The following is a 144,179-nucleotide window of genomic DNA, read 5'->3' on the forward strand; positions in this document are numbered from 1 at the left end:
CCACCCCATTTCTAATATAATTACCTTTAAATCAAAATAACTAAGCATTCATCTTCCTCCAGTCATAATCAATATTATGAAAGCATCAACCAGTATGATATATCGCTTTTCTTTACTGCCTGTATCCCATTTATTTCTCCTGAAATTAAATTGTAATTGCATTGGTGTGGTTTAGATCTCAACATCAAATCCAACCTTCTTTGCCCCACCCTTAACCCCCCCACTAAATTTATTCAGTATCCTTCCCCTCTGTGCTATATTTGAGATATGGACAGCAATGTGTGTTATTTCTTAATTAAAGAAAGAAATGGGACTAAGTTTATGGGCTAGAAGGTAGAGTCACCCCCCTCCCCCCAATCTGGCATTCTCATTGTGGGAGTTCAGGCTCTTTTGCAGGGTGATGATAAGCTGAATTTCCGTGTTTGCTGCATAATTAATCCATCTTTACCTCTCTTCACGCCAGCTCTGTCGTTATCGCCCACACATACCTGAATGGCTAAAGAATCTTCTCCTCAGTTGCAGCTCATTGAAATTATATATACACAAAAGAAATAATTAAATTTAAGTCACTGATTGTTAAATGGTTTCATTTGGTAGATATCAATGAATCTAACGCAGGAAGGGAGACTAAGCAAAAACTGCAAAAATGTCTCAGTTTAAGGCCCAAATTATGTATATGCATCTATACTTTTTGTCCTGATTTCTGCCGCTGAAAATTCTCTGGTATTTTAGTCAAAGCTTTCATTACTTGCATGATAATAACTCCAAATTTCTGTATCAGGACACCTTTAATATTGGGTCAAATTAATTCTACATCCATCATTTTTTCCAATGTAGAGTATATTCTCCACTTAAGATAAATTCTGCCAACTGAATCTAATATAACATATTTAAATGTATTGTTTTGCCTATACTGCTTAAAGGTGATGCTATTTTTGGTTCTGAAAGAGAAACATGAGAAACTAATACTATCTTGAAAGTTTATTTCTGCACATATACATCATTATCAATCATTATTTTGACTGATATGAAAGGAATCCCATTAACATTATGTTGGCAATACAGCTATAGAATGTTCAGTTAGTTTAAAGTTACTTTGTGATGTGTGCTTATCCATGCTTCTCTCATTTCTAATTTTCAGAGACAAACCTCTTTTTGCCAGTTTTTCTATCACAAAGGCAGTCGACAAGGCTGGTAAAATTATACAGCAGTGATTTTGTTACCTCATTTGTATGAGATCTTTTTACTGTTCAGACAAAGTGTTTGTTTCTATGTAACAGTAAAAAGTAAACACTGTTGTTGACACTATTTGAAATCTCCTGTGATACCATCAAAATCCCAAAGGCAGTACTGGGAGTAGGGCATCTTCAGCTATTTATGATGGCAGGTTTTGGAAGTGGAATACGAGCTCCCTCTATAACAGCTGGGTGCTTTATGTAGTTCCGTTGAGAACATCTGTGTCAAAAATGCTTCAGGAAAAAAATGTTTCATCCCTCTATTATGTTATTATTACACTGCTGTTAGTGGGAAATCAAGCACCAAGGAACATACTACACACAGTAAGTGTACACAATTCTAATCCTTCTCTGTGCTTAATTAACTCCCAAACGCAGGTGCTCAAGTTCCCCCACCCAAATATTTGACATTTCCTGATGCAAGTAATATCTTAAGTGTAATGAAATTCAATACGGCAAAAATGGTTTGAAAGTTGTCAGGCATAGTTAAAAGTCAGAGGGGACTTGAAAATGAATGTTTGTTTCCACCAAAACCAAGCCATCCACTCCACCCTGAGGCAGAAAGACAGGTGTTATTGGCCTTAAACTGGTTTCCCTGTCTTTCCCTGGCCTCTGTCTCCTGTGTTGCCTGACCACATGCACCCCACTCCCCCCTGGACCCATGCCAACCCTGCTGAGAGCACCCCTGCTCCCACTGCTGTGCATCTTTCCTTGTGAAAGCTGCCACAGCATGGCTAATGATGCACTATGACTGGAGCTATGGACTAGCTTACCCCAGGGTAGAACAAAACAGTTTTAGAGTGTTCTCCAGTTCTCCAGCAACCTCAACCAATTACGACTGGGGACTGTGTGAAACAGTATTCTTCATCTGAGAACTATTGTACAATGCATTTTAATTTTATTATCACGAATCTAAAACATTCAGGTGTAAAAATGAACCAGACAATTATAGGAAGCATGTAATACAAAGTAAAATGTTAAATATACTCTTACAGAGTAAATGGTCCCAATTGTACTCATATGCACACTCTTGAATTATCACTGGCCATGTTTTATGTGTAGATCAAAGTCAAAGGTACAAACTGCAGATACCTATAGCTGAACCACATATTGACATGTTTATTCACGGTCATAGTTATTCTCCTAAAGTTTCTCCTCTTATTTGTTTACCGTATCCTTACTCATTTTAAGCTTAAATTACTTGCTGTGGAATGCAATCGGATGTACACGGCTATTGATGACGCTTCTTACAAGATATCCACGACAAAGGGAATTGTCAGATGTGACTTGGTGAAGATTCTCTTGATCACTGGGCCAGAGTTGATGTGTACAAGGAGAGATCAAAAGACATCATAATAGCACAGATACAGATGCACTCTGAGAAAAAAAGCTATTATACAGATAGCCATATGACAGATGATACGTCAAAGAAGGGGTGAATAAATCAGCATTATGTTATTTTTTAATTTAGCCAACTGCCGCACAGAGTCGTTGCAATGATCAACACCATTATGATAAATTAGACACACCATTGATTTTGATAGGCAGAATGCGATTGCTTGTAAGCGCTGGCAGTAACGAGCGTACACAAAAGACCCTTGTAGCAGCAGAAATGTGTATAAGACAATTCCACAATTAGAAGATTAGTCTGTAATCACATCTGTTTCTAACACTGGGGACATTACGCATTAGCATGCGCAGTTATCAAGCATCAGTGCGATTTGATTAATTGTATTTGCCAAGGTCTTGTATTTTCAACTGCAGCTTTTTTCATGTTTCTTTTCCTGTAAAATTTCTGTAAAAGTCCCATCGGAAAAGCAGCTCTTTAAAAAAAAATACATTTTCATTGTCCGTCACGCATGGCAAATATAAGCAGAGACAAATTACGCTGTTCGATAAAACTGCATTGCTGTATAATAAGTGACCTGAAAATAACGTCTTTTGAGCCCTTGCTGTAAGTAATTTTATTGAGGCTGTTTAATGAATGATATCTCCCTTTCTGGTGGCACGCATGAACAAGCAGTCTAAAGTACAAAACAAATGGCCACACTAAAAGTAGCACATAATACAAACACTAATATATACACTCAGGGATCACTATATTACGTATACCGATACTCCAGTTTGTTAATGCAAATATTTAATCAGCCAATCATGTGGCAGCAACTAAATAGATAAAAGCATGCAGACTTGGTCAAGAGGTTCAGCTGATTTTCAGACCAAATGTCTGGAGAAGAAATGCGATCAAAGTGACTTTGACTGTGGAATGATCGGAGGTGCCAAGGTAGTTTGAGTATCTCAGAAACTGCTGATCTCCTGGGATTTCCACGCACAACAGTATCCAGAGTTTGCAAAGAATGGTGCGAAAAACAAAAAACATTCAGTGAACAGCAGTTCTGCGGGCAGAGGAGAAGGGCTAGACTGGTCTTAGCTGACAGGAAGGTAACAGTAACGCAAATAACCACGCATTACAACAGTGGTATGCCAAAGAGCATCTCTGAACACACAACGCGTCAAACCTCTAAGTAGATAGGCTACAGCAGCAGAAGAATGAATAAGTCAAAACAGAAAGTCTAATACATACCTAATAAAGTGCTCCGTTGAGTGTATAGGGTATACCTCAGTGCCACCAGCAAAGCAACCTATAACCTTCCTCCACAGTTTTGTTAGTAGTTTATCGATACATTTATTTGGGAAGCAGTTTGAAACAATGTGCATTTCGTGTATTTGTAACCCAGGTCTGTGTTCTGGATAACTTTATTGGGAAACATGCAATTTAAATATTGCCATAATTCGTATTTGTAGTTATCTTTCTATTGGAACAGTTCAGTTGTTTACTAAACAAAATTTAAGACTTATGGCCATGAGGAAGGCGCAGTTAAACTGACGACATGAGTAGACACAGCTTGATACAATCGTAACAAAAACAAGAACCACATGTAGCTATATCGAATCGAACATACCCGAAGCCAGCACAGAACGAGTACACACCGTTGACAGTGAACATCCGAATCCTTTGAATCTACCTCAGATAATTCTGAAAAGTTGTTTTGAAGGCAAGAATGTGTATTTTACATATAATTGTGCAGTGGCAAAGATCCACTCTTTGCCATTTCACTATTTAATGGAACATAAACAATTCAATATCTTGCACCGTAAGAAATCTTTGTCATGGTCGTTCAAGTTTTGCGGCTATGGCTACGGCACCCGGGGAGGCACAACCCTTATCTTCAAACAAAAGCGCGAAACGCTTTCACCTCTCCAGTCAATCTGCGCGGATCGCTACTCGGTGCAGCCTCATCTGGGAGAACACCGGAGATACAACAGTGCATTAGAGAAGAGACGGTGAAACAAAATAGACGGAGCGAAAGGCGAAGACGAGTGACAATAATTTATTTTTAATTCGAAACCCAAATGCATCACACGGCGCTTGGATGAACCGACACCTCTCTATTAACAAGTGTAGCACCTGGATCCACTGACCAGCTCGGAGCAGGCATGTCCCGCAGGAAACAGAGTAACCCAAGGCAAATAAAACGTAAGTTTTACAGTTGTGCCTAGTTAATTTATTGAAGGTGCTGAGAAGAAATCACACTGTATGCTACATTGTACTAAAACTAGATAGTACCACCAAGATAGTTCAGACTTTACAGAACATTTGTTTGCGGTGTCTGCGCTGATATTCAGATTCCGCGGAAGTACTGCTATTACCTTCTTGTTATATTTAAGCTTGGACATGCATGTTTCCTGGTGCGTGGGGGTGACATACATAGAGCGATACCTGGTTCGATTTAACGCTCAACTCTGAATTTCTGGGAAACGAACACTGGACCATATCTACAGACAAAGGAATAATAAAAAAAAAAACTTATTTCTTTTAAAGAATAAAAGAAAACACTAACATGGTAATCTTCTAGAACTACTATTGATACTATACGCTTTTCTTAATAATACAAAAAAAACGACTCCGATGACTGCTGCTATTATTATTATTATTATTATTATTATTATTATTATTATTATTATTATTATTATTATTAATAATAATAATAATAATAATACGAATAAGAATAATAATTCCTGACATTATTAATTTTGGTCAAAACCCCAATCATTCTGAAACAAAAGCAAAGTTTCAAAATTCAGCTGAATTCTTTACACAATTTCTCAATTGGTCAACTTCGAAAGCATTGATAGGTATATGAGATTAATTATTTGAAGTTCCATCTAATCTATCTAATTTCTTCAGGAAACATGTGTATATGATGCAGTACAGCATCTTGATCAGACATGCATTGCACCCTAATGTCTTTACTGGGCAATAGTTCGATGAGGTATTGTTTGCTTGTCTAAACTTGAACAGTTCCACTTATTTTCAGCTTTACTCACTTGGTCTTGCACAAGCTTGTATTGATTTAATGGATACTGGGCTTTGTTTCTAAAATCAAACGGTGTAAAAGTCCCTGGGGCTCTGTGTGTGTTCTATATGTGTGTCTTTTTAATAGATTTTTTAGTTGCTAGTGTAGACGGGAAACGATTAATTAATTGTTTAACCATCAATTTTCTTTTCATTTTAGGGTTTCTTTTACAATATAACAGTTGAACTGCAGAACAATGTCCATTGTACAGTTTGTGAGCAGAACAGTAGCAATATATATGGTATAAGTATAGTTCAAACAACTGTATAGTTACTATATACTTAATAATTATTGCTTTATTCTCAGAGGATACCTGTTATTTTTGTTAAAAAAAATATTTAGGTGTTGTGAAAGGTGAAATATACTACCAAAAAATGAATGCACTTCCCCCAATTCAAGCTATATGGAATGAAACTGATTTTGGAATCATACGAAGAAGATGTTGATATAGCCATGGTGTTTGTTTTCTTTAACTGAGTTTCTTTAAATGAAAGGCTGTGGAACACAAGGACAGAGTCATTGCAATTAATGTAGAATTAAATAATTAAATGATCTTACAGTGTGTGAAAACATAGTACGGTACAGTAAATACACAGTAATTGTTTCTATATACAGGCTGTCTTTAGTCTTAGTGTCTGTGCACTACATATCTTGAAATCTCAGATGTAAGGCAGTATCATTTCCTGAAACATTTGAAAGAATAAATAATGCACATTTACAATGCTGGGGCACGGCTATCAGAAGAGTGGGGCGTGAATATAATGAATATTTGTTATTTTATAATATTGCAGTGTCTCTGATTGTAGCCTTGGAAAAAAACCCATGTAATAATGTAGAAATTATGTTCCTAACATATGGCACGTTATAATCATATTTGGAGCTTGTGGATTCAGTGCTTGTCTAGTGTCAAGTCAAAATAATTTTTGTTTGGTTTTTAAGAAAGTCCACTGGGCCTGGCTGCCTCACAGCACAGTGAAAGAAAGTGTGCTAAGACAGGGCACAGGAAGTCAGTGCAGAAAGGAAAAGTGAGTCTGAGAGGACAAACGGGTCACCAGATGCGGTCTTTCCCTAGCGCACATCGTCTGGCTATCTGAAATAGCGTTTTGTGCCATATTTTCATATTTTGCGTACTCTTTCCCCCTCCGGGCTCCCTCTGTGTGGGAATGCAAAGGCAGGGCTGAAAGAACGCCATTAATTTGCTCTGATGACTGAGGAGATAAGGACAGATAAAGGGAACGATAAGCAGAGAAGATATACTGTCAAAAACCAGATTATTGCCATTAAATTCTCAGCCCAGCAGTCTGCAGTAGCCAGATAATTCCCCTTCTTTTTCCATCACTTTGGATGATAAGGCAAAAAATAGTCACTCTGTGCCCCTTGATTAGTCTGCCTGGATACCCTGATAATGCAGTCATATATTATGTGTTTTGCACCTGGTATTTTCTCTCTCTCCCTCTCTCTCTCCCTCTCTATCTCTCTCTCTTTCTCAGTTTCTCTCTGTCCCTCTCTCTCTCTCAATCTCAGTCTGAGAATATTTACAGTTCTCTCTTTGTAAATAACCCCCCCTCCAATTTTTTTATTTTATTTTAAAAATTAAATTAAATCAAAACCCAGATGCACTTCTATTGTAAGTGTTTGATGTCTAAATATAGATGTTTTGTATGGGTGTACATATCAATGCTATCGGCCAATCTCTTGGAGATTTGTTGCTGTTGTTCTTGGCCTTATCACCTTCTACCAATATGCCAATAAATTTCCCAGACCGTTAGCCGTATCGCGTCAGGAGTCACAACAGGAATTATTGGAAATGCCAGAAGCTCTCCGCATTGGGATTAGCGAGTGTGCACCCCCCCCCCCCCCCCCCCCCCATATTTCCTGTTGGTGTTGCCCATGATTTTCACCCAGCATTTTGTGCTGTTTAACTGGTCATGAAGTCATAACATTTATTTCATGATATATTTTTGGATGGGCACCTGTTATTCAAGGGTCAGAATTTAGCACAAAGACACATTTTCTAATACGCCTTTAGCCTATTTGTCAATTTTAAGTCAAAAACCTTGTCTTGGGCTTTCAGTTGTTCATTACATTTTTTAAATCAGCATGATATCAATATAGACAGTGGGCTCACAGATATTTTTTGGGGGTATGGCTGACTTTAATTGTACGAATGTTTCATTTGAAAGTTTCTTGAATTCTATGTTTTCATATGAATAATTTTTCAGAGAGAAGACATTTTAATTATGAATACCTTTCATATGCTCTGTGTATTGGAGATTGATCTTTTCCCTGCCTCCAGACATTTTTACTGTAGAGTCTTACTGTAGATTTATAACCTGCCTCAAAATATACCCTTTCATACACATGGATACATTATTTAAAACTTTTGTTGTGAATGCAGAAAGTCATGCCCCTCTCTTCAAGATGTCTTCTGGTTGGAGGAAAGTCTGGTTCAGCCAGCTAATTGGGAATGTTCTAGCTACAAAATCTCATGTAAAGTCGTAAATTAGTGTTTGGGCTTTTATTATTTCTAATAAAAGAGATGACTAAAGGAAGATAGTTTTGTTAGGGCCTGCTTGTTGTACCTGAATACAATGAAATACTTTAGTTTTCTGTTTTGGCTGCTGCTGAAATGGGTAGTATCTTGGTTTTCTCAGGAAAATGCACATTCTTAATGAGGCTAGAGTTCATAAAGAAGGTGTCCTGGGCTACAGCAGCATAATGGCCTGTAATGTGCAGGCAGACAGCTCTTAGTGAGAGGCAGACAGCTCATAATATTTCTCTCCAGAACAGGGACATACACTTGTCCTTAAACTGTACTTGATTTATGACTATGTCTGAGTGGTGCAATGACAGGGGAAGGAGATGGCTACTTACATAAGTAAAAAAGAAGAAGTTAAAAATAGTAAATTCCTCATGTTATTAAATCTGAAATTGTATCATTCAGTGAAACTCCCAAAACTGTCTAAGTCAGACAGCAGCTCATCAGAAGCCTAATGTCAAACGTATATTTAAAGAAGTCGTTGAAGGCACAAACATGTACGAGGCACTGATACGCTTCCTTCTTCACAAACCGTGTTTAAAAGGCAGTGATTAATGTATTATTACTGATCAAGAGGGCTGCTCGAGAAGGCCTCCGTCGATCTGATAGCGTTTAGGCCAGACTCTCAGCAGGGATTATTTGCGGATGTAAGGAGCGGAGCAAAGCCGCACTTTTGATTTCTTCTGGATTTGTACAAAAGACGGCAGACGCTGTAGTCGTGGGATCGGTGGTAAAAGGCAACACGGAGGATTAAAGAGCAGGCCTTTCAGTTTAATTTGTACATCGGCAGTTCCATGGCCAAATAGCATGACAGTGGAAAATTACTGATGACAGAACTCCAGAATTGAACTAAAGTCATAATTTGGGTCCGTTTAGAAATGCAATACAGATATGAAATATGTACCTACAAATAAGTACTTTAAAAAGAGCACGTTTTGAGTTTGCAACAAGTTTTGAGTTCATGAAAGTTGATAATACTGACAAGTGAAACATTTTGCATTATTATTTCATAACAGTTAAGCAGTTTTAGATGGAAAAAATAGCTGTACTGTATACTGAAGCACATCCTGACCATTGGAGTGCTCAATTCTAGCCCAATCTCACTACTTTAGCACTCTGTACATTCAAGGAGTGCACACTAGCATGCACGTGCCCCAAAATGTATGTGGCCAGCTTGGTTCAGAAGGGAGTTTATGCTGTGTATGTGATTGCCTTTATGTATATGTCTGTGGACAACTGTAAATTGTGGGATTGGGGAATGGGATCTGAATGATCCATGGAAAAATTTAACTGATGTGATGACACATCAGGTTAATGCACTTTAGTGCCACTGCCTATATACAATGTTCTATGTATTTTAATTGCTGCTTATTCAATGTGTCCTATTGTTGGTGCTCTTAAGTCCTCTTGTGTTAAAAAAACTGAAATGAGTATAATGGTTGCATATTGGTCAGTGTAGACATTAACTGTAGTAATAATATGCAGTATGTATGTCTGTTAGTGTCTCTCCAAATCAGGAGTTTCCAATCACCAATCTCAGAAAATTCCCACCCTTCTATCCCTGTATTGTCTGTGCTTAGTGTCCGTCGACTCGACACACATGACCATCGTCAAGTTTCTTTAGCATGTGAACCCAGGATAACAACTGGGTCAGTTGATAAGGGAAGAAGATATCAGCTGATTGATTGATGCCTGGCTTTGCCTCCATCACAAACAGCTGACAGATGGCCAGCAGGGATCACATGACTCCACTCCTCAGACTGAGGAGTGATGGTATGCAAATCTGAAGGACAAAAGGTCATTGCCTTCTCTCTCTCTCTCTCTCCCTATGTCTTTGGCACATACCAGAGCTTGGACACAACTTATAAAATAGTCTTAATTTTCTCATTGAGCAAAACCAACCAGGGCTTTGTTAGCAAAATAAATTTCAAAAATAAAATCTGCCTAAATTACATATATCATGGTGTGTGAATTTGCCTGCTTCGCCATGCCTTAATTGTCTCCTTCCCCAAGCTTTCTGTGATACAGTGCGATGCAAAGTCTCTTGGCCCATTGCTCAAATCTGGAAACTCTTGCTTCCCAGCTGGGTTCTGATCCAAACCCTCCCAGCGGGGGGCTGGGATGCGACCCAGTTCCCTACGGATGGCACGAATGCCTGGGCTCATGGATGCCCTGTGTTTGGTGTGTGTGTGTAGGAGTCCTGCTGGCTCTCAGCAGGGGAATTTGTTGGAGGTCTTTGGACTGAGAGACCTGCAGGCCCTGCCCTCAGCTCCAAGCCCTCCCCCTGCTTGGCTGTGAGGAACAGGCCTGGCTGGCTCTGCTAAGCTTCTGTTCCTACTTCTACAGATAAGACATCAATACATGTCCAGATTCATTCTAACCCGAGGACACGTTTTGCTCAGCTTTGAGAAAATGATACGTTTTCAGTCATTACCTCTTCATTTTCCCCAAATTTCATGAACTTAAGAATCTATAATACAAAGGATAGTAAATAAAATCCGTATTCAGAAACTTGTCGGAATAGGCTAGTATTAGATGCCATATACGTATGCATTAGACCATACGCAAGTGCAAGGCACAAAAGAGGATTCCGGAATTCAATAGCATTTTGAGTATATGATCATTTTGGTGGTTGTTAACATGCAATATAAAGGGGATATCCAATTCCAGCATGGTTTCTACAAAGAGGATATTCATGGAAGACTACACAGCTCAGTGAAATGAATCATGATATTTCATGAGCTCATTACATTATCAGATTCCTGCCCTCATTCTGTAATACAAACGATTGTTTCGCTGCCTCAGCATGACAATCTACCAGCAAAGGGGTGCTGAGATTCTAATTCTTCATCCCATGCTGATCTCATGAAATATTCTTTTACATAAGGATGCCGTGAACGTCATCCATAATGGATGCAGAGTGCTCTCTTTGAACATTCATTGGGTCAATTGTGAGGTTGGCATTTTATGACTTCAAGTCACATGGATTCTTGGTTCTGCTTTGAAAATCAGAGTCATCTGAATTGTGGGGTGTTGCCGTTTTGCACATTGACATTTGTGTTACCAACAATGTCCTCACACCCTGCCATCATATGGTCCTAATTTATGACCTGAACTGTTTTTTGATGTTAAAACCTGTTGGTCACACTTATACTGTAAATGAATTGGCTTTACTAACTAATGTAGTAATTATTTAGTTAATCATTGACAAATACATTAACTGTGTATTTCATTCCAATATGAATTAACTAATGTAGGTGTTAACATGTATTGTTGTTAACAAGAACAAAGCCGTACAGATTAACCTGTCAGTAGTTAGTTAGTTAAATGCTACATTAGTTAATGCCAGTTCATGTAACCTCATTGTAAAGTGTTACCAATCTGTTCATACCATGCACTGTGGCTGTTGTGCGGTGAAGTCATTGGAGGTGAACCACCGGGCCTGTTTTTGGGTACACTACACAAACTGCTGCACTTCTGCTGTTTGTTTGTGTTTGTGTCCATGTCTCTGGTGACCATTGGGGATAGAGGCTTGTGATAGCTCTCCAGTGTGGGTTCGGTCCTGCACATGTTAACAGTTTAAGTGCAAGCTGTGTGTGCCCACTGCGCATACCTCCAGCTCAGCAGTTAAGTATGTGTCTCCTAAACTACCTCTGAGTCTGACTGAAATTCTGACTGTGCCCTAACTTTACATTACATTATCTTGTTATGACAAGTAGGATTCAGTAGCCACCAATCGCATTCCAAAGAATACACCACCATAATAGCAATCATAACACATTTTGTTCAAATTATAGTGGTAATCACTGATAGATATATCATATTATTAGACTGTTCCTCATCTGCAACTTCTCTGTCAGGCTCATATCAAAACCTGATATTCTACAGATGTTCTTTTTCACTTTATAGCATTGAAGGGTATTCATTCTGTCTTGAGATACTGTATTTATCAAAAATGTACCAGGCATGGGCCATAATCCTCTTTAGAGTCTTACAGTCCCTGTCAAATTCAGAAACTGTGATCAGAGTTCTAACAGCAAGTCTCAACAGCACAACAGGTTCTGACAGTTTCACAGATCTGTTTTAACAGGGGACAATGCTGTAACAGTGTTAGACATCCAACTCATCCGCTACAACTGAAGCAGAGAAATCCTTCTGTGACAGATAATCCACACAATTCATGATTATGTTTGCTGTAGGTCCTCCTTTTATTGGTAAGAGAAGATACAGAAAGATGAGTAAAACAAACTATAAAATCTCACTATTCTCTAGTGTAACAAAATTTATTTCCCTTTATTTAACTAGGTAGGCCAACTGAGAACACTAAAGGGATAGATGTAATTTAGGGCACAAACACAAGCAAAAAACTTGGCTCAACATTGAGGATGTTTTCTACTGGCCCAGTTGTGATAGTAGGCTAGTGTTCTGCTTGCCCCAAGTTCATTTCTACTGACCCTGCTTCCAAAATAAATATAACAAGGAGATTATATTTATTTAAGGAGATTATGCAGACTATTTGGATTAAAAAGTGTCCTTCATTGAATATGAAAATATGCCAATCGCTGCTGCCAAATTATGGACAAGCTTAATCTTTCTGAGCGGCTTCGACTAATTGCAGATGCGAAATGTTGGAAATTGTGGTTGACTTCTTTGCCTGGGGGTTTTGAATTTCAAGGCGAGATGCTTGGGGTTTAACTGAGGACAATTATAACACTAATAATATAGTCAGCTAATATATTACGAGTTTGTTCTTTTAATCACATAACTTGCTAGCAATAAATAAAGGTAGATGAGTTGGCTTGATAGCAACCATTATCATGTGTACATATCATGAACAAATATGTAAAAACCATTTCTTAATTATTTCAGTACATAAATTATCAACGTGCAGCGTAGTTTTCAGGATGGTAAAAACATCTCTTGGCGAGGAAAGACTTACTCGCCCAACTGGGAAAGTAACAGATCTAGCAACTGGCCTGAGACAATCTCATATTGGCCCCAGTTTATTGCAGAATCATGTATTCTTGATTTACAAAAATTAGTGATTAGTACAATCACGTATTAATCTTTGGAAAGTTGGTTTACTACTGCAGTTACACACCTTGTTTGTACCAGCAGTAACCCAATTCAAGGTTCACACTGGTCAAAATCTAGGTGTTAAATGTAGTAGTATTCAGAGGTGACAAGTGTGAAGTAATTGCTAAAGTGTGAAGGTGAGAAGGGCCTTTCTATAAGTTTCATACCTTTTGTGTTCCACTTATCTTTAGTTTTATTCTCATTTTCAATGTACCAGTCAATTCCTCTGCCTCAGTTTCTTTTTTCTTTTTGATAACGATTTACATTTGATCTCCATTAACCCCTTAAGTATCGCAACTTTTCTTGACACAAGCTTAAAAATGACATACCCAGAATAAAATGGTTACTATTCTTGAACCCTTTTGACTGCATGAATAATCCTGGTCTCTTCTGAAATGTAAGCTTTTACTTTCTGAGAGTTACTCCAAATATTACTTTAAGAAAGGTACATAAGCTCAAACACAGTGAAAGTAGAAGCTGTTTTCTCACTGAAAACATGTTTTTGACTGGATACAGATTATTGTAGCTGTGGCTGGTGCGCTTAGAAACACAATGGAGTCAAGTCACAACACTGAACAATACACTGAATAATAGTAAAATATTTTGAGAATGTATTTAGATGCTCACCAATATAAAATGGAAATGCCCTCTATTGTGGTATCAATGGTGTTTTCACTGTCTTCCTCAGAAATATTCACTCAGATGAGAGATTCTTTGGAACTCCCCCAAAAGAAGTTCTCTATTTAGATGTAGGCATTGCAAAATCTATTTTTTTTGTTTGGAAAAAACTTTTTTGGCATAAAAACTGTTTTTGCCTAAGTGCAACAGATTTTGCATGCATATCGAAAATGCTACATTTCTGTTACACAGGTGAAGAAAATGCTGTGCGGTTATATGTAAGCCTAAGAAATTATGGAAATGTAATGTCATTAGTTAAAATGCTTTTTAGTCATCATTTCAATAACATGCCCGTAGTCGGTTCTTTGATGAGCTGAAGTTATACTGAATTTTCTTGGGGCTAACAAATACTAGTCAGAGAGGGTTGTACCTGTGCTCATTGTGTTCAAGTGAGCCGATAGAAAACATAGATTATATAATTTCTATGTACAAGTACTTTTGTAGAAGTATACAATAATAGTATACAAGACAACAATAATAATTCCTCCAGAGAAATTCTAAGTCAACAATGGACAACAACATTTCACAGAGTTAGCACAATTTTAGAATGAGAAACTATTATGCATTTGGTCCACTGGACACTTGTTGTGAAAAGGATACTGACATTACCGTATTTCTTGTTATATGGAGATTTCCAAAATGCAGAGAAGGTGAGGTCCCCTCACGCTTGTTTAACCACCCACATTTCAAAATAAGGAACTGTTGTTGCTAAAGCAATGGCATCTTAAAATAGGTCATACAGACAGAACCATGCCTTTTAATGCTTTCAAACAGTATATCCTGTTACCATAGTGATTGAAAATTGCACCCTGAGAAAAAAAACCTGCAAGGGGTTAAAGCCCACAGACAAAGGTATGCTTTCATAATTAATGGAAGCCACATCATGGCCCCCACCTCCCTGTTCTGTCATTTTCGCAGGGGGAGAACGTATCAGTATCTTAATTTATGGAGGAAAAAAGGCTGTTTGTGGGTTTTTATTCTAGAGTGTTAAACATGGGAGTGAATGTGAATGAAGTACTCCAGTAGCCATAGAAATTAACTCAAGAGCTGATAAAAAAAAAGCTCCACATGCCCTTGCAGGGTAGGGAGGAAGTGTGCCGTCATTATTGTTCAGACAATGAGCAAACGATCTTGGAGGAAATCAAGTTGCCAGAATGTTTCCATTTGCATGTATTAGCCATTAGCGTAACGAGGAGAAGTGACATTGGGCCCGGAACCCGCGTGCCTGCTTGGATTGATAACTGTGCCCCATCTGCGAACGGCCTCGGCGGAAAAATTACGTTAGGCGTTGGTGCGTCCCTTTTGGGATCGTAGCCTCGGACAAACCCGCAGTTTGAGCCGAAGCCCCGCTATCACTTTGTGACGGATACAGGAAAAGCCCTGGGAGTCATTGTCTTCAAGCTGTCCCGGAAAGGCAGAGAGGATATGAGGGATATATCGTACGGCTGGAGCTGGACCTAGAGTTGACTCCACAGACAAAAAAAGCTGACAAATCTGTCTCTCTCTATTGACCTTCTGCACACATTCAGGATAGCATACGCTCATATCTCCGCTCTCCAGAATATTCTACAGTCCCACGTGGGCATGCCGAGCCAAACTCCAGAGCAGTCCGATGATTTCCGATGTGGTAGTTTATTGCTCTCTTACACTGGATTATTCAGTCAATTGTCATTATCAATACCAAGCCTTGTTGGTCATTGCATACCATCACTTTTGCAGATGAGCATTCTCAAGCTTGTTTATCCGTAATTAAAACGATGCAGAGACAAATTTGAGCTGTGTGGTCAGGAAGTGAGGGGGAGCTGGGCCAACATGAATGCATTGTTAATGTATTTTTCAAGGAAAAAGTGTCCTGTCTCGAAAGTATAGTCCAGATACACCCACTTCAGGCTGCTTCTGGAAGCAGCAGTGTATGGGATTAAGGTACATCTCTAAGGAGATTCTATAGCAGTGGTCTCCAACCCTGGTCCTGGAGAGGTACAGGGTCTGCTGGTTTTCGTTGTTACTCTGCACTTAATTAATCAATCAGAGCAGTTGATTACACAGTTAACTCACCTAACTCACTCTCAACAATGTGCTGATTCTAAGGTAAAAAAGCCAGTAGACCCAGTACCTCTCCAGGACCAGGGTTGGAGACCACTGTCTATGGTGTTTATAGTGGGTTTCATTAACGCATATTCTTCCACATACTCTGCCAAACTGAAAACAGCAGGTACTGAGCAGAAAGCAGCACGTACTGAAGGTGATATGTGTGTATATGAGGCGAAGTGGCCTGAATTAGTCTAGGATGACATCACTTAGCAGTGCAGATGCTCCTATCCATGCACCCAGGTGTGTCGGTGTTGACTGAGACTGACTGGCACGGGGTCACGGGACCTTCTGTCTCCTGGCAACCGCACTAATTGAACAGCATTCCGAAACTAATCAAAAGCACACCACTAAAAATACAGCCTTCCTCAAGATCGATATTTCTATCATGGACGAATACAGTCTATGCATGTATTTATTTTTGGTAAATATACTGTATCTAAACTGTGGGCTGTGTGAAGGCTCACTCAGTCGGGCGGGTCTTGCTTTCCTCCGGAGACAGGCTGGCGCTGAGGCACATGCGTGTGCCATAAAGCATGTGAATATTAAATGGGCTCTCGTGCAAATGTGATTTGTGCATATCGTCCTCCTGCAGTCAAGCTTCTGAGCCAAAGAAAAGAGCGGGAGGGAGAGAGAAGAGGGGCGCATATGGGGTGATGGTGATGTATTCCGTCTCTGACCCAGTTTAAATCCACTGCAAACACCCTGGCGCAGGCTGCCGTCTGTGGCAGGCAGGTGTGAACGCCGCTACTGTCACAACGCAGAAAGATTAAACATAACGATCATGGCACTCAGTAATGATGTGTTATTAAATATACTAATCACAGCATTCGGTAATGATGTGTCATTAAATATACTAATCATGGCATTCTGTAAGGGAGCACTAAATAATTTGGGCAAGGCTTCCATGCTGGGGTCCCTCACAGGAATTCCGTCTGGAACAAAGATTCCCATCACAGGGGACACAAGCCAAGATATAATTATGCCTGCCCAGCCTTTGTTGGCAGTTGTTTCCATAAAACTGGGGACGAATGGATTCCTTGCAATGTGCATAACGTGGAAAAGTTGTATCATTTTTGTCCATATGTTCTCTGTGGATTTAGACTGAGCATACTTGTTTGTGTGATTCTCTGTCTCTTAAGAAATACATATTTTGGAAGTCAGAAAGTAAAGTAAAAACTTTGTATAATTTGTATCATTTTGCAAAGTATGACACAAAGCACATTGTTGGGCCTGTGTTTTTGCTTATTTTCATACCTTGTCTTTCATTTTCCTCACCTTAGTAAAAAGGTAAAACAGAAAGGCCCAATGTTACCATTCGGGGAGATCAGGGTCCGTTTTTGTCTTTTAACCGATTGCTAAGAGACCGCTTCCATAACAGTGACAATATTTTGTACGGAATATCTTCTACTGTCTATCAACTATTAATGATGTTTATTAAACTCGATCAGAAATGTGAAAGGAACAGTTTGACTTCAAACAATGGCCCCCGTATCACAACAGACCTTGATCTTCCCTACATAATATGCACATCACTCATTTTGGATACAAGTTCACTATTCAAATAGTCATGATCCTCACTGCTTCTCCTGGTTTTGTCTGCGGAATTGCCACTGGCAGAATTCTAATCTTTGAGCAATACCCTACACACAGCCAGGTCAAGAGTACAAAAAAGGAAAAGTAGCAGTCTCCATCTAAAGGACAGCACTTTGAATGTCATTTGACAATTTTCTTTTAATTAGAACTCATTTGCAGAAAGATGCCCACCAGCTAATCTATACAAGATAATGAGCCTCTATTTTCTTTACTTTTAATTAAAAAGCAGAAAAGATTGAGCTGATCCATAAAGAAACTAAAAAAAAATGCCCATCAGACGTCACACCGCATTATGGCAATTGTAATATTTAGATGTTACAGTTCAAAGTCCTCTGTACCCTTAGTGTAATGACACAGATTAGTTTGTATCTGATTTTAGGAGGGTATTATTATGGTTCTATCCAGAGAAATAATATCAAACCGGGTTTGCTTTTAACATTTCTTGTTGAAGACAATGTATCTATTTAATAGACTTTTACTAAGTTTTTATCTCTGCTATAAGACCATGTTAAAACTAGCACAAGAAACCATAATTCCAGCAGGATACTCGTTGTCCCTCCTCAAGGGGTCATTACTGCAGTTTCCAAAGTAAAAGTTTATTTAAACTGTATTAAAACCGTGAGATATAGGCCTTGATTCAGAAAAAATCAGTCCTTTGAGAAAACCTTTTGGTTGGCACCGACTGCCAAGGAAGTGAAAGAAATTAAATTGCAATAAGATAAAGAAATACTTGCATTTATTTGTGAGTCAAAGTTAAGGATGAATATTTATTGAATCCACACCATAAAACTATAAGAAGTAAGCATGTTAGTCTGCACAGTGACTCTCAGAAATCTGAGATGCAGGCATCATACGAAGGAGTCACCTCATTGGCTTAAATTATCGTTCGAGGTATTTGAGACCTGCAGCACAGCCAGTCTCCTTCATCAGTTGGCGGCCATGTTGTCTTCAGGAGTGATGGCAGCTTTCCTAAGAGGAGGATTGAATCCATCAGTGTCAGATTAACTGTCCTCTTTTGAATTAAATGTAAAGCCTATTTTGTATTTTCCAAACATTTTAAACACTTTGTGTTTTATTTATCTTAAGTGCCATTTCTAATCACTGGAAATACATTGCCATGCAACAGGAAATGGTGTAGTCAGCTAAACAATGTGCATCTGCTTATTTTCTGTTAGTTAGCTACTCTAAGGATCACATCAGTCTACCATAAAATTCCCTCTCTTGCTTCCTCTATTTCCAGATATAATATATCGCATGTCAAATGGCTAAAGTCTACAAATGAGACATTCCTTTAACAGCCGATATTCACCAGCATCAGATTAAGCTTGGTAACTATAAAAAAGAACTTTCGAATGTCTTCAATGCAGAGTGTATTCAGGAATTAAGCATTCCAAATAGAGTAGCTGTGCTCGCCGAGTGCCCTTGTAATACAATAAGCCATGAGAAGATCAGAAATGATAGACATGTTGTCGTGGTGATCATGGTTTATATTATGGGCTGGCTCGCTTATGACAGGACAATCAGTGGAATCCTTGGCTCCCTCAAAAAGCTTTGTGTGTGAGTGAGGTGGTGTGGGGGGGGGCTGTGTGTGTGTGTGTGTGTGTGAGAGAATATACTGTCAAAAACTATGAACTGAGTGATGTCTGCAGTGGTGGGAAACAAAGGCCTTCCTCTTGCCAAGAGTATGATGGGTTAAATTGAATCTCTTTCAGCTGAATCCCTCTTCAGAATGGTTGCAGACTGGTCTGCAGCTGGTCTGTGTCATCAGAGAAGTCCACACTAGTGACATTTTCCATTTTAATTCAACTTCTACAGATAGGGTATCACAGCACATATAATGCACTCTATCAGAGTATATTTAATGCCTTGCCGTGCACAAGCTTTAAAGGCAGCCTCATGCGAGGTGACTTTATAGTCACTTGAAAAAAGCAATTAGTGATCTGAAATCTGGGTGAAAATAAGGACAATTGTTATAAAAATATCTTGTAAAAAGCAATAATTATTTAAAGCCTGTTCGGGGGAAAGCCTCCTGAAATTGAGGAGCCTTGCACTACAGGTTACAGGCGACACTGCGTTGGCGCTTAGTCGCAGGTGCTGCATTTTGTTGCCTCATCCCTCAGGCCAGTGTGGCCGTGTGTGCAACCAACAAGCAGATTAAAATATGACATATAGGTGGGAGCAGAATAATTTCCATGCTCGTGGAGATTTGCCGCTTTGTTCGGTCAGATTCAATTACCTTACCTCTAATTAGGAAGCATAAAGCAGGCCCAGTTTGTGATCCGGGCGTCACACTCTGCAGCCGGCTGATAATGCCTGGTGTCCCTATCGGAGCCCAACCAAAGCCTCCCTGTGTTGCACAGAGGGGAAGAGCGAGCCATGAAATTAAATGTCGCTCAAGTCAGGCTCTTATGTGTTTTGTAGTTTACTCATTTAAAAAAAAAAAAAATTATTTGAAAGTGCATTTTTTTAGAAGGGAGGTGGTCATTAGGTATGGCTCATAAGTCCAGGCAGTCAGGAGCAGGATCACGCCTAGTGCAGTAGTTCCGAATGTCTCAAATGGCTGTGCCCACAAATATGATGGATGGGTTTAGAAGTAAAAGTTAAAAGGTGTTTTACTGAGGCCCTTGAAGGAGGATTCTCTCTGAGAAATCCTCCAAACCGGTTTTTTTTGACTGAACTGTTTTTCATTTATAAAGCTCTGCTTCTCAGGTTTCCAAAGAAGGCACATTCTGAATCAGCCAATCCCAATGTCTCAATACAAGCTATTGGCCCATTCCAAAATTTGATATATTCAGTTTCAAACTTATGTTTCATACATCTCATGCCATTCTGTAATGTTATAGACAGTAAGCATGAGATAAGAGTTGCCATAGTCCTCGCCTTGTTCAACTGTGGATGTATGTTTTAATAGCAAATGTCTGTGCACCCATGGCAGCAGGTTGGTCTTAAAGTGATGTGTCATGCTAATTGTTGGTGTATTGCTATTTTGATGCAGCTGAAAGCATTTTCGTTATGACCAACAAAAACCCGGTTTTAAAGTGGCAATATGTAAGATTCAAATGTTTGGTTGTTTTAGTGACATCTGGGTTTGTAGGTGGTAATAACACAAAAAAACAATGAGACCAAAGCCTTCCATATAAGGAAAAGCCCAATTTATAATAACATGATTGGTAGGTAGAGAATGGTGTTTAGGTTTTGACTTGCTCGCGGGTATAGACGGGGCTGCCAGCTTTTGACTGCTGGAAAGCGTGATATTCCGACACTGCAAGACAAATGAGTCAGAAACAAGCCCAAAACATTCAAGAGCAGTTCACTTTGGGTTTGGACAATAATCCCAAGTGGTTAATTTCAATTAGCCCATTGCTCTCATTCCAATTACAGTTTTCAGGAAATTAAGATGATAGATAATGTTCAACGTGACCTGTAAGTGTTTCTATTACAAATGTGCTGGCTCTGCTATGCTTGAATCCTCTATGTGTTATCTGTTGCACTGTATATTCACACTGTACTGTATACAGTTTACAGTAAAGCAATAACGGCAGAATCCATATGCAATGATATAATATTGTACTGTGTATATCGTGTCTAGTTTCACATGCTCATGTAGAGCTGCACAGATGCCCATACTCATCAAGTGCCCAGCTTCAGCTGTTTCTCCTTCACCTATTCCAGCACTGTGCCTGAGCCCTGCTACTAGCCGTACGTTTCACGAGCCCAGCGTCCGTCGACAGTAGCCGCGTACCAAGGAGTCACTTCAGGTTCTGTGCTGCTCTCCTCTCCTGAAAAGCAGCGACGAGGCATCAGATAAACCCAAATTACGCTGTGTCCTGATTTAAAGCTTCCGTCTCACTTCAGAGGATCCATCAAAGATGGGCATTCAAATCCCCCTTTCAGGCGCACGGGTCGGGCAGACACAGAGGGCTGATTCATAAGGCTAATGAAAAGAGCGCGGCACTCGTGCAGCTGGAGAGCCTTTTATAAGCATCCCTGCGCTTGAATAAAGGAAAATGAGAGAAGACACTCAGGACAGAGTCTATGAACCAAAGAATTTAGTTTTAAAGGGGGAAGGAGAGCTTGTCAGAGGGACAATGGGTGATACACCTCAGTAGACGTTGGGAGAACACCGTTGTCTGTGCCCAGACGCACTGTATTTAGGCTGCAATGACACATATACACTCAGTGACCACTTTATTAGATATTTAACTGACGTTTTTTAGACTTATTGGTCTTGCTGCTGTAGCCTATCCACTTCAAGGTTTGATGTGCTGTGTGTTCAGAGATGCTGTTCTCCATGCCACTGTTTTAACACATGACGTAACATTATTTGAGCTACCAGCAGCTTCTGAGATACTCAATCCACCCTGTCTGGCCCCGACAATCTAATCTGACACTGTCAAAGTCATTTCGATGTCATTACTTTTACATTCTGATGTTTGATCTGAACAACAACTGAACCTCTTGACCAAGACCAAGCATGTTCTTTTGCATTTAGTTGCTGCCACATTATTGGCTGATTAGATATTTGCATTAACGAGCTGGTGTACTGGCCCACCTAATGGAAGAGCTCACTGAGTTTATGTTCACAGGAAGTAATTCCCATGAAGGGACGCGCTGAGGCAGACACACTTTAAAATGTTTATTTATTTCCTGGCTGGGAAAAATAGGCCTCTTGAAAATAGGTGCTCTGCAAAAGGTCAATATTGTAGAGGAACTAGAGATAGGTTTATGACTTTTAATGTCATTTTTAAATTGCCGCCTGACTGCTAATGTTCACACTTTCATTTTACACTGCAAATTCCAAGATGTCTATGATTGTTGCTTCTTTCTTTCAATAAGCATATGAAAATTATGAACTTTACCATCCCTATTTTTTTATCAGTGCTCATTGCTACAACCTTAGAATAAGAAAGGATGAAGTGAAAATAAGCATTTTCTTCTTTAATCTGAGACTGCAATTGTCTTATAGCTTTGTAAATACCATTGAGACTGAAATACTTTGCTTATTCCAGCACATTTTGACTAAATCAAGCAGCCTGAATAATATCCAGCCTGATTACCTGAACCAGGAGTTCAATGTTCTACACACCACACCACATTCCTATGGTTGGAATTTCTATATCTTTCTATATCTATAAAAAACCCACAAATGATGGTAAAAATGTGTGTTTTACACAGAATATATGAGTGTTTATAAGCTTAAATCTATTTCAAAGTTCAAAATCTATTCCTAAATAAATGTAAGCTTATTTTCATAGCTTTCATGTAAATGCACTGCTGTATTTCAGTGTGTACTGAGCTGTGTGAAGTGTCCCTGTAACAAAAGGTGCTGTAGTCATGAATCAATTCAGTGAAGTAGTATAATCAAAGAAACATTGTGCTAAAGGATGCTTTTGACAGGAATTGTGTGACCTTTTAGCTGGTAGCACAACCTTCAACGGAAATGTCTCGTAAAAACCCTGTCACGGAATGACATTTTACACATACATATTAACAGGGCTCAAATTGGCCACCAGATGTGAAGCAACAGCCAATCAGAAAGTAGAGCTCATCATAAACTGTAGCAATATTTTCAGTAATCTTGGGTATGCAAATAAATCACAGTTCTTAGGTAAATACCCTGATATACACAGTGATAGAATGAGTGCTTGAATCACTTCCATAGCACATATGGGACAAGAGGGGTGAGGCATACAGTACACAGATGGAAGAGAAGTTTGTTTTGCACAGACAGTGAGGCGTGCTATACACAGAGAGGAAGAGGAGTGCGTCACACACACAAACACACACACATACACACATACTGCAGAGAGAGAGAGAGAGGGAGAGAGACAGACGGAGAAGAGTATGTTGCACACAGACAGGGAGAGTATTACAAATGGATTTTCACTGAAGTCTGTTTAAAATTAATTGTTCAAAAAATCATATACAGAGAGCCAGAAGCATTATTTTAAATTCTGTGTTAGTTTGAGTCCAAGTGATATTTGACTGACATAATGTAGGTCACCCATTCTAGATTTCATACTGAAACTGACTCTGGCCCATAGTGTACACTGGTGGGTATTTGAACCAGTGTACACCATGGGCCGTTGTCTGTACGCAGACACACTGTATTTAGGCTGCAATGACATATACACTCAGTGAGCACTTTATTAGGTATTTAACTGACGTATTGTTTTGCACATTTTGGTCCGACGTATCGTCCCAGGGCTGCTGGAGAATGGACAGGAGGAGGAGAATGAGGAGTGTGTCTCGGAGGAGAACGACCTCACCGCCAACAAGGGCTTTACCGTGGAGGAGAACTGCTCTACTGACTATGAGCCTGAAAATAGCAAAGACTTAGAGTCCTCCTGCCACAAAGGTGAGTCTTTGTGATGCTCCCAGTCCTCTGTCACTGTGGATTAGAGTAACTGCATTTGCCACATCAGAATTCTGCAGTGCACCCATTTTAGGGCGGGTCTGTGGGGTGGTATGCAAAGCCGCTGAATGCATTCCTGCAGCACACGTGTTTGACTGAAATCTCATAATGCCAAGGCAGCGGTGTGACTGGAGTGGAGATGGCCAAGGGGCAGGTCAGGCACCGAGTTCACAGGCACTCTGGAAGACAATATTGACTTTGATTTTTTTTTTTTAAGCCTGTGAAAATTGCTCACTGGCGTGTAAGGCATCGAATAATTTTGAATCCTTCGAGGATCACTTTGGTTCTGCTCTGGAATAAGGCATTTCACTTAGATTGTTTCAGTAAATATTGAGTTGTAGGCCTACGTATCCTAAACTGTACGTCTTGAAAGCTACTAGGATACAGCCGTACTTTTAGCTAATAAATGATGATGATGATGATGATGCTGATGATGATGAAACAACCACTGTATGGCACGCAGTGTACAGCATGAAATAAGATCTCAGTATTCCAGTACCTTGGGCAAATGGGGCCAGAGTGACCTGATGTCCGTGACTCCTGGATATTGCTTTGATGTTTGGGTTGCTTCAAACTTCACATAAGATTCACACTTCAGATGAAGAGAGACCAAGCCCTCCAACCAGCGTTGTGCTCCGGTAGCCTTTGCAGTGCTCTTTGGGCGAGTTATGCTTAGCTTTGAGAAAGAAACTCTTTCTAAATTTGGTGTCAGGTTGAAATTAATCTATCTGGCTCACAGCTGCTAAATTTATCTAGCTTTGAAACACATTGAGCACAGCGTGTATATTTATCTTAAAAAAAGTTTCTGATGAAATTAATTCAAGAGTTTGGTGCTTTGGAAGACAACCACATCTACAGTACTACTCTTTTTCAGTGTTTTTTCCTTTGTCCTCTTTCTCTCCCTCTATCTCTCTCTCTCTATATATATATTTACCTATCTATACAGTACATCTCGACAATACGATGTACCTTTTCGCGATAGCAATACCTCCGCATTAGCAATAAGGTCATGGCTAGCGGCGCGGCTGGCTAACCGCTGGGAAGGCTTGTGCCGAGCCGCTAACTGCCATCAAACGGCAGTCTCTTTGAACTCAGATTCAATTACACTTTATTTGTGGCGGTCACACGCCGACATCACAGGGAGCGGGCGCGGGGGCCTGCTCCAGGTTACGGTGTGCAGGGGACAGAGCCGCGTGGCCCCCTGTGCACCCGGACGCTTTGATTTCACCCCTCTCCCCCGGGTGTTCTCAAATTCCACAGCCATCTAACGGGGGCACATTTTCCTCATAAATGGAGAATTTACTCTTTGAATATCTCCTCCTTTTTTTTCCCTCTTTCTTCTTATTTTCACACTTTGAACCTGTAAACTATAAGCTGTCAGGAGAGCCCCACAGGGGAGAAATATTTAATAGAAAAAAAACTGAATCTTTTCATGTCTCGGTTTGGATGCAAAAAAAAATGGTCTATTGTGTTTTACCTTGTTAAAGGCATTCATCTACTGTACAATATATATGAATGCTAATTTTGGCAGCAGTTCAGTTTTTTTTTACACATCCATTTTAACTATATTGCTTTGCTTGTTAAATGCTATTTTCAAACATGTCCACAGGTTTAGTATTTATCAATATATGTGCCATCCATTATATTTAGTTTATTCCTTTTCTCATTCAAAAAACACTAAATTAGATATTAATTGAAAAAAAAAGTTAGATAGAGTAAATTATGTCAATCCTGCCTTACAGATGTGCATGGACGCAGAAGGAATTGTGTATGATTTCCTGCTCTCGATTACATCAAGGTAATTAAGTTCAAAAATGGAGTGGCTAAAGATAATGCGCTGAAATTGATGAACGTTCTACAAATACACAGTCAAGTGTCAAAAAATATTGGCTCTTCTGTAATCCTGTAATCTTACCCATGTCTTACCCAAACAAGTTTCAGCATACCAGGCTGATTTCTGACTTCCAGCGCTATCTTTGCTACAGTGTAAGCCTCTAAATCTCCCATCGCAGTTCAAAAGCTATGGACTGTGAAAGGTTGGATCTGACTCCCGTTTATAAGAAGGCATCAGGTGTAGTCATTTGTGGCCGTGCTCCGTTACTCAAGTGCTCAAGCGTGGATCTTTTTTTAAAAACTCATTTAGCTGCATGTCTGGGTGGCTTAGCCTTCCTCCACTTACAGTACGCCAAAGTGGTAGTGGCATCGGAACACAATCCTGATCTGGAAAAGGGCAGATAGCAAGGGTCTTGATGAAAGAACTCCTCCAAGTTTTGATGGCTCTGTGTAATGAATTCAGTCTCAGGTTGAGTGTGGGTTTTTTTTTTTTTTTTAAACACACCTGCTCATCACTCATGCTTTATCTTTCCTTCCTTCAACCTGGAACATGGTCTTGGGTGTAACTTTCCTCTGTCTAGCCCTTTTCGTAGCTCCTGAGTCCCGGCTTAATGCCATATCTGTATAGTCGCTCTCTGGAATGGGCTTGGCAGTGCTAAAAGCTCCATTTAAAGTCACAGCCTATCGCGGGTATTAAAACGCTGTAGAGCCACAAAGGAAGGCCGCTCGTTTTCATTAGCATACAAAGCCCTCGTTAACTTTGATCGGAGCGCTGCAAAGCAGTGGAGGAGTTTAAAGACACTGAGGTCGAGAGGTCGAGCGCCGAAATGTGTCGCTGGGTTTCCTGACTTTGACTCGAGCTTTAAGAGGAGGAGAGAGTGCCACCAGTCACTGGTGGGATTGCCTTGAAGACTTGGCATGGGCTGCTTGGTTGGCCTTTGGCAGCTAGCTCTTTGTCTTTGTTCTGTTCAGGATTGTATCATGCTTACTATAGCCCCTTTCTCTCTCTCTCTCTCTCTCTCTCTCTATATATATATATATATATATATATATATATGACTGGTTTTATCTTAGCAAGTTTTTATATCATTACAATCAGAGTCCTGGGATCTAGAGCTTTGCAGAAGGAATTCTTTCACTCCTTGGAAAAAAAGTGGAGTGATTATTTCAAGAGTGAGGTTATTTTTGCATGTATTCATACTCATAATGATCATGACTCCAATGGTCATACTTTTGAATCATTTTAGCCTGAAACAAACAGACAAACAGTTTCTGTCACTCTGTTGACATATAATTACTCCAGAAAGCAGCACCATTTTTCAGATAAGCCAGAAAAATTTACTTTGCTTTTGCTGCAACAGAAAGCTAATATCATTGACCAAGAATAGTGTTTTATACTGACATTTATACTCTTATAAAAGTTTTGACAACTGTGCAAAGCATTCAGACAGCTCTGTGTAAAAACTAACAAAGAATAAAAACTCATAACATTTTCTAGCTTCCCCAATATCGAAAAAGGCCATAAAATTCACTGTCTGTGCCATCAGATTCACATGTGAATAAATTATTGGAATTGTATTAGACATTTACCGTTAAGAAGTAAACAGGAAGTGGGCAAATTAATTGTGAAAGTGTCTGCATGTTAGAGAAGAAGCAGGACGGCCGGTCTCAGCGTTTCAGATGAATAGAATGGAATTCTAATTCAAAGTTGACCCAGAGAAGATGGAAAATGCTAATTTGCGAAGCGATAAGGCAAATTGAGACGTCCCTTTAGCGCCATTTGACTCTGTGGGGGAAATGAATCATTCATGTTTGTTAAGTATGGCAATCTCGACTGGGCCAGATCTACATGCTCCGAGCTCCAATCTGACTGCGATAAGGGCTCCTCGGACCGCTCCCTCCTGCTTTTGAGAAAGGCCACAAACACGGGCACAGTCTGGTCTTTTGGATCAGAGGTCCATCGGTTACGGAGGTTCAGATGTTACAGCTCTACGGACACACACGTTTCATGCCTCCTGATATTCCAACAAACAACATTGGAAAAAGTACTGCAAGCGTGTGCATTCAGAATGATGTAGCAATAAAAACATCAATGAAGAGATGAGTAATGGGTGTTCTATTTCTTATGGTATGGATGCAGAAGGAAATGGCCGTTAAAGGCAAGAGAATATAAAATATTTGACAGGATGCCCGTGTCCCTTTTTTGTCTACCCTTCTTCTTAATTTAGCTGTAGAACTAAGGTCTACACTTTTATTCAGTAGATTCTTGAATTGTAACATTTTCATCACTGTCTTAACAAGAAAGGCCACTCCGGATGAGAGCATTTGCTAAATGCCGGCAACGTCATGTATGAAATCAGTTACAGGGACCATTTAGGTTTGTGTTGCAATGCAAGAAGAATGTCTCAAGGGTGTAGTGCGATGATAGAGAAGAGAATGTAAGAGTTAGGTGAGTCACATGTAAGGACATTATGCTGAAAAGATGTTGTGTACAGCACATTCGGCTGCATCACTTGTATGAAATGTGCTCTATAAATAAAGTTTCTTGTTGTTGTGGTGGATAAAACTCTGAATTGCTGCACATAATTACCACTTTTTTTTTCATGCTCAGTTCCTTAAGTTTTACACACATGCCACAGGGTGTATCTTTTTACTTTTAATATTATTTACCCAAACATGTTTTCTGAAGCACACCTAATATAAGAAAAAACTGGTGCACTATTGTTGTACCAGCATTTTCAAAGCCCAGTTTATTTAAAACTGGAAAATGTTCATTGATATTGTAAACTTGTAAGTAATTTATTGTATCTTACATACATTTGCCTGGAAGTCTATTTTTAATGCTTTACAAACTGTGGCAAATAGAAGGAAAAATCCCTAATCTCAGTTTAATTTCAAAATCATTGTGTTTCATTTTTGCTGCTGTAATTAAACATTTCCAATGCATGAAACAACACATTTTATTGCTAAGTTGCCTGATTGTCTGCGTGTCTGACCTCAAGCAGACATGCATCTCTCTCTCTCCCTCTGTCATTCTCTCTCTCTGTCACTCTCTCTCCCTCTCTCCTTCTCTCCCTCTGTCATTCTCTCTCCCTCTGTCACTCTCTCTTCCTCTCTCTCTCTCGCTCTCTCTTATTGATTGGATGCAATGATGTAAGGACCATTTTCCACACTTGCACAGTCCTGATATGACTGTAGTGGCAGTCTGTAGCCTAGTGGTTAAGGTACATGACTGGGACCCAGAAGGTTGGTGGTTCAAGCTTCCTCTTGAGCAAGGGCCTTAACCCCACATTGTCCCCTGCTTTGTCTAATCAGTCATTCTGTGACTGTAGAGTGTATAAAGCTTATTAAACATGAATATGGGTTTTTATACTCTGTGTTTTTTCTGCAGGTGAAGATGTTGCCTCTCATGTGGGGGATGGGACTGGTGTTGGACAGAAATACAGACGACCTCCAATCGACCCCGAGGCCTGGGATGGACCAAGTAAGCTAATGACGTTCTGATTAAGAATTCTGCAGGCTAAATGTGTATGTGTGTGTGTGTGTGTGTGTGTGTGTGTGTATGTGGTTGTATATGTGTGTGGTCGTGGTTTGATTCTGAAATTTGATTATAATTTGGTGCTGCTTTTTCTCTGTACTGTGATATCAGGCAATTTTCTTTTTTTTATTCTTCTTGCAATCTGTGAAAGCACTGGAGGAAAATGTATCTTTCAGTTGCTTAACAGCATAAAGACAAAATCTTACAAAACTACATTCTAATAGACCACAGGATACTGAACAGACATATGCAGTTGTCTGGATTGAATCATTTGTCCAACTTTACAATAGATGCAAGTAAGACTTTTATCATAATACACAGCAACGTATCTAGTGTTATATCAACTCTTAACAATGTGTAGTCCAATAAGGACATTATGCACTCTATTATACATACTCTATCCTATCAGTTAATTGCACTTTGTTCTGTGTGGAGATATAGTCATTTCAAATGTCCTGTCACAGGAGACCCGTGACTAAAAATGAACAAAATATTATTCAATCTAAATTTCATAAGCTACTGTAGATTTATGCTCAGATTCATCCCATTCACTACGACCCCTTGTCCTTTACTTTCACTTTTGCACAGATGTCATTTCAACGGTACACATCGTAAAATATTGGCCCACAAAAATGAACCAAAATACTGTGTGAGAAGAGGAATACAACTTGCGCTGAAATGTGTTTCTAAACTAAAGGAGAAAGTGGCACCGCAGTTAGATGGAATGGCCTCAGGAGGCAGTCCTGCTAGGGGGCCCCCTCTGGGCGTATTTACCCTGACAGGGAATCAGTGTTATCTGCCCTATCGGACAATGCATTTATCATTAAATTTCACATTTGCATGGAAGTCTTAGGAAGGAAATGAGAATTGCAGGGTGAAGATAAGAGCTCTCAGATGTCTGTAACAGACAGAGTCTGCGATTGGTGCGCAGACAGGGGGCCAGAGGGGTCAGCGGTGAACTGCGGGGTGGGTATCACATTTAGAGGGGCCTTTTTTTGAGGCGGGGAGGGGAGTGCAGGACTTAAAAGAGGGAGCGTGGGCTATGTGACAGGCTAATTATGCTCCCTCGTTCTCATTACCATGGGAACAAAAGACCGGTAAACAAAGAAAGTAGAATCACTTGTTTCTTAATTTTGAGTGCGTGGCACGAGCCGTGAAATTGGAGCAATGAATCATGACTTGGGATGAGCTCTTGCGGTCCGCCTTCCTGCCAGGAAAAGATTCAGGTGTTCCCTGTTACCCTACATCCCCCTAACCCTTCCTAACGCTCCCCCTAGGACTCCCCTCACCCCCCCAGGGTGTTACTGAAATGGATGATCCCCTGTACCCCGAGTGATATCACTTGTATCCTATATGTTTGGACCTGCAAATATAATTTCTCAGCTAGAACTCATGGTATTTCTGAATGGGCAGTTGTTTGTTGAGCAGGCCATTGATGATTACAGACTCTAGTGCAGCAATGCCATGAGAAACACTGGCTGTTTTAAGCTGTCCTCCACCAGGATCATTTTGGGAAATGGGCCAAAATTATTCGTGTTCTTTTTTGTCCCGTCAATTTCATTGAAAAAATATAACTTTTTTTTAAATCTAAATGTGATTCTTGCGGTACTACATTTCAGCATTTAAAAGAATTGCCATAAAGTGACCATGACTATCAGGGACAGTGACACCGCTGCATGGGTCAGTCATTGTGTAAAAACTCTACTTTGTTCATCAGTCAAACAGCAGCTGCACTTTCCCCAGCAGCTCTCCTCATAAAGGACCTTAGATGATCCGTCTCGTATGATCTACCTGGCTATTCATGTTCCGCATGACATCAGCCTTGCTGTAAGCGATCAGCCCTTTCTTACTGCAGTATATCATGGCACGTGTGTTCGTTACTCACTGCCTAATGTGACGGCAGATTGATCTTTCCTAATTATTATAGCGATGATCACATCTGAAAATCTGTCCTCCAGCAGAATATGAGCCGGGGCTCTACAAGACTGCATACGTCTCGCTAATGAGACGTTCACTTTGTTTTATCTGATGTAAAATTAAAGAGCATATTTTCCCATCACAGACAGCAGAAGTTCTCTTTGAAGACTCTTGACTTTTCTTGTGCTGGGGTAGATGTAGGCAGATGTGGAGTGCCTTAGCAGGGCTGGCCACGCTGCTGGGAGTGAAAGAGCTATCTCCAGCGATTCGCGTCATTAGCATTCATTAATCTATATGGTCTTTTCATTCATTTTGATCCCCTGCCATTAGCATTTTCCATGCAGAAAAGAAAAATGAACACAGTGAATGTTAATTACGATAATTAACTTGATTTAAGATGAATCACTGCCTGCAATCTAATAGCCAACCAAAAAGCTACTAAAGAAAACAGAATATTTTAAATATTAGAATATTAAACAGAACTTTTTTACATTCCAAAATGGAGGGTGATTGTTTGCCTAGGTACCTACTCAGCAGTAGCATTAATAGGCAATATATACACTTTTATTTGAAGTGGTCTCACTGTGATGTAACCGTTCGCAGAAAATGCTAGAAATGCAACGGAGAGTGGAGAATCTACAGTCACTCTCATTTCCTTCTTTTCCAAACTCTCTGCTAAGCCTCTGCACTCTGCTGGGTGTACAGTAGTTCACTGCCGTGGCACTGTGAGAGAGATAGCTCTCGGACAGAGCCCATCCCTGCTCTCCGTGCCAACTAGGCAGGGGTCAGGCCCTTGTTGATGGTGGACATTGCTGTCTTAAAGGAATGGAATCCGTTTCAATCTTTCCTTAACATATCAAATATGATATTTTATTGCACGGTTACCCCCACATACCTACTCCTCTCTTTAGAATGCAGTCTGCCTTTGAGGTTTTCATCGCCCCCATGCATGTGAAAGGACAAACCAGCCTCTTATGGCTGTTCCTTATGTTACATAAATGTGCACGTTTTTCAGATGTCCGTGGTGTTTCTGTAGGTGGTTCAACAGATGGTGTCTCTTGTTTCATCACTACCAATGTCACATGATGTACAAATGCAGTAGTTCAAATCCAAAGACCCAGTATTACAAATGCTGCCAGTCCATTTGTTGTGAATGAGTCGGATCAAAGCATTTTCCATGTTCAATAAAACTATGCAACAATTTTCCTGTTAAAAGTATTAACAGTATACAGTACTGTGCAAAGGTTTTAGGCAGGTGTGAAAAAATGCTGTAAAGTTAGAATGCTTTCAAAAATAAAAATGTTAACATAAAATGTTAATGTATGGCGCCCCCACAGAGCCCTGATCTCAACATCATCGAGTCTGTGGGATTACATGAAGACAGAAGCATTTGAGGCTGCCTAAATCCACTGTGGCTAGTTCTCCAACATGTTTGGAAGAACCTCCCTACCGAGTTCCTTCAAAAACTGTGTGCAAGTATACTTAGAAGAATTGATGCTGTTTTGAAGGCAAAGGGTGGCCACAACAAATATTGATTTGATTTAGATTTTTCTTCTGTTCATTCACTTCGTCTTCTTCATGCATTTTGTTAATTGATAAAAATATACTATTAACATTTCTATTTTTGAAAGCATTCTTATTTTACACAGTAAACACAGTACTGTATGTCTGTTTGACATGATCTGTTGCATTTGAAGTTTAAATACGCGTTGTACTGTTTTTGGAAAAACAAAGGCAACAAGAAGTCCTGGAATAGCATCATAGTTAAAGATTAAAACACATCCCTTTATGTCTGAGCTGTAATGACCTGTGGTAACCCTGGTTCTTAACCAAGCAGTAGCCGACTACCTAGGAATCATCAGTAATATGGAGAGAAAAAGTGTTTGGGGATGAAAATCCTTTTCCTGCAAAGACTAAATGAGACACTTTGACAACTGCCAAGTTCGGAATTGCAACAGGGAATTTTAATTTGATCCTGAAGTCCATTAAGTCGGGGTGTCGTAGGAAAGGAGGGAACAGCCAGAATGAGGTAGAGACAAGTGGAGCGCACAGATACAGATTAGGCCTCGGAAGATGAGAGTGTAAAAGGGATTTAATGGTCACATGGATTAGAGAAATCCTTGTAACAATGTTAAATAATTACAGCTCCAGCCGAGATCAAAGCACCATTGATTGAACCCCTCAAGCCTTTAGCACCATCGTCTTGGAAAGCAAGGCTTGTAAACTTGCACTGAGACTGTACTGATGGCACAAGTCAAATTGGATTGGAAGTAGTAAGAATGTGCGATGAGCTCTTCGTTTTTGCTTTTTCCAGGCTTTTGTTGCTGGAAATGTAGTGTGAGATGCGTCTGAAAGGTTTGATAACCCTGTCTTGACATAATCATGAGATGGGCATGTCTGAGGCACTGCTGATAACTAAGCATTTTAAGAAGACGTGCATGTGTTTGACATTTATTTATGCAAAGCGCAAACTCTTGACGAGACCTCTCTGAAAGTTGTTTATTTTATCAAGGCACAAACACTTGCATTTTTTCCAGTAAAGTTCATGGTAATACTTTTTGGAGGGTTAACATACTATCAAAGGCACTTGCGGTATTAAAAGCATATTACTGCCTAATTACAGTCAGACTGGAAGGGGTGTTAAAACATGCTTAATTTGTGCCACTTTGGTTAGATTATTCTCACAATTATTTTCATTGATATTCACGTTTGTAATTACTGGTAAAAATTTGTTATGAACATAAGGGCAATACAGTGTTCAGCCATTGGCTGTTTATCATCATATTGCAATGATTTCAACATGCACTTAGATGCAAGCGTCAAAAAGAGTTTTTACTGATCAATTAATACCAAGTAAAATATAATAAGGCACACTGAGGATCATTAACTATTTTATTTCATTTTCATCTTCCGCAATTTAAAGTGTATTTTAATTCAGTACCACGAGTAGGAAGTCATTAGTGTTTAGTGACATTATACTCTCTGCCAGGTGCCAGTAGACATAGTTATAAACATTCATGAATCAGTTATATTCTTTTAAGAAACAAAGACATTGTTGTGCTTGGGCTAAGAAAAGTGAGTTCTCATCCGGACTTTGTATCTTGTACGGTGCAGATAAGCCTTATAGAGTGGCTCAAACTCTGCAGCCTGTGTAAGAACGGCACCCTTCACAGGTGGTGTCTCTCTCCCACCATGTTTGTTTTACGATGAGAGAGAGGGATCACGGGGGTGCGATTTGAACTTAACATGACACCAACCCCCCCTCATCCTCCTCCTCAATCCTCCACTCTCTGAGAAATAAGAGAGGAGAACATGCAAGATGCTGGACTGTGAATACTATTGGGATCAGAGAGCATTCAGGCCCTCTAATCGTGGAGTTTATCCAGTCGTACGCAGCTGTGGGGCACGAGCCCCCACATTCATTATGTCTGTATTCTTTTGGTTGTCAATGTGAATATGAGGAACGGACGTGAAACTAGCCTCCTTATTTACTCTGAGACTGACCAACAAGTTGAGTGACTGAGCTACTCGCCTCAAAGCGGGGCCAATAACCATTTTACCGCTAGATGGTGAAAATTCTGCCACAAAAGGAGGAGTGCCTGTTTGGGCTCTTGTTTTACTTACCAGCGGGGGGAGGAATAGAGGGAGGGAGGGAGGGAGGGAGAGGGAGACTTGCTGTCAGCTGAATTAAAATACCAAATAATAACAATGATCATGATAAAAGGCTAATCTGGAGAGAAAAAACTTGCGGCGTGTTCCTCCCTGATTGTGTGAGTGTTGCGGTATTCAATTATACTGTTTTCATTGGCATATTAATCATCTTTTGAACAAACAAGCTGCCGTTAATTAAAGCAGTGTGTGGATAAAGACGTGTCGCCGGATCATCACTCTGTTTATCGCCACGCACAGCCCCTCAGTTCACTAAATTCTCAGCTGTGAGATGAATTTCAATGTTCTTGTTCATTTTTTTTCCCATTTCCTTTTTGTTATTTATGTTTGTGTACGCGTGGGTGGGGGGCTGTTGGAGTGAGGAAGAATGTGGGCAGTGTTTTTATCTTAGTGTTTGAATACAACTTTTTATAATGTCTTTTAAACTTCACCAATGTTCCTTTATGTTTTAACAAAAGTACTGAAATTCAATGTTAAGCCTTTGTTGCAACATTAGGTTCTCATTTAATGTTTTTTTTGTTAGCAGATTTTTAAACCAAATTAGTATTTTATTACTCTTACTTTTTGTTAATATGCTTATTTCTATTTTTCATACTTTCTTAAAGAATGTAACATACTACCGCTGAATCTTGCTGTAATGTAGCTCACTGCTTTCTCTGCTAGTCATCAAGACAAAAAGCCGAATGAAGCCTATTATTAAGAACAGTAAGAAAGACATTGGATATGGATATAGATATCTCAATCTGCAAGCGTAGGAAGCTGTATACGTTTGTAGATGTGGGGCTTGTCTTTGTTCTTTTTGTGGAATACGGTGGCAGCTACTCACACATTGTATAGACTGGAGGGGCCCCTCCTGTCTTAACTCAAATACAGGATCTTTGTGGTCCAGAGCACTTGGCTGCACTGTAACCAATGAGTATCCTCAACTCCACCGCTGAGGCGTTCACTTGAATGTAAATTCACTCAAACAGACTGCCGCACCGCAAGGAGATTCGCTCTTGAGGAAGAGAGTAAGAGAATGTCAAAAAACCCTGCGCGTGACCGTGCCAGGGAGGAATCAGAACATTTTTTTTTTTCTAGTGCAGAGATGGGCCCGTTTCCAAACCCTAGTGCCCTATCAGACAATTTAAAGTAAATCAAGCATGAAATGGAGCAGAGGAGCCCGGAGATAAGGCCCCTTTAAGTCGTTTACAGATTAGGGCTGAGGGCGAGGTGCATCTGGTCACTTGCAGTGAAGGAGCCTGGCTGTCTCGTTTCACAATAGTCGCATGTGTGTACGGGACTGCTTTCCTCTGTCACCTGGAAAAGCTGAGGGGAACGGGTGGGGGGGGTGGAGGTTGGGGCAGCAGATGCCAATGAGTCACCAAAGCTGAAGACACACATACACATCTCCACACACACACACACACACACACACACACACACACACACACATGGCAGGCAGATACACACATTTAGAGCTGAAATGGTCAACCCTTTCGTCCCTGATGGTCACACAGTGCCAAACTCAAATGATCACACAAATCACACAACAGAATGTGACTTCATGGCTCAAATGACCTAAAAAGAAAATGTAATGTTGATGGAATGTTGTTTCACATTTATGGTATTTAATATTTCATTGTACATAGTTAGGGCCACCAGTTCATCGCTCCTAGTTTACATTTTGTTGAAATGTTGTACAGGGGCATGATAGGTCTTGTTAGAAGCAGTGGGAAATGTCCACATTATAGTGGAAGTATAGTCAGTAGTATAGTCCACAACTATAGCGGTTATATCACATTTAACTTGCACAAAAAAATTATAATGACCTTAAGTAGAATTATGACCTTAAGTAGAATCAAGTGTCATATTGCTGGGCTAAAATAATATCACAAAAAACTATGTTTTTTAATGTTTGCAATTGCACTTTTCTGAAGCATGCTTTATTATGCTGTATGAAGTTAGTATGATGTAGTTAGCACAAGTCAATAGCACTAACATATACAATGTGCTTTTTAGTGGCACTTGGTCAGTCGAAAAATATAAATGAAAGCATTTGATTATGGTCAACAGCATTAATGAAAAAGTTAGGTCATTTTGATTTAAAACTTGGATTTATGAATTGTTACCAATTTCTCTTGCCCAGTGTCTGTGGGTCTGTGTGATCTGAATATACACTCACCGAGCACCTTATTAGGAACACTATATGAACACTGGGTAGGGTTTCCCTTTGCTGTCAAAACAGCAGAACCGGTCACTGGGAAGGCCACTGAAGAACATTGAACTCATTGTCATGTTTATGAAACCAGTTTGAGACAATGTTTGCTTTGTGACATGGTGCATTATCATGCTGGAAGTAGCCATGAGAAGATTGGTACATTGTGGCCATGAAGGGATGCACATGGTCAGCAACAATACTCAAATAGGCTGTGGCATTCAAGCAATGATAGATTGGTAGTAACGGGCCCAAAGTGTTCCAAGAAAACATTGCCCATACCATTACACCACCGCCACCAGCCTGGACTGTTGACAGTTTGGGTCCATGGATCCATGTTGAGATTCACCAGACTAGGCTAAGTTCTGGGCTGACAGAAGTGGACCCCGACGTGTTCTTCTGCTGTTGTAGCCCACCCGCCTCAATTTTCGATGTGTTGTACATTCTGAGATACTTCTCTGCTCACCACTATTGTACAGAGTGGTTATCTGAGTTACTGTAGGCTTTCTCTCTGCTTGAACCAATCTGGCCATTCTCCATTGACTTCTCTTATCAACGAGGCATTTCCTTCCGCAGAACTGCCGCTCACTTGATGTTTTTTGTTTTGTGCACCATGTGAGTAAACTGTAGAGGCTGTTGTGCCCGAATATCCCAGGAGAACAGCAGTTACAGAAATACTCAAACCAGCTCGTTTGGCACAAACAATCATGTCACCGTCAAAATCACTGAGGTCACATTTCTTCCCCATTCTGATGGTTGATGTGAACATTAACTGAAGCTTCTGCATGATCTTATGCCATTGCAGTGCTGCCACACAATTGGCTGGTAAGATAATTGTATGATTAAGTAGGTGTACCTAATAAAGTGCTCAGTGAGTGTACATTTGCTATGTAAATTAGCACTGACAGCAGTCAGCAGGATTCAGCTATTTGCTACCTAAACTTTGCAGCACGCTTAACCATTAACATTGGAATGTTCATTGAAATCAGTTTTTCGGTGCCGTAGGGGTCCTATGCTAATCATTGAAGGAATGTTGGTAGAATGAGCATTTAAAAGCCACAAAAACAGTCAGTTTATGGCAATAGAATTCCACATAGGGACAATGATTTTCCGGATTTTCAGTTGCCCTTCCAACTGTAGGTTAACTGGTTAACTAGCTGGCATTAACACTGTCACTGCAATTTTTCTGTCTAACTAGAGCTAGTGAACTCACTTTGTTGGTGTTTATGACTAGTGTCGCCCCATGTTAAAATCTATGGACAATTCATCATCAAAATGTAAAAGTCTAATTTAAATTTGATCAAATGTACAGTCAAGAAAAAGTCTTGTGTCGGGATTCGTTGGATTTAAATTTTGTTATTTCTGCGCAAAATAAGCATTAATTTTGCCGCAATTTTTTTGGAAAAAACTAAAACATTTTTCACAGAAATGGTTCAATGTAGCTATACCAAAATCAGGAGTAGGTGACCTGCAAAATAGCATTGAGATTTGTTTTAAAACATTATTGAGGTTCAAATTTTGTCATTTTCAATGGAAGATCCAAAGAACCGCACTCACTATAATAAGTGCAGCAGAAGGATTCATACAGTACTGTAAATGCTCACTATGGGCCTAAGGAGTGTGCCCAGCCTGGGGGCAGGACTGCAGAGGACTGTGTGCCCGGAATGAGTGGAGGCTGGTGGCTTGACCAAACCTTGACCTCCCCAGTGGAGTTTATATACAGGGTCACTATATCTTCAGGCATTTCAAAAATATCAAAAAATATTCTGCAGACAGCATGTGGCCCAGTTCAGTATTTCTATCAAGAAAGAAAAAAACTTCATCTATTATATCTGGTAACTGTCAAACTGCTTTGGCTAAGACTAACTCTTAAAACCTCAGTCGCCCAGAAAATCTCCATTAGTGATTCAGTCCCATGATGCACTGTAAGAACTATAAAAGAGGCCTGTGCTATTGTAGCCACGTCTACTGAGCTTCACAATAAAGCAATCAAAAATGGCAAGCAGCCATACCACTTGGTAGCGATCTATAATTGCTGTTAGACTATAATAGTTGGACTCAGCTTGATTAGTACTTGGATGGAGAGAATGGGGGAACCTGCTTCAGCTGGAGGTGGTGTTGGCGTACTAGTTGTGGCCAGTTTTCCCTCTTGATTAAGACAAAAACAGTGCACTCACAGACTCACAGACTCACAGACCCAGTTCTTTAGGCGAGTATGGCTGATGATGATGATGATGAATACATATCAGAAAGTCTATATCCAAAAAGAACCTCAGCAAATACAGTACTTCAGTGTATGTGCCTGAACCTAGATGTTTGAGGAGATATAATATTGGCGCTAAAATTTCCATACTGCGGTGTTATTGTTGATGGTGATGATGATGATGGCGATTATTATTCTCTGCATTATTTCTCCTGAATGTGGCCAGTGAAAAGAAGGCATTAGACCACACTTACTGCCTGGAAACCTTTCTCTGCAAATCTCTTCTCACTAAGAAGCTTTGAGTGTGGTGGAGGCCTTTCATCTGTGTTTTAACTGTAGTTCCCAGCGAGAGATAACGCTATGAGTCTGGGTTATAAATGATGCTTTCTGTTCTCTCAGCATGATAACAGCAGTTTGAGGAGGAGGGGAAAAGTTCATCTCTGTCTTATCAAAGCATAGTGACGTTTCAACCTAAGCTTTTAAAGCTGAAGAACCATAGTTGAGCATTGCAATACAGAGTTTTGATGTATAATTTTATCACTCGACTTTAATTTAGATATTATTCGGCAAGTAACCTGCTTTGTCAATTACAGAGATATTTATAGAACTGGGTGATATGTGGGTTATTTTAAATATGTTGCAGTATTTATAGACCTTTGATAAGGGCCTTCAAATATGGATGACAATGGTACACATAACAATATTTGTATTTAATATCTCTTAATTGTGCTTGCAGCCATGATGATAAGTGAGGTGATTCAGGTGTCAGACATTTTAAATAATTATTTGTGTGTTCACAGTAATATGTTAAAGAATGGCAGAACAAAGTAAAGAAGTTAGATGCACAATCGCCATTCAGTGTGTGCTTGAGATGTTTGATGTAAACATATCACAGGAGGAGGATCTTATTGTGTGTACATTTAAACTGCTATATTTAATGCATGCAATGTACAGCCCAGCCCTAATCTCAAACTTACATTTCTCACACGCCCAAGAAGCCGATTATACTCTACTTATTTACGTTGGTTTCCTGCTCAGAGCAAATAAATTCTCCCATGATGACAGCTTCTACTGTATGTCCAGTACTTAGTTAACCACACATCTAAAACATACATTCTATTAACATTAACATTGATATGGATATGGATGAAAGACACTGAAATCTGGTTTATATGGCAGTGGACTCCCTCACTACATCTTAATTGGTTGCTTTATAGAGTCTTTGGAGTTGTTGCTTATCAGGTGTCTGTGTATTAAGATGGCTAAAGCTGAATGATGGCTATTTGGACATATAGAGAAAATGGGAGGTATACTTAGGAGTTAGGTCTGGTGTGATGGCTCAGGAAAGCATGTTTCAAGTCAGCAATGTGTCATGTTTCTGACAATGTGGGCAAGATGTGATTTTTTGGGTTCTATCGCAAGAACCAGTTGGTAAGCGCCACTGCAGCCCCATTTTTACAAAGTTTTCTTTAAAATCGTCTCAGACACAGAGCGGTCCTGTTAAATGCAAACGCCACCCTCCAGTGAATTTGTGATGGCAGGGGTAAATTTATGAAAGGCTTTTGTTAGTTCAGCTTGAGGTCAGACTTGTTTTTGCTGGGACCCTATGATAGAGAATAATTTCGCTCAGTCTTTTCCCCCGAGGCTATTTGCAAGGAGTCCTGGTGGGAAATAGTTGGGAAATGAAGAACGGCAAGTCATGCGGTCATGTGGAATGTTATTCGATAAGCCTCCTAAGAAAACACATGCGTGGCTTTCTCCCTCCACTGCAGAATCTGCATATCTGCACTGCAGAGGCAGGGGTAAGCTTGGCTGCTACATTGGCATGCGTTCTGTTTCGGTGGCCGGTAGCTGAGGCTGTGCTTGGCTGCAGCACCAGGTGCTAGAGCACAGAGCTTAAGCAATTAAAGGAAGAGGGAAAACGGCTCAACATCAGTAAGAGCCGACAGCTGTCACAAAAAAAGCCAGCGTTTTTTTTTTTTTGCCATTTTGCCTTTCCCAAGGGTCCTTAAAAACAGGCAATGTCAGCGGACAGCTAAATCCTCATGTGAAAACCATGACATTAAGCCGCTTCTCGAGTCCCTGCGTGAGATCTCCGAAATGATCAGTCAAGAAACTGTTAATGATTGAAAAAAATGGGAAATTTCACCAAAGCGAGTGTAGGAGGGAGAGCAGCTGCAGGTTTTGGGTCAGTGGCTGATGAGAAGCAGGTCGGATGGGTTTCAAACACAGGTCCTTTTGAGGCGGACTGCCACGGATATGTCCCCTGACCGGGGCTTTGAAAGACAGTGGGAATGAAAGTGGGAGAGGGAGAGGCAGAGCTTACCCAGGCTGCTGTCAGAGGCTGGGAGAGGCGCCACCAGCTTTAGTCAACGGAGCAGGAAGTGTGAAGCAGCCAAGAAGTGAGGAAGCCTGCAGGAATAATCCATTTCTAAATTGCAATTGTTGCAAAGTGGGCCAGAGGAAATAACCAATCTTGTGCGTTTAAAAATATGTGGCTATTTTATTAGGTTGTTTCTCAATGCCAAGTTCATTTTTTTATGTTTTGCTTGATCAGATGTTTTATTTTATTGTGATTGCTGTGATGTATCTGTAGTGATGTTATTTATCACAGATGCACACACACTCATGCATACATACGCAAACATACCGTATGTGCTCACAGACACACACACACACACACAAACACACACATACTGTACATGCACACACATGGACATGTGCACACACAAACACACACACACACACACTCTCAAACACTTATGGTTATTTCCTGGGTCCTTTGGTTTAGCATTTCCTTCCTGTCTCCCAAGGTTCATCATCTGCAGATTAGTCTGTGAGATTCTCCATTCGTCCCGTCTCCAATCCTATTTGCTGGCTTAAGCAGCAGCTATGAAAGAGAGCAGTCAGCTGGGATGCATGGGCCTATGGGAGGATGTTTGAGAGGACACAAAAGAACGTGAGGTCACCACACACCTCGCCCCTCACCCCTCTTCCCTCACCCATTTCTCTCAAAACTTCCTCACCAAAGAAGTTGTCCCAAAGTGTCGGGCAGAGCGACACAGAAACTTAAGTTCCAATTGGTTCCGGACGAGTAGCCTTATCAGAGGAGAAACAGAATGCATCTGGCTGTGTCTGCGCTCTGAGTGATTTGTCTCTGATGCTTACATACCAGCTGTGGTTGAACGCTTAATTACTTGGTTTTAATGAGCTTATCCACCTTCCTGCCACGGCACACCAAGGACCCCGACGCACTTCAGAGGCCGAGAGGCAGCCATGTTCAGAGCCCGACACATCCCTGATGCGCAGAGAGACGGGCGGCGGCTCATCCCGGCCTGCTGGCGAAAAATACAATCTGCATGTTTATGTTTGCCCCGAACCGTAGAGCTGTTTTCAGGAAAACAAAGGAGATGGCTGCCAGTCGGTAAATCCGTCAGGATTGTAAATGATCAAAAAATTCAGAAATAAAGTGTTTACCAACAGCAGCTCTTTCTGATTCCAGAAAACACATGGCACAATGCTTAGGTTATGATCAGCCATATGATGTTTGATTACAGGGATCAGTGTTAGTACCGTTTGATTAGTATTTTGTGATGTGGATTATGCTCTGTGGAGAGTCAGGAAACAATAGTAAGCCACAAGGGTAGGTTTATCACAGGCTACATTTGTGGCCACTAATGGCAGAGGATTAGCCCGGGCATATTGTGACTGCCATATTTAGTAATGATATTTGTACAAACATCCACAAACAACCTTTAAATGAATATAAATATTCCTAATTTGCAATGCTGATAAAACCATAGCTCTAAATGTGTCATTTCCAGCAGAAAGAAAATGCCCACTCTCTTGCAGTCTATTTCATAATGTGATGTAAAAATGAAATATGAAATAATGCAGAGAACTAAAGCTGGGTGTTTTTGTCTCCTGATTTACGCATATCAGAAAACACTTGAAAAACTAGAAAAGGAACAATAACCTTTACATTACATTGCATTGCATTAGATTCATTTAGCTGATGTTGAGTATGAGAGAACCTAAGTGCAGTCAACAGATTCATATGAGTAATGGTGCCTAATCAGGCTAACAACATTCCCACATCAGAATATAAGTACATAAGGCAGCCTGTAGCGTAGTGGTTAAGGTACAAGCCAAATTACATGTAATGTAATGTACATATGTTACATCGCTAATGTACTAATGAAAATGAACCAAGCAAAAATACACATTTACAGATTACAGCCATGACATAATAATAATAATTTGTTTTTTAGCTTTATCCAAATGGTAAGGGCTTTGGTCAAGGGCCCCAACAGCTACGCGCATCTTATCGTGGCTACACCAGGGCTTGAACCACTGCCCTTCTGAGTCCCAGTCATACACCTTAGCCACTAGGCTACAGGCTGCCTGAAAGTTCTAAGAACAAAAACCTAAAGCATAAAAAATACCATACTTTTAACTGGTACACTAGGTATGGGTGTTCTAGGGTTTTATAGGGAGATGCAGTCTGCAGAGGTGGGTCTTTAGCGTACTGGTTTAGCGTAAGGTTCATGACTGGGACCCGCAAGGTCGGTGGTTCGATCTCCGGTGTAGCCACAATAAGATCCGTACAGCCGTCGGGCCCTTGAGCAAGGCCCTTAACCCTGCATTGCTCCAGGGGAGGATTGTCTCTTGTTTAGTCTAATCAACTGTATGTCGCTCTGGATAAGAGCGTCTGCCAAATGCTATTAATGTAATGTAATGTAGTGTAGTGTCTTTAGTCTGAGTTTGAAGATGAAACGATTCTGCTGTCCCAACCACCATGGAAAGCTTGTACTGGGAGAAGCACAACAGAGGGAGGGGATTGCCCATTGCTTTAAGATTGCTTACAGAGCTCTCACTGGGGTGTAGGGATTGAAGTCTAATTGGATGTAAGGTGGAGCTGTTCTGTAGCCAGTGCCAGGGTTATAAACTTGACAGCAGTAACAGCCAACCAATGAGGTGAGAGGAGGAGGGGTGTGATAGGGGCATATTCCTTCACCACTCCAAATATGGAAAAATCAGGAGCGTAGCTGATTAGTTGCAGGGCTGTATGAGAGTGCATTGTCTGGGAGTGGTTAGGCATGAGGTCAGGTGATTTCTAGCCCTGATGTAATACTTTCGTACAAAATAGGTTTGAGGATTTTTTGGGGGTTTTACATTAGTAAAATGAACATAATAAACATTGTTAACAAAAACAAAAATAAACATTCTCAAGAACCTCTTGCCAGGCCATCCTTGTAAATTTGTTCTTAAACGACCTGCTTGGTTAAATAATAATAATAATAATAATAATAATAATAATAATAATAATGTGGCACATTAAAATCCCTTTAGCTAAGCTAATGCTAAATGTCATTGAAATTAGCATCATCATTGTACCTGTTTCACTTAAACACTGAATTGGATTAAAAATATGCATACAATATCCTCATTAATTAATAGAAATAAATTGTAACAATGGAATAGGAGTGTGTTTTGTAATGATACCGTGGGATCTTGAACGGAACTCATTCTCTTCCTAAATAAGCATGGACTATAGCCTAAAATATGTCTGCTGCAGAATTTGGCCAGGCTACTGTACCTCTAAAGGAGAGGTACACAGCATCAAAGAGTCTGATTCACATTGCTTTCACATTACCCAATCTTCATATTCGGAGCACTAACAGGATGGCAGTCGAACGCAGAGACTGGTCCCCTTGGTTTTCAAACACTGATGAAGTCCAATTCCTAAAAAAATGCAGATAATTTAATTAAGCCTTTTCTCCATATTTTCATCCATTTTGCATTTGCGACTCCTTTTGCAGCCAGTGCTCTTGTTCGTAGCTTGCCAGGCCTTTCAAACAATTGCCAGAAAACTGTTAGTCCTAAGAAGAAAATGCAGCACCAACTCAGTGGTTGTAGAAAATAATAGCTTACACAAAAACATGTACCGGTCTGAAACACTCATTAAAATTTAGAATTTCTGTAGTTTGAATTTAGAAAATACTTGCAGTGGGTTAAAGTTGCAGTTGAGAAAAAGAATAACTCCCAAAATATGTCATTCGGCACATGGAGCTACAGAGGAGTTATTTCAGAAATGAAGGCACATTTTATACTTTAAAACCGAGAACACTGACTCTTCAACAGTCTATATCAGTGCTAATTAACATGATTTGGTCACAATCCAACTTACTCTAAATAATCAATCAAATCAAAATTATGTCGTGGTGAATGTTGTTCTCAACAATTTTAGCAGGGTGTCAAGGTGTCCTTCTTTAACAACACAAAGGCCTTGTCTTTCTTTTCAAATTGCACCGCTTGATTTTCTTCATCTTCAATGTAATTATTCTGGACAACATTGTTTTCTGTTCCCATTGTACTCAAGGACAATATTAGTGATTTCTATTTCCAAATGCATTAATTTGTAGAGTAACACAGTTGTATGTACATATCAGGTTAATGATGCTGTCTAGGGTGCAAGTGATTTATCGACTCTCCCCTTGGTCCTATACAATCAAACTCAAGCTGGAGCCTATCTCTTAAATACATTTTGGGTCCCAGAAAATTAACCTTAGTCTAATGTCAAGTGCTTTTTTCTGCACCCAACTGGTGAGAATTGAACTAAAGAAACACCTACCGTGATTTTGAAGAGCCATACAAAATACACCTTCACACCCAAAATGCAAGATTGCAAAACACTCCAAACACTGCAGAACACATTTATCATTGTCCAAAAAAAGTATATTTTATATTTATTTTTCCATGTGTTGCTGCCTTTCCCTGGTACCAGTATGACCATTTTAATTGCTCATTTATTCGTTTACAAAAGAGATATGTGTTGCATATGAATATTCATCACCCTCCTTCCACAACTAAAATAAATACGAATTAAAAAGTTTTATGGAAACATGGAATGATATGAAATTAAGCTTTTTTATATGGTTTTTTTTTTGGGCCATGTTACACTAAACAGACTGAAAAAACAGAACTGCTAGTCTTTATCCAAATAATCCTGGGTCTACACTTTACACAGAAATGATGCATGTGTGTTCAGTTATCCTTAAGCTCATTTGCTGGAATATTTCTCTATCAACATTTTTGCATAGTTTGTGGGAAAATAGGCCCTATTATTAAGTATGAAAGTGCTAATAAATAATATTTTCTGAATATGTATTATACACGGTTAGTGTCCATTTGACACAGAATTGTCCAAAATAATTTGCCTGTCATATCCGCCTATTAAAACTGTATTCTGTATTTGCATGAGTTAATCTGCATGGTTTCAAGGTTCACACATTAATCCAGCAGTTAAGTTAACACTGCACTGTGTAGTAAATGTTATTATTTTTATTATTATTTAAAAAACAGGACAGGATGGACAGTTTGTGACATATTTTTGATCTGTGTGATATATGTATTAGCCATAGCCTATATATTTCTGAGCATCTCTGCTTAACATTTTTTACTATTCAATAGCCATTGATGTATTTTTAATTTTGAATGCATTTTCTTTTTCATTATATAAAACAGTTATAAATGCTTTATTAAGAAGTGATAGCGATAACACATATTAAATTGTCAAAGTCAATATGGCAAGACACAAATAATTTTTTAGAGAACAATTGTTGATGCTATTCACTGTGTTTTAGGGGAGCTAGAGGTGATCCAGAGAGACAGGGAGCGGCGGATTCACAGTCGACAGCAGCTGTCAGTGGGCATGACATGGGGGCCCTTTGAGGGGAAGATCGCCGTGAACAGAGGCGAAAGTGTTGGCCTGGTAGGTCACAACATGTTCCTAATAAATGTATTCATTTAGAAATAAGTGTAATGTTATTCACAGTTTTGACTGCAAACAGGTATGATTTTATGTTGTGTTCTGCCTGAAACAAGGTCAAATGTGACATTTTGAAAGTAGCATTACCAATGGTTACAGGGACGCCAGAAAGAGAAAGCCTGTTTGAGTTATAACAAATAGAGATAGAGACAGATAACGGGTGTGTGTATGTGTGTCTGTGTGTGTGTGTGTGTGTGTGTGAGACAGAGACAGAGAGAGAGAGAGAGAGAGAGAGAGAGAGAGAGAGAGAGATGTGCTTCCTGATGCATGCCAGGCCAATCTATATCTCTCCACAGGGTCAGTGAGTGTAGTAAAGCATTTGAAGAAGATTTAAACCTTTAATGCTTCATGGGCCTGCACTTTTCCCAAGAGGGAATACAGTCGTTATGAATTATGACCTCCGTAAGCTATTCAATCAAGATATTATGCTTTCCTTTGCCTTTAAATTCTGTAAAAACATTCAACTGACTGAATTGCACATACCGTACTGGCATAATATGGATGTGAGCCCTTAAGCATTCAAAATTATGGATGTGAAAAGGAATTTGTTATTTTGTCCTGATATATCATAAGTCACTTATTTTCAATGCTTTCATAAAGGTTTTATTAATATTATTTTGGCAAGTTATTTAATAAATCCAAAAAAATATCATAGGGACTAAGACAGGTGACTAAGTAATTATTCCAAATGATTAAGGACACATACTTTAAAGACCCAATACCAGAAATCTTAGAATCCCTGTAAATATATGATCTACACAGTACACTAACTGAGACAAAAAAAGATTTTAGTCAGTGCTGTGGTTTGTATTGCTTGGTGACATACTGTAATTCCAAGCACTGCACACTCTAAGATTGTCCCATAGGTTGGGTGGAAATTTCTGCTGTTGCTTCTGCAGAATGAGCGACTTTTCCCCCGATTGATAATAAAGCAAGACATTCACTGGCTTGTCAGCAAGCCATCTTTCAGCAGTTTTGCCTTTGAGTGATGGGCCTGCCACAGTACTGACAACCCCAACGGGCCAGCCGGGCCATTAGAATCCTATTACACAGAGTCCATTCCGTGAGAGAGACCCTGCTCATTCGCAGGTTTATATCCAAATGAATGTGAATTTATGTTGACACCTTGACATGCAAGGCAAGACTAAATTTGCACTCTGGCTTGATGAAATTCAATAGCAGGTACCTTGAAAATAGTTTGTTTCCAAAGCATAGCTGCGCCTCATGGATGGCAATAGCTCATTTAATACTTTTTACAGTTTAACCAGCCATTAGTATGCTTCCATGGTTATATCTGCATAAGTGGGAAAGAACTAAAGTCATTTTGGTTTTAGAAGAACAGTGTTGTTTCATCTACCATGGACAGTATGCTTTTACACTGGAAGTCCTGTGAAAATACAATCGGTATTTATCCCCAGTTAAATTATTTTAAAACGGATTGGTCAGCATTCATCATTTCTGCCATACAGTACACAATGGACGTACGTTTACAGCACAGAGTGGTGTGCCTGTCTGTGCTGCCTGTGCTGTCTGTGCCTGTCTGTGCTGTCTGCTCCTGTCTGTGTTGTCTGTGCTGTCTGTGCTGTCTGCTCCTGTCTGTTCCTGTCTGTGCTGTCTGGTTTCAGGAAGTCCCTACAGAGGGGCTGGTGCCACGCCATCCCTCCATAGCTTTCTTTGTTTGCATTTCAATTCCATTTCCTTCCATTTCCATATTTTTTCACAATATGAGGAGATTATTCAACCACCGATGCCTAAGTGGCCATCAACACTCATTTAATGTTAACAGCTTTGTCCTTTCACACAATATGAATAGCGTGTTTAAAAATTCATAGGCAACTGTTTGAGCTTTGATTGGATGTATTACCTTTTCTACATTTTCTAAAATCAATTTCTGGGACTATATCACATTCTCTTTTTATACACCTTGCAAGACATGCACACCTTGTATGCATCAAAAGCTAATTTATAGTGAAATGTAATTTATTTAATTGTAGAAAGACAGACCGTATGTTAAATTATTTAAGCAGAAGGCAAATATATATTTGTATTTTAAAAGGTATATTTGGTAAATAAACTGCCCTAAAATAAATGAATGGAAAATGTTGAATTGTGAGCCATATCACTTTAGCTCTCATCCGCAGCACAGTAATTGTCCTCATACCAAATATTCATCTCTCTCTCTCTCTCTCTCTCACTCACACAAACACACACACAGACAAACACACATGCACACACACACACATATATGGACACAGATGACCATGCATGTGCATTCACGTACACACAGATAAACCCACTCACACACGTACATGTACTATCCTGTCAGCATATTTAGTAATGACTCCCTCAACTCAAATAAGTTGTGGCAGGAACTATATACCTTTTTGTGGTCACTGCATTAAAGCTGCAGTGTTGATAGTTATTTTCAAAAGATATTGGAGAGCAGTAGCAAGAGCTGCTGAGAGAGAAATCCAGCGCTGCACACTTTATACCCCCAATTTCTGCATCCTAAAGCCAGGGATTTGGCCTGAATTTTTGTTTACAAAGCAAAGTGGTTTACAATGTGAACCCACTGAAGAGAGGCCAGTTATCGCCGTGAACCAATCAACAATGAGATTGCACATTCACATAACAGTAAACATATTAGATTAATTGAGAAATAAATAAAATTTCTTCAATGGTGGACAACTACTGCCTATGGCACTATGTAATGCCAAAAAGAGGAAAGTAAAATTGGGCGGTGATGGGCGCTGTGCCTCTTTCACTGTGGGCAGGGCCAATGGGTGTTTTTTTTGTTTGTTTTCATTTTTTTCTGATTTCCCCCCGAATTTTGGTGGCCAACCCTGTTTATGTCAATCATGCATGTATATTGAAGCAAGACTGTTACAACCCCCCCCCCAGTGACCATAAAGAGATCAACACGCCTTCTTCAAGCTGCATCGTCTCAGGGCCTGCTTGTATGCAGCGATCCTTCCCGCCAAGGCCCTACCCCCACCTCCGGAGTGGCGGCCCAATTATGCCGCTCCCTCATGCTCCGGCTATTCTCGGATCTGGCAGGACCAGGACACGAACCCTGGTCCTCGGTGTGCAACTGCATCGAACGAAAGTCCGATGCCATAGCCGTGCGCCACCACGATGCTACCCCATTGGGTGTTTAAAAATTTTCTAAATGTTTTCACAACATTGTGGCCATTGACAAAGTTGCCTACTGCAGCTTTAATTGAGAGGGAGCTATCTTGATTCTCTAATTTTGTTTACTGTAAGTATTTATGCCTGTTTTCTGTGTGTATGTTTGCCTGCCATATTTGTGTGTGTATATACTGTGTGTGTGTGTATGTGCATGTTGCTGTTGTATATGCCTGTGTCTTGATGTGCTTGTATACACATGTGCACGTAATATATGTGTTTGGTCCATGTTTGCGTCGGACTGCGTATGTTTGCGCTGGTGTGTGTGTGTGTTTGTGTGTGTGTTGCAGTTAATCTGTGCCTGTGGCAGGTTTCCCCTCTGAAACGCAGCTGTGAGCAGTGGTATCGCGGCTCTATTGTTGTAGCTCCTGTCAGAGTAGGGAGAGCCTGACGCAGGCCTGCGCCGGCCTGATAAGGCAAAGAGGATTCAACATGGCTGAGGAGAATCAGTGGGACTTGAGAGTGGAGTACAGATGAGTCTTGCGCATGTGCATACAGTACACACATATATATATTCACATTATATATATCTATATCTGTGTGTACCTTCGTGATATCTATTGCAGGCAGACAACCAATGTGAATCTGCTTTAGACCCAATGCTCAAAAAGCAGAATACATGCAACTTCAGTTGTCCAAATTCCTTAAATCTATTTGCTAAAACTGAACAAGAGACAACACATGGTACATTGTATATTGTTGGGGACTGTATTCATACTAATTGTGTATTTTCTTCATTACAGCCAATGTTTAGGCAGTAGAGAGTAGAGAGTAGACAGATTGACGTGAAATTTTGAACTTTTGTTTGCACTTAGCATTGGTCTTCATGGAGTCAATATTATTTATAATATACGATCTACTCTTCCTTAGATTTCTTGGGCACAATACATCACAATGGAATAAATGTCATACCAACAGAAAGAATGAAGTCTCAGTCACATCTTCATATCTCAATTCAGTAGAGAGTCATAGACCGTTAAGTAGAAGGTGTGCACTTTCTCTATCAGTGAGTTGTCAGACAATATGAGGTAAGTTGTCACATTGAATTTTTAAACATCATTAAACAATCATGTCATTTAAAATTCAAAGCCAAATATAACCAAAGGAGGAACTTTGCCCTCCAAGCTCAATTGCTGGTACCCCTGTCAGCGTTGAACCTCTGCAGCCTTCAACAATTCCCGTGACAAACAACTGCAGAACACCCCCTTTACATTTTCACTGGAAGGAAATCAGTCAGAATAGTTAAAATAGGGGAAATTTCAGTGAATTGAACGTATCATAGCTGACAAATAGGGCCCTATTTTTCGTCCGGAGTCTGGCGTGTTACGAGCTGGTATGCTGTCGATTTCACATTTTGCGGACGATCCAGATGACTCTGGTAATTTCAGTGTGTGAGCAGCTCATTGCCAGCTTATTGCAATTTTCCTGTCAGACAGGTCCGCATTTCACCCTTTCACCACCTGCCTGCTCAACCCAGGTCTAAGCCGCGAGTCACAGGCCAGTCTATGGCATATTTCTAATGTCTGGGCACATACATCTTTCACATGCAATGTGCACATGATCAGCCTACTCAAAATCCAATTAACAGTTTTAGTTATTTAGTTTTGTTACCTTTTAAAAAGATGATTACTAAGGCCCAAAACCAGATGATTTAATTGTTAGGGCTTCAATGAGTCAGGTGAGTATTATTCCAGGGCTGAACTTTTTATTCTGAAGTCCATGCCTTCTAAGTTATCCAACTGCAGTGTTAACAACCAAGTCTGGTGTTAACAACCATGGGATCCTCTACACAGTTGTCCAAGGATATCAGAATGGAGATGGTTCATTCCCACCAATAAGGAGAAGGTTACAAAAAGTCTCTCAATGTTTCAAACTACATATTATTGTCAGAAGCATTATTAGAAAATGGAAGATAAATGGAACAGTTGAAGTCAAGGCAAGGTCCAGAAGACCAAGAAAGATTTCAGATAGAATGGGCCGAGACCTGGTGAGAAATGCTCAGAAGAACACATCACTGCAAAAGAGCTGCAATAAAGAGTGGCAGAAAATACTTTAAACAACAAAGACCTACATGGCAAAGTTGCCAGAACAAACAACCTCAACACAAAATTAAGTGTCTGAAGTATGCAAAAGAAAACATTGAGAAGTTTTGGAACAATGTGCTTTGGACTGAGGAAACCGAAATTTAACTTTCTGGCCACCACCATAGAAGGTATGTTCAGAGAAAAAAGTGTGAAGCCTTTGTGGAGAAGAACACCTTGCAAACTGTGAAGCATGGAGGTGGCTCCATTATGCTTTGGGGTTGTGTGGCAGCTGGGAGCACAGGAAATATTGTGCGAGTGGAAGGAAGAATGGATTCCACCAAATATCAAGAAATTCTAGAAGTCAGTCAAGACATTGAAGCTGAAGAGAGGTTGGGTATTCCAGCATGATGATGATTCAAAGCATACCTCAAAATCAACCATGAAGTACCTTCAGGAAAGACATACAGTATGAAGGTTTTGGAATGGCCACCACAGCCCCCAGACTTGAATACTGTTCTGTGGAGAAAATCTGTGGAGAGGTCTAAAATATGTTGTACATGCAAGGAGGCTGAAGAATATTTCTGAGCTAGAGATGTTCTGCCAGGAAGAATGGGGAAAAATTACAAAAGCGAGAATTGAAACACTGGAAGTGTTTACAAGCTGTTATAGCTGCAAGAGGAGGTGTTACAAAGTACTAACTGACAGAGTTTTACACAGAGTTTTGGTTTTTCCCTATGAGATGTGTCCCCGTTGAGACCCCACCCCCTCTCCTGGCCCATACTCAGCCTGCCCTGGCCTACCGTGGCTACAATGAACCATCCATAGTCTTACAATATCCCACAAGAAGATCATTTTTCCATTCGCCAGGAAAGTGTGCACTATTCCCCTATGGTGGTCCTAGGCATCAAGTTGTGTGTACAATTCTGTCAAACAAGAACACTGTGTTCCAGGGTCACTGGAGAGCTAATTGGGTAACAAAGACCATTCCCAGCACAGGGAGTTTGTCTTTTAGCTGCCACTATGCATTAGACACCGATAAGAAATTTCACATCTAATGCTCAGAGCGGCGCAAGTTCAACATTGATATGATACATCTCAGTGCAAATATTATCTATCTTAATGTAGGTTTATAAAAGGCACATTTGTCTCAAATACACACTAGCACAGGACTCTTTGATACTGAACAACATTCAAATTTGTATACTTGTGTTCTAGATTTGCTTAGGTTCTGTGCAAATGGAGTTGGTGTTATTCTGTACTAACATTCTTTACATAATACATGAAAGTATTTTAATGACATTTCATTAAATTATTTACTTTTGCTTTACAAAATGCATTCCTTTAGGTTCGCCAGAAGTTACAGAGTTTTACCATGCCAAAGGGGAAGCAATGACTGCCAGTAATTAGTCATTTTCTGTGCCTTTATGGATAAAGTATCTTTGTTTGACAGGACTCTAAATGCTTTTTTCATCAGTCTGCACTGGTGCAGATAAGTCCAAAACTAACGAAACACCACAGCTATTTAATTTGCACCACAAGTGTTGCTGTTGGAAAGTCTTATGTTGTTATATTTACAAAGTCAGAAATTATTCAGATTCAGAATCATGTGCTTCACAGTGTGTAATTGGTAACTTTATACGGACAGAGTGGCATAGCGAGACAGTTGTCCCTATACTTCCTTAGAAACAATCTCTTGCATTCTTTTCCCTTGCAGTCTCCTTCTTTCACCATGAAAATGTAATGTACTGTCTGAAACCGTGGTGGCCAACAAGGGCAGCAGACTCCCTACCATTGCAATCCTGCTGTTGTTTGTTTTTATAATGTGATTTTTGTTTCACAACCATTCAAATTAAAATTGAAATGCAGAGGTGTTATTTTATTTACTGTATTCCAAAATGTATTGCGTTAATATACAACTGGATAAATTAAGACTACCAATTATATATATATTAGACAATAATTTTTCTTATATTTCAATAAATGTAGGAAACTCCCCTTCTTGTGGGATCTGGCAGATTTCCCTTGTCATTTTAAAGCCCAAAGTTCTAATACTGTTCTGTAAATGCTGTGTATTTTGTATTTTGATAACTCTTATATAAACATACTACATAAACATCACATAAGCATACATAATGGATTCATAGTGCTTGACAATACTTGCCAATTGGACACATTTGTCTTTCAGTGTCCTTTGAGATGCAAAACAATAGATGAATAGCATTAACCACTTAAGTATTGCCCATTTTCTTGGCACAAGCTTAAAAATGACATACCCAAAATAAAATGGTTACTGTCGTTTTGACTACTGACATAATCCTGGTCTCTTCTGAAAGGGAACCCTTTGGGGTTTATTTTTCCAAGAGTCAGAATTACTCCAAATATTACTAAAACAAAGTTACAGAAGCTCAAACACAGTGAAAGTGGAAGCTTTCCTTCTCACTGAAAAGATTTTTTGTTTTTGACTGGATATAGATTATTATAGCTTGAGGACAATACGTCCAAAAATGAGTATTCTGCATTGTCTTTTCTAATCTATGTCTAGGCAGTTTTCAAAAAAGGACACATGGAAACTAAATGATATTATGGGTCTTATGAGTTGTAAATGACTGCATTTTGCTTACTGAACTATAAAGCACCTTTTATCCAGAAAAAAGTGTTTGCACTTCCCCCCTGTCTGCCACCCTTCTCTACCTCTCAGCAACAGGTCGAGAAGATCATAAAAAATAAGTACAATAATCACAATAATACCATCTTGTATACTGATATATTTATTGAGATCCAATGATTTGAGTTTTTGTCAAATACCCAACCCCCATCAACAAGTCAAACTAATAATTTTGCATGCTATTTATTATTCAAAAGCAGGCTGGCTCCTTATTTCTAAGCATACTGAATAATAATAAAATATTGTAAGAATGTATTTCGATGGTCACCGATATAAAATGGGGTCACGTCACTGAAAATGCCCTCTATTGTGTTGTCAACGGTGTTTCCACTGTCCTCTTCAGAGATATTCAGACTAGAGATTCCTTGGAACTCCTCCAAAGGAACTCCTCTATTTAGTTTTGTTGTAAAACCTTTTTTGGCATAAAATCTCAAGAACTTTTTTTGCTAGCTGAAGTTATAATGAATTTTCTTACACACGGGTGGGGGTAATGCTTCTTATCTGCAACAATGTTACAAATACTCATGAGAGACATTGTACTTGGGCTGATCGTGTGCAAGAGAGCCTATACAAAACGTAGATAATAGCATTTCTATGTACAAGTACTTTTGTAGGAGTATGCAACGGTGAAACAGACAACAATGATAATTGCTCCTGAGAAATTCTAAGTAAACAATGTACATTCTATCAACGTTGCTCTGAGTAGAAACTGTTATGCATTTGGTCCACTGGATACTAGAAAAGGACACTGACATTACCTTATTTCTTGTCATATGTGGATGTGAAATGCAGAGATGGTGAGGTCCCCCCACACTTGTTTACCACCCACATGTTACAAAATAAGGAGCTGTTGTCGCTAAAGCAGTGGCATCTTAAAATAGGTTATACAGATGTTTCAAATGGTATATCCTGTTTCCATAGTGATTGAAAATGGCACTCTGAAAACAATGAATGAATCCAAAAAAAGCCCTGGGCCTGTGAGACTTAAGGGGTTAAATTAATATCAAATGTTAACAGCGGCTTTGTACCATTGTGAAAAAGAGAATGAAAGCATGCTGAAACTTTAACTTTCACAATTCTCTTAACCTATTCAATCACACAAAATAAAACAAGTCAGTGTAGTGTCAGTTTCTCTCATCTCAAAGCAAGCAACTGCAAAACTAATATAAAAAGGAAGCATAGTCACTATGGCTTCAATTACACTTTCAGACATACATTCTATAAGGCACAATTATGTACAAACAATCACATGTATTTCTGTGCTGTATGAGCCCTAATTTCGGCAGTAACTGAAGTAAAATGTAAGAAGTGTTAGCCTTTAACGGGTGTTGGCTTGCAGATTAATGGCACACTCCGTGACAGTGAGGGAATTCACAATTTGATCGATTCAAAGGGAAAGCAAATTTGACATAGCTGAAAAAAGAGAGATGGGGACAGGGAGAGAAGCATTCTGTTGCAGTGAAGCAGTAAACTAGCTGTGGCACCGCACAAGGAAGAGAATTTCTTTCCTGAATTATCTCCCACCTCACATTTGCTCTTAGGCAAGCAGTTTAAAAGCCAAGCCATTGAGCCAGTGATCCCATTTGAAATGCAGAAATGATTAGAGAAGCTTGCCTCATTTCATATCGCAGCTCTCTGATTTATGACAGAGCAGCAGCCAAGATCTATCTCTGAAGGGAATTAGGGTGCCGTTTTTGCATATTTCAGTTATTTAGCTTCCCAACAGCAGATGCTGGCTTGAAAGAAATGGCTTTATGGAGGTGTTTTTTTCCATTTGCGCAGGAGAAACAAATGGTGTTCTAAAAAATAAAATGAAATGAGAAAATGTATGAAAATATGAGCTTGTATTTTTAAATATACAAAGCTCACCCATTGTCGTGTAAAATCAATGAACCAAAATGATCTGCATGCTGTTGGTGTGATGTGTAAAATGCTCAGAAAAATTCTGTGTAAATTGATCATTGGTATGGCCCATAGTGTTTCATAATCAACGCCAGGTCATAGTCTCATTTTGACACTGAACATTGAACCAGTGGCACTCCCATGTTGGAGCTCATGGATCCTTTTTAAGCTCTGTTAAAAAAGGGTTTAGTCAGAATCGAGCCCATGTCCTTTCATGTCATCCATCCATCCTTGCTGATTGGACCAAAACTCTGATATCACAGATGTTTGACAGTTGAGCCCCCCCACCCCCCCACTTATCAGGGGAGGGCTTTGCCCAAGGGTAGTGTGCCATTCTTTGAAGTACTGTTGTTGCCCTTGCATTGTTAGGCTGAGCTGTACATGAAAATAGCTTATCCCAAGAGAGGAGACATGAGACGATGGAGTGGATACTGACTGGTTTCCGCATCAACCCATCAAAATATGATAATTGTGTCTTATTTAATTATAACAATGATACTTCATAGTCTTCCACGTTTAAAAATGCAACATTCTCACAAGGGTAAAGCAGCTGGGCTTTGCTAAAGCAAGCAATCATTAATTTATGGGAAAAAGCTAGAAGATAAATAGTTTTTTACTCTTTCCAGATTAAAAGGCTTGTCCAGGGATAGGCAAAGAACAGAAAATTGAGCAGAGAGGATAGAGCGCCAGAGATAAAATGGAAGAAATATTCCCCCGTATCTAAACAGCTTTGCAGTTCACCCACGTTGACCGATAAGGGTTAAGAGTAGCCAGCGGTCCTAAAACGGCCTGTTATTAGGCTGCTAGTTATCTGGAATCCATAGGATAGGTATGTAGCAAGTGTAGCAAGTGTCACAAGCTACTTTCTTCTCTACCTCCTTCAGCCAATCAGAGGATCATGGTATCAAGGAAGGATTAGCGAGGACTCTGGGATTTGTGTGATTGGTTAATTTATCAGTGGGATAGCAGGGTCTTTCATCTATGCCCGAGTTTAATCACTCTGGCCACAGAGGCTATTACAGGTTTGCTCCTTTCTTGAGTTAGTCTGGCTGTGCCCTCAGCTGCGTATTATCTGGAACAAGCTTTAGCATTAGCTTCTCGCTAATAATAAAAAATGGAGGCTTTCGGTCACATGGGGCCTTCGATAAATGGTGCAGTCATGCCAACGATAGCTGAGCAAAAAAAATGTAATGTCCATAGAAATCATCCCCATGCTGGCTCTGCGCGGATCTAAATACTGCATGAACATTTATATAAGATTTAATCACCGAGGTCTGAGTCCCCCCCAAAAAATAGTCGATGAGGGTTATCTTCTTTTTTGTTGCAGCAACTTGTGGGATTATTGATTTTCATTTTACAGCGAATTTGGAACATTGGTTTTTAATGGCTTCCTGCTGACTTGAACCATATCTCTTACATGGTAAATGGTAGTGATGCCCAGAGCAGTGTCCAGAAACAGTCTACCTTTATGTGAATCATTTCATTTGGGAGATGTGGAGGGAGAAATAACCCACACATCAAACTTCCTGAAAAAAGAGCAAGTATCAGTCAAGTCCTGACACCACCAGGAACCAGAAACAGGGAAACAGACATGCAGCCAGATTTCCAGATTGGATTTTGCTCTTGTGTAAATTTGGATGATGAAATTGTTGAGGTCATGGTAAGGGCTCAGTAGTTGGAACTGTGGTACTCTTCACTTTAATGGCATCTGTGGTATTTGTTATTCATCTTTGAAGATTTTATCCAGTGGGAAATGGAGTCAAATTGTGGTCGTGTAGAAATGCTAATGTTTTGTGTGATCATAATGTGTTACTCTAACTTCTAGAAAGTTCTTACACTAAGATTCAGCAAAGAAAGATTTCAGATTTTCATTACCAATTTAACAAGACATTTCAAAATTCAAAGAGATTCTGAAATATTCTGAAAATTGTAGGGTGCCACCAAACCTTCTGTGGACTCTGTCAGGGTGTGAGCTGTGGTGTATTAGAGAATAAAGAGAATAACTGTCACAGCTGTAAAGAAAAACGTCATGTAGCATTCAGAATAATTTGCGACTGTATGATAAAATGCAACCTGTGTATCCCTCGGAAATGGATACTGACCCTTCACATTCTTTCCTGTCAGTTTCAGGAAACAGCCGAGATCCTGTCGATACCAGTGCACAATGCACCTAAAGTTCAGACTAAACCTCGCCCAGCCTCCAGCCCCCAAACTCTGTTTCTCCATTCCTAAAGTCATCTGTGTCCTCCTTCCCGTTCTCATCCCACAGTAAGGCAAGTCCAGTCTGATCCAGTATCATCCGGAATATCCACAATAATAACTCTACTGTTCGGACTGCAGGCAAACTTGTGGCAACTTCAGTATGCTGCCAGACCCATTCACCCTCATCCCCCGCAGTACTGTCATCATGAGACAATTGAAGCCCTCTCAGCGAATTCATGCGACTCAGGCCTTGGTGTGTAAAATCTAAAATGTCCTGTTTGGGTCTCTGGATACAGAGGAACGGAGCGCTTGCCTTTGATGGTGTGAATAAAGCAGGTGATTAGTGTTTATCTCTCCCCTTGCAGCGGACCCAGCGCGAGGTGCCACTGGCTCTGACGGAGGGCTCCAGGTGGCTGCTGGACCTGACTTGGCTTGGAGCGGAGGACAACAAAAACAACTGCGTGGTGTACAGCAAAGGTAAGCGCCTGCGTTTGCCAGCGATTCGGGAGCCACAGCCGCTGAAATGAAGCCTGTCGCACTGCCAAGGCCTCTTTCACCAGAACAACAGGGAGATGCATCCAAGCTGGTGTGAGCACTGGGAGCTGCCCTAGTGTATGTCATCACCAAGGCCTGGTGCTAATATCACCATGCCCTATACATGGTTTTCTCCCTGATATAACCCTTTCAATTACTCTAGAGTTTCCTTCAAGTCTGTTGCTGTTCTTGGTGAAAATGTGTATGTGCAAGCTGAAATACACATAGATTAACACCTTACATGGTGTAGTGTCGAATAGTGATTTATCATATCTCTTGCAATTGTCCTCGGAGCTGCATAATGGGTTGTTTTGAAGTGTTCTGTTAGGTCTCAGGTGAGGAAGTATATCAACAGCCAATTAAATTAATAATATCACCAACATTGTAGAGTGACAGACCTTTGGAGTTGCACAAGCTGGTAGTGTGACATGGCCTTTAACCATAAGTGCTGAAGTTCAGTGGGGTGCAGCTTTGTTCAGACTTATGATGGGAGAGATCAGGTTACCTGTGGAAGGTTGTGCTGGTGATCCTGTATGGGGCACTTTATGGGGTTTGGCAGTTATGGAGCCAAGGGACAGGGATGAGGGAAAACAAATTCTAATACTTTTGCAAGATATTTGAGAGTAATATTGATATTACTCTCGAAAACTTTGCAGGATGTCGAAAAACGATTGCAGGATTTCATAAAAACTTTGCAGGATCTTGCAAAATCTTTGCACGATTTAGCGAAAACTTTGCAGGATCTCACAAAACTACAAGCACATATGTACTACTGGGTCATTGTCACAGCACTGATGGTTAAAGTGAAAGATGCTAGCTAGCTGACATTATTTCTATCTCTTTACACCTGTGTTAAGCCTATAACTAGCAAAAGATGATAGCTAACGGCAGATAGCTAATGTTAGCTCTATTGTCCTGTATGGCTAGCTAGATAGATTTCAAGCTGTACACAGTGTGTGGCATTCGTCCTAGCAGGAGTAACTAGCACATTACATTATCATTAGCGGCGGCTGGCTAGTAGTCAGCTATTTGCCACAGCTTGTTATTATTTAATGTGTGTTGATGCATGCACTTCCGTATTTACGTACAGCTAGTTAATTGGAGTATATCACGCAGGATTAATATGCAGTCTGTAAGATTGTCAAACGATTAGTTCAGACTCATTCAATAGGGGCTTAAGGAACTGGGTGCCCATAAAAGACAACCACCATGTATAAAATACAACATTTTATTCCACAAGAATCCATAAAAGGGGGTTAGAGAGGGCAGCTGGTTGGGTCCCATTAAACAGCAATTTAATGAAAAACATTGCACTCATTAATGCTCACTCCACTCGCAGGAATCACTTGAGCTGAACTGATGCAAAAACAAACTCAGTTCAACTTATGATAAAAATGCATTGGCCAATTAATTCACAGAAATTATGTATGGCCCTGTCTCCTCTTACCACAATCGTAGAAATATGCTTCATCAATTTATTTGCAATGGCAGCTGTGCCCATACGTGACCGCCCAGTATAGGCAGTGCTGCACATAGAAACAGCCACTGCATGCTACTCCTCTACGTACAACACACATATTCCCCTTTTCATTCATCAGTTCAACATATGTTTCTCCTTTTGCCAGCTAGCTAGCATTGTTCGCTAGCAAATACAATAGCTAATACTTATTATGTGTTCATTTAGTCCATTAGTTCATTAGTGTGTCACAGGAATGTGTGTAGAGAGTACAGCCCATGTATTCACAATAGTCGAGCTAACATCTTTATATTTAAAGCAAAATTCAAATTAAACACGAGTATCTGCTCCATGTTTACCCAGGAAATGGCACATGACAATCACCCGTAAGTACATATTTGACTATATTTATAGATGTTATTTTCTCAGGATCTCTGCAAAAGTTTTGCGAGATCTCACATAAGTATTTACATTCTTTTTCTCACTCATGTCCCTTTAGGTAACACCACTGCCTTAACCCCATCTACTCTGTCCCTTGTGGTTGAGTCATCGATGTCACAAATTATTATTGCGTTCATATTAATATCATACAATAATAGCATTATAAAACCACAAAACAACGATGCCAGATTGTTAAAATAAAAACTATCCGCTAGTAAGAATGGCAGTTTTAATTGAAAAATAAGCTTTTCTGATCAATCATGTGTCTGGACAAAAATATGTTTTACAGATGTTTTTTATTTGGAGAGATTTGGGGACACTTGAGGACACCTGTGAGCAGTTTTGGGTAAACTCATGTGGAATTTGAAGGCCTATGGATATCTTTACCATATTATGTACACAAGTTGACAGGTTTATGCACAAATATTAAGTAGTTTGGGTTGGTCCTTGACTTAGAAATTGAGATAGTCAGTGCTAAACTATAAAAACATAAAGTATTTTGTAATTGTTTTGTATTTTAGCGTAACTTCTGTGTACACAATATGTACATGCTCTGGCATAAATTTGTTCTGTCTCTAATTTCTGAATGAGAGGTTAAAATTAAATTCAAGAACTGACTCTGTGAACATCTGGCCTCATCCAATCACCTACATTCCTGGCCCACTTTGGCTATCCAGGTCATTTCTGCATTACTACTGAGAATAACTTCTCAGCTGATGTAGGATAAATAAAGTTATAATATAAGTAAATGCATATTGCAACATTACATTGAAACATAAACAATAAGAGCAGATTGATCTGCATTCTTGTTATACTGTGGCCCTGGCTCAGGTAGCTGACTGCATGGGATTGTACAGAACTAAAGTCAATTAATGCTGTTTCTGACTGTCAAGATGGGTTAGTGAGAACATGTGGCTTCATCACTTGAAAACTGTAACCTTTTTTAAAAAGTAATTCAAGTTTGGAAGGAAATTTCCAAGATCTGAAACATGAAAGCAAAAGGATAAGTAACCACAAAAGTTGCAAGAAGAAAGCCTGGCAGTGGTTGAGTTATTGTCCTGTGACTAAACTGCAGGTGGAAATTGAGTTTCTTCTCCCTGCAAGGGAGAAAAAAACAGGGACTTTGCTGTCTTAGGCTAATCAGTGTGTGGCTCTGACTGCCATATCCCTTTACCAGCTGCTTCAAATTGTACCCTTTATCATGAAATCATTAAAGTTTTGATAAGCTGTTAAGTAAGATTACACAGTCCTTTCAAATAGTTTAATTTTTTTTTAACTGGGAATGAGCCTATATTAAGCTGAAAAGGGTGATAATAGGATTTAGCAAATGGTTCTGTCAAGAATATAATGTCTCATCTTCCTTTGTACTGTATCTACTTTGTGTAGTGGGTTTACGTTTTGATTAGAGTTATTATGTTATTATTGTCTCCTCATTTTTTGAATGGTCTGTTGGATCATCCACTTCCCCAAGTAATAGTAGCTACTGTTCACAAACTTATTAATCTGCATTTACTGATGAAAGGTTTAATGTTTCATGTTTCATGTTCCGGTGTATTTCAAATGAAACAGAAACCAATCTATTTTTTATCTACCTGTCTACCCCCACAATTATCCTTTGGCCTGTATTATATGTGTGTTTATCCTTTGACAAGTATAGTACAGTAATTTAAAAGCCAATAGTTGCCAGTAAAAATGCACAGTTTAAATGGTAAATGTTTATCTTTGAACACAGAGAGGACAAACCGAGCAGCAGTTAAATAATATGTATTGTCAGGATAATATTTTCCTGTATTAATAATATATTAATGGGAACCTCGACCATTAAACAGTATTATTGGAGACTGAACAGTAAAACACTTGACAATATCTGGAGGGATATATCAAAAGATAAACAATCAAAGGCCAAATACAATTTTCAAACAGTTACAAAGTCTCATAAATCTCTTTTAAACTGGTCAACATTTGATACTAAAATCAAGCAGAAATTTGTCATTGTCTCAGTGCTGTAATGTAAAACATTGCTTTGTCCTTGAAAGAATGACACAGAAGATGTCTCATTATTAATAAGGATTACAGACTGAAATTGTGTGGGATGGTCTTACACTGGAGGTATTTGAATATGCCATTCACACTACATATTTAATGTCTTGTAAATCTTAAGTACAGCAGGCCCACTTTGTCAGAGCACTATTAAATCCTGCTACAACCATTAATTAGGACACCATTGTGTCTGAAAGAGGCTAATGAAGGGAAGTATTGTGCTCTTGTGGCATCGTTGTAATCTTATCAAAGCGCTTGTAGTCTGTATAGGATGGTGTGTAGGTACTGTGGCTTTGCATAATATCCATTAGGTCCATATTGCAGCATCAACAGAGAATATTTTACATGTATTCTAAGTGTTTTTAATTTATGGATACATTTTCTCACTAGCAAAAATGCATGTACAGTAAGCCTGCATAATAAGTGTTTATGACGGTGATAATTTGAGAGATGGTCTCAGTGTGACTGAAGGTGTAATTGCATTTTCTTGGAAGAAAATGGCTCTTGTGTTTTCAGGAAGAATATTTATTAGCATTACTGGGTGTTCGGCTGAAATTATGAACATGTATTCGGTGCTCACCTCAGCAGAACAATGGCCTTGACTATTAATTGTGATTGTAACAATTACAATGCATCTAAAAAGCTAATGTTCAGTGTGCAGTCACACGGGGAAACTGGCAGTTCACCTTCATTTGTGCCGTGGCACATAATCTGTTTGGTACTGATGCTACTGTACACCAGACACCGTAAAAACAATCATTACATTCCTTAAACTGCTGACTGGCATTACCGCATTGTCATTTTCATCATTGCATGGTATGGATACTACCATGAAACAACAAGAAGTCATTAAAACATTCAAAATATAAATGAAGGTATATTTTTGACAAAGTTATGTGAATTTCAGACGAGGTGAAAATGTAAGGGGTTTAGCTGTAGCAGAAAATCATAGCAGGACTGACTGTTGCAGGGTATGACAGTTTCATCACTCGTATGTGTCTTTGTGTTCTACGTAGGAAGGATGTAGTGTTGTGGTTGATTGGACACTGAGTTTGGTCGGACTTGGTGCATTGATCCATGCTAAGCTTGCTGTTATGGGTCACTCACTGGCATTTGGGAGAACAATGTTATGTGATGGGTTATGTTCATGATTAGTCTCATGTCTAAATGGCCAAAGTACCTCTCTGTGAGGGGTCATCTAAAATACAACTACATATACCATTTATAATACAGTACAATGCAGGGCCAGCAGAAATGAGTGTTTTGTATGAGTGTCTATATTAAATATATCTACAAGGAGGGGCATGAACCTTTATGGAGACCCTCAAGGTTGTGCATCCCAGGGGAGGTAGAGACAAACGCTGACCGGGGATTGAACCCAGGGAGTCCACGCGGCAGGTGCACTCTACGCCACATAGCTAAAAGGCCTCTGTAATGAGACAGAATGCCCCAGAGAACAATCAGCGATCACTACAGGGAAGCGTGCTACAATGTACCTCCTCAGCACGAATTAATCGGGGGTGGCAACGCGCTTCTTAACGAGAACGATTGCTCACGCGCTATAGAAATACATTACTACGCAGTATGAGGGCTTCTCCTGCTGGTGTTAAAAGTTCAGAAAGCGCCTCGGGACAGGCGTGCTCAACTTTTGACAAAGCGTGCCATGCTTTTCCCCAGGGTCCCCCTGCTGTACCCCACTGCAGGTGAGAGAGCTGCCAGCCCACTAGCCATTATGTGCTGGAATTAGAGGGAGTAGTACTGAGTTTTCCTGCTGCTTGGATTCTACAGATTCTATGGCCCGACCGGATGGTCAGAGACATTCTTCCAATTCTCTTACATTATAACAAAAAATTACAGTGCAAAACACATTACCACTGCAAGTGTGTACTTCATCACACCCAATCATGAATTCTCGATAAGATGCAAAAATATGGAATGCTTCAATTTAAATAGTGGGTACACAAAACGTTCAATGTTAAGATGGAGTTGAGTATGCGGTGGTTCTGCAGTGTCTTTGGCTGTACCTCCGGGAGGAATCCCCCATGACCTTTCCCGTAATCCCCCCCACCACTGCCCTCTGATGTGATGCTTGTTTGCCCACCACTCTGATGCTATCCCACATCCCCATCCGTTTTTTACATCTGCTTCTGCCAGTTTAATCCCTCTGACCCCCACCAAATCCCTTTACCTACTGTATCAAATGTTAGCAGAGATTACATCCCACTCCTGTGTGGGCTAGCGGTGTGACTGACTGTGCAGTGGCAGTGTAGTGTAGTACTGCAGGTACTGGCTCCTGTTCACACGCTCACACAGTCTGACACCTCCTCCATCTCCATGTGTCAGCGCGGCCCTCCTGTTTTAGATGCCTTTCTGTTTTATTTCTGTTTGCCGGGGTCGCAGGAAGGGTATCAGATATTTTGTGCGCATTGTCATTATTTATGGTTTCAATGTCTGGCGTGGGAGCGAGAAAGTAGAGATCGCTATTCGTCTCTGTCCATGTGAAACGGCGATGCTTATTGTTCCTGAAAACATTGGCATTGAAATCGATGACATTAAACTCTTCCACTTAATATTGAGTAACTGATTCTCTGTTTGGAAATCTTTTATATAATGATTATGTAATTTCATGGAATTTTGATTATTGATAAATACATGTATTTAATAATACAGTTAATATCACTGCTTCAATTATTTTTCTGTTAATGAATAATCATGACTCACATGCTGGTGAAGCAATGTTGCCACTTTGCATGTTTCAGGTTTATAAGCAGCAATACCAGCTAACACCTTCTATGTTGGATTTAACTTTAATGATGTGTTTATTTTTCTGTTAATAATGAACATTACCATTTTCAAATCAACTTCCCTTTGCATATTTTCCCTACCCTCCACAACTCATTTGCTTTTCTTGTTTATGTTTATGTGGGGACAGAACCGTGGAGACACTGTAAAGGATGGTAGACTGGTAGTTACAATACTCTATTACTGTACTTTATCAGACTAATATAAAACACTGGGATTTTGTTTTAACAAACTGAAAACTGTGCAGCATGATTGACAGGTCATATTCTGTAATGACAGATGCAGGTAAGATTGTGTTATATGTGGGTGTTAAATGAGAGATCAAGCCCATTTCCACAAAGACGTCCGACGCGGCTTTCATTAGCCAGCGTTTGTATCTTCATCCGAAAGTGGCAAAAGATTGCCAGACCATTATGCGGTGAGATTTGTTTCAACACTTAGCCCACCTACAGGTGTCTGAATAGTTAAGGGTGTGTGGGGAATGGGGGGGGGGGGGTAAACACAAATTCATATCAGCACACGGGTAAGATATCATGTGTAAGTGTAGGCCTTTCACACCTGCTCTCTTCAGGTGACACCTACTCATGAAATGCACCGAGCACAGGGTAGATTTGATGGTTATTACAAAAGTAACAAGTGAGTTGACCGAAAAAAAAAAGAGACATTCTGCGAGGGAGGAAGATCCCAGCTGCGCACTCAAGGCCTGTGTTTAGAGTGAGTGTGAGAACAGCGAGAGCAGATGAGCACTCTCCCCTGTCAGAGGGCTGCGGGCTTATCTTGAGTGAGTGTCAAAGCCGGGAATATCAGGGACTGGAAGGAAATATATAAAACGCGTAAGCTGCTGGATGTTGTCGGGGAGTTACGACGCTTCATAAATCCTGGTTTGATCGGAGTGGACAAGCTTTAAATCCAGCTCTTCATAACGCGCGAGGCTGTGTTTCAGACCAGATTTTTATTCTGTGCGGGAGATAGGGGCCCCCGGCTCGCTAAATAAGATTCATCACCTCACTGCCCCCCCCCCCCCCCCCCTCTCCACACCCCACCTTCATGAGTGAGAAATATTAAAAAGCCTACAGGAGGCTGGCAGCCAATACCGTGTGTAATGGAAGGGCACAGTCTCTGAGAGGTGGAACTAGGGCCAAGCAGGAGGTGAATGTTATTCACAAAATTCGGGCAAAAAAGGAATGGTACCAGCTTATCGGTTATACTACTTTTATTGGGTGAAAGGTGAGAGGCGCTTTTGTTTGTTCTTGGGGTTTTTTCTCAATACGAAGAGGGTGGATGCTTTCCACTATGGCATCCAAAATGGGTGTGCTTTGTCGAGTGTTAGAGGTCATCTTTCAGGTGGTGAATTAGGCAAGAACACTGGGAATTTTCTCTGGTTATTACCCAACCCGGGCATCGATCATCTTCATGGGAGTAGATTTACTTTCAGTGTACTTCCCTTTTCCATTTCATTCCACTTTGAATGTGGCTGAAGAAGGGGGTAATTTGCTTATATTATTTTAAATGCTACATTTTATTAAACTTTTCATGACATTGCATGACATTGCCATAAGACAGCAAAATCTTTTTGTTATTTTGCTATGTTAATCATTAAGATGTTCAGTTTAAAGTCATTCTGACCTGACACTATTCTTTGCTCATGGGATGTCCTTTGAATGTTCTCTTTTGAAAAACATATATTTCATTCACAATCACTATAAAAAGATTTCACAGATTTCAGACTTGCCTCATTATCGTAAAGTGAGACACCAATAAAAGTCGTCTCACCATGTCATGGCTCAATTAAAGGGTTCCTGTTTTATACGTGTGTGTGTGTGTGTGTGTGTGCACTTACATGCAACCATACATATGCATGCTTGTGTGTGTGCGTGTGAAAGCATGTGTGTGTGTGTGTGTGTGTGTGTGTGTGCAGTACCCCAACACTCAACTTTCGGCCTCTCTGGGGGCGAAATCTTGTGGCTGGCGACAGCTGTGTTGAGAATTTGGAAAGGAAGCGTCTGAGACGAGGGGGAGGAATCTTGATCCGCTGCCCGGGCGGAGAAGACAGCCCTGAGCTGAGGATGGGCACCCTGCTCATAAATAGCTGTCTGTAACGCACGGGATACGTCTGGCTTGTCTAATCTGAAAGGATGGGCTGGTCGCTGTTGATGCGTTCCCTTCTTTGCTCCCCCACGAACAAGCGCTTCACAGACAATGGTGCTGGAGACGCCCGGCTCACAGGGGTTCAAAGACAGGCTCACATTCCTGGGAAAGAGGGAGGGCCCAACAGGCAGGGAGCACTGCTTCTCCACAGTCTCCCTGTCGATAAGGACTACTGGACACCGCCAGCACCAAATACATCCCCCCTGCTTTAAATAAAATACATTTCCCCCCTTTTCTTTTTCTTCAAAATTTGGAATGTGTCTCTCAAGTTGTTGTTATGCCACACCCACTCATATTCCAAAACAGTGGGAGTGGAATGCACTCTTCTGATGCACTTGTATGTATGAGCCAGTGACTCAAACTACACTACAGGAGAGAGCTAGTGCCAGTGAGGACAGTGGTCTGCCTGTCACTGAGTGTTGTTACTTTGATCGTTCCCATGCTCACACCAAAACAAGCAGGGACGACAAATGCATTTTGGAGTGTTAGAATGTAGCAATGATTGATGGTGGGAAGACTGTATAGATATATCTAAGTATCTAAGTTTTTTTTTCATAGCATGCATGGTGAAGAAACTATACAAACATTCTAACATAATCATCTGTCAAAGTTAAGAAAAAATGTTTGAAGATTGGATCGTGGCCAATTTAGCCCTTATGAAATGATGCCCTCAGTTTCAGAACAGTAGTAACTTTCATACACTCCCTGGTGACTTGGTAGATAAGTTGTGAGTGGAATTAACATGATTTGATGTGCATAATTCTCAGGCTGTAACATGTTATACATGGCTAAACATATTACATGTTAAGACCGTTCTTTTGGTAAAAACAATCGATGAGACTAGATGAGCTGAATGGTCTGTTAATGTCACCAAGCTTTCTTACCTTCCTCATATTCTTTATCTGGCTGGCCATGAAAATGCCCCTAAGGCAGCCATCTTTGTTTAATCTCCACTAATTAACACCAGACCCCATCTTTTTTAACTGCTGCTGACGCAATGATGAAAATTTTACCCTCAATGGTCAAAGTGCTATTACCTATAAGCAACAGGATTTTGACTGCTTTTAAATCGCTGGGTTTCTTTTCCGCAAAACAGAAAATTAATCACAGAAGTTAGTCTTCTTTGTTCGCCCTTTTGCATCAGCAAGAGGCTAACGCCCCAAGGACATTTTGGAAATTTCTCAGATGGAGGCTCTGAGGCTGGACCAGCATTTGTCATCACGCTTGAACAGCTTCTCTTTAATACTCTTAACATGAAATTCTGAAGGGAGCGGTTTAATTGAGTTTTACACAACCCGGTTGGGAGTATCGTTGGAAGGTTGGCAGTGTTAAGGTTTTTAATCTGCTTCTCCTGAGAGGCATGTTGACGAAGCAGCTCGTTCTCTTTGTTAAGAAGAAGAAATATTTATTTAAAAAACTGAAGACATTAGAAAGGATACGGCCGTGGATAAAAATCGGTTTTCTGTCCTCAGAGGGATCAGAACTTGGATGCAGAACTCATACAGTAGAGAAATGAAAGAGCCGAACTTCATTAAAACCAGAGACAAAAACATGCAATTGAGGGGGCAGGCAGACATGCAGGCAAACAGACAGGCCTTATGGAGAGGGAAGGACTGAAGCAGACAAAAGCCATATTCACACAGGACATGTTCCTCAGGGATCCCCAAGGCTTTTACTGACTTTTTATTCACCTTGGCAAGTGTAGTTTCTGGTACTGTAAATCTTTCAGTGGGTAAAGTTGCCTGATTGCCATACCTGTTCTACTGCTGTTTTCCAGGGCACCTTGGGGAAACTTGGCATGGGCATATTGATTTGTGAGAGTTTGTTGCATAATGTATTATTTTAAATTTGTTCACTTGCTTTAAGAACGCTCAAGGAAAGAATGGAATCCCAGTCTATTAAAAAGTACTGCAAAAATTACAGTGAATGTAGTATAAAAAGTTTTCTTTAACTGAATGTTAGTCAGTACACATTGTATTCTTAGCAGCTTTAAGCGACTGCCACGAGTGTCACATGAAGAATTCTCTGGAAGCTCGGCAGGATAAATTTGTGTTTTAGAATCACATTTCGAATGTGTCTTCCCAAGAGAAACATAATTTTTATTCCAGACCAGGTGAATTTATTTTTTAAGCAGTACACGGTTGATTCTATTTACTGAAGACAGAAATATAGTTTGCCACTATTCTATGATAGTATTTGTTCTCTCTCAAAGCACTGTGATTCTGCCTGAACTTTCTAGAACTCACAACTTCCGGAAATACGGAAACTGTATTAGGTAACTAACAAATCTTATCAAATATTTAAACAAATACACAAGACAGCATCAATACATATGGCTCAAATGAAGTAAAATGAAATGTTTGGTTGACAATCTGACTGCACTGTCTGACCATCTCATTTGGTCTTGGCACCCACAATGATGTGCATCAGGACTGTAAGTCCTGTGTGAATGAGATAGTTCCCGGGCTCATTGTGTGTTTTCAGAATGGAGATGAAAGGGAAAGGGGGGGAGGCAGGGCTCTGTTCTTAGAGAGACAGGGGGAGAGGTAGATAAAGAGGACACTTTTTTAGGAGAATTCAGCATTGACCTCTTATAGGTCAGTTTTATATTACGATTAATTTTATGTACAATTTGTTGTGGGGATATAATGTAGCATGTGTATATTTTTTAAAATTTGAGATGTGTGTGTGTGTGTGCATGTGACTCGAAGAAAGTATAGTTATGGGCTAAAGTAGCACTAAAAGACTGGGCTATGTTCATTGAAGTTGTTTCAGGTTGGGAAGAGCTGTGGGCAGTGGGCTTTTTGCTGTTTGAAATTAATGACACATTTTTTGTGTGAGTAGTGGTTACAGGCAGAAAATTTGATGGTGAGGAAAAATAGCTAAAGTAGGAAATGGAGCAAAAAGGGGAGAGAAATTGGGCTGTTTGGGAAGAAGAAAGCTGAGATTTCTGATAACATTAAAGGGGATGCAAGTCATGTACTGGATCACATGTCTTGTATGTACATTCAAATCACTGGTCTTTTGTGCTCAGAAGGCAAACCATACCAATTTTTTTATTCCTGGAACTGGGGCACCAAGCCAGGTTCACCATGGAGTTCTTATATTTCCTGTGAAGCTCCTACAGGACACACAGTGCCAGTTAATGAGTGTAGGATAAAAAAATGTTTTGATTCTCCATTCATTATAATTTTTCATTATAAATATGGAAAAATAACTTTAAATTATGTTGTCCAAGGACATTATATGATATGTATTGTACTTGTACTGTAGGTATTTGCTATATTTTGTACTCTATTATCTGAGTCACCCTGAAAAACTATCTGCTAAGCAAACCATTACAACATATGAATAAAGGGGTAAAGAAAATTGGTCTTATATTACAACTAATTGGAGCCCAGACTTGATGACCCTGTTTGCAGATATCATTCTGATTAGTGCAGCATGACCAGGTCATCTGCTGAGTTTTTCAGCAGGGTTAAATTAGGACACAAGGGAGTCTCCCTCTTACATCCTGGCTTCCCCTCGGCTATGGGTGTGCAGTATCCCTGCTAGCACTTGCAGCTCCACCAGCGTTAACGTTATAATGTAGCTCAATGGTTCCAAACCCTGTTCCCAGAGATCTACCATCCTGAAGGTTTTCATTTCAACCCAGTCAATTTGGCACACCTGATTCTACTAATTAGCAGCCGACGAGATTTCTAGCTGCTGAAGGTGGTGTGCTTTGTTAGGGTTTGAGTGAAAACCTGCTGGATTGTTCTCCTCCAAGAACAGTTGGGAACCGCTGATGTAGCTATTGATACACGTCAGTTGAGCAAATGCCATACAATGCTTTAGAATGTAGTCTGCCTCTAACTACTTCATCAAAAATCATCAACTGTCATATTATTGCATATACTGTAGTAGAGAGAATTAAGCTTGAAAAATGATCAAACTTTTATGTGGCTAATAAAAGCACCAAATTTGGTACAGACACTCTTTTGGGAGGTATAAATCCATCTCAGACAGGGTGCCCAAAATTCCTTAAATGCTGAAATTGGTAAACGCCAATTTTACCATTTACATTTATGGATAATTGGCAAATATGAAACAATGTTCCCAGAGTCGCCCACTCTCAAATGTCATGCTTTTATGAGGTAATGTAAGTGCCTTTTTGTTCAATTGGCAACCAATTAGGCAGCCATTTTGAATTTGTTCAATAACTTACCTGTTTAATATGATTTTGGGGAACATTTCAATGATGTTTTAGAATCACATAGGGAATGTGTGTGGCAAATTTCATATTTTTATGAGTTCACTTCAGTGCCTTTTAGTTCAAATTGGTAACTACAGTAATCAGGCAGCCGAATGTAATTTGTTGAGTAACTCCCTTTCTGTTCTTGATTTATTTGGGAACATTTTAATAATGTCTTAGGAACAAATGTAATGCTTTTATGAGGCCATTTAAGTGCACTTTAGGTCATTCGACAACCAATCAGGCGGCAATTTTGAATTTGTTCAATAACTCACTTCTTGTTAACAATTTGTTTTGGCACTCTTTTAAGATCTCATAGGATTGCCCAAGGGATATGTGTGGCAAATGTCATGCTTTTATGAGGTAATTCAAGAATTTGTCCATAAACTTACATTAAGATTTTTTAGGACACCCGTTTGCATACAAGTGATTGTTTAGAGATGAACCGCCTCTCATCACAAGCTGTGAAGCATGTCTAGTTCACCTGACCCCCATCTTTTGGCACTCTTATCAGCATGGATCTGATTGCTGGAGACGTGCCACCCTTTGTCTTTGATCCTTCCCCCTCACGGTCCCCTGGTGCTACAACGCAGCGGGACTGGCATGGTCCCAACTATCCTGCTAGGTTTGTTTAGATTTTTGCCTGTTTTATTTCCCTCAATATTTTTCAGCATGCTTGGCCTTAGAATTACATAATGGGAGTGTGGTTTTTGGTGCCAACCATGCATGAGGCATATTGCAGACAATGTAATAATCAAAATCATGTTATGTTAAAGTGGTGGGGGGGCGGGGGGGGGGACTGAAAAACTGTTCAAGATTCAGGCCTCGATTCATTCAACATTGTTTTTCATTTTGATATACGAATGATTTTATTTTTATTATTCACATTCATAATTTGGCAAGTTGAGAAAAACTGATAAGATAAATCACCAAACTGTGTAGGGAAAAAATATCCAGGGGGATATTTGATAAAAGCTAACAAGGAGGATATTTGCTAATAAGACATTGTGATGATCTAATTCAAATCTGTTAAATTTAAGGCTTATTTCTCAGCTTTAACAATATAATTGTAAGGGCATGTATGAGATCCATGTCACTTTCATTCCCACTGACCTGAAGAAAGATGGAATTATACTCTGAGCCAGTGGTGCTTTGTTTTAATGAGGTTCAAAATCAGATTTCATATTTAAAAAATCGCAAACATGCAGTTGGAAGACAAGAGAAAGACATTTTGGAAGTGGATTATAAATATATCAGATATTTGATTGCAATTAATTTCTGTGGCACATTTTGCTTTGGCTTTTAATTGCATTTGATGGTTTGAAAGTATAGTCGGTTATCAACTACCAGCAATACCTGGCAACAATACAGTACATAATTAATAATTCAGGACTGAAAATTATGATTTTAATATCAAGGTTTCATGAAAAAAAAAAAGACTTCACTATCTGAACAACAGGATGCTGTGATGAGGGAACACTGAATCATGTGCAATGATTTTGTCTTGACTAGAAACACACAATTGTCATGCTGTGAAAAAAATAACAAGGGAGTAGTTTCAAGCAAATGCACACACGCACAAATACATACACTATAATTCATTGTTTAACTTTAACTCCCTTCCAAAAAAACCCCCCAGCTCATCCTCTTGCCCAGGGGTATTTATGAATTATTTTTGAGCGCACTTGGAAGCCATTAAAATGCAGTTTACCTTTTTTTAGCCGCACAGAAAATAGCAGGAGGGCTGTTGAGGAGGGAGTGTTGGAATTCACTGAGGCAAACAGCAGCAGTCATTTCAAAGCCTCCTGGGCAGCATATGGAGCCCTCCAAGTTTATCTGCAACTTCCCAACTGCTGCCGTGTGGAGTACAGTGCTAACAGTGGCCCCTGAGAGCTCATTAGAAACCCTTGTGTATAAACCTTGCTTGGGTGTTGCCGTGAGCAAAGGCGATATCGGAGCTGCTTAAGAGATAATAAACACAGTTTGCATGGAATGTCATCATTTGGCATCATGCTTCGGCAAGGCCCATATGGGGCACATCATTACGGTATTTTCTGGAAGAAAAGCAAAGGGAAAGCTATCAGAAGGATGTCAAAGTACTGCTAGCCAGATAGTTCAATTGTTCATTTATCTATTTTAATTGTCAAGCTCTACCCTCGGCAGTGCCGTGTTGCCTGTCGAGTGCGAGATAGCCGCTGCCTCGTGGGTGCGTATGTCCGAGGAGGGCGCGTGCCTCAGCTGTAGTGCCCATTTCACGGGTGCAGGTGGCGCAGAGGTGAGCCCAAAAAAGGCAAAATTGGTCGTTACAAATGCAGTAGAGAGGAATAGGGGAGAGGAAATGCATTATTCCCAGTTATCCGTCAGCCTCACTGGCTTACTCTCCAGATTCTGCGGGGATAAGGGCGCATTCCAAATGTTTACTGGGGCAGTGCGCGGCGCACACCCGGCGCGCGGTAATTAGGAGGGTACGAGGCATTATTCACACCTGCTAGGCTGTAACCACGGTTGCACTGCGATGCTTTCGGTTAATGAGCGTATCTAATCCGCCGCGTATTTGAGAACAACAAGCAGAGTGGAGATGAACTGTATTTGTCACGCGTTACAGACAGAGACAATCGCACTGAGCTGACACGGTTAAAGCCGCGTGCCGCTCCCCACAATGGAAGGAGATGAATCGCGGCTTTTCGGTTAAAAACAGAGGAAACGGCACCAGCTTGAACCGCACTGTAAATCACGATTAACTTTTCAGCGGTGATGAAATAAATAACCTCTTGAAAGCGCGGCGTTTTTAGTGATTCAGAAGAGCTTTTAGAAGCACGTTACTCGAGGTGACAGCATGGAGGAGATAGTCAGGTGGCGCTGAGAGGGTGGGATAAGAGGATATGATATTTTGTCTTCAGGGTTACAGTATCACAGTCAGAGCACAGCCTTCCATTTCTGGATCTATATTTCTCTGTTTTACCCCGTCTTTGGCCTGTCATTTCGTTATTTTAACTCCAAGGTGTTCTTAAAGAGAAAATACCACAACAGGAGAGGCCATGTGGCATATTCATTTTCAGTTTGTTTCCAGACCACTCTCAATAATGTTGTTCTCTGCCATTTATTAATTTGTTGTAATCATATAACATCTGATTGGACCTTTAAAATAACCATATATTCTAAACTCTGCAAACATTTGTAAATGACTCTCACGGGCAGTGTTTAGTTGTAAATACCAAGCACATACAGTGCAAAGTAGTCTTTAAGTGCTTGGTCGATTCATCGTTTGGTACATTCAACTAAATTCTCAACCTCAATTTATTTTCATTTGGAGTGAACATCCCTAGGTCTCCTTTAATAGACACTTTGCAACCTGGAAATGTTAGGGTGGCAGACAATGCACTTTACTAGGAGACGGTGAGTTAATTCAATTTTATTTCTGTAATACAGACATTCACTTGTGTGCTTTCTACAGGGCTTTATGTGAAAATAGGAACACATTGGTACCTTGTTCTCTCTGTAAAAACATAAATCTAACCATATCACAATATACTGAGTTCCAGTATCTGATGCTCCAAACAGTATTTAAGTAGCTTGGTGCTTAGGTTTCAGGTTCTATAGGTTTTTATACCATCCTCCCATAAGGTTGCATTGATGGCATACACATCCATTGAGAATTGGGCTGTGTGACTTATGACAGTGTAGAAGGGGTTTTGCAGTAACATCAGGATAATGAAATGTTGACAGGAGTGCCGTTGTTAAGGTAACGGGGTGGGGAAGGAGGGGACAGGGAGCGGGGTTTTAGGGACTGCCGTTAACGTGGCTCTCGTTCCAGAAGTTCCAGTGAGGACGAGAGCAGACGAAAGCACTCAAATCCCTGAAGCAAATGTTTGCCTGTTTTCAACTCATTTCATTCAACTTCTGAAGCTGGAGTTAATCCATTCAAAACAAAAATCTGCATTTTACAATTAAAAAAAGAAAGGGGGAAGTGGGTGAACTGGCCCGGATGCAACATATTCATATTCCTATGCAAGGCATTATCACTTAAAAGCCTTACTAATTACAACAACGAGACAAAAACTCCTTGGATTCACTCCAGACCTGCCAAATGATAAAATATGCCTGTGCTCTCTTCCTTCTTAATCTCCACCAAGCACCTTGGCACTTTGTCTCGGAAACACATGCCAATGAATGTGAAAATGCCATTTGCAGATGCAGGTGTGACATTTGATAAGAAACTTCTGGATTAAATATGCTCTGCTAATGAGCAACTCAGCTCAGGGCAGAACTGTTGGTCGGATTGTGTGTGAGCTGATAACATTCCACATAAGAACATTCCAAATCCATTAATAAACAGCCAAAAGTCCCCATCATGAGTAAAGGCTGGGTCCTCTAGTTAAGTGAGAGACGTTGTTTCTTATGAAGAGAAGCAAGTGGGAGGAAGTCTTCTCAAGTTTACCTTGTTTGGTGTTTGTTGCACTGAGCATCAGAACAAACAGCTCCGAGTTGTTTGTTTCTCTGGGCAATGAAAATGATGTTGGGTTGAGGTTATCTGCATAGCTGCTGAACAAGTCTGTAACTCTCTGACCTAAACCATTATTAACACAAGAACTAGATTTATCCTGCATTCTGCTCAGTGACGTTCAATAGGCCCATTAATAACACATTGCTATTCTTTGCCTCGGCTGCATTTTTATGCATTAGTTTGTGTGTGAATGCCACTTCACCATCTTGTTAATGTTGGCAATCCAGACAATTCCTGTGTGCCGGATACAGACGTGATAACGAGTGTATGTTCACAGAAGGAGTCGGGAGGATGAAGCGGACGTGTGGAAGGGTTCTAGAATGTCTGGAATGTCAGTCTAAACCAGCTTAGTTCAATCAGCACACTGAGTGACGCAGATGGATAGTACTTAGTTATTTGGGAATTTTCCATATTTAAATAGTACATGAAACAGGTTTCTCTACTACTGACTTGCAGTCTGGCAAATATTGTTTACAATTAACTTTTGCATATTGTTTTTAAAAGGACTTATACATGTATTTATACTCCAGTATTATTATAATCATATTCAATGTAGAACTCAAATCCCTAGAGGCAGGACCTAGCCAATGTGATGCTACGAAAATCTATATTCTGCATAATTATCTCCAAAACAAAAACACAGATAATTTTGTTTTAGCATGTGCAAATGAAGGTTGCAGATGTCACCATCCTGTTGAAATTGTCTTTATGATGTTAATTAGCTTTTAGCATAATTTCCAGCCCTCGTCATTGACCATGAGAAGTTCAGAGACCTGCTATTAAATGGGAGTTGATGCCTTGGCATCATTTCAAGGGCATTTAACAGGAGCGTGTGATAAGGAGCAAGTGATGCTGCCAACAGCTATAAGATGGAGAAATTAAAAGGACAATTGACACGGAAAGAGAAATTAATCATTTTTCAGAACCTCAGCTGTTAAAGCCACATAAAACATTCCTTTTATAGGTGAAGAGGTGAATCTGAAATAAACGGCCTAGAAGATGCACAGTAGAAAGATATCTGTAGTTTACCTTCTGCACAGCAGAATTTGTAGTGTTCAGTGAAGTCCTGGGTCCAACTGAGACCTTATGTATAAGATTTCATTTTAAACGTACTCTATGAAAGTGTACTTGTGGCAACATAGACATGAACATATTCCCCATATACTATTCTGCCTTACTACACCTCCAGGTGTGTTTTAAGGTATGAAGCAAAATTTGAATATACACGCTTTGTGAATGGAATAGTACTATGGTAAGCTCTGATTGCTTTGGTGGTGGTACCAAGGAGAGAACCTCATCCACAGCCTACTGGATGTGATACACATACAGTACAATAATGTTACTTTATATGTGGGTGGCAATGTTCAGGGGTAAAACTGTATTCTGCAAGAAGTAGAACTAATCCAAAAGGACAGCCCAGTTTCTTAAGTATTTAAATGCCTAATCCTTTCACAAACAAAAGTGTTGAAAAGTAAACTGCAGAAGCTTTGGAGAGATTTACGGAGAACTCTAAAGGGAAGATCTTAGAGCTGCAGCACTGTAGCTGGATCGATTAGCTTCTGCTGTCCTGACCTCTTGTGATACTATACAAGTTATTTATCTTTGGGCCACCACCCAGTCTAACTGCATGTTAAGAGCTTGGAATTACAGGGTTCTATCTACGGAAAGTATATAGTTTTGGGAAATCAAGCTTTTCAAGACTGTATCATAGCATCATTTTGTATTGCACAAATGATCCTTTAAAATGTCATTCCATGAGTTTTAATGTGCTATATTTGAAAACATAAAAGATCCTCAGGTTGAATCATTCCATTCAGTCGAAAATGTCAGAATCCTCTGAAACTAATCTTTTGATGTCTCCAAGCATATGTTTGCCTCCAAATTCCAACTTCTGTTTGTAAAATTAAGCATTAATCACTGCCTCTGTTATGAGACAGAAAAACTCCAATTGAATTGGATTTCTTTATGTATCTATGTTTCCCATGAGGAGTTTATTACTGTTGACGCTTAGTTCTTGTCTTATCAAGATTATGTCTAAGAAAATGCAAAATGCAAATTTCCTTTCTTGCGGTACTGCAGGGGCTTCAAGATTGATCTTAACTGACTTACTTTTCTCAGTATGTCTTTCACAGCTTGTGCATGCTTTGAAATAAGTCTTGTTTATTAATTAGGACACACACAATGTGATAAGTTCAGTCTTCCCCATTCATGATGCGGTCTTCCCGTTCAAACGAAAGCATGAGCACACAGCTGATAAGAATTTAATTAAATGTAGATTAAAACCAAACAGGAAAACACACTTGGTGATAATTTGTAGCACATCCTCGGGTCTTGGTCTTCCCCCTCCTTATTTTGATTTGTTATTCAATGAGCTGCTCATTTTCAGAATGCCAGTACCTCACACACTGTGCTGTGTGTGTGTGTATGTATGTGTGTGAGTGTGTGTGCCTGTATGACTGTGTGTAGAAGGAGTGGTGTTCAGGTGAATTGCTGGGCTAAATAATTTTGGGATGGTTTAGTTCCCCAAATGTACTTAGTTCCACAGCAATACTGTACAGTGTAGTGCATGCATTCAAATGTGACTGAAAGGGAATGTGACCAGATTATGTTTGCTTCTTGTCACTCCACACAGCTGCTGTCAGTCCTTTTCAGGGATTGTGCCAACACCACTGATGTACCCCCTCTGTCCACCATGTCTTAGGGCAGCTTTAAGCTCTGCCACTGGTCCAAAGTGTGCTGACTTGATTTATATATTTCATGTGCAGTGGAGTCCAAAAGTCTGGGACCACGAGTGAAATTGCTTTATTTTCTAGTTTAATATAAATATTTTAATTACAAATGATATTATCTGCATAAAGATTTGAATTAAAAGTTTAATCTGTGAAAAATTTCAGAATTTCTTGGTATTTGGTATGTCCCCCAGCTTTAATGGCAACCTGCACTCGAGCTGGCATGGACTCCTGAATATCTATGTTATCCCAGCATTATTTGACAATATTCCAAAGAACATCTTGTGATGTTGAACATAAGAATGACACTACTTTATAGCGATGTATCTGTTAATTCACATGCATTTGAAAGGTTTTCCATGATGGCCTTGTAGGTGATGTTTTTCAGCGGCGTAACATTTGTCTTCCACAGTCAAATGAGTTGAACATTAACCATCTGGTGCATTTAAAAGCTCCATATTCACTCCTGACAAGCATCCAGGTCTATTAACAACAGCTATATTAACAGCCCAAGCTCAGATTCACAGAGCACCAATGGAACTGTGCATTTCAGCAGGGGTTCATGGGATACCTGTCACATGATCCAGTGTCACGTCCATTCAAGACACTGTGCCCTACAGTGAGAAACAAAGCCTCTATTATTGTTTCAGAAACGTGTATATATAATAGCTGAAAAATGATGTAGCCTGTAGAGCACTGTCTACATAATCATTGCGAGCTGTTTTAATCTGGCCGTGCGACCATGTCTCTCCCTTTCTCTCACCCCACATCCTTCCTGTCTCTCTGCACTGCCCTGTAGAATAAAGTTGAAAAGGCCTTTAAAAACTGGCCTTTGCCTGTTCGGAGGCTGCTGGACGTGCCGGTGTTGTGCACTTCGGCGAAGATGACGAGGTGGGGCTGGAAAGAGGAACTGGGACAGGCGCGGTGTCCGCCCTCCTTCACCAGCGCGGCCTCTCTGTGCCAGCACACGTTTTCCGGCCTCGTCCCGCTGCCTCTTCACAGGCCACGGGGCGGCTTTCAGCGGGGGGAAAGAGCCATTTCCTGTCATGGCCCGTTTGGTGCAGCGCTAAACCTCCCTGATCAATGGGGAGACAGATGTGGGTAGCAGATGGCCGTGTGGCACTACCTGGGGCGGTGCAGAGGCCTGCCAGGATGGCAGAGTGGCAGTGAGGGCACAGATTCTACGTCTCTCCCCAGCAGGCGATGAGACGAATAATGTAGGCTGGCCTTCATCAGCAGATTTTTACAGCAAACCGCCAGAAAGGCTGCAGTAGTGTGAGCCTGAGCGGCTTTGGTTGAGTTTTGTTGTGGTTGCTGTTGTTGTGGTTGCTGTTGTTGTGGTGGACATTGTGGTTATTGTGGTTGTGATTGTCATTGTGGTTTTTGTGGGTGTTGTGGTTGTTGTGGTGGTGGTGGTTGTTGTGGTGGATGTTGTGGTTGTTGTTGTTGTTGTGATTTTTGTGGTCGTTGTGATTGTCATTGTGGTTGTTGTGGCGGTTGTTGTGCTTGTTGTGCTTGTTGTTGTTGTGTGAGGGGGATATATGCATACTATGGATGGTAGCCAATATTTGAAAGGGATCTGAAACATACAGAGTGTCATCTTTCATACTGGCAGATGCTTTCTCTGTCGCCTCCCCAATCCGTATACATTCTGACCCGCAGTTATTACAGCTTGCGCACTGTGTGGATGCGATAGCTTGGCAATGACTTCCTGTTAGAAAGTTACTGAGTTGATATCTACACCCTGCCAAGGTTGCGTATCTGCCTCTCTGTCCCTGCTCCGAGCAGCGGCTCGTGTCCACGGACATGTGGTTGTGTGGGATGTGCAATGATGCTAATCTGCTCTCATTAAGAGCTTTCCTGGCCCTCTGGTCCATTCTCACACTCATTTCTCTGATCCACTCGGTACACTTTTTAGGCAATATCCCTGCGCCCCTTCTGTGCCACCTGTACCCATGCACAGGATACTTCCACCTCCAAAAATATTCCAACAATATTCACACCCGAAAGATGAGCAAAGCCATTTTAAATATGTTTAATGCAGGCTCAAAAGGTATATCACAATTATTCACTACCCTGTGTTTGTGTAATGCTTCATCATTGAGAGCGAAGATTCAGCCAAAGGGAAAAATCTTTTCGGGAAAAAATCTACCTTTCACTGCTAACACTGTGGAGTAAACAAAACCATTATCTTGCTACATATGTGTTAATGTTCTAGTTCTCAGTGTTATTGTTGGTGTTTTATCAAAGCTGTTTTATCAAAGTGTAAACCATGTATAAGCATATAATCACATACATAATTACCTACAGTTGCTTGGCAGTATTTATCTATCAGGATATTGATCTGTGTGTTATCAGTTTGAATCCTGTGGTATATTTTATTACAGATGGTTAATGTGTACAGATTTGCTTAAACAGACATATCCATAAAACCTAACAAACGCATGTATGCAATAAATGGAATAATTGAAAATACTAAGGATAATGGAGGAATAAATATGCTCAACTGATTTGCTGATAATAGGGTGCTGAATCCCAGAAAATATGATGAAGAAAAAACACAATGAAGAAAATGCAAATGCTAATGTATTTTTTCTTCATAATTGAACATACAACATGAAAATTGCAATGCAAATGTATTTTTTATGAATGATGAAAATTCATAAAAAATAATAATTGTGTGATTATTTGCTCGAGATGCACTCTTTTTAAATGGCCTGAACATTTTCTCAACATTTTATTTCATCTCCATTTCCCCAGTGTTGTAGGCTCTTTTAACAAAATATTAGATTTTTCTTACTATTTAATATTAGCACTAAAAGAGGTGCATACCCATGCTTTCATTTGATTCAGAGCTTATTTAATACAAATGAGAGTTTATTTTAGTTATGTCTGTGGTACTTGGAAAGAGAGGAATGTCTGCTGTCTCACAGCTCAGTAAGGTCAGTTAAATTGTGGGATAGGTTTTCCAGTGAAGCTTCTTTAATTTGTGCCTTCTGACCTATGCGCCATTTCCTCTGGGCAAGCCAGCTCTGTGTATTCCTGAGAAAAAACATTCCTCCAGCAAATGAGGTGTGTGTGTGAGCTATGAACAATGTTTAAAATATAATAATATAAAAGAACAATTATTTATTTCAGATACATATTTATATATTTTGGTTGATTTCATTTTGTTGTAATTGTTTAATTAACACTTTAGTGCAATGCCATTTTGAGAAAGAACCATGGTGAGAGAGTGCTTTTTCACTCTGCCTCCAAATTATGTGCATTAATTATTCAGCCGAACAAATAATGTTAGTGACCATGTGCTTCATATTTCAATCATTAGGGGATACAGAAAACTGGAGAATATTTGTAGTCATGAATATTTTTTTGTTGGCACATAAATTTGAATTTACAATTGATTATGCAGGACTGGCAGCATGCGGTGAGAGTGGATATCATTTTAATATTGAGCTAAGCATTGTACATTTTTTAAAAGTTATTTAAACAGGAAGAGATTTAGTTAGAGACTTAAAAACTATTTTGCCAGCACAATTAAAAATTGCCCAACTGTTACCACATTTTAAGCGGAATTTCACACCTTACATTTTTAATATAATGTTTATAAAGCTGAATGTTTGCTGTTTCCTGGTGAAAGTTCCTTGCTGGGGGATACAGCCACTTGTTAGATGAGCTGGCAACTTTATGACAGCTGAAGTTACTGAAGCAACTCTGCAAATTGCTGATTGGAGCCTGTGTTTACATCTTGCATCCCCTCTAAAAGTTGGGTGAGGGCAAAGGCGGCTTTGTCTTGAAGTTCTATGGATCAGTTTCTCTCCTTTAGAAATGGAAGAGGGCCACCTAGAGGCCATGCCAGAACACTGGAGAACATCGGCCAAAGAAATTTCAGCTTGGACCGAAGGGCTAACCTGTCACTGCTTTGATGTCACAAGGTACCCTGGGCCCAAACAATGCCAGCTACCTGCCCAGATTGTGCCTTACGAAGCTGTCTTTTGCTTCATTATAGTTATAGCCATTTGCTCCCTTTTTTCTCTGTCTTTCATGTACGACTGAAAGTGCCTCAAGCCCAAGTTGTGTTTCTCTTTCAACTCGGATGTGTCAGAACCTCATCAACTCATCCAAATATTAGCAGAGATTCACCGGAAGGGAGGGGGAGAAGGAAGGAGAGAGAGAGATTTATTTGTTCCTTTGTCTTCTTAGCAGGGCTTGCCAGTGCAGGTAAGGAGCCATTTTCTCCTGGTTAAACAGCCAAAACCCAGACGAGGTAGTCAGGAATCCTTATTATGAGACGCAGTATGGGGTGACCTGAGGGCTGAAAGGCACGTCTGATAAAGAAAGGAATTTGAACATCAATGATTGACTTAATGCTATATTCACAGTATGTCTTTTGCTAAATATAATTTATTCCAGCACAGATTCATACTCTGATATAAATACATCAAACTCTGGTTAATTTATGTAGACAGATGTAGAATGAACAGCAATGGACTATTTGTCATCTGAGGCCACACTGAGCTGTTTTTTAACTGTTGATGTGGTGTTTTTTTGTTTGACAAAAGAAAAAAAAAATGTTTTATGTATAATGTGAGAAATTATCAAAATGAGGGTGACTCAAAACATTTACGCTACTAAAAGACGTCCAGGTGAAATATTGCAGACGGATTGCATTGTTTGTGGTGTGCCACTGGATTAAAACCTGGCCATGCCAGTGCCAACAGTGACAAGGAATTCAGTGACTCAGAAAATTAGCCCCAACATTGCCCTGGGAAGGATGTCTTTACTTCACAAGCTATTTCAGGACTGGATTGGCTCCGGAAATGTACAGGATACCACCACAAAATGGATACCTGAGTTTATGAATGATGCTCTAACCATGTTAAACTACATGTTTTGAAATTTGAACTGATTATCTTGTTCCATGATACAGGCTAACCATATTAAAGACATATTCATTCTATGAATACATCACATACTCTATATACAGTACATAGAATGAACATACACCTAACCGCTAATTGTTCCAGATGAGCTGATGGGTATAGCAGTTTGGTGTGTGAGTGTGTGTGTGTGTGTGTGTGTGTGTGTGTGAATGTGTGAATGAGAAGCATCAATTGCACTTTGGATGAAGATGTTATATAAACGCAGAGCATTTACCATATAAATCTGTGAATGGTTTATGTATTAAGTGTATGTATGTATTAAGCAAAATTAAATAAATCAAATTCATTGTAATATAGATTTATATCAGTCTAAACATTCCCATCTACGTATTCCTATGTGGGGATTAAATGGTTGCAGTTCAATTTATTACCAGACTCTGAGCTATTGGGTCAGGGTCCTTCATGACATCAAGAGGGACCTGACCTAATGGCCAATTAATGTTTTAGCCTCATAACATATCTCCTCCCATAGTTTCATAAGCTTTGTGCATACAGATTATTTTTTAGAGAGGATTGCAGCATACTATATTATATATTTTATACATTTTTCATCTCTTAATCCCTCTACCACCCGTATCCTTAGCCCAGTCTCCCTCCTTCTCCAATACAAATGATTTGTGGGTGGTACATTTTGGAGTTGCGGAGGGGTGGTGAGGCTGTCCAGACTACACCCGTGCAATCCTGACATACTTTTATGTCTGACTTGAAATGTGTGTTATTATAGTTATTGCTTTGAATAGATATTTGGTGGATGTGTAGTGGATACATCTCTGTGCTCATTTATTTCTACATTTTCTATCTGCTTTTCAGTCACTTTGAGGCTTTGTCCATGACTGGATGATATAGATGTGGGAGGAACCTCAACAATCAAACTAGCAAGGAGATCTGTTACTCAGGTTGTAGGCTGTATGGTATGGTTATCATGATATCTTGATATTTTTTATAAGCACTGCATTTGTACGTGAATCAGTGCATTTACTGTAGCACACCAACAGTGTCAAAATGGTTTGCTTTGAAATTAGAAGAGTAAGACCTTTTCCTTTCAAAAGGTTCAAGGGAGAACTTAATTTCCCTAAATCAAAACCACACAAGTTATTCTGAATACTCATTTCATAAAATTAACTTGTCTCGCTCTTCTCCTAACATGCGGTCAAAACTAGGACAGATGGCAGAGTCAGGAGCTGCCATGCTTAACTACGCTTTTCACAGCAAACTATTAAAGAGTTCTGCTGTTAATACACAAACATCAGAAAAATATCTCCAGGCCAGTTGCATTACCAGCACCCTTCTGTCATTGCTGGCAAGAGAAATTTGTTTGGATTTTCATTAAGATTTGCTTGAGGGAGAAGTATATTAGAATATTTTACTTTGAATTAAATTCATCACCCCACGTTTGACTCTTGCTTCTTAAATTCCTTTATTTGTACATCTCAAAGTATGTGACTGACTGTGTGTGTGTGCGTCTGTGTCTGTGTGTGTCATTTGTGTGTGTTTTAGGAGTCATTAATCAAAGAAAAAGGGCATTCTGGCCTTAAAAGCCTTAGTATGAGAGGTGCCCATTGTTTTTATTGAGGGTTTTCTGAAACCAAAGGTGCTCCACTATCTGGACCATGGACTGGATGCTGTTTTGATGGTTTTAATGAAGCGGCCCAGCTATTGTCCGTCTTTAATTCCTCCATTGTTTTTGTAATATGTCATAGTTCTTTTGTGGTTTTATCAGGTGCTCTGCAGGAGAATGCAGACAATAGCCTGCATTCCCACTCTCTGGCCACCATGCAAAGGAGGCTCACAGCAATGCAGATCACTATGTGTACCTTGCACACGCTATATATTCAGAATTATCGGAGCATTTTAAGTCCAAAGCGTGTACAATATACAGTCATTTCCCCTGTCTTCATGAATGATCTTACTAAAACATTAGGCCTGCCACTTAAACTTTGTTTTAAATTCTAGCTTTTACCTGCTTTGAGAAACGAAAGCATTTAAGCTTGCTCACATGCTTTATTGTAGTAAAATGTATAATAATGCATATATAAAAATAACATTTGTACACCCAGGTGTTTTTCACTGGGTGTACTCCACCATGCTGAGGAGAGGTGTACTGGGAGTTCAGACATGGTACAAAAAGGAAATCAGCTGAGTGGTCAAAATGAATTGCTCATTAAACAGGGTATGATATATTATACAGTGAATTAATGATGCTTTTGAAAGCCATAAACTGCACTTTTTGGAGGCATTAGGTTATATGAATAAGAGGTTTACTGTGATGCTAATCCTGGTGTGAAAGCAGTTGTTTAATGGTGCATGGGGATTTTTCTGGGACTTTTCATTTTTCTGTCAAAGATGATACCTCTGGCCAGAACTCCTGTACTATTCTGTCATTATGTTAGGAGTAAAGGACAGTGTTATACCACGGTAATGGTAAAACAGCTGGCTGTATATAATTCCAAGCAGGAGGAGAATGGAGAACGATGACTGCATTACTGAGCTTGTCATTTGAAATGACACCACATTTAGTAAACAACCATCATTTTGTTGTGCATTCTCAAGATAATTGCTAGAGTGGCAGCTGGTGTATAACACAAAGCACGAATCGCTGCAAAAAATTCTGCATATTTCCCCGGTTTAAACTCAGCTAAGATAGGATAGGAGTCCAAAGTCGTGCATTACCAAAGAAGCTCTGGATTCGGAAAATATAGAACACATTGAACAATGAAATTGCTTTCCAAATGCACAAAGGGAGAACCATATGAACAGCGACTATTCTATTTGCGTGTAGTGTCTGTATGAGAGACTCAGTTGGAGACACACAGATGAACTGGAACAGAATAAAAAAACTGAATAATTTACTTTGCGAAACTTGGTACAGTGGTACATTTGACTGTTTTAATAAAATGTATATTTGGCCTATTTCAGTGACTCAACACCATACCTACTCCACTGTAGTACAAAATGTTCTGGCACTCTAACAACTGTGGGCAGATGCAGCTGTTGTATTCTCCCTCATATGAAAGGCATGCTGTCATAGGGCAGTTGTCTGAGTAGGCTTCATGTTCTGAGACATGGTACGAGGTCTGCACGGTACTGGAATGACATGTCCAACACTTATTGGGAGAAATTACTCCTGTTCCAATAGCAGTATTTAACCTGTCAGGGATGGCCTTTTAGCCATTGCAGCTACAGTACAGAACTGGGAGATTTTCCCAGCTTGCAAGCATAGTTCAGCTGTTATGTGGGAAGGTTATTCTCAAGTGCGGCCTTAAAAAATAATAGTGCATGTCAATTAAATTAAAGGTGTGACAACCTCTTTTTAGAAAATATATGCATACTTTATTTTGAAAAACCATTCAGCAGCATTTATTCATTTTCCATCCTTCATGTTTGCCCTTTTTATACCTAATTGTCCATTCACTTTTTTAACTGCTCTGCCTTTTTGCAGGTTTGAAAGCTAACAGCAAGCCTTAATTAATTGTCAAACTTTTTCCTCTGAAACAATGTCCTTAAATCTTTTAACACCAGAATATCATCATATTTGTGTTATCTTGCCAGCCAGATTTTTGTAAATAGTCATATTAAAAATTGTAATCCCCTCAGTGGAAGATGAAATGTAGTTGAAAAGCCTGTCGTTTAGTGAGATAAATATTATCTAAGCTTAAAACCATCCCTATCTCCTTTGCCTGCTTAATTAATGTGTTGTGAAGATTCCAGTGGAATGTTTAATCCAGAACAATGTAATTAATAATATGACTTGTGTATCCAAGATGTCCATTTTAAGATATACTGTATATTAAATATTGCAGTGCTTTCGTTAAGTTATTGTATTACTGTCCAACAAACAAGACATAAGCTTCAGAAATTCAACAAATACAAGCACATAAACATATTTGAAGAACCGTACCAGCCGATTTTAATTCTGAATTTACAGAGTTTACCATGAACACAAAGTACATTATTGTGTATTAATCAATATGCTGTGAAAGAAACAAATTGTCTTTCCTTGAACACAGAGACGGCTGTTTTTTTTCTTTAGTTTTTCTGAGAAAGTATAGCCTTCAGCAAAAACTCAGTCTTAAAGTATGTTAAATATGGCGTTCATGTAAGTGAACCGAGAATGAGTTTTGAATTATAATAAACCTTGAGGTTCCATATTGAGTTTCGAACCATCTGCAGTGGCAGGTCAAAATGAACATATTTGAAAAGGGTTTTGTATGAATATGTTTTAAAAACATAAATGTTTTCACTGTCCATTCACAGGTGGTCAGCTTTGGTGCACAGTAACAAAACACATTGCAGAGGGTGAAGAGCTGGTGGCTTTCGTGGTGGATTTCAACTTGCGGCCTCAAGCGTTCAACCACATGTCTGCGTTGACGGAGGGAATGTACCCGGCGCGGCTCTTGGACAGCATACCACTCCTCCCCCAGCAAGCCGCTATGGCCTCCATACTGCCCACTGCCATCGTCAACAGTGAGTGCGCTACACTGCAACCACGGAGACAGACACGACGTAACACCTTCAGTGAAACTGTACAGCAGATTAATATGTGTGCGTTGGCCGTCTAAGCTTGAATAGTCTGTTTGGCAGGGATAAGGCCCTTATTAGTCGTTTAAGCTGACCTTGAATTTCTGGTGTAAATTAAGTCCAAACTACCATTCGTCTTGCTAATCGCAAAATGCAAATCGACTATGTACAGCCGTTTGTTTACTTGATAAGGGGTTGTGGGGTCGAGCCATCAGGTTTTCAAGATTAAGGCGTGTGTGAAAACGAGTTTGTTGGTGTCTGCAGCAGTATGAAAAGCACAGGACGGGATTTCTGCCTTTGAATTATTTCATTGGTGCTGTTTTTGTGCACCTTGAGCAACAGATGAAAGTGTTTATTGCCAACACATTTGGAGAAGCAGGCTTTTTCAAATGCATGCTGAGCAAATGGCATTATGTAAGAAAAAAGAGCTAGTTTAACAATAACACCAACTCCACAGAGGACATCTTCCCCTGCAAGGCATGTGGGATCTGGTACCGGAGCGAGAGGAACCTGCAGGCCCATTTGATGTACTACTGCAGTGGCCGGCAGGCGAACCCTGAGACCTTGGTGGACAAGAGTGAGAGCGGTCCACACCAGATGCCCACCGTCTGCCCCTTCCCACAGTGCAACAAGAGCTGCTCGGGGCCACGAGCCATGGAAACACACCTGGCTACACACAGCAGTGAGTCTAGAGGTCAAGGTTCATCATCTATATTTGTTGTGGGCCCTCTTGATATGTAGGACAGCTGACATCAGCACGTTGAAAGTGATATGAGAAAGAATTGCTGTTTGATAAAATGTATTAATTGAAAAGTGTAAGCCTGTTGATCTTAGTACAATGTTATGTTGTTTATTTTGCATTTAAAATTCGATAACAGCCCATTTTTTTGAAAGTGGGATGTTCTTTAAAATTTCACCACACGTTTTTGGACAGTAATCCATGTATTCCAGGTAGCCATTTTATTTCACTTCTATTCATCCACATGAATAAACATGTTATTTTCACCATTTTGACAGCCTTACTGCTCCACATTAAAGCAGAATGCGGACCTGAAAAAGCCATTTTTCATCTTTTTTGCAGGTGTCAAAATGGAAGAGACTCTCCCTCCTGGCACCAGGTTGAAATGCACAATCTGTACCTACACGGCAGATTCTCTCATTGCATTCCAACACCACATCCTTTCTCACTTGTCACAGACGGCCTTCAGATGCAATCGCTGCCATATCAGCTTCCAGAGCCACATGGAGCTGGTGCAACACCAGGACTTACACAGGCACGGTGGCGGTCTGCTTCACAGAGAGGGCGACGGCAAGCTCTCCCCCAGGCTGGGCGAGGAAGGCCTGCAGCAAATGAGAGCGGAGCTGGCCCGCTGCAGAGACGTCCTCCAGGCCCCTAAGATCATGCCGAACGAGGAGGTCTGCTCCACCGCCAAGTTGGAAAGGGCAGAAAAGATGGCCAAGTTCTCTGCCCAGAAGGAGGACGGAAACTTGGGAAGCAAAGCCAGCTTTTTGTACCCCAGAGTGAAGTCTGAACCCTCCAGCCCACGGCCGGCCTCCTCGCCCGTCCAGGCTAGCGTGGGTCCTGCGTTTCCCATGGGCCCTCTCCTCTCTCAGTTCCCTTTTCCCCAGGACATTTCAATGGTTCCGCAGGCCTCCGAGATCTTAGCGAAAATGTCCGAGCTGGTGCACCGCAGATTGCAGCACGGGGCGAACGCCTACCCCCCTCTGATGTATAGCCCTCTTGTGCCAAAAGGGGCCACATGCTTTGAATGCAACATCACTTTTAATAATCTAGAAAACTACTTTGTCCACAAAAAGCACTACTGTAACAGCCGCTGGCAGGACATGGCCAAGTCGCCCAGTTATCCCAGTGGCCTGGACAAGGTGGCAGAGACTGTGAGCCCAAACAGCAGGCACAGTTCGCTCGGCTTGCTGAACGGTCCACTCCTGTCTGAGGTTGACAGTCGTCTCCTGCAGCCTGCTGGCTCAAACTCATCGGTTTCACACTTGATCAATGGGAGTGTCAAAGTGCCTGATAAGGAACTCTCAGGGCAGGTAAAAAAGTCATCCACACCCCCTGGAGCAGAGGAGAAGCCAAATGGCACGCCGGCGAACTCGAACAGTCCCAGCACACCCCTTGCGGAAGGCGAAAATGACTCCAGCAAGACGAATTGTGAAGCCTGTAAGATCACGTTCAGCCGTGAGGAAAATTACATTGTCCACAAGCAGTACTACTGCGCTTCTCGTCATGACCCGCCCATGAAGCGCACGGCCGTGAATAAAATGGCAATGCAGAGGACGATGCGGACACGCAAGAGGAAGAAGCTGTATGAGCTGTGTCTCCCAGATCAAGAGGTGAAGCTGTCCCAGATGAGGTCACCAGGTTTCCTGATGGTACCCACTTTTGGAAGTCCGTGTACATCCCAAGAATCGGTGGACAGTCCCGAAAACCACTTTCATCAACAGTGCAATATGTTTCCGGGAATGGTCCCAAAACATCTGGAAGCTTCTCTTGCTGTTACAAAATCAGCTTTGGTATCTAAGTGCAATGCAATTGAGCAGCAGGAAGCAGATGCCCCCATGGATCTCAGTAAAAAGTGCTCCCCACATTCTGACAAAACCTGCAATTCCCCCAAAAGGCTCATGGACTATCACGAATGCATGGTGTGCAAGATTGGCTTTAACAAAGTGGAGGATTACCTAACACACAAGCAGAACTTCTGCCCTGTAACTGCTCAGCAGCCTGAAATTGGCAGCCTGGACCAGGCAGTGTTTCCAGCCGTTAAATTTGAACGCCATAACGATAAGAGCCCAGCGAAATGTGATAAAAATGGAAACTCCAAGCTGAGTGTACAAAATGGTAACATTTTCCCCTCTCATTCTGGAGCCCTGTCTGTGCTCAATGCAGCTGGAGAGACTCCGCTTTTTCCCCTAAAAGAGGAGAGCAAGGCTGCGTTCCTACCCCACTGCTTTTACCCCCAAGCACTAAAGAAATTGAAAGGTTCAGATGAAATATTGCCATATTACGGGATTAAACCCACTGATTATGTTAACGGTAGCGTGGTGGAGCAGGGCGTGCAGGATGAGCAGAGTCAGAGTGATGAAGGCGAAGGAGGAAAGGCACAGCTGACACCCAATGGCTTTCCCCACCCTGGCAAAGAGCTGCTGCCCCTGCTGCCCAATAACAGAGGCTCGGTGGTGAGTGTAAACGGTGCCCACAAACCTGAGGTCACGCCACAGCAGGAGAACTTGCCCCAGGACTCCCAGCCTTCAGACGGCCGGCCATCGCCCGCGCCGGCCGCTGAGAATCCCTCAGACTCCAACGAGAACATTTCTCCTTCCCCGAAATCACCCAGCGAGGAAACAGCGCCCCCTGCAGCGAAAGGCGTGAACGGAACCACGCCGGCCGCGAGCGGGAACAAATTCTGCCGCGTGTGTAACATCCAGTTCAGCAGCCTTTCCAACTTTATCACTCACAAAAAGTTTTACTGCTCGTCCCATGCTGCTGATCAGGTGAAATAAGTTTTCGTTCTCTGCCTCAGTGCATCTCACTGTTTTACATGCTGCTTGTGGACAATCAACTTACAGTTATTTAAATACAGTGCAAAATCATAGGTTAAAAAAAATATTTGTGCCACTTTGCCATATTTATTTATTTTTAAATCAGTATTAAGAGGAGTAGTGATGTTAAATTATAATTAAAGGTATATGAGTTGTTTGTATTGTTCTTGTGCAACACACATTGTTTACATTGTAATGTCAGTTAAATGATAGACACAGAATGCAACTGATATGCATTCTGACAAAAACGTAGCTGCAAAAGCACTTGTATATTCTTTTTTTTTGCTGTAACTTCTTTTTTCTTTTGTATATGCATAAATACAATTTGTAGCTTGAATAACTACACATTTTATGAAAATGTTTTTGGGGGTAATGTCTGTGTAAAATATTTTTTTCTTAAGGCTTTGAGTATGTATTTATGTATGTGTTTGCCCCGTCTCTCTTCTCCAGCTCTGAAATGACTGTTTTAGTGTGGATGACAACATTGTTGTATAGTACTTATTTCTGTTTGCCAATATTTCTTTCAAGAAAAAATTTCTTTTTTTAAAAGCAGTATTAGCTACATATAAATGAAGGACTTGTCACATCAGATTTGTGTCCCTATAAAATCAATTTTGATTATTGGTAGTTGGTTGAACAATTAGGCAGGATCTATGCGAGCTAAGATGATCATTTCAATAACCTAATAATGGGAATAAAACATTTTCTTGAAAACATTGTTGCTATGCATGTATATGGGTGGAATAAAATTCCAGAACTGTTGGACATTTTTATTTTGATGTTGTGGCATATTAAATACCAATCCTCAGGATCATCTTGTGTTGGAATGTTGATATTTCACTTGTGAGAGTATAGCATTACATATTTTAATTTGTGTATTCATGATTTTAAAACGTGATACAGTATCCAGGGGGGAAATTCCACAATCCACTTATATATGACTTTGACACACAACGAGCCGTGAAGGAAAACTTCTTGAGTTTATCAATGAGAGGTTTGTGAATGCAGTTTCATCATATGAAGTGGCTTAAACTTCAACTCCTAACCTATGGCTGGAATGGCAGAGGACATTAGGCGTTTATTAAATTTACTCGCATTCAATTATTTGTGGTGGTTTTCTTCCCACGAGGTGTTGAGGAAATTGGCCGATCACGGAGCAGAAAATGTGGGCTGCTGCTGCCCACTCTCAGCTTCATGGGAGCCCAGAAACCTCTTCCGAAAGAGGGATATGACCCTCAGGCTTTTCCCCTCACTGCCTCTTCTGACCCGCTGCTGCCCACGGCTGTTCCTGCAATTACGCCATTTCACTTCCAACTCACAGTTAACCTCCATTGTCTTGGAAGGAATCGGGGAATAATTTAGCATATTAGCATGTGCTAGTTAATTTATATGCTTTTTTAAAATTATTTCCTTCACTATGTATCACTATGAAGAGCAGTGGTGGCATTAATCGTATTATTTTTGGGGTTATACTTAACGTGTTTATCAACTGATTAATTAATTTATCAATTTTATCAATTGTATTGAAAATCTTCTCACTAGAAGTAAAAGCAGATCGTTTTTTGGCTGGAAGAGGGAACAGGTTGGAGGGCATAATTTTGAATCCAGTAATTCATTACAGTACATATCATACAGCTATTTTATATGGGCATTCTCTTTATAACTTTTTTTTTTTTACAAATAACGTGAACTATTTTTAATTTGACATTTTAAGACAGAAATGATAAGTTTTACAATGTCTGTTGAAATACTGAATTCTATTTGTCACTGTACCAATGGGCACATTATTTAAAATATTACAGATTAGAGGTCAAGGGTGCACAAGGCTGTTAAAAATGTTTGGCAACATAAAAGGTGGAGCCAGGTCCTGTATTTATATCTCTGTATTTGCCTGCCTTATTATAACTGTATGTGGATTGTTTTTCACACCATTATTTTCCCCTTGAAAATTCAAGTGAAATAACTTCATTGATGTACTTATCTCTCTGGCCGCAAAACTGTAATGGTTCAAAAGCTGAGAAAGTCCCTAATGTCAGCTGCCACAAAAACTGTAAAAATGTATTTTAATGACCAGTTTGAGCTGCAACTGAAAGCAGTCATCTGGTCCTGTGCAGAACATGTAGAACATTATTAAGTACCAAGAGCATTTCAGGGGAAAAAGAAAGGCACAAACCTTCCAATTATTCAAATGCAGACCTGTGAAAGTGACATTTGCAGCCAATTACCAGTTGTTTTAAGTGACTGCAATCAAGGGCTTTACAAATGACAACCCCTATACAACAGCCACCAATCACAAACCAATTCACAGAGGTGAAGGCTCGTGAATGCCTCAGCAATGTGAATGAGGCAGTCTGTCAATAATAGGGGCAGGCAGGCAGCCTTCGGTCAGTATGAATGATTGGGAATGAAAACCTGGTTTAATAGTCTGAGTAAGGTCAAAACCTTATTTCATGAGAGCCAAAGAAAGGGTGTTTTAATTATTTCAATCAGAGCTATTGCTTTATATTCTGCTTTGATACTTTTTGACTATGTGTCTTAATCTGGGCATTGTTTACACAATACCACAGACTTTTGGATAGAATATTAAAACACATTTTAAGGGGATCCTCGAGTCATTCAAAAAGCAGTAGCATCTCATTTTGAATAAGCACTGTAAAATAATGTTAATAACAATTCATGTTAATAATGTCCTTAATAATAAAGACATTTTCTTAATTTCAAGTAAAGGGACTAAACATTGGATATCAGGATGTAAACCACAGCAAGTCTAACTTGAACATTTTCAAGCCCAACATACAGCAAAATCTATACATAAAATACATTTCAGACTGAAATTTGTCTATAAATTGCATTGCTGCACAATGTAATGTAATTGTTTCCTGCAAAAAGCTCACCACTCCCTAACTGTTGTGCTGTTTCCCTCAGAAAGAATAATTCTTTAATGCAGCATGAGCACCCCCAAGTGGTGGCTTGGATGCAGTGTTTTGCAGTATATAGTATATGTCAGTTCTAACCATACTGTGGATGACTATATTTCTAATTCTAACACTATAATTATGAATTATGAAGTAAACTATACTGCCCCTCATTATCTGAAAAGAGCGTGACATGAGCAGCCATCATGCTGATGTAATAACTATTATATTTCTGAACGTATCACTGTAATGTGTATTGAAATGTCAGTATGCATATGCATATTATACGGTATACCATATTGTTGTGTGAATCACACCGCTCTTACAATTATAAATCTAGTGGCACTAAATTAAATTATATGTAAAATTATTCATTATTTATTTGAATGTTCCACAGTATACACTACATCCACTCTAAATGTAGTTGACATCCACTCAATGACAAATAATGTGTATTTTACAGTATTTTACATCTGTATCCATTTTCATGAACTTTAAACTAAGCAAGAAATCATGACCCCCATGTGTGAATAGTATTACGACTGAAAGGTTACGGCTAAATTAATTCACTCTGATTTTCAATAAAAAATAAATTATTACACTGGACTTTCTGGAATTTGTGTTGTTTAATCCCATTCATAAATCCATAGATCTGAAATGCGACACATCACTAAATGTCCTACAGTAGCCCCTCTTTTAATACTTGGGATATGTGACCCTGCTCGGTTTGCCATCAATGTCACCTGAGAATTAAATTGTTGATCTTGAACGTTGTTAGAAAAAACCCATATTGAGGAGATGAGACAAGCAAATAAAACACTTTTAAATGTGATGTGCGACTGTGATCTATGATCATGAGTACTTAAATACAGTCACGATGTTTTAAAAATCATTATCATAATCATTATTTGTATCGAGCGGATCCTGCTGCAACTGGCTCTAGAAACTTTTTTTTCCAAAATGAAATCACATTTTTGGGTGGGTCATCAGTGCACTGTTCTGCAGTCCAATGTGCCCAATGGGAGCTGAGTGAATGTTTCCAGATGTTATTTGTGTGTGTGCACGTGCTTGCGTGTATGTGTCTGAAAAACATGTTTTGCAACAATTATGGACATCAGTTGTGTAAGTATTTCAGTATTATTAATAACATGTGCATAGCTGTAAAGGTCTTTAGAGACCCTAAGAGTTATTGACATTTGCGGAAAAAGAACATGACAACCATATTTGGCAAGTCCACAGACACACACCAACAGATAGTATTTTACACACATTAACAGATATACAAGTTAGGAAGTAAAGGGGGAAATATAATGAAAGAAAAAAGAAGCAGCAAATAAGAACCTTCTTTCAAATTAAACACAATCATGTGGGGAGAATTGTAATTGTAGGGTGTGTGGTGGTTCTCGTGTGGGTGGGGTTTTTTTGGGAGGGGGGGGGGGGGGCAGTGAAGGAAATAAATGCTGGGATTTAGGAGGTTTGCCAGGTCCCAGCTCACTGGTGCACTGAATTGGCTGGACTTGGCCTGCAGCGTTTAGCCAATATTGACTTAAAGCGCATCACACAGTGAGGCTTCAGGAATGAGCATGTGCTGATGACTCACCTCATTCTCCCTACCACAGGGCGAAGGGGTCAAGAAATATACATACCATATGTGCAAAAGTGAACGCTTTGAAAATCCAAACATTGATTAGTAATATTAATAATAAGAATGTTATTGTTGTTTATAGAAACATAAATATACTACGTACACTGTATAATGCACACATTTGTATGTTAACGTGATTTTCATATACACTCAGTGAGCACTTCATTACATAGACTTGTATCCCAGCTTGGTAATTCAAATATCTAATCAGCCAATCACGTGGCAGCAACTAAATGCATAAAGGCATGCGGACATGGTCAAGAGGTTCAGCTGTTTTTCAGACCAAACATCAAAATGGGGAAGAAATGTGATCTAAGTGGATCTCACTGAGTGCATTATCATGTTTTAATAATTTTATGTTGACTAAAACTTCAACAAATTACTGGCTCTGTGTTATACACAAAAATGTACATTCTCAGTATTCTGCACCCATTGTTCCATTTTTTAACTGACAATACAATACTGTCACAAATGACAAACCTAGCCCTCTACAATCAGTGAACACTTTATTTAGTATTCATTAGACTTATTTTTTTGACTTATTAAGTCTTCTGCTGCTATACCCTATCCACTTAGAGGTTCGACGCGTTGTGTGTTCAGTGATGCTCTTCTGTATATCACTGTTGTAATGAGTGGTTATTTGCATTACTGTCACCTTCTGGCCAGTCTGGTCCTTCTCCTCTGACCTCTCTCATTACCCACAAACTGGACGTTTTCTGTTTTTAGCACCATTCTCTGCAGACTCAAGATGCTGTTCTGCATGAAAATCCCAGGAGAGCAGTTTCTGAGGTATTCAAAGCATCCTGTCTGGTACCAACAATCATTCCAAAGTCAAAGTCATTTACAAAGTCACTCCCCCATTCTGTCATTTGGTCTAAAAAAGAGCTAAAGCTCTTGACCATATCTGCATGCTTTTATGTATAAATATAATGTATACACTTATAGCACATGTAAGATAAGGAACCTTTCAGTGCTAAAGCTCAACTGCAGGGTGAGGTGACTTATACCTGAAATCCTGTATGTAGTCGACTGAAGAGAACCAATAAAACAAATGTTGTCCAAGACCTGTTTTTCCAGAGATTTGACACTACCTCACATAACCACTGAGTGTCAGTCAAGTTCTATCATGGCGTGTACACTGGAAGACAAATGTACTTCTGTTTTATTCTTTTAAAAAAGTAGTTTTTATCACACTATGGTTAATACCTCCCCTTTTATGTAACCTCAGATACAAAATTGTAAGCCACAAATAAACTCATAAATTTTTCATTAAGCAATGGCAGGTATATAAGCCGGGAGAAACCCTGTTTCCAGTGGAAGTGGAAGTCTCCACCCACACAAAACATGTGAGCTTATTCCCCCCTGGTCATCCATCATACACCATAAATGGTTTCGGTGCAATGCGTTATAGATTCAGTGTACCAATGCATCACACAATCCCTTCAGGAAAAGTTGTTCAATCTCTTCCCCTTTCATGTCAGAGTAGAAATGTTCCCTGGGGAAAAGAGACATTCATTTTGGGAGATATACAGCAACAGAACTAATTTCTGCAAGCTTTACCTAATGAGAAATCCTTTGAAGTGCAAATGTCTTTGTACAGGACAAATGTTCAACTGCTAAACTGTCTTCACATTCTATTGGTCCTGCTTCAGTATACTGGACCAATAGGGCTTGAAGACAATTTGAAACATTTGAAATAATTCCTTGTTTAATTTCATGTGTTCATTTTAATACTGAGATTCTTTTGGTGCATGATTATTTTGATTGAACTAAAGTTGAACCAAATTCTAATAGTTTCTAATTCTGAAAAGCTGCAATAATCTCAAAAACAGAAAATATTTTCTGTGAAAACAAAATCTTCCACTTCCACTGTGTTTGAGCTTCTGTTTTTGTCATATGTAGAGTAAAATAAAATAAATAAAATAAATAAAATAAATAAAATAAATAAAATAAATAAAATAAAATATTGGAAAATAAACCCCAAAGGGTTACCTTCCAGAAGAGACCCGGATTATGCATATAGTAAAAAGGGTTCAATAATACTAACCATTTTATTTTAGGGATGTCATTTTCAAGCTTGTGTCAAATAAAGGGGTGACACTTAAGGGGTTAAAAATAATAGCAGTAGGGTCTACATAAAAATTATAATAATTCTTATTGAATGTCTATGTTATTTGGTATTGTTCAACTATATTTACTACCTACATACTTGCATGCCATTTTTGGAGTAATTATACAAACCAACAAAAATAAAAGAAAATCCTGTAAACTAAAATCTAGATGCAGGCAGTTAACATTTTATCCGTTTCTCCTTATTGAGTCTTTAGATTCTGTGCACATACTGTTCTAGTGTGCTCTGAGCTATGAATGCTTGTTAATCAAGAGCTAATTGCATACATAACCAGGATGAATAGTACAGCTCCTCTGTGAATCACGTACACATCCATCTTGGTTCAAATATTAACTTCCCGTTTCTCACAAAATTAATTAACATTATATAACCACTCTCTTTTTTCTTATTTTTTGCTGGAGGCCAGTGATAGCTAGGGAATACAAGCTCAGAAAAAAACAGCATATAAAGCTATTATTTGTAACAGTTGTGGAAATTTAAAAGGCATTCCCATCACATTTCCTCATGAATTATTACATTTACAAAACAATAATGAAAATGTATTTCCTCAAAAAACAGGTTCTACATTTATTGGCACAATAGCAGAGGCAACCAGATTTTCTAATAATATTTCCTGGTACTTTGTTAAATAATTGTGCCATTGAAATAAATAGTGTTTAAATAGTGCCCCTGGACTACTGGCAGCGAAACATCTCGAAAACATCAATGACCCACCTCTATATTTGACAGCAGGTTTTGCCACCAAACAAGTTGATGGGGTGTGTGGTCAAAACAATGGATTTTGGTTTCATCTGACCATAGCATTCTCTTCCAATGAGTATTGTGCTCAGTACACGCTGTCTTTTACACCTTTTGATTATTGCCCTTACAGTACTAAGTGGTATGTTTAACTGTTTATGGAAATATTTTTTTGTACATTACCAGACTAGTGATGGACAATTAGGCTTTTCCCATGCTGATGGTTGACAAAGGGATTTTGCATACTTGTTACCTAATTTTTATACTCCAGGGAAAAGGTAAGTGAGGGAATGACACAATATAGTTCCTTTAGAATGAGATTAACTTTTTAAGTAAAATTGTATGGCCAATTTCATTTTCAATTTCATATTATTTACAATAATTGGTAGGGGTGCGAATAATTCTGGCACCTGTGGTTTGGAGAAATAATTTGATTACTGAATAAAAAACATATGTATTGAATAAATGTATTGAAATAAAAGTAGATAATTTACCCATATGTTTGAACAATGACAGATGCATACATCATTATCCCTGTTGTTTATTGTATGCAGCCTTTTTTTATCCATTTTTATTTCTGGGAAATTTTAATGACCACAGTGTAACTTCAGATTGTCTGATAGCCATAAATCCTAAGACTTTATTTTGTAATTCAATTTTCTTTATTAAAACCAGACTGCCGAAATTTAATTCAGGGTGTAGCCTATGTATTGGAGCATTTTCCCAATATGGCTACCATGAGCCACCCGGATGGAACAATGATGATGAGTCCCTCCTGAAAGCAGAGGACATCTCCTGAAGAAATTTGTCCATCATAGTGCTCCGTAGGGCATGGGCACAGGAGAGTCCCAGTGGTAATGAGAGGGAGATGTATCACACAATGTATCAGAGTTGGATGATGGCTGCATGGTTCAATCATCTTCCTTCTGCCACCTGCTTCACCTTCATTTATTTGCGTCCCCTACTGTTCACAACCGATGGAGATAAGCGTGTTAGAGTGTAGTTTTATTAGGTCTTTAAGTATTTGTCACATGAGTGTCATGAAGAACTTCCAAATACATACGCATTCAGTTAGTCAGCACTGCACACAGTGGAACTCGCATGATTTTAAATTAACTGCAGATTGGTGATGTTTGCACACAGGATACTTGATAGAGTGGTTATGCTTTACCTTATGAGAGGCATTACCACCCATCCATGAACACCTTAGTCAGAAATAATTATTCATTCGACATTTAGTTATTTCTGACAAGCATTACCTGGTCATGCTCTTTATATTAATATAAAGGATGATGACAGTCAACAACAAATGTGGTTAGTCACTTCTGAGCCTCTAAAGATGATGATCTTTTGTGGCAATGACGAATGACAACCCAAATCCAGTATCTTACTGTAAATGAATAAATCGGAGATCAGTGATCATAGAAAAACAACGGCTGAAACAGCAGAGAAACACCCTCATGTAGCTCACCACTGCACGCTGCACACATAAGAGAGTGATTGGTTTTGTCAGTTCTGAAAATACAAGGAATTTGACATTGAAAACTGGCAGAAATGTTACCCTGCAGTGGAAGATAGTCCTTAAAATGACAGTGTACCAGGACACTAAGTCCCGAAAAATAGATCACTCGCACCCGATTCAGTCACCGTTTTGGACCGACACCAGGGTGCTGATAACCCATTCAGGTAAGAAGTCTCCCATCACTTGGATGGATTTAAAATGGATTGAACTGTCGAGCACAAAGAATACATCAAAATTACAAATAGCAGTTCAGGGCCATGGCAGGAGTTGGAAAATGTTGTTAACGATGAGTCATGGGGGATTGTCTCTGGCCTGGCTCCTTCTCACAGCTGCTGTGATGCTGCAGTATGACATAAAACTAGACAAACGGTAAGTATGCTGGAATAAATAATGCCATGTCATGTCTTTGTAAAGTATTAAAGGTACAATAGGTAATTTCGGATTCCTAATGGTCAAGAGAGGAATTGCAACAACAGACAACCTCAAACCACAACACTGTTTATGCTTCCCAGTCTATGAATATAACGCCTATAATATAAATTGTTATTGTACAGTTCAGTGTTCTCGTGCACTGTTTTGGAAAGCTGACCGAGACAAACGCAACAGAGCCTGCCGTCTTTTCGTAGTGTTCTAGTAAGAAAATGTTCACTGAACAGGTGACTTAATGAGATCATGACTTTGGTGTGCTTCACAAAACTATTTATAGTTTTCACTTCAGCAAATCAACTATATTGTGAGCAAGCAAGTTATTTGGCTGCGTAATTGGCTATATAACTAAGATATGATAGTCTACCACAAACAATGCAACTTACAGATTGAGAGAAATAAAGGTTCCGGATGGTTGAACACGTAGAGAGACAAAAGGAACGTGTAGCTGCCCAAATTGCACTCCAGACAAGTGATCACTGAAACTATTACTTATCTACAGTCATGTGAAAAAATTAGGACACCCTATGGAAAATTGTGTTTTTTTTACATTTTTAGACATGGATATTTAAAACAATTTTAACAATACTGAGAGATTCAAGTAATATAACTAAACAAGTAAAACTGAAGAAAATCCTTTTTAAAACTTTCTGTAAAATGTAATAAAATAAAAATGCAATTTCTGGTGAGGAATAAATTAGGACACCCCACATTTTTTCCCACCTGAAATGGTTGAAATCACACACAGGTTTATCACATCAGGTGCACATGATTAGAACATTGTTACTCAGCATTTTGAAGGAGGCTTACCCTATTTAAACCTCAGACATTTAGTTTGGTGTGCTCCTGACTGTTGACATGAGAGTGAACACCATGGTGAGATCGAAAGACCTGTCTGAGGCCTTGAGAAAGAAGATTGTAGCAGCTTATGAGTCTGGTAAGGGATTTAAAAAGATCTCAAAAGATTTTGAAATCTGCCATTCCACTGTCCAGAAAATAGTCTACAAGTGGAGGACATTCAAAACAACTGCCAACATGCCCAGGTCTGGCCGTCCAAGCAAGTTCACCCCGAGAGCAGACCGCAAGATACTAAAAGAAGTCTCCAAAACCCCTAAAATGTCATCACGGGACCTACAGCAGGCTCTGGCGACTGTTGATGTGAAAGTGCATGCCTCTACAATCAGAAAGAGACTGCACAAGTTTAACTTTCATGGGAGGTGTGCAAGGAGGAAACCTTTACTCTCCAAGAGAAACATTAAGGCCAGACTCAAGTTTGCCAGAGAGAACATGGACAAAGACCAGGACTTCTGGAATAATGTTCTTTGGACAGATGAGTCTAAAATTGAATTATTTGGACATCAGAACAGAGGTGTGTTTGGCGCACACCAAATACAGCATTCCAGGAAAAGAACCTCATACCAACTGTGAAGCATGGAGGTGGAAGTGTCATGGTTTGGGGATGCTTTGCTGCAGCAGGACCTGGCCAGCTCACCATCATAGAATCTATCATGAATTCTACAGTGTACCAGCGGGTGCTTGAGGAACATGTGAGACCATCTGTAAAAAGATTAAAGCTGAAGCGGAACTGGACCCTGCAACATGACAATGACCCAAAACATACCAGTAAATCCACCAAGGACTGCCTGAAAACTAAGAAGTGGAGAGTCCTGGAATGTCCCAGTCAAAGCCCAGATCTTAATCCCATTGAGATGCTGTGGGGTGACTTGAAACGGGCTGTACATGCAAGAAACCCCTCAAACATCTCACAGGTTAAAGAATTCTCCGTTGAGGAGTGGGGCAAACTTTCCTCAGACAGATGTCAGAGACTGGTAGATGGTTACAAGAAGCGTCTCACTGAAGTTATTTCAGCCAAAGGGGGTAAAACTAGGTATTAGGGGGTAGGGTGTCCAAACTTTTTCCTTAGTTAGAATATGCATTTATGTTGATGTCTTTTGTTTAATGAGTAAAACAAGGTTAATTTTTGTTGTTTACCTGCAATTAGATCACTTTATTAAATAAATTATAAATAATAACAAGATTAGACATCGATGTGTGATCATTTCTTTCATTTCTTAATGAATAACTGAATATTTAACGGGGTGTCCTAATTTTTTCACATGACTGTAGTTAGAAAACAATACCAGTTCACTATAACAAGCAAATTAGCGATTACTAGTTACCTTCCCGAGTGTACAAATATCCACCTGAAGCACAACGCTTTTGCAATTGCTTTGTATTGCCTATGGATATTTGTAAATTCAATGATAGGAAGGGATCGACAATGGTCTTGTAACAAAGTTTTAACACAAAAATCTTACCTATTGTACCTTTAAAAACAGCAAATGCAAAGCTTTATGAAAGATGTCATAATACAAAATGCTATAGTTAAGGAAGGCATGGCACATGATCATCCCCTCTGATCAAAATTTCTAGATAAATCCATGGAACATAAATAAATGATAATGGTGATACAGTTGTGTTCAAAATAATAGCAGTGTGTTTAAAAACGTGAGCTCAAAATCCTTATAGCAGTTTTTATTTTGATGCATTGGGAATACTGCACATTATATCCTAAATCAAAACATGAAGAAAAATGTGTCAATTTTTTAATTACTTTACAGAAAATGAAGAAAAATGAATATTGGGCTGTTCAAAAAAATAGCAGTGTCTGCATTTTTCTTTACAAACTCAAATATTTACTGTATAAACTGAAAAATCTTCAGGATTTAGCATTTCTGTGAATCACTAAACTAATATTTAGTTGTATAACCACGGTTTCTGAGAACTGCTTCACTTCTGTGTTGCATGGAATCAACCAACTTCTGGCACCTATGAACAGGTATTTCAGCCCAGGATGATTTGACAACATTCCACAATTCCTCTGCATTTCTTGGTTTTGCCTCAGAAACAGCATTTTTGATGTCACCCCACAAGTTTTCAATCGGATTAAGGTCCGGGGATTGGGCTGGCCACTCCGTAACTTTAATTTTGTTGTCTGGTCTGGTCTTGTTGAAACACCCATTTCAAGGGCATTTCCTCTTCGGCATAAGGCAACATGACCTCTTCAAGTATTTTGATATAGGCAAACTGATCCATGATCCCTTGCATGTGATAAATAGGCCCGACACCATAGTAAGAGAAACATCCCCATATCATGATGCTTGCACCACCATGCTTCACTGTCTTCAGAGTGTACTGTGGCTTGAATTCAGTGTTTGGTGGTCGTCTGACAAACTGCCTGCGTCCCTTGGACCTAAAAATAACAATCTTACTTTCATCTTACTTTCAAAATTTTTCTCCATTTCTCTTTAGGCCAGTTGATGTGTTCTTTGGCAAATTGTATCCTCTTCAGCACGTGTCTTTTTTTTAAACAGTGGGACTTTGCGGGGGCTTCTTGCCGATAGACTAGCTTCACACAGGCGTCTTCTAATTGTCACAGTACTCACCGGTATCTTCAGACTGTCTTTGATCACCCTGGAGCTGATCATTGGCTGAGTCTTTGCCATTCTGGCTATTCTTCGATCCATTCAAATGGTAGTCTTTCGTTTTCTTCCACATCTCTCTGGTTTTGCTTTCCATTTTAAAGCATTGGAGATCATTTTAACCGAGCAGCCTATTATTTTCTGCACTTCTTTATACGTTTTTCCCTCTCCAATCAACGTTTTAATCAAAGTACGCTGTTCTTTTGAACAATGTCTGGAACGACCCATTTTTCTCAGGTTTTCAGAGAGAAATGCATGCAAACATGTGCTAGCTTCATCCTTAAATAAGGGCCACCTGATTCACACCTGTTTTTTCACAGAAAGAATGACCTCACTAATTTAACTCCTCACTGCTATTATTTTGAACACGCCTCTTTCAATTAATTATTCAATTACACAGACTCAGGAGCATGTGTATCATGAATGTTGGGTCTGTTGGTTTTCTATGACTCTACTACACCTACTGGTAAATGATTTGCCATGTAGTAATATATTTTCTACCAAAAACAGTGATTGATCTGGTAAGTCATGTTGGACTGCTATTATTTTGAACACAACTGTATATAGATGCCTGACTAATACATTATGATTATATAATTTATGAGGCTCAGAAAAGTTGTTAATATTGTGTAAACAGAAAATAACAATTTGCCAAAATTGTAATCGAAATACTATACTTGTTTGCTATAACTGTTTATATTAGCACTCCTTTGAATTGCATCTATCTGCCTATAGTTTTGCTCATTGGCAGCAAAAAGGGAACCATATTTAACACGCCACTAGTAAAACAATTAAAACCCATTCCTTCATCATATTGTAAATTGAGCCCCCTCTCTTCTGACATCATATCAATAAAAGTCCTGGGTCTTTGGCTTCCCTTACTAGGAATTAATCTTTAAACAGTGTATTTTATTATGTTTATAAGCAATTAAATTTGATGAAGCACTGAGCCCTGAAAAAACCGATTGTTTTCATAAGCAAAGCTGTTTCTAAAGATATCCATCATCCATTTGCCAGTTTCAATCACTCACTAATCACCTTGATGGAGAGACACAACTGGACACTAAAGCGCTCATCCCTTTCTAAGACTACATTGATATTTATATGGAAAAAAACAAACTGCCAAGGACTACAACCTCAAGGATATGACTCACATCCTTATCGGGGAAAAGAAAGCATTATACCGCACCACTCATTGTCGTTTTGTGCCATTATGAGTTATTCAATGAAATTGCTTTACCTTCAAGTACTGTACCAGTTGAAGAAGAGTAGTAGCTGCTGAACAGTAGCAATACTAAGATATTGTACGTGTATTGTAATCATAATATCAAGTGTGTGAAGTGAGTTAACAGAAATGCAATGCGTAGGAGTCAAATGTTAAGAAGTGATGGAATTTTTCCACTTACTTGTCCACCAACTGTACTGTATGTACATCCGTCATCTTGCTTTTCCCTGCAGTGGGCTATTATACAATTTAATGCAATAAATGCAATACAAAAACAGGACTAAAAGAAATAGAAGCTGGATAAACTTATTTAAAAGCCTCTTTTTTCTAAATGTGCATTTTCCAGCCAGTTAAGAACCGCAGTCTTGACACATCAGTTCTTAATAATTATAGACCTATTTCAAAGTTACCTTTTATCTCCAAAATCTTGGAATGTTCTGACCACTGAAATCAGCCACCGAAATCCCCTAGCAGTTGAAGTTAGCAGTATGTTCAAATTCTCCAACCAAAAGGGAGGCACTCGAACAAAACGTTTTTTGTCTCTCAATGCTCAATTAATATTGTTAATGTAACATCTTAACCCTAATCCTAACACGAACCAATATAAAACCGTGTAATGACCACCTCGTCGTGGATTATTCTTACTCATACCACGGCACTGAAAAATAACCACCTACGGCAAATACGGAATTCTCATTGCCCGATGGGTGCATGTGGGTATAATTTCGTATAACCTTGTTAACGAGAACAGATCGAACAGTTGCATATCATTTTTTCATGGGTAAAATATACAACAAATATCAATGAGTGCAACATCATGCGCAATGGATTTGCAATTCATGCAAGTAGTCCAGTTATAGTCGACCTGGGAACAGAAATATGTTACTGTAGGCTGCATTGAGTACACTTTACATCGTAGGAAAGATAACCATTTGAGATGTTTCAAACATAATGTAACCAAGTGTTTTTACTTGGGCAGTAATAATAAAATACATATGAGTGACTGAGGAGAGAATGATCAAACTTGTGTTGTCTGTAATTCACTCCATAAAACAGACAGTGCCGCAAGAGTAGAGGAACATACTTAGACATAGAACGCCCGAGATGCTGAAATATACGTATTCAGTAGCCAACACTGATATTCTCTGTAAACTACATATAGCGTGAAGATTGTAGTAATTGAATATGTTGGTCTGTGTGACTGGCTGCAAGAATGAGACAAGCCAGCTAATTTTGACAGCAGTGTTGTAAAGCTCAACAAAATACTGAGGTCTTACTAAACTTCAGTTCAAAATGGGAAAGGCTCCGTTCAGTTGCATGTCACTGACATCTGGAATACAGCGTCAAATTTCTATAAATTGCTTACTATTATTTTGCCAGCTAACATTAGTTAAGAGCCTAACGTTGTATTTCCTTTCGGCGATGGTGAGCTTGTGAACTTTTCTTCGGCGATGATGCAGTTGACTGTTAAAATTTGGTTTCTCAGTAACAGGGACTATTTTGTCTCCCATTCCCATTGTGTTTCAATTAATACATTTGTTTCTAAACTAAAAATAAATTGTCCATAGCTACATTAGTTTGGCAAGTTAGCCATGCTAAAAGCAGGATAATACCCTATAAACAAGTCAGTTATGAAGAAATAATTGCCTGACAGAGTGGTGCTTCGCGGAAGGCCATTTACCACCCTGAAGGGCAATTATTTGCTCATAACTGACTCATTCATAGGGTATTATCCCTTACATTGTATTTATGTAAGGGATATTTGTGGTTGTGTTCATTAATAGTCTTTGTATGTACCCATGTACAAGCCCAATTCCAAAAAAGTTGGGATGCTTTGTAAAATGTAAATAAAAACAGAATGCAATGATGGCCAAGTCAATCACCTGACCTGAATCCGATTGAACATGCATTTCACTGGCTGAAGACAAAACTGAAGGGAAAATGCCCCAAGAACAAGCAGGAAATGAAGACAGTTGCAGTAGAGGCCTGGCAGAGCATCACCAGGGATGAAACCCAGCGTCTGGTGATGTCTATGCGTTCCAGACTTCAGGCTGTAATTGACTGCAAAGGATTTGCAACCAAGTATTAAAAAGTGAAAGTTTGATTTATGATTGTTAGTTTGTCCCATTACTTTTGGTTCCTTAAAAAGTGGGAGGCACATATACAAACTGTTGTATTCCTACACCATTCACCTGATTTGGATGTAAATACTCTCAAATTAAAGCTGAAATATCTAAGCGCACGTGTCCCTTGAACAAAGCAAAGGTAAAAGTGAAGAAAAACACATTCACAATATCAGTCAAGACTAAGCTAAACACTGGCTATGCCTGAATGTTTGTTGTTTAGTCTTACTGAGTACATACGCATTGGATCCAAAAGACGTGCTGTCCTTGTAGGAGCTGCGATGGTGCTGCGAATGATGTCGTGGAGAGGTGCGCAAAGCCCACCCCGGTGGAAAAGTTTGTTGCTGTGCTTTGCAGGGGTAAACTGATGTAGCGTTCCGTGTACACCAGTTTCCACTCGCTATAGGCCACTAAGTTACCACGAGGTAACAAGGTGTGTCCGTAGGCCTGGTAGTGCGCTGTGTAGAATTCAGCCTCTGTCAAAGTCTCGGAGCAGATGAGGTGAAGAAAATGGCCAAAGAGGGTGCGTCAAAAATGAAGTAGGAAGAAGGGTTTTCCCAAGAACGTCTTGCTCTTATACGGGAAAGTTTATTGCTCCCGCCATTTACAGCATTGGCTGAACCGAGCTAGAAGTCATGCGGGGTGGACGTCGCAGAATTGTCCTGTGGGATTGTGGGAAATGTGGATCCCACAGGAGTCATACTATAGCTTGGCCCTGAGTGGTTCAGAATTCAACTACTAGGAAGGAGGACAAATAAGAGAGCACACATTACCCCAATTTTAGCTACCTGTACACTGGCTACCAGCTGCTTTCAGGGTTGATTTGAAAATTGTGCAAATTACTTCCAAGGCTGGTTTGTCTCTTCTGTATTTAACTGAGCTTTTGTTCGCCTATAAACCCAATAACCCTCTTAGGTGATCAGTTACAGCCCCTTTGCAACAACTTTGCAACCAATCCGATAACACACTGGCCTGAGTGTGTATTTTGAAATGACAGTTCGTAAAACATGGCTATTTAGCCAAAGTACTTTTTCATTTTTCTAATAATGCACGGAAACTACGAGCACTGGCCTTTGTTGACAGAGGACAGTTGGAATGGTAAGGAATTGGCTTCTTCATTTACAGACAGGAGGAGAATCTGAAGCCCAGGTTGAAGGAAACTGGAACACTTGATGAAGCCAGGGGGCCCACCATTCTATTCCACTTTGACCTCGTAAAGCCATACTATGGAGCCTTGGGCAACATCATATTTGGTAAATAGGTGCATATGGTCCAGCTCTCTTCCTTAGAAGACATTAAATCTGTACATTCTCATCATCATTGGACTCACAGGTACTACATAGGTCCTCCCCATGGAAGCAAACAGGTGTTCCATGGTAGACAGCGGTCACTGATAACATATGGAGATTAGTTGTTACTCAAAGGAGTCACAGAATTTAACGAGTGGTCATACGCAGGCTGTCAGTTTAAATCTTAGAGCCCGGCTCACGTTTATTGATCAGCAATGGCAGACCTTCTGGAGAGCTCGTCCTCAGTTGCTATTGACAACGAGTAACGTGACCTCATTAATAAAACCTTGCTCATTTTCCAAGCAACCCATTTAAAGAGGAAGTTAATTGCTGGATGTTGTTCTGAGTGCCATTTACGGATGGCTACCGATGTGAGAATATCACTATGCAGCACTGACGTTGGAGACAGTTCAACAATTAAAATATGCATTCTAATTACAGCAACTCAAGCTGGAGAATCATCAACTGAGAAACAAGGTACAAAACACCTTGTTGCCCCTGGTTTTTTTTTCCAGGTAATTATAACAGTGATGTCTGCCAGCATTTCTGGTCTTCCCTCCAACTCCTGTGTAATTATTTAATGGGTTCAATTGATCAAAATGAACTTGAATCACATTCCCATCTTGGTGCCAGACAGAACCCTCCAGGGTTGTGGACAAGCAGGATCAGGAACAGGCACGTTTGTTATGGAATAAATCAATTGGGAATTGGAAGTTGTGATTCAGGGCTAACATATAAAAGCCAAAAAGTTATACAGCACACTGTACACTGTATGAGATCAAACACTATGTGCACAGGTTTAGTTAAGACATTCATCTAATCTTGCAGATTTGTAGAAAATTCAACTCATAAGGTGCCATTTTGAGGACTAAATAGAGATCCTCTTTCTACACAGTAAATAGATAAGCCATTAAAATCTCTGCCTCTCCTACAATATATATATATATATATATATTATTTTTTTTTGTAAAATGTACCTTGAAATGTATTGATTATGAAGAAAATTGCCATTTGATAAGATTCATTCATCTCCTCCTTTCTGCATCTTGATTCATTCTATATTTTAGGAACTTGGCACTTCCAGGCTGTGTTCTTGAAGATTTCTGGAGAGCTTATGTCATATTTTAAGCCTGCAGAATATTTTTGGCCAAAGAGGGTGCATCGAAAATGAAGAAGGAAGAAGGGTTTTCCCAAGAACGTCTTGCTCTTATACGGGAAAGTTTATTGCTCCCGCCATTACGGGATTGGCTGAACCGAGCTAGAAGTCATGCGGGGTGGACATCGCAGAATTGTCCTGTGGGATTGTGGGAAATGTGGATCCTACAGGAGTCATGCTATAGCTTGGCCCCAAGTGGTTCAGAATTCAACTGCTAGGAAGGAGGACAAATAAGAGAGCACACATTACCCCAATTTTAGCTACCTGTACACTGGCTACCAGCTGCTTTCAGGGTTGATTTGAAAATTGTGCAAATTACTTCCAAGGCTGGTTTGTCTCTTCTGTATTTAACTGAGCTTTTGTTCGCCTATAAACCCAATAACCCTCTTAGGTGATCAGACAAATCATTGTTGGCTGTTCCAGAGTCTCAGCTGAAGAAAAAGGAAGATTGTGCCTTTTCATTTGTAAAATGTACCTTGAAATGTATTGATTATGAAGAAAATTGCCATTTGATAAGATTCATTCATCTCCTCCTTTCTGCATCTTGATTCATTCTACATTTTACACTTGGCACTTCCAGGCTGTGTTCTTGGAGATTTCTGGAGAGCTTATGTCATATTTTAAGCCTGCAGAATATATTTATTAGGGCCTTAAAATGAATGCAAGCTGCCTGTAAATTATTTACTAATTCACATTTCCATTGTCCAGCAGGTCTTGGTTAATATTATAAATGTAGTCTACACTCACCACTTTATTAGGGACATTTTTACTTTATTACAACTGCTGATTTCATGCACCATAATCTCTAGAGTTTGTAAAGAATGGTGCAAAATATTTGAAAATCCAGTAGCAGTTTCATGACAGAGACAGAAACGCCTTGTAAATGAGACTTCAGAAGAGAATGGCCAGACTGATCAAAGCTGACAGTAAGGTGCCAGTAACACAAATAAGCACACATTACAACAGTGGTATGCAGAAGAGCATCTCTGAACACACAACACATCATAACTGTAAGTGGATAGGCTACAGGAGTAGTAGTCTAAAAAATAAGTCTAATACATACCTAATAAAGTGCTCACTGAGTGTATAGTCTTAATATAATTGAGATGCTTAATGTTAGTGTGTGACAATTAATCAGGATTATAAAAAGATCAAACTGGTACAATGGTTTCCTGTAGTAGGGCTCAAAAAGGCAAATAGCAATAGCTCTTGCTGCATTCCCTTTCATGATACATTTCCCAGTTTGTGCGTATAATTAAGGTCATGCGTTATTAATGCTTTAGGTGTTGTAGATCAGTGTTAAATGTCATTCCTGCCCTGGGCCGTAGAATATTCCAGCAAGCAAGGGCCAAGGCGCCCGATTTGTGTTTCAAAGATTCCCGTATTTACATGAAGATATTGTAAAAGTATGTGCAGAATGCAAAGTTAAGAATGACACATTTGAATGATTAAATGGCTAAATCTTGGGCATAGCATCAGGCACATTCACATTCCTCCAGTGTTTTCTGCTGGAAATAATAGCCTGCCGCTATTAGAATGGTGACTTTTGCCTTTGCTTACAAATCAACCAAAAAACATAAATAAACCTCAATCTCTGTATTTAATGGAATAGTTGAACGTTTTCTCTATGATTATGAGTCCCTGTTTGGTGCTTTGGTTTTGGAAAAAATGCCCTGTGTAAAGAATCTTTGACCTGGAGAAGATACCATTTTTAATGACTTTCACAGAGAAAACCCTTGAGAGAGAATGTGTCACATTTAATCTCTTATCTTTGCAGTACCAGTTTCCAGAGCCTGAAGCAGCTTCTCAAGCTATTGAATAGGACAGACCAATTTTACTGTACGATTTGAAAAATAGTCTATGGGACCCTCTTATAGGAGATGACCTATAAGAGATGACCTTCTCTAAACAGTCTATTGACCTCCTTTTCCTACTCCAACTACTTTTAAAGTAATCTCTCACCACAATTATAACAAAAGAAAAAGGATTCAAAGGAATCATGCGTTTTGCATATAATGCACATGCATGCTCACACAAACACACATCTGTCTCTACATATCTCTGTTATAACTCACAGTCTCTCTCTTCCTGGTGTCCTGTTTATCATTGGTAATAGTGAGCACTTTATTAGTTATTTATTAGACTTGCTCTTCCTCATACCACTGTTGTAATGTGTTGACATTTGTGTTACTGTCACTGTCCTGTCAGCTTTAACCAGGCTGGCCCTTCTCCTCTGACCTCTGTCATTAACAAGACATTTTTGCCCACAGAACTGCTGATCACTGGATGTTTACTGTTTTTTGCGCCATTCTCTGCAACCTCTAGAGCAGTTTTTGAGATACTCAACCCACCATGTCTGGCACCAACAATCATTCCATGGTCAAAATTACTTCGATCACAATTCTTCCCCATTCTGATATTTGGTCTGAAAAACAGTTGAACCTATCTGCATGCTTTTATGCCTTTAGATGCTGCCACATTATTGGCTGATTAAATATTTGCATTAACAAGCTGGCGTACAGGTCTACCTAATTAACTGCTCACTGAGTGTTTTTGAAATGTCGCACTTAACCTTGTTTTTGGTTGAACACAAATCGGTCAAATGTGAAAAACATTTAGATTTTTACATCATCCATAATAATGCAAAGTACAACTGAACAATGTTAATTTATATGGAAGCAAATTTCCCTTTCAGCCAGTCAGACCTGAACACAAGCCTCCATGGAGGTTACATGTAAAGTAATGGCACCAATGTTTACAGCCCAATCAGAAGTTAATTATACATGCAATGCTTACGTGTCACTTACTGACCAAAAAAACATGCTGGCGATGCAAATTGGTTTTATGCAAATTTATTGAATGATGAACCATCCATACACCAAATAAAGCAGGCTGGTGGAGCTCAGGGCACTACAGAAAATCCATGTCCGTTTGTAGCATGGAAAATAATTTTGCTGTAATCAAGTTTCAGTGACAGATAAGGAGGACGCAGAAAACATGATACAAAATAATTCAGACTTGGGGGTGTAAGAGCAGGGGGTGTGGCTGATTAAATATTCATTTGGCACACTCGTCAGCAGTGACTTACAAGAATCGCATGGTCATCAGATATCCCAGAGGTGGGGTAACACATATTTCAATAAAAAGTTGAATTAGAAATGCATGAGCAAAAAATGGCAGACTATGGGAAACAGCCAAGAACCCGTGTGTTTTTTTGCAGTCACAGCATTATTTGCAATAATCAGTCATACAAGTCACAAACAATATACAGAAGCCCCCTATCAAACTCACCACACATTATGCAGCTCTGCAATTCTCAGTCAGTTTATATGCAATAGTATCCCTTTTCACACTTTGTTGATAGCCCAATAGCAAAAAAATACCATATTAAAGACAATCAGAAATATATTTATATACACAGTGCAAGCATGGAACCACAAGACTATATGGTACAGGTTAATCTTTTATACTCAGCATCAGTAGACATGGGAGAACATAAAATTGCACTTTATTTTAAATGCATCAGAATTAATGCACATGTCATGCATTTCTAACTATGTGCAAATCTTTATTTGCCAACTAACAGCAGTGACAAAGAGCATTTGTGACTTGCTCTATCAAAATCAGTCCCGTTGACTAATCAAACAGCCTAATTAAAGGACCTGCCTCAGCCCCATCGCCCTGGCGGTGCCCATGGAGAGCTAGCTCATTTACAGTGAGAAACTGAATGACTCCGCCTATGCTTACCTGATCTTTTCTATCTGGGCTTGACCCAGTAGCTGCACGGTACTTTCACCTGTCCCTGAGCGATGCTGGTATTCCTGCCATGCAGACATCGCTAGGGATACTAGAGGAATGAAACCAGTCAAGCACACTCTTCCAATTAGGCTAGTGTGTCCACGTTTGGTGAATATGTCCTCTCGTTCAGAATTGGAAAGACTAAATTTGCGACAGGCAAAGGAAAAGCAGGCATCACGGGAGACAGAGTTATCCCTTGGGATAACTACTTCAAATTGGCTGGGATGGGCTACCCATATTTGAGTCAGGAGCAGACCCGGCAGTAGTGCTTGCTTGGTGTTGGTAGATGTGCTGGTCTCAACAGTGGAGGCAGCATGCCCTGGGGTTGAGGGTTCCTGTTTTTAATGAGCCACCTATCCATGCTGAAAGATTTACCTAGCTAGCTAAATAAAACTAATCGTGTTAGTCCTCTGTAAAATTATTTCACACCCATCAAGACAACGCCAGTGACTAGCAACAAATTAGCTATAGCTGGCCTGGAGCACGCTAATCACTAGACCAATGGCCACCAAGTGAGCTGGTAACTTAAAAGAAACACGCAGCTTGCAAAACGTGCGAACTCACCTGCGAAACTATACAAGACTACTAATATAATTTATAAGAACCAGAGAGAAGAATTAACATGTCAAGTATCAAAGTATCGAAGGTATTAACAGTTTAAATTGGATTGCTGAGAGCAGCTAACTACAAACAGGTTTTGCAGTTCAATTAAGCATGTCTGTACCGCCTGTGTGAAAAAGTGTCGCGGTTTGGCGATAACACTGACTAAGCACTCTAATGGTCAATAGAAAAGCAGTGCATATTTTGAAGACCAACGAAAAAATTACAGAAAACTATGAACGATCAAAAAATAGATTGTTTTCTAATTATTAATTGGATGGGCAGATGATCCCTCTGGGTGGGCAAGGCTTATTTCAGGCCACCTGTTGACACGCCCCTGAATTGAAGGTTTAAATGTACAATAGGTAATGTCGGACACCTAACTGCTAAGAGAGGAATCGAACCACAACATGCACTGTTTTGGAAAGTTGAGTGACAAACGCGACAGCCTGCTGTCTTTTCGTAGTGTTCTAGTAAGAAATTGTTCGCTGAACAGGTGACTTTATGAAATGTTGACTTAATGTGCTGCACAACACTATATGTTTTGTCTTTTTGAAGTTTTCACTTTAGCTCAATTCTATTATGAACAAGCAACTTATTTGGCTATAGAACTAGCTGGCTATACAACTAAGATATGATAGTGTACCACAAACGATGCAACTGCAACTTACAGTTTGAGACAAATAAAGGTTTAGCTAAACACGTATGATTCAAAGCTTAAAGAGATAAAAGGTGTAAGCTCCGTGAAGTTGGCAACAATTAGACTTCCTGTACAGAAGTTCCGGTTTCAACTTCCTGTGATTTTCCGTCAAAATAAGAGCTGCTGAGTAACGTTAAATAATGAGAACATAGTTACCGCGTTTGCTGCGCTTCCTCACATAATTACCATTGTTTAAATTCATTGCTGATAGAACTTACAAAAGTTACAAAGCTTGCTATTTGACTAGTGACTATATTGTAGGCCAAGCATAAATTGCTTGACCCTGTCGGTTCAATAACTCCTCATTTGCATACCTGCTTACTGTTTGAAAAAAAAGTTGCCAAATATGAAGGGGCATACATTAAATCTATGTATAATATATATAAAATTATACATTTATTATCTAAAATCAAGTTCCGAGCAATTGTTGCTGTATTTAGTGTGGTAAGGGCATGCAATGCCATTGACTGTCAATTCACAAGCAGCTCATTTGCATAGCTCATAACTCAAAAACTAGAAATTGTTTCAAAATGAAAGGGGGTATACATTTGTTAGCTGGACCCTTATCTTTAATATTAAACAGTCCTTTCTGCAAAATCCTGTTCCGAGCAATTGTTGCTGTGTTTCTAGTGTGGGGAGGCCATACATTGCCATAGACTGTCAATTGCCACCTAGCTCATTTGCATAGCTGATAACTCAAAAACTATGAATTGTTTCAAAATGAAAGGGGGTATACATTTGTTAGTTGGACCCATATCTTTAATATTCTACAGTCCTTTCTGCAAAATCCTGTTCCGAGCAATTGTTGCTGTGTTTCTAGTGTGGGGAGGCCATACGTTGCCATAGACTGTCAGTTGCCACCCAGCTCATTTGCATAGCTCATAACTCAAAAACTAGAAATTGTTTCAAAATGAAAGGGGGTATACATTTGTTAGCTGGACCCTTATCTTTAATATTAAACAGTCCTTTCTGCAAAATCCTGTTCCGAGCAATTGTTGCTGTGTTTCTAGTGTGGGGAGGCCATACGTTGCTATTGACTGTCAATTGCCGCATAGCTCATAACTCAAAAACTAGAAATTGTTTCAAAATGAAAGGGGGTATACATTTGTTAGTTGGACCCATATCTTTAATATTCTACAGTCCTTTCTGCAAAATCCTGTTCCGAGCAATTGTTGCTGTGTTTCTAGTGTGGGGAGGCCATACATTGCCATAGACTGTCAATTGCCACCCAACTCATTTGCATAGCTGATAGCTCAAAAACTATGAATTGTTTCAAAATGAAAGGGGGTATACATTTGTTAGTTGAACCCATATCTTTAATATTCTACAGTCCTTTCTGCAAAATCCTGTTCCGAGCAATTGTTGCTGTGTTTCTAGTGTGGGGAGGCCATACGTTGCCATAGACTGTCAGTTGCCACCCAGCTCATTTGCATAGCTGATAACTCAAAAACTAGAAATTGTTTCAAAATGAAAGGGGGTATACATTTGTTAGCTGGACCCTTATCTTTGATATGCTACAGTCCTTTCTGCAAAATCCTGTTCCGAGCAATTGTTGCTGTGTTTCTAGTGTGGGGTGGCCATACGTTGCCATAGAATGTCAATTCACAAGCAGCTCATTTGCATAGCTGATAACTCAAAAACTATAAATTGTTTCCCAATGAAAGGGGGTATACATTTACTCTATATACCCTTATCTTTAATATTCTACAGTCCTTTCTGTGAAATCCTGGTCCGAGCAATTGTTGCTGTGTTTCTAGTGTGGGGTGGCCATACGTGCTAGACCCCCATCAGTCTGGCTTCAGATCGGGCCACTCGACAGAGACCGCGCTGCTCTCCGTCAGTGAGTCACTCCATGCCGCACGAGCAGCCTCCCTCTCCTCTGTCCTCATTCTCCTAGATCTCTCTGCTGCCTTCGACACTGTGGATCACTCCATCCTCCTATCTGCCCTCTCTGCAACGGGCATCTGTGGCACAGCCCTGGACTGGATTGAGTCCTACCTCTCTGGTCGCTCCTTCCAGGTTGCCTGGGCTGGTTCGGTATCGACACCTCGGCCCCTCGCCACTGGAGTTCCCCAGGGCTCAGTCCTCGGCCCGCTTCTTTTTTCTCTTTACACTCGCTCCCTTGGCCCTGTGATCACTGCACATGGGCTATCCTACCACTGCTACGCGGACGATACCTAACTCTTCGTCTCGTTCCCGCCGTCTGATACGCAGGTTTCAGCCCGTATCTCTGCTTGCCTGATTGACATCCAGAGCTGGATGGACAACCACCATCTAAAGCTCAACCCAGGCAAGACTGAAATGATATTCATCCCTGCTAAAACCTCTCCCCATCTGGATCTCTCCATTTCCCTCGGGGATACCACACTCACGCCGTCACCCAGTGCAAGGAACCTCGGCGTGGTGATGGACAGCAGACTGTCCCTTTCCGAGAACATTGCAGCGGTGACCCGGTCTTGCAGGTTCTTCCTATACAACATACGGAGAATCCGCCCCTTTCTCACCCCCTACTCGACCCAGCTCCTGGTCCAAGCGATGGTTCTGTCCCGCCTGGACTACTGCAATTCCCTCTTGGCTGGCCTCCCAGCGTCTGCCATCAGACCCCTCCAACTCATCCAGAATGCAGCAGCTCGTCTGGTCTTCAACCTTCCCAAATACTCACACGTCACCCCCCTGCTTACTTCCCTCCACTGTCATGGCTCGCATCTAATTCAAAACATTGGTGCTAGCCTTCCAAGCAGTTAAAGGGTCTTCCCCAGCTTATCTACAAAAAATCATCAGACCCTACACCCCTGCCAGACCTCTTCGTTCAGCCTCCACAGGCCGCTTGGCACCTCCCCCTCTCCGAACCTCCACCTCACGCTCACGACTACTGTCTGTTCTGGCTCCACGGTGGTGGAACGAACTCCCCGTTGAGGTCAGAACTGTAGAATCTCTCCCCACCTTCAAGCGCAAGCTGAAGACGCACCTCTTCAAGCAGCACCTCTCCCCGTCCCTCCCTACCTCCCTGTGAACCTTAATTGTTGTCTCTGTGATGTGCTTTGTGTATCGGTATTTTTAGTTGGCTAGGTAAGCAGTGTTTGGATAGTTCACTTTGGTCACTTTTGCTCTGTTTGTTTGTTAATTTGTTCTCAAAAAATTATGGGTTTGCACTTTGTTGTACGTCGCTCTGGATAAGAGCGTCTGCTAAATGCCAATAATGTAATACATTGCTATTGACTGTCAATTCACAAGCAGCTCATTTGCATAGCTGATAACTCAAAAACTATAAATTATTTCAAAATGAAAGGGGGTATACATTTACTCTATATACCCATATCTTTAATATTCTACAGTCCTTTCTGTGAAATCCTGGAAACAATTTGCTAAATGATTCCATTATAAACACATACCTGTCATTTTTAATTAATCAGTACCCAAAAAAATAATTCTTGCAGTCCCCTCTACTGCAACTATTTGTTAGCCAGGAACTGTATAGTTTGTACTGCAAGACAATTGAGGTCTTGCCAAATTTACCAAATTTAAAAAGAAATTGGTGGAGATTTAAATTTGTCCTTGTTCCAGTGAATTTAGATTTGTTACATTGGACCATGATTCATATTACAATGGAACATTGCAGGATATTAGAGGGAAAAATATTTTTTAAAGCAATATTAATGGATTCACTGAAGCACCACAACTCATCTTTATTAGCAGTTCTTGACCGTCTCTCACTCTATTTATCTTTACAGTATTTTGGCATTACAGGAAAACTACATCCAGTAAATTTGGTTTTTGAATATGCTCACCAATGTCCTTCCTTTCCAGGTCAGTTAGATGGGAGCAGCTTTGGACTTTACGTTTGTGTTTTCAAAAAGTATAATACTTGATAGTAATCAGTTAAATTGCAGTCCAAGTAAAATGCGAAAGGTTGTCCTGGATGACTTAACTTAAAATTAAATACTCATTAGAATTAGCCCAACAGTAAATCCTCCTTACAATTAAGGCCTCGGTTTGTTTCCAAGTCCCATTTGTGTCCCTACTTACTTCCCACTGCCATATTGTCATTTTTTCCCCCTTGTCTTCATCACAATCATACTGCAGCGCTGAGACACCCCCCACATACTGCCCCAGGACCGCCACCTCCTTCATCTGCACCCTGCCAATCTCACACACATTCAAAACCCATCACATGAACAAATTGTTCATAATTAATTGTTAATTGTTTTATCTGACCATCATTGTCACCCGTAAGCCAGCCAGAGGAGAATGGGCCCCCCACTTAAGTCTGGTTCCTCCCAAGGTTTCTTCCTTCTCCACCTTGGAAGTTTTTCCTTGCCACTGTTGCCCTAGGCTTGCTTTTGTGGGGGGAAAGGCTGGGGCTTGCGCTAAAGCTGTGTTTCTCAACTCTAGTCTTGCCGGAAGGTTTTTGTTGTAACCAGAAACTGAAACAACTAATTTAATAACTGAACCAATCATACCACCAAAAATGCCCTAAATTAAATAAATCAATTAATAAATTCCTGGTTGAGAAGCACTGCTCTAAAGCATGTACTGACAAATATAGCGTAAAATGTGCAACACAAATAAAGTTGATTTGACTTTAATTTCATTGTAAAGTTGCATGGTTTGGGTTTATCCCTGGGTATATAGGTCTATAATGAGCAGCATGTGAATTGACAGTCTATAGCAATGAATGCCCACCTTGCACCTGACACACAGCAACAATTGCTGTGAACAGGATTTTTCAGAAAGGACTATAGAATATTAGAGATAAGGGTCCAGCTAACAAATGTATACCCCCTTTCATTTTGAAACAATTCATAGTTTTTGAGTTATCAGCTATGCAAATGAGCTGGGTGGCAATTGACAGTCAATAGCAACGTATGGCCTCCCCACACTAGAAACACAGCAACAATTGCTCGGAACAGGATTTTGCAGAAAGGACTGTTTCATATTGAAGATATGGGTCCAGCTAACAAATGTATACCCCCTTTCATTTTGAAACAATTTCTAGTTTTTGAGTTATGAGCTATGCAAATGAGCTGGGTGGCAACTGACAGTCAATAGCAACGTATGGCCACCCCACACTAGAAACACAGCAACAATTGCTCGGAACAGGATTTCACAGAAAGGACTGTTTAATATTAAAGATAAGGGTCCAGCTAACAAATGTATACCCCCTTTCATTTTGAAACAATTCATAGTTTTTCAGTTATCAGCTATGCAAATGAGTTGGGTGGCAATTGACAGTCTATGGCAATGTATGGCCTCCCCACACTAGAAACACAGCAACAATTGCTCGGAACAGGATTTTGCAGAAAGGACTGTTTCATATTAAAGATATGGGTCCTGCTAACAAATGTATACCCCCTTTCATTTTGAAACAATTTCTAGTTTTTGAGTTATGAGCTATGCAAATGAGCTGGGTGGCAACTGACAGTCAATAGCAACGTATGGCCTCCCCACACTAGAAACACAGCAACAATTGCTCGGAACAGGATTTTGCAGAAAGGACTGTTTCATATTAAAGATATGGGTCCAGCTAACAAATGTATACCCCCTTTCATTTTGAAACAATTTCTAGTTTTTGAGTTATGAGCTATGCAAATGAACTGGGTGGCAATTGACAGTCAATAGCAACGTATGGCCACCCCACACTAGAAACACAGCAACAATTGCTCGGAACAGGATTTTGCAGAAAGGACTGTAGAATATCAAACATAAGGGTCCAGCTAACAAATGTATACCCCCTTTCATTTTGAAACAATTTCTAGTTTTTGAGTTATGAGCTATGCAAATGAGCTGGGTGGCAACTGACAGTCAATAGCAACGTATGGCCACCCCACACTAGAAACACAGCAACAATTGCTCGGAACAGGATTTTGCAGAAAGGACTGTAGAATATCAAACATAAGGGTCCAGCTAACAAATGTATACCCCCTTTCATTTTGAAACAATTTCTAGTTTTTGAGTTATGAGCTATGCAAATGAGCTGGGTGGCAACTGACAGTCAATAGCAACGTATGGCCTCCCCACACTAGAAACACAGCAACAATTGCTCGGAACAGGATTTTGCAGAAAGGACTGTAGAATATTAAAGATATGGGTCCAACTAACAAATGTATACCCCCTTTCATTTTGAAACAATTTCTAGTTTTTGAGTTATGAGCTATGCAAATGAGCTGGGTGGCAACTGACAGTCAATAGCAACGTATGGCCACCCCACACTAGAAACACAGCAACAATTGCTCGGAACAGGATTTTGCAGAAAGGACTGTAGAATATTAAAGATATGGGTCCAACTAACAAATGTATACCCCCTTTCATTTTGAAACAATTTCTAGTTTTTGAGTTATGAGCTATGCAAATGAGTTGGGTGGCAACTGACAGTCTATGGCAATGCATGCCCATACCACACCTGACAGACAGGTGGCAAACAGTTTTTATTGAAATTTGTGCACAATTGTATATTCTCTGCAAATACATCACAATCATATCCAACTGTATTAATTTAACAATTAAAATTGACAAAATTACAGTTCAAAAATAATTTTATTCACCGAACTTTTATTTTGATAAATGCGAACCGGAAGTCTCCAATTGTGGCCAGCAACATTTGCCAACTTCACGCAGCTAAAGGTGTAGCTGGCCAAATTGCACTCCAGACAAGCGATCACTGAAACGCTACTACTGATACTATTGCGTATTATCCAAGCGAATAATACACATCTAGTTATAAAACGATACCAGTTCGTTATTTGCAGCAACAAGAAAATTAGCTATAGTTACCTTTCCGAATTTACATCCACCCGAGACGCATGGCGTGTGCAACAATGCTGGCAACGCTCCCTACCATGTTCGTATTTGATATTTGTAAATTCCTCGAGGTAACTATGCATAATTTGCGTGTTGCTACCGATAGCGAACTGGTATTGTTTTATAACTAGATAGCCTCTGTAGTCTTCGCTTGGATAATAAGCCATAATATAGAGTTTAAGTGATAGCTTATCTGGAGTGCAATTTGGGCACTCGACGAGCGAACAATCTGAATAAGCCGCCACGCCAATTAGAACCATTTTTTTTTAAACCAATGAGCTTCAATTATTGTACAGCTGTGCAATGTTCTGGTACAGAGTGACTGCCGTCAACTGTATATTTTGAAACCAGAATTTAATAATTCTGTAACTATAAACTATAAACACAGACAGAGGGTGAGTCAACATGTCACTGAGCCTTTTTCAACAATAGGAAGGGATTTACAATGTTCTTGTAAGAATGTTTGAACACAAAAATGTTACCTATTGTCCCTTTAAACAAATATTTGACAAAATCTCTTTGCCAATGGTTGCACAAGGTTTGATTGAAGGCTCAAAATAATACACTCCAATACCACCCCAGAGCCCGGGTCTCCTGCCATAGCACTGTAACCAGAAAAAGGTCTGTGAGAAATCCTGAATTATATTTATAACCAGACAATACCAGATACATGATTATCTTTAAAGAATCTATTTATCATTGAAGAGGATGTGTCTATTTCTGTGTGTGTGTGTGTGTGTGTGTGTGTGTGTGTGTGTTTGCGTGTGCTCTCTCTCCTCCATATCATCGTCATGATTGAAGATATGATCAATAACCTCATACTGTAGAATGTGAATCTGTTGCACATGTTGGAATAGACAGATGCTGCCGCAGAATGAAATGGACAAGAACTCAAACAAGCCTTATTGCCAATTCTCTGAATGTTGCGAGTAATCTGTCAATGTTATTCATGCCATGCCCCCACAAGATGATACTGTGCTGTAGCCTAGTGGCTAAGGTGGCTAAGGTGACCTGGAGGGTTGGTGGTTCAAGCCCCTGTGTAGCCACAATAACATCAGTGTAGCTGCTGGGCCCCTAACCCCCACATTGTTTCAGAGGCAATTGGCCCCTGCTTTGTAAAAAAAGCATCAGCTAGATAATTGCAATGTGCTTGTCTGTGATTTTAAAAAAAGAGTTCTCGTGAAGTGATGCTGTATGTGGGCATAATATTATGAAGAGGAGCAGTTGTGATGACAGAGCAAGGGGTATTCTTTTTGAGTGTCTGTGGGAGAGACAGATGGAGAGCAATAGATAGATAGATAGTTGATATAGACAGATGATAGAGAGAAAAATAGAGAAAGAAAGTGGGTATGTGTGTACCTTTTTAGTGTGTGTGTGTGTGTCGGTGTCCATATTCTGCAGGAAAAAAAATATTTCCCGATTGGGAGTAAATAATTGTTCCTTGAGAGGAAGGTGAGGGATGGGGTGTCTAGACACAAAGATGAATCTTGTTTGAGTGTAATTTGATCCACATAACTACACTAACCTTTCAATGCTGCATGCCATGCTATCAACAGCCAATATTCTACACCAGGTCAAATTTGACCTGTAACACTACAGATGAAACACATTTTTTAGAGACCTTCAGAATTGAATAAAATGGTGACCATTGGTTTTGTTGTGTTTATATAGCTGTTTTGAGGATATCACGAAGCCTTTTTCGAATACAAAAAAAAATAGGTGGTATTTATTCATACAATCTGTGTAAAATAAATTTGTATGAAAATGGTTCAGATTTTACCCTAACACAATAGAAGGGGTAAATGTCAAAAATATCCTTCATCTTACACTGCAGGGAATATGGCTTTCTGAAAATATATTTGATTTTAATCTCTCATTTGATTTCAAGAGATAAGTACTATGTTTGCAATTATTTTTCTGTCATAGTTAACATGTCCATATGTACTATATATATGAGAGCAATTTGCAGGGAAATGTATGTCTTATTGAAGCATGAATACATTAATGAAAACGGCCACACATGATGAATGTATAATCAGCACTAAATTTTTCTGTTTGACTTCTGATTATGTGATGGGGACAGCATGTCTTTGACAGAGCTTGGTGCCTGCAGGAAATCAAGCCTTTCCTGTGATTTCTCCCGGTTACTCAGGCAACCAGAAGCTGGAATATTAATGAATACATTACAAAATCCCTTTAAATCCCCAGAAATATTGGAACATGAACCTGAAATTGCAGCTCTGAGGATAGCTTTCAGAAGTGCAAACCATCTGTACCAATGCCAACACATCAAAATCCTGGTCAAGGAGCATTTCGAATCCACTCAGTGAGCCCTTTATTAGGTATGTATTAGACCAATTTTTCTGCTGCTGTAGCCTATTCACTTAAAGGTTTGACATGTTGTGTGTTCAGAGATGTTCTTCAGCATACCACTGTTGTAATGCGTGTTTATTTGCATTACTTTCTCCGTCCTGTCAGCTTTGACCAGTGTGGCCCTCCTCTCACCTCTCTCATTATGTTTCTGCCCGCAGAACTGCTGCTCACTGGATGTTTTTTGTTTTTCTCTGCAAACTGTAGAACCTATTGTGTACAGGAGATCAGCAGTTTCTGAGATACTCAAACCACCTTGTCTGGCGCCAATAATCATTCCACAGTCACTTAGATAGCATTTCTTCCCTATTCTCAAATTTTAAAACAGCTGAACCTCTTGACCACGTCTGCATGCTTTTATGCATTTAGTTACTGCCACACATTGGCTAATTAAATATTTGCATTAACAAGCTGGTAATAAAGTGATCACTGAGTGTATAATCAAGCTTTTTTTCTCTCCATATTTTATGTTCCAAATGTATTGATTGTTTGAAGGATGTATGGAGTATTGGGAATTATGGGTTAACATGAGGGTAGGCAGAAAGTGATACCAAATAGTCATACATGTTTTTCCCAGTGCAGATTTAAATATACAGTGTATGTATATGACACCTTTGTCAGTGCGTCATAGATAATAGCTTAATTTACATGAAGTCATTTCGATCTGCGTGGTTTCAGGAGACCAAGCATAGCCCACCATGGCCCCTGAAATTCAAGTGTGCATATGAAAGATGGGACAATTCAGTAAAATAGCTTGTCTTGAACAGCCAGTGTCAGAATTAGATTCATGGTTTGATGATCAGTGCAATAATGACATCTCAGTGCAATGCATTAATCCTGGCTCTGCCCCTCATTTCATAGCCTTGTCTCACTTGCCTCACTCATCATTGAATTGTTGGTTCCACTCACCTGGACATGCATGTCTTGTTCATTTGCAGAAACCTCTAAGCAGCTGCAACGCAGGCAATATGGGGGTTTTCATTTTTTACTATTGGTTTTACACATATTGCTGCATGGGATTCGGTCTGTCCCTCGCTGTCTGTAGGTCTTGTTTGGCATTACTACAGAATAAATCTTATTCACTAGAGAGCCACAGAGCACTCCTGTAATTTTGTCAGCAGCTTGGTCAATGTGCTGCAATGTCTTGACATCTAGCTTGACATTTACTGTGTCTTCAGGGACCAGCAGTTGTGCAATATTCTTTTTCAGCTGTCCTTGACATTATGCCCTTAGTAAAAACAGTGTACCCTCAACAGCAGTCTAAAAATTTGCTGATTGCATATAGAGTACTATGCACATTCTCACACAAACCTTTGGGCACCTATGGAATGTGTATTCCATTGTTGTGTGCAGACAGTAAGATCTACTGTGGATTTTACGAAGCATAAAAATTGCGTATTTACACAAAGCGACCAGGATGAAAAGGATTAAGTATTTGTTCATAAGCTTTATGTTTGTTGGCATCCAAAGAGTACCAACTGTATTATACTCCTCTCTTCAAAATATGGGGGAAAAGAAAAACACATTTTAGAAAGCTACCTTTCTGTTGTATTCGGCCTCTTCTCAAATTATGATTTGGACCATGGCAAATAATTGTCTTTGATGATACAACTTCAAAATAACAAATGTAAATTAGCTTTAGGGATGTTTAAATGTCATTATTGGCCCGTGGCATGAATTAAGTCATCTTACAATGCAAGCAAACAAGTAATAGACTCAAGCCCATAAAAATCTAACAGGCGATATAGATAGCAGAAGAGTCCATGAAAATACAGTTCCTGTTGGTTTTATCTGTCAGTCAGATAGGGCAGGTAAATTGGAAAACATTTCCGTAGCTGGCAGTCATATCTCAAAGGACATCACAGCTCTCCCCTGGCACATATTGAAAGTGACGTGCTTAGATATTAGCACAGCATTCCTCCCTGATGTTTTCATATACTCTATGTTGCAGCTGTTGGAAATGTCTTTTAGGAAGTGAAACAAACCTCGGCACCTGGCAAGAAAATGCATTGTACACATGAATATAATATAATGCTATGATAAATTAGATGCTAACATTAGTGAAAATGACGAATGAAATACAGAGGATGGCAGATAAAAATCCAACCTTCAGTCAACAAAAATGGGTCACAGAAGCAACCATTTGGTAGCATAAAGAAACATTTAAAATTAAGAAACCTCTCATTAATACATGCTTAAAATACATAACATTACGTAAAATAATACATTTCAATTCATGTGTTCACTTTTACTTGCCTTTTTCATGGACCAAAGATTAAAATGTATAAATAATAATAATAAAATAATTCAATTGTAATTGTACTATGAACAGTACTGAAATTAAACTAGAAAAGGCATTTGTATTATATCCAGTAAAACTGGATAAATGTATAATTAAACTCAAATAGGGATGACATGAACTTTATCATGGCAGAATTATTTAAGACTGGCCATTTTGCTCTCTAATAATTTTTCAATTTTTCAGAATAGTTAGCCAAATTTGTTTCTTTAAAACATAATATCCCCCCTTGAATGTGTGATGTTTATATGAAATCCTTGGGTGTGCAATTTCATGTAAGATTACAAAGAGCATTAATGCAATAGCATCAAGGACATCTCCCCATCGTCCCCACAGTGAGGAACCATTATCTGCTCTGTCCCAGAGAACTTCAGCAATCAATAACTTACCTGTAAGTCATATTCTGTGGAACTGGAGGGCCTCTTACAAAACACAGGCTAGGCTGTGTAGGAATACTATTATTTAAAAAATGTAAAATAGTTATCTTAAGGTATTATATACACTCACTGCGCACTTTATTAGGTATTTATTAGACTCATTCTTTTGACTTTTTGGTCTTCTGCTGCTGTACCCTATCCACTTAGAGGTTTGTGTGCTTGAAAAAAGGTCATTTGGATACTCCAAAAGGACACATGGTAACCAAATTATATTATGGGAGTAAAATTCTGTATATTGTATCATATAATTATTCTGGAAGAAGTTTCCTGAAAAGGGTGTTCTCATCCCCTGGCTGTCACCCTCCCCCTCTCAACCTCCCTCTCCTTGCTCCTCCCCGCTGGCAGCAACAGGTCCAGGAGACTGTAGAAAAAGAACTACAATAATAACATCTATTATACTTACTGTATATATTGATTGCGTTTCATTGATTGAAGTTTTTGCCAAATACCCAACTCCTATGGTTTGAACAAGTGAAACATCCCACAATTTCACACACCATTTATTATTCTAAAACAGGCCTGCACCTTATTTATAAGCCTACTTGATAATACAATATTTTGAGAATGTAATTAGATGCACAAGTTTTTAGGCATACTGTAAAGTCAAAATAACTCTGTTCTCTGTTGGTGCAGACCATTTGCTTTGTATACATTTTTTGGCTGCATCTTTGTGAAACCCGATATAAGTAGAGCTGCCTTCTGGTTTCTATTTGTTTCATCTCATTAATGTACAGTTGCTTGTGGGCATACTGTACTGCATTCAGTAATTGATGCCACTCTGGAGGAACACAGCTGATCATCTTTGCTGTTTGACATTAAGAGTCTCGCCGTTTCTATTTATTATCTTGTTAATTAGAATCATGCTTCAAAAACTAGATTATCTCTGAATGGAATCTGCGCCCTGCTCTTTAAGTAAAGATTGTAGTGATTGTTGGATATTCAAGTGCAGATTATTGCTGAATATTTATGTTTTAGTAAATATAGTCACTACATTTAGTAAATATAACTATTTATAACTATATTTTCATCTGTTCTGAAAGTAAACGTATTGTATAACAAGGTGGAGTCGACAGCAATAGGAAATTACAATTATACAGTATGGAGAATTTTATCTATTTTTCTGTGTTCTTCAGAAGTTCCAGTGAAACTTCAATTGTTAAAAAAAGGCTACCTGGAAAACTACTGCTTTTTTTATTGAAATCCCAAGCTGCCTTTTAAATGAGCTGTGGCCAGCAAGCCCAGCAGTAACAAAGCCCAGGTCCATTGTTTCTTACAGGAGCAGTTGCAGACATGCTGTCACTACTGATGTGCACATAATCACTCAGCACCACTGCATGACACCAGGATAGATGGCCCTTTCATAGCTGATATGATATGCATGCACTTGACTTCCATCTTTCATTCGTGGTTTCACACTATGCAAGGTAACAAAAGTACTCTTAAACGGATACCCCTCCCATACTTCACTCTTTCTCTCTCGATGCAAATGGATGCACAGGGTTTAACCACTCAAAATGTACAATAAGTACTTGTCCATATATTGTTTATTAATGCATATGACCAATTTTCCCCATACAAAACTACGTTAGCATTGTAAATTAATCGCAACAGTTTTGGTATTGGCAAATATTCCTATCTGCAAAGGCATGTTTAAATGATTCATTACTGTAATCCCATATTGTTTTTTGCATATGTTTCCTTCTCACATAGTGCCTGAATGTGACTATATCAGTTGAATCCTCAATTAATTCTCAAATTGTCCATTGGGATTGTCAGGCATATGGCCTATGGATATCCAAGGATACATTATTTATCACAAGGTTCCCATCTTCTGTGTATTCAGAAGGAGGGCATCTCTAGAGATTGCTGTGCACATCAAAAATCACATCCTTTTTTCTAGGTTTGAATCCATCTTTTATAATTGATCTAATAGGATACAGTCAGATCCAGAATTATTGGGACCCTTCATAATAATTAAGAAAAAAGACTGCATATGATGAACAGCGGAGATAATAATCCAATAATAATAATGTTATATTCAAACATATGGGAAAAACTATATACTCTTATTTCAGTATATGTACTCTCATGTTTCAATGTTTTTTTAATATTCAAATTTTTTCTGAAAACCATTGGTGTCAAAGTGATTGGCACCCGTAACAATTACTGTAAATAAATAAAGCTAAATTGGCAGTGACTTTTTATTTAATTTAGTTACTAAAATCTAAAATAACTATATTGTGTCATTCCATCACTTCCTGTTTTACTAGATTATAAAAATGAGGTAGCAGGCATGCAGGTGGATTTTCCAGCAGCATAATGACTCCAAACATACATTAAGATCCACAATGAAATCGTTAAAGACAGCATCCAGGTTCACCATCTCAGTCTCCAAGACCAGTACATAAGAATCACTAGTCTGAGGAACAGATGCCTCAGCTGGCAGCTTCATTGAACAGTACCTGCCAAACATCTGGCCTCATAGGCAGAGTTTCAAAGAAAAAGTAACTTCTGAAACTGGAAAGCAAGAAGAAAAGGTTACAGTGTGGTATAAGGCCTGTAAGGCCACCATCATGGTGTCGTCTCGTGAATGTTGCAACTAATTTCTATGACATAAATTATACCTTGTTCATATCTCAAACATGAATTTTGCAAACTCATTTTATTATATTGATATAAAAAAATAGCACATTCCACCACATCCTGTCACCAGACTCAAGTGTCAAACTGCTACACAGTTGATGTACTTCGGTAGAAGTATACTAGTTTGAAGGATGTTCATGATTAACCACACGATTTTATTTGTAAAGAGACATTACTGATGATTTTTCTAATGTAAATTTTCGGTCGCTTTGAAGCTACAGGATGAAGGACCCGCATGGTCCACTTTACCAGGATGAACTACAGCAAACACTTGCGCAACACATTTCAGCTAAACTCTCGATAGACAGATGCTACCCACTATCTACTAAGTAGAAACATCATTTAATTTTTGAACTTCCCCTTTAATGAGAAATAGAGCACTGGTGTACATTTGGCATCACTGCCTCTCTGTGAGATGAAGCACTGTCCAATGAGTTCTGAGGTATTTAGGTATTTAGCAGACACGATGCTTCTGACCACTTCAGACTTAATTCTGCTGCAGATACATTATCAAAGAAGAGAAGTATCCAGCATCTGAACCAGCCATTCATGCCTGCTTTGGTTTGATAGCCCTGTTTTTGTGATATTTATGTGAAATCCATTGTGCAATGGGTGTGCCATTTCATCTGTAAGATTACAAAGAGCATTAATGCAATGGCATCAAGGACACTGCATTTGCGATTGCTGAATCAGCCATCTTATGGCTTCCTTGACTTTCATTGGCTCAACTCTGGTCCTCATGTTTACAAATACCAATAACAGACTCCAAAGACAATCAAAAGCCTAGAATCAAGACTAGATACTGAAAGCTTTCTCTTACAGGCACTAAAGAAGCCATTGAACATACCTGTCTATCAGAAACACCTGTGAAGCCATTTGTCCCAAATGTTATGGTGCCCTGAAATGGGGGGACTATGTACAAAAAGGGCGGTAATTCCTACACAGATCACACAATATGGATGTAAGTACACTCAAATTAAAGGTGACAGTCTGCACTTTAACCACATATTTGTTATTTAACATGCTGGGGTACAGATATTGTGTAATTGTCCAAATAGTTACAGACTGCACTAATTGTATTTGGGATAACATAATTTTAAATAAAGCATGGGTATTTATTATTTTATCTGCAGCTATCATTTGTTTTAAAAATGTAACAAAAATGTTTAGTCATAATGGCATGCATTATCAAGTAACATTTTAATTATTAATACCAAGTATCAGATGCATTTGTTATGTGTGTTTGCTGCCAGTCAGATAACGTTAGAGATGTGTAAGAGACACCTCCTCATATACCATATACACTGTAGTGATTTCTTTCATTTACTATGGTTGCTATTTGTTACCCTTCTCAAGTTTTAAAATGTACGAAAAGTGTACAGCCAGCTACTGGAGCAACTAGTCTCGACATTTTTGGTTAATTTGGAGGGGGGTACTTCTATGCTTCTATAAACTCGCTATTAATGCTCTTACCGGAAGAGTGGTACCTCGCAGCAAAAACTGGCTTACTCAACTGCCAAGTTGAACTGTCTGGGACGAACATTTTGGTTTGATCCGGACCTCCCCTATTTTCACCGTTAGTAATGGTAGTTTCTACTGTATCCATCTGAGGGTCAAATGGCTGAGCATGTCTTGTATACAAAGCTAAGATGCACTTCCAGACAAGGTGAAGGTGGGTTTGCAGCAGACTCAGTTTGTCCGTTAAAAAGTGAAGTGGGACATGCCGTAACACAACATTTGGGTTTAAAGTAAGTATAAATACCACTATCTACATTTTTTGCGTTTCTTGCTGACGCGCTTTTCTTCGGTTGTTTTTTCCTGTGGTGCTGAGGTTTACAACTTCATGTTATGGTTAAGGGAAGCAGTCTATAAGCTCGAAAATTAAGGCTCCCGGCATGCCAAATCTTCGCAACATAAAGGAACACCGGCGCTCTGTTTGTAACATGCAATTGCAGCCATCGGAGTGCGTAATAGGACGCTGCAGTAGACTGGACACCGTATGTATACTTCATGCAACTCGCCTGCTTAGCCGTTGTTATTTCTAAAAGTATTTTTTTTTTACAACAGCTGTTGCGGCGAGTATAATCAGTTCATTTTTACGTGTTTAAACCGTTTGTAATCATTGCATATTCTTATTTGCAGTAAGCTTCAATACAGTACGCCGGTGCTGCTAATATCCCATCCCGGTACTATAGAAGTCACCCAACATGCCACCCACCGTGTGTATAAAATGTTAGCTATAGCCGAACTGTGAACCTTTCTACACGTGCGAATGAATTGCCATGCTCTCAGTACATATATTGTTCAATATAGTGCTGTTTTCCTGCAGATGGGGTAATTTACTATACCAGAATAGTTTAATTCCATGCGTTTTGTCAGTTAAACAAATCATGAATGTGAGTGTGTCAGCAATTTATTAATAAAACGTTGGAGCACCGCGCTTCATCAGCATGCCCCTGAAAATCAACGACGCGATGCGATGGCTCGGTTGTATACCGAGATAGGGTTACTTTTCTAATGCGCTATTAATGAGATGCAGTGGGACTCAGGGAAGAGATTCCATCTGTTGTTGTTGTAAGGTCGTTCCTACTGTTAAGGTTGTCTTTCTTGCTTCATTTGAAAGGTGGTAGCATTCCTGTTTATGTTGTCATGTGACTAACATATTCTTTACAGTAGTTTAGATTGTATAGTTGTGTAGTTCGCAGAATTGTGAAAGCATAACATATTCAGCTAGACGTCCATATGATTGATTATGATGAATGACATTGGAACGTCGTTGGAATGTTGGTGATACAGTTAGCGATTTTCAGTTTTATTTCACAACAGAAAAACAGAATTCTTAACAGATTATTGGCCATGAGATCTAATATGTCATACTATGATAAAATTAAAATGAAGAAATCTGGCAAGCATGATAGAGGCTGAGTTGATATGAGTCATAGCTTGAAGTACATTTCAGGCTCAGAGACTGCATTGTTTAATCAATATTATTGTGTTATGTATACAACTTACAAACAATGAGTACATTCACACTATAACTGCATTTAAAGTTCATTTTTGAGACACTGCTTTCAAATATTTCAACTGAAGACAGCAGTGTAACTTTAGATGTAACTTTTAATATACTTGTGTAATAGCTATGAACCTAGTTTGAATTTTGTTGAATGGAAAGTACTTATTCAAGAAGTGTGAAAATAAACACAGACAGTGTTCAGATGGATCTACAGTATGGCATAAAGGGTTAACACCCTTTATGTGGCTGATTTAAAAACTCTTAGTACTTTATGTTCATCCAAATCCTTCCTTTGGGGTAGATTTTCTCATAGAACCCCCTTAGGCACTTTTAAAATGGCAATTAAAACTCAGGCAGGATAATCCAATATTTCAGAGCTATTTCTGGCTATGAGATGGAAATGATGAAAAAGGCTATTGAATATCAATAGCCCAGTTCTCTCCCACATTCAAGAAGTCTCATTTTCCCAGAGTCATGCTTCACAAACTCATGGTTTTAGAGTTTCTAAGCTATAATTATAACGGCTGAGCATATCTCACTTTTGATGTCATGCCCCAAAGCCTTTGCTAATGGTTTTTGATTTATGATGTCTGGACATGATAACAAGAGACTACAGTGTGACAGACTTAGCCTATACCAGTAGGTGATTAATGGCAGCAAGTAAATTATTCCTCCCTGCATTTAGACCTTCCTAATATAAAAAACTACACAGGATATTCTTGTGCCTAGTTTTGCCTCTTCCTGGAACAAGCGAAAGGAGATGATTTTACACATGTGCTTTTAACTGTATGATTCTACTAATTACTGCTTTCCAGGGCTTAGAATCACTTAATAACAAAAAAACAACAACAATTAGATTAGGCTATCAATCTATTTGAAATACAAATAAAATTATCAGTGGACTCCACACTTCAAACTCATCTCTTGGCTGCTGGTAACATATGCAGAATGCTATTGCTGCAACATGTCATGGGAGGAAGGCGTAATATCTATCCTGTACACACAGATAGGCCACTTCTGATAGCAGTATTAAAAATATAATTACCAAAAGGCCCTAGTCTACACCTGCTGTAATATTTTAATTTTCTACAAACCACCATGTTCTGCTTATGTATTATGTCTAACTATTTTGTTTCTACCAGTATTGAGCATAAACTGCATTATTATTTATTAGAATGGACAATCATGTGTCCATTCTTTCTATAATAATTTAGATGCAAGCTCACTTGAACATCCGTGCCAGTTACTTGAAATTGCAGTTTAACCTTGTGTTTCAGAGGACAAGTAACTGAGGACACTTTATGTTAGAAAGGCTGTCAATACGTGTACTGAACACTGTCAGTCACAGTCATCTTCAAGAAAGAGGCATTTTGAAGTCATTGTAGCTATGAATGTATTCTAATTCATTGTATTTGTAACCATCCATCATAATCAATTGTGGGTTACAGAAAAAGCCCAAAGAAACTAATCCAGCATCTCAGACTGAGGGAAAGGCAGAAACCGATTCTGTGACATGAATAAGGTAGAATCATTTCGTGACGGATGTCTTCTTTGCTCTTCCCTGGCAGCAGAGATTCGTGTTTCTGATCTTCCAAGTCTATTTAACTGTGTTTTCAAGGTAGCACATTTCCTTTCGTGGAGTCCCACCTAAACAGAAGGCCTTCACTCGGTGAGCTTTCCTGCGACCGTTGCATCCAGTAATATGGTTAGCTGTCCTTTAGCCTGAATGAACAGAGGTCTTAAATCAGAGCGCTACCTCCCCAGAAGAGCAAAGAACAACGAAGCAATTGAATAATTGAAAGGGCAGGGGCAGTGCTGTGCTTTTGCTCTCATCGGCCTCAATATTCATGCCAACGCTGTGGATAGATGACCTCATTATAACTGCGTAATGAGCTTACTGCGAAATAATTGGCCAATTATAGTGACTGGAAGATAGAATAAAGAATCTAATATGGAATATTCCGGAAACGCATTCAATTTTCATCAGTTCTACTTGATTTCTACCACTAAGATGTATGGGATTGAATCAAATTTTTACCCACTCAATTGCTCTGGGTCACTCAGAAGTGACCTTTTCCCACCTAGGTGGCAGTTTTGTTGCTCCAGTGTTTTTCACCCTTTCATTTGATTTTGTTCAGCTTCCTTTAGCAGGCAGTGTTTTCCGTGCTGGCAGTAGCTACATTGCTATAATCGGTGGGCTAAAAGAATACGGTAAACAGAGGCACATGCTGTTCCTGGATTACAGAGGATTTTCCATGTTAAGTCCCAGTGACACAGCCCAGTGACCCCACTGTTACTTGTCTGGACTTGGCCAGTAATTCGCCACTTCCTCTACCCATGCATTGTCTTTTATTGACAAATTACCTACTCCTCAAGCTGACACAGTCAAAGCTTCTTCTTTTTTTTTTAAAGCTTGTTGAAACAATTTCTCTGTATTGATTGGCGGCAAAACTTGAATTATTAAGCTTGGACTCTTCATATATGCCAGCAAAATATGCTCTGTCAGCTCAGATGTTATTGTGAACAGGATTGCAATGAACAGAGTGAATAAATATCCGCAAAGCACATTGAAAAACAACAGTAGCTAAAGGTCTCCTTTGACAGACTAAGTGATAAATTTAACAAATAAATGACATATTTCGCACTGTATTGGCAAATGCTTTTTATGTCACAGTATGTTCTTGATTCTTGGCAATATGACTGTGCACGGCAGTCCAGTGCATTATTATTGGACATTGTTGGAAACAATTCAATTATTTGTCTCAGTCGATAAGATGTCATTTTGTGGTATGAGTCAGCAGAAATAACTTGGTTATGCTGAATTTATTCTTACTGGTAGGCCTTGGCAATATGCTAAAATAAGCCTAACATTTCTGAAATGGAAACAAACCCTCAACCTGCCATTTTATTCACAAGCACAACTTTACAAAAAAGGCATTCTGAATTGACTGAGTTACGTGGCTTGTGGATCCTTGTGTCCCTTTGTACTTCATGTTAGATTATGCTGGTAGATTTTCATGGGTAAACAGTGTTCTGGCTGTCTCAGTGAGAGTCTGAGAAGTGTTTGCATTTTTATGTCACAGAAAATACATTAAAATCATTGTAGATTTACTACATGCGGTAATTTTCCAAAAGAGTCCTTTTCAAATGAAGGATAAAAATAGAATGCAATGGAGGGAACCTCTTCTCAAAACAAAGGTACCATTTAGCCATTTTAATTATTGATGACACCTGTTTATACTCTTTATTTGTAATATAATACAGTGACATAATAACTTAAGATGCACTGCCATATGTTGTTATGTTATTGTAAAAAATGACAATGAAGGGGCCTGCTTGGTGGCTTCACCTGTTAAGGCACTGTTCCAGTGACTAGATGAGCCCTCCAATCGGGTGATGAATCCACACCATGCTTGTGCGAACTATGGCTGGCAGCCATGCAAGGCTACAAGTACAGTGGCTTCAGAAAGTATTCAGACCCCTTCACTTTTTGCACACTTTATTTTGTTGTAGATTTCATTGTGAATGGATTTGCCATAAAAAAAAGATTATAAAGCTGGTGAGGTGAGATATAGGCCTGTATTCAATCAACATATCCTTTCTGTAAATTTAACATACAATTGGTGACTGATGTTGATTGAATTCCAGCCATGGTATGTGTTGTTGTGTTTGAAGCCAAGTTCATGTTTCAGACAGCACACTGCTGATTATAAAATATACATTTAGAACATAAAACTTAAAAATCTATTTATTATCTGTTCAGTTGTAATGTTTACAAACAGGAGGTGTAATAATCTGGTGCACTTATACTCAGTGCCTGTAGGGGGAGGCTCAGCTCACCAGCGCTGCTAAGGGATTCAATCCAATTCATTACTAGCCCGATAGCTAATTTTGTATGTCAGGGGAGGCTGAGTTTGTGCAGAGACAATAGAACTGAAACGGAAGACGCGGTTAATAAATCTTGACAGGAAAAGAAACTAACGGTAAGATGGTCCTCCCGTTTCTGCTCTGGTTTAAGGCCCAACAGACAGGAGACAAGTGCTGGCTGCCATTATTGGTGTATGTCCATTAAACGGTCCGCTTAGCTGTCAGTGAGTGATGTCTCATTTAAAAGCTCTATTTTGCAGCACACTTCCCTGGCTGTTTTTGTTTTTAGTTTTTTTAAACCTGTGCCATCGGTATGACACGTCAGGATCTACCCCTGGATCTGACAAATCATTTATTTTTAAAGTGAGGGTATCATATGTCATTCACCTTGTTAGGAAAAAGACACCTGCTTTGAAGTAGGCTACTCTTCTTAGATGTGCTGTTAGAGTTACGTGATATATAAGTGCAGCCCAAAAGTGTAATTATAGCTCTGCCCCTTGTGTCCTAAAGTTGGGCCGAAATGCCCAGTGGTAGCTTATCATGATTGTGTCCATTGTGTCCATTAAAAATACCTCTCAATGTATTTAAGACGTGGGAATACTGCAAGGTTTCCATGTAAATTGTTCAGGTTTGTGTTTTTTTTTAAACATCCTATACATCCAACTTTTATAAAAACATCATAAATTCTCACCAAATGTCAGTCTTGGTAAGTCATCTGAAATAACGGAATATTCAGACATTCTGAATCATTAATCGATAACCAGTTGTTACACATGAATTTGGAAATGTGTCTTCTGTGACCCACCCCATAAAGCAGGGTTCCCCAACCCTGTTCCTGGAGATCTACTGTCCTGTTGGTTTTCACTCCAACCTCAGCAAAGCACACCTCTTTCAACAGCTAAAGATCCTGTTCAGCTGCTAATTAGTGGAATCTGGTGTGCCAAATTTGGGTTGCAATGAACGGTAGATCTCCAGGAACAGGGTTGGTGACCACTGGCATAAAGTGACCAAGGTGGACGGGGTCCAACTGGAGCAAGGCCGGAGTCGATGAGGTCACTAGACTTGCCTCATTTAACACTGAAAGGCATTCTCTAATCTCAGTTGTGCAGTGTGCAGCCACAAAGAGCCGGGCTTTATAGTTCACAGAGCTTTCAGAACCCCTGCCCAGGACAGAGTGTGCCATCCGGGTGAGACACTCGCACACACACGTTCACTCACACACACACACGTGCAGTGTGCTCCACTACACTTCTCTCCTCTTTATTTGTTTGCTTTACTGGGCCGCTGGTTTGAAAGGTCAGTGCCTCCCTTGTCATTTCTCATCATGTTTCATTAAAACAGACAAAAGGACAGAGTAGCTGAATTAAACTGGGTTACAGCACATTATTCTGTCGCAATATGCATTTGCATGATATGGTAATAAACATGGAAGATGTTTTTTTAACTCATAAAACAGATTTGTTGAAAACCATTTTAGGACGACTTTAAAAGCTTTGACAACATTTCAGAGGTACGTGCTTCAATTATCATGAGGAATGGACTTGAAAAGATGAATTCCATTTGCATACTTTATTCACGATGGCGGAAATAACAAATTCTAACATTTTTGTAGCAGTGTATAATTTGAACCTGTTGTAATGTTCTGTTATAATTCCTTTAGATTCTAAATAAGGCATCTGTGAAGATTGTTTTGAGCCATTTATTTTCATCGGCAGTACTGAATATTATTTTTATAGACATTTCAGATTTTTCATGAAGAAAAATGCTGAATTTTCACGATCTAACAATGAGATTTGTGATGCTGTACCCGCCCCTAAAGCTTATAACAAGAAAGCTTATAAAGGTTTGCAAAGTTGCATGATGATAAAATGACTGCACTGATAAATAATGTCCAGAAATCAGGTTTCGAGAAAATCGACTCCAAAGATAGAAATAGTAAGTTATCATACTAATTTCATCATACACATGGCATAATCACTCAAAAGTTGGTATTATCCTGAAAGTTGAATTGTTGAGGGATGATTTGCAATAAACAGAAAAAGGTAAATTTGACTGAAAATCAGATTTTTTTCAGTGGAAAGTAATTTAAAATAATGACTATGAACCGCTGAAGGTGAAGCATATTCAGTTCTCCGTTATGATAATCAATTGTTACATTATCTCTCATAAATATCCAAATAGTTCTGATGAAATGTGATTGTCCAGTGTCAATTACAACTTTCCTGAAGTTCACAGGAGATATTATCCAGATCCGTTTCAGCAGAACAGTGAAGTTCCTCTCCTTCAATGTCCACCAGTTCTATTTTTATTTACGCCTTTTTAGCCTGGAATCTTTCAGGAATCTTAAAGCTTGTGAGAAAATGTCTGTCCATCTTCACATAAAAACACAAATATAGTATAGGGCCTGTGCTGACATCATGGTAATGTAAGCCAACAGTGTCACTCCGGACCCCTGGTGGAGGTCTAAAAGCGGGATTAAAATATTGTTCAAAACAATCTATATCATATATCTCTTACACAGGCAGGAGGTGTGCTGACAATTTTTTTAGTGTTGAGATTCACAATGTAATTCTTCCAGGTGATTTTAGGTAGGGGCCGGCTGACTCATAGCTGCCATTTGCTTTCCCTTCTTGTCCGCACCAGAAGGAGAACGGGCGCGATGGCAACAGCAGATTAAATCCGCGTTTAGCCCCTTAGAGAAAGGGAAGGGCGAGTGGTAAGCCGGTCCGATCACCCGGCCCTCTCCTCTGTTTCATTACAGACGCGGTGTGAGGCAGGCCTCGGCGGACAGGGACATTAATTATTGACAAGCCCTATTACAGAGTGACAGCCTTTCCATGGTGGAGCAGGGTGCTCTTTTTGTGCTGCTTTACTTACCGCTCAGAGAGCCCAACGTCCGGGCAAACAGTACCCACCGTAGATGGACAGATATTTTCTCACATGCAGTGATGTATAATGAAGGAATGGTTCATTTGGATGGCTTTCTACTTAAGTTTTCCAATTAATCAGCAACCCATGCAGCTTACTTGTTTATTTGTGGTGAGGTCTGATACAAAGACAACTTGGGCAACCTTTACCTATGAGTAGCTTTCTTTGTACAATAGAACTAACGCTACCAATAATGATAATATTTATTTAATACTGTCCTAACACCATTTTCATAATTTGTCGTAAGTAAGCAATGGGTATGCGCTATGTCGTTTTATTTTTTATAGTAGTCTCGTGTCCACCTGCCAGGTGTGGTACAATGAACATTTTACATTAACCTACTGCTGGACAGTATAAGAAATTAATGAAGGTATTAGGCCTATTACTGTCTTGAGGGATGTGGGCGTAGTTCTGTAACTGGGATTTTGATTCGATTAACCTTTCCCCCCTCACCAGTTGCTTACTACAGTGCAACACTAATACCCAAATACTGTGGCTGTACATGTCTTTGTCTTCCATCTCGGGTGGGATGTGGACAATGGCTGTACTCACGTGGCTGGGTATGGCTCTCATTCCCCATAGCGTCATCTCCGATGTAAACTTTCAGTCTCAGCAATATTAGCTATGCATATAAACTGTACAGTACCTTCACTTGCTAAACAATGTATGCTTGATTTACAAGTGATTTCATGCTCTCTAAATTTTACCCCTCAAAAAGGGAATCATCTTTAAAGTGAGAAATATTTCATTTATAGTTGAATACCATCAAAGAGAATTTGGATGTTACACATGGTGGGGCATTTTAACAAGGGAGTCGGGGTAGCTGTAAATAGAATCTCATTACTGTAAACAACCAAAAGTTATTTTATTCATGTATATCAACTTGACCTTGGCAGTGTTGTTTCATTATTTTCTTGCCAATAAAGCTTTTTGAATTGAATTTAACTGAACTGAACGAACAGACCCAGACTTCAGCTGCTGGGTTCATTCTGTCCCTCTCACCTTCGTGTCTTCATTTCTCTCTGTAGCTGTGAGCTCTCTCTGAGGGAGTTTTCTGGTGTTTCCAGGCCCAAACAGGGCCGGTTTGGCCTGACATCATTATGCTGACACTGTTATGCTGAGAATCTCACAGCGCGTTTGCATCCTGCTCTCTTATACTCAGGTCCCAGAAGCTCACACGTCTTTCCCTCCAATTCCGTCAGAGCAGCCAAACTGAGACGTCGCCGAGATGTTCAGCACTAAAAGGTTAGTGATGCTTTCGGAATTCACACACTTGCACCCCCCTGCCCGCCCCTTGCTGTCTATATCATTATAATTGAAAAAGCTGCATACGGAATTACAGTTGTTGGACAGATTTTATTTCCAGTGTAAAATATGGCTTCAGACAGTGGCATGATGGATACGGACTGAGTACGATTCAGGCATTTTATATTAAAAAAATGTTTTTTCATTTAATAGGAACCGAGCATTAAGCCTTATTTAGCATTTACCTGTTAATTTCAGCACCAGTTTTGTCTTTTACATAGCTATGTTGAACACACGCCTTTTTCACAGCAGTTCTTATTCTGGTGTTACAAAATGAGTACTTGGTTCAAATGTTCTACTACCACAGATGGTTCAAATGATCTGCTATTACACAGCTTTTACTGATACCCACATTATCATCATTATCATCTTTGAACAGCAGATGCATAAATTGGCCATTTCTGGTTGCCATGATTGTTTGCTGGCTGCCGTGCCTGTGTGCTAGAGTTGTCTGGACAGTCTTTGACAGACCTCTTTCTGAATTCCTTTGCCACAACCAGCATATGCTATTTTCAGACAGGAGAAGATGCAGGCTATATTGGATGATTTTTGATTCACGCATCCCCATAACATGCTTACAACCACACACACACCAACACAAATACACACATTCACATGCATTTATGTGTACAAAAAAGTATCAGTTTGGTATGCATCAGGCAGGATGCCAGAATGGCAGAACTGATTACACATCGAAATTGAGATTTATCTCTATGTATATTCATCCTCCCTGTCCCAAAGTACTGTAATAAAGAAATTATGTGAGAATTACCATGATATCTGGCTAGACTAACTGGCTCCCTTAACCGTGGCTGAATCATTTCAAGATTGAAAAAATGATTCCAAGGTCAAATGAATTTAATATGTACTTAGATCTACCAAAATATAGCGCATTGATAACATTTCTTCAGCATGAGGGAACCCACTGTCAAATTCAATTAATGCAAGCTTTGGAGACAGCTCCTCTCCGATGTTCTCTGCAAGTTGAGGGTGAGTTTTAAAGTGAGTCTGTCAATTCTCACAGGGTTATTTATAGTGTGTTCTTCAGGGCCGTTTGTATACAGGTACTTCACAATGATACGCTTCCATCAAAACTGAAGGTAGCCTATTGTGCAAGTATATTTCTCATTGCAGTCGTATTCTCTTTAATAGCTGTGATCTCTTTAATACAAGTGCTTGACTAACTGTTCATAATGAGAATTTCAGAATTACTCGAACTTCCATCACCAGTTATTCCAAGTACCAGTTATCATTTACCTTTATTATAGAATTTAACATTCATAAGTCACCATCTTCATTTTTTCCACTGGTTTGTATTGCACTTCTTTATATTGTCTTCTAAAAGACTGGTGCTTCATTATTAAATATATGAAATATGATACGAAATGTTGACACAGTACAAATGCATTCCTGAAAATATTAAACGTGAGGTCACATCAGTGGTTTCATATCACAGTTCAGGCTGTAATAATTTAGTGTGGGAATATCGTAGCATAACATGGATATGTGTTGTTTGATCCTCCTGAGTATTAGTTTGAGGGAATCTTTTGAAATAATCAACACTGAAAGACATTATTTTCAGAGGAGCGGGAAGAAGTGTGTCATTGCTGTAGTGAGATTGTTCCAAACAGGTGGTAATTATTCAGA

The 144,179-nt window shown here is 39.6% G+C and overlaps 2 protein-coding genes across 3 annotated transcripts in view; both read left to right on the forward strand.

The window, feature by feature from the left end:
- Positions 1-4,525: 4,525 nt before the first annotated feature.
- Positions 4,526-93,936, forward strand: LOC133137392 (zinc finger protein ZFPM2-like). The gene is made up of 8 exons (XM_061255641.1): positions 4,526-4,773; positions 23,836-23,988; positions 29,270-29,362; positions 47,049-47,176; positions 59,578-59,689; positions 89,298-89,507; positions 90,019-90,243; positions 90,643-93,936. The coding sequence occupies exons 1-8, from the start codon at positions 4,734-4,736 to the stop codon at positions 93,081-93,083; spliced, it is 3,402 nt and encodes a 1,133-aa protein (XP_061111625.1). The 5' UTR covers positions 4,526-4,733; the 3' UTR covers positions 93,084-93,936.
- Positions 93,937-133,031: 39,095 nt separating this feature from the next.
- LOC133136577 (oxidation resistance protein 1-like) overlaps positions 133,032-144,179 on the forward strand; it is a 113,990-nt gene continuing 102,842 nt past the window's right edge. For both annotated transcript variants that reach the window (XM_061254199.1, XM_061254202.1), the window contains exons 1-2: positions 133,032-133,167; positions 142,390-142,472. In XM_061254199.1, coding sequence (XP_061110183.1) covers positions 142,456-142,472 — 17 coding nt within the window. In that variant the 5' untranslated portion in view covers positions 133,032-133,167; positions 142,390-142,455. The remainder of the gene's footprint in view (positions 133,168-142,389; positions 142,473-144,179) is intronic.

The sequence above is a fragment of the Conger conger genome, chromosome 9 (assembly GCF_963514075.1).
Source record: "Conger conger chromosome 9, fConCon1.1, whole genome shotgun sequence".
NCBI classification, from domain to species: domain Eukaryota; kingdom Metazoa; phylum Chordata; class Actinopteri; order Anguilliformes; family Congridae; genus Conger; species Conger conger.

Bases quoted from the DNA above. Each gene is read 5' to 3' on its own strand.
- LOC133137392 (XM_061255641.1), top strand. From the start codon at position 4,734: ATGTCCCGCAGGAAACAGAGTAACCCAAGGCAAATAAAAC. The intron at 29,363-47,048 runs GTAAGCTAATGA...ACTGTGTTTTAG, and splicing joins CGAGGCCTGGGATGGACCAA to GGGAGCTAGAGGTGATCCAG. The intron at 47,177-59,577 runs GTAGGTCACAAC...CTCCCCTTGCAG, and splicing joins GAGGCGAAAGTGTTGGCCTG to CGGACCCAGCGCGAGGTGCC.